This window comes from Eschrichtius robustus, chromosome 3 (genome assembly GCF_028021215.1).
Source record: "Eschrichtius robustus isolate mEscRob2 chromosome 3, mEscRob2.pri, whole genome shotgun sequence".
NCBI classification, from domain to species: domain Eukaryota; kingdom Metazoa; phylum Chordata; class Mammalia; order Artiodactyla; family Eschrichtiidae; genus Eschrichtius; species Eschrichtius robustus.
The window spans coordinates 165,332,637-165,476,815 of NC_090826.1; the positions used below are offsets into that span (position 1 = coordinate 165,332,637).

The 144,179-nt window shown below is 47.8% G+C and overlaps 1 protein-coding gene and 1 pseudogene across 2 annotated transcripts; one reads left to right on the top strand and one right to left on the bottom strand.

Annotated features, from left to right (window-relative positions):
• Positions 1 to 1,643: 1,643 nt before the first annotated feature.
• Positions 1,644 to 60,474, bottom strand: STUM (stum, mechanosensory transduction mediator homolog). Of its 2 annotated transcripts, XM_068538519.1 has the most exons (4): positions 60,267 to 60,474; positions 6,320 to 6,499; positions 2,873 to 2,881; positions 1,759 to 1,793 (listed from the first exon to the last, which is right to left on the bottom strand). In XM_068538519.1, the coding sequence occupies exons 1-4, from the start codon at positions 60,472 to 60,474 to the stop codon at positions 1,759 to 1,761; spliced, it is 432 nt and encodes a 143-aa protein (XP_068394620.1). The 2 variants fall into 2 exon arrangements, with proteins under 2 accessions (XP_068394619.1, XP_068394620.1); XM_068538518.1 differs by lacking the exon at positions 2,873 to 2,881 and having other exon boundaries at positions 1,644 to 1,793.
• A 55,570-nt stretch (positions 60,475 to 116,044) lies between these two features.
• Positions 116,045 to 116,294, top strand: LOC137761595 (cytochrome c oxidase subunit NDUFA4 pseudogene; annotated as a pseudogene).
• The last annotated feature ends 27,885 nt before the right edge of the window (positions 116,295 to 144,179 follow it).

Here is a 144,179-nt window from a genome sequence, read left to right on the forward strand (position 1 = left end):
GGTGGGCTGGGGGAGCAAGTGGCTGGTAGGAATTCTGTCTCTCCCAGGATGCCGGTTTGCTCTCCAGGCCACAGGGACCCTGAGGTCCACTTCCCAGCAGGACTGTAATTAGAAAGCCCAGTGGATGGGGCGGGTGGGCCACTGCCCCAGGTGGAGGGTTGTAGGAACAGAGACTATGCAAGCAGCGGCTCGCAAAGGGGCTCACGGTGGAGCGAGGGACCTGTCCTGCGGCCGGCTCCCCAAGCCTTCCCATCTAGCATGGGGAAAAAGGCCAGACAGGCCACTCCTCCAGCCCTGGCCAAATTCTGACTGAGCCCCTGATGGATAGGAAATGCCCCTTGGAGAGAAACACACCCAATGGCACAAAGTCCAGTAAGGCCAAAAACTCGGCTTTGGGCCAGTCCCACATTTTAGCGATTCCTACATTAGAATGAAAATGAAAAGAAAACAGACATGTAAATGTCCACCTTGTCACTGTCATTTAGATCTCCGTTCTCTTAATTTCTGATTGATCTTGAATCAGACAGCTTCTGTTGACTCCGGCTCTGTAACAATCACTTACAGAGGTGTCTTTAAGGGCCTGACCGTCCCTTTGCAACAGGAGAAATCCCTGTGTAACACCAACAGTACCACCCGAATGCATCTGTTTGCAAGAAGGATTTTCAGAGAGAGGGCCAGCACCCCATACAGTTTTTTTTTCTTTTCCTTTTTTCACAATTCTAAAACTGCCAAAGCTCTCAAATGGTGAGTTTTCTCCCATAGCTTATTTAGTGGCAAAATCTGACCTGTACTGTGGTAAGGCTATTTACAGTTTTATTGATCCTAATTAGTCCGACTATTCACATGTTTCTCTCCAGAAATGGTCACACGTTTGATGGTGGTGCGCTGTCCAGACTCTGCCGGGCTGTAAGGAAATGTACGGCAAATATCTCTTATTCTCCTCCTCAGATGCAAAATTTGTCACGTCAGAGACCCATTCGGCCCCAAGGATTTCAGAAAAAGGAGTGTGGACCCCAAATGGTGTTAAGTATAACGGGAAAGGCTGCCCATGCAAACCTGGGTTGGTAAATTTGTGAATGAACATCCGGCAATTCCAGCAGTTTCGCCCCGGGAATGGAGCCACTGCCCTCCTTCCCAGGGAAACAAAGGTCAAACTCACCCAGGCCTGGAGATTTCAGGGGCGAGGAGGTGAGGGCTGCGATTAGGGTCGGCAGACACCTGTGGGGATCCGTCCCCCTGACAGCTGAGGGCACAGCAGGCCTTTCCACACTGGGCTGGAATCTGTCCATCCTCACTCCCGCTGCCCCCAGGAGACCAATCTGGCAGGGGCTGGGCACCCGGAGGAGGTGTCCGCTGCAGTCCTGCCCCTTGACGAGCCCTGCTCGTCAGGACGGGGCCACTGCTGCCTGGACTGGCGGCCCCTCGCGCCCTCGCAGTGGGCAGTGGGTGACGCGAAGCGGGCCGGGCCGGGGCGCTCCTGCCTCTCTCTAGGCATTCCCATCTCCATCCCACTCCCCACCCAACCCAGATGCCCTGTGTGTCTGCACTACAGGGCTGTCTGGAGCAACGGGAGGAGCTGGTAGCCCTTAGAGCCTGCTGAGAAAAGCAGATGCGTTTTCAAAATAAATAATATTTTTAAGTCCCCTTTTTCCACTTCAAACCCGGGAAGCGGCAGAAGACAACGTGTGAAGACTCCGTGCCCGCCTCTGCCTGACGTGGCCCTCCTGGACACCGGGCTTCTCAGTGGCTCGCCCGGGCTCACAGCTGCTGTGGGATGCCCTGCTCCTTGTAGCCTGTAAGGAAGAAGCAGAGGAGAGATGGTCAGACACCCACTTCCCTCAGCACTTCTCCAGGCGGTGCCCCCAGACTAGAATATGCTAGAACTTATTCACACAGAGGTGTAAATGACTGCCAAGGTCATTGGCTTTTAATGGGAAACAAAGGGATGAATGGAGAACAGTGGATCTTTGGGTTTAGTGGGGGATATATGAGAGGAGGGTGTCTGCTGCAGATCTGGTGGGGCTTGGAATGTTATCACTGTGCTCCTGAATCCACACCCCTGAAGCTACTGCACAAAAGTGGCTGCAGCTGACTGGCCTGCTGTGATTTCCCAATGCGGAGCCTTGGGAGAAGGTACCAGGCAGGCTTCCCCAAGTGATGGGCATCTGGTACATGTGGACCGAGAGGAGGAAAGAATTAAAAAGGAAGACAGCGTACAGCAGGCAGGAGCCAAGCGTGTGTGCTCCATCCGCTGGACGTCTCTGACACAGGCCAAGGCGACTGATGGCTTCGAGCCTTTAAAGCCTTGGTGATGATTACGAGGACATGGGAAAAAATTGACCATTGTTGATATCAAGGAACTGATGCTAGTTTATTTGAGCATGAAAGGGTATTGTGGTTTTGTTTGTTTCTTTTTTTTTTTTAAAGACATCTACTGAAATATTTAAGGGTGACATTATAAGTCTGGAATTTGCTGAGTGGTTACCCCTGTTAGCTGGTAACTCAGCCCACAGAGGAGCATCAGGGGACTTACATGTAGTTTTTCTCTTTATTTACCAGATATTCATCAAATTTAGGTGTTCGGGGTAGAGGAAGATGTAGGGAGTAATAGATGAAACCAGAGCGGCCATGAGCGGATAATGGTTAAAGCCAATATGCGCGTTTAGGGTCTCATTGTACTAGACCTTCTACTTGTGTCTGTGCTTAAACATTGTCCAAAATAAAAAAAAAAAAAAGAAGCTTCTGAAAATAGAAGCTTGTTGACTAATTGGGAGCGGGGTTGTTTGTGTGCATTGGGGGTGCGGGGCAGGGCAGTGAAGGGGAGGCCCCAGGCAGCCCAGGCATGAGGCCTGTCATCGCCCAACAGACTCACCTTGGGAAACTTTGGAGCAACACAGGGGTATGAGGCAGCATGAGGAGGAGGAGAAAAAGAGAAAGAGAAAACAGTCTGAAAACAGAGGCCAGAGGGACTGCCTGAAATATAAAAAGAGGGAGAATGCACAGTGGGGCCCAGGAGATGGAAGCGGGCTGTGGCCAGTATTTACGGTGACCAGCCACTGCGGCCAGCGGCCAGCCCCAGCAGGCGTGTGGACTTGGCTGCAGGAGCGCACAGAGAGCGTGCTCCCCTCCCTGGGGTTCACACTCGGTGAGACACTGCCAAGAAGCTCTCTCCCCTTCCCTCCATATCTCAGCCAAGGCCGCTCTTCTGCTCACCTCCTGCCCCTCACTCTTCTTCCACCCCCAACCCATGTTTGTCTTGAGATGAATTCTGGATGGACCCCAAGAGGGACGGGTACAGGACAGGTTTAACTGTGACAGCCTAAAGATGTTGAAGTGACCCATCCTGGCCCCAGCCCAGCTCTGTCTGAGCCACGGGGTTCGCCTTTTATGTGGACAGGAGCCACATATATAAAACCTATTGCTTTGGGAAAGACCCAGGTGGCGGATGGCAAACAGACTTTATCTTGCAGACATCTTGGATCCATTGATAGTGACTGCCTGAAGCCCTGTGTTAAGAACATGTAAGACTATTCAGCAGGAAGTGTCATGATTGATTAGCAATGTCTGTCATGGGTATGGCAGTAGAAAGAGGCTCTCGTACAACTACCAAATATTTATTGACCCACAACCAATACAGGCTGTTGTTGACTGTTATTTGTTACTATTAATATAAATAGAGCAGCGGCCTTATAAGTTCCTGATTTTAACTTTTACTTTGATCTATATCTCTCTGATTCCCCTCTTAGGAGGTTTTTCTCGATGGTACATTTCTTGATGACACCCCAGGCAATGCCAGGTAAAAAAAATCACCCTGTATTGTTATAATTGAAAAGTTCCCTTCATTTTCACAGGATGGGGCTGGAGTGACACCAGAAACGACAGCCCCTTATCCAACTACCTACCAGGACAAGTAAGTCAATTGTGGCTATTCTCGTCTACGTAGTCATCCTGGGATACACACACTCCATTGTTGCTCGGGGCAGTTCCAGCCCACAGCACCATCTCAACAGTGGCAATTACTCATCCTTTGAGGGTGGGCTTACTTTTTGGAGAAGGGGCAAAGGCACCCCTTGCTGAGATGGGTGAGCAAGTCTGGTGGCCAGGTGGGGTAAGTGGGTAGCGGTGAGGTGTGTTGGGTTTTCTGGTGCAGCCCTCAAGTGCATCCCCCAAACAGTGTTCTAAAAAGTCTGACACAAAGACAGCATGCCTGGAACCAAGGAGGTGACCTACAGTGAAAGCTTGGATGGGGGGGAAGAGGGTAGGAAGGGTGGGGAGGTGGGTTCCAGCACTTGATTAGCCTGCAGCCCAAATATGGCCCCGACACCAGCCACAGAAGAGGGATTTCTACTGAGTCAACAGCTAGGGTGATGGAAGGTGAGGAAGTGACAGGTCCCCATCTGCCCTTCTCGGGTCTCTGTTTCCTCCTCTAGGAGGTGACAAGGGGAGTTCTTGAAGCTATCACTAAGATCCAGACCCTGTGGGTCCTGGTATCAAGCATGACCAAAAAAAGAATACCAGAAAGCTCTAGAGATCAGATTAGGCATCAACACATTTATTGAGACCCACCCTGTGACACAGGCTCGTGCCGCTGAAACAGGAAATTTCCTTACTGACATGCCCCAGTGCCTGGCCAGACAGTTGTGTGATGAGGAGATGATGCAGTAAGAGGGGTCGGGGCTCATATTGGGTGGAGACGGGGCGGCCGTCACAGGCTGTCCATCTGCCGCTGAGGAAGCCTCTGAGAGCAGAGGCCCCTTCCAGTTTCCAACTGGGACCAGGGTCCGGAGCTTACACAGGCCTCTCGGGAAGCACCCAACTCCCCTGGGAAATTGTCAGACTTGGCTTCTCAGGACTCACGGGATGACAGGCAGCACTTCTGTCCAATTAGCGATGTTCTGCACCCTTCCCCACAAATGCAAGTGGTCCGTGGACAGGCCCATGGGGCGAGGCTCCCATGAGGGGCCTGCCTTGGTCTCTGCCTGCTCTGCCCACTCACCGACGTCCTCCCTGACAGCAGCCCCTGCCCCGAGAGCTGCTCTCCCCAGCAAGGAAGGACTGTCTTCTGACTGCTCCTCAGCTTCTGCCTGCCCAGTGTCCCCCTCCCTCTTCTCTGGCTGCCCCTGTCTCCCAGCTCTAAGTTTGGGATGCCCTGGCGGTCCAGCATCGCAGGCAGCGGGGGGAGCTGCTTCCAAGCAGCCTGTCTGACCAATCTACGGGCTCTGCCGAACTCGCTCAGGCTCAGGGACCTGCATTTTCTCTGGCCAGGTGGCTTAATTGGTCACTGACCCGAGCCTTGCTGGGCCCTGGCATCTGTGTGTGCCCTGAATCTGGGATCCTCACAGGATCCTGAACTCAGACTGGGTCAACTAGGAATCATTCTAGATCATTCTAGAGCCCCCGACCCCTGGGCTTCCCCTCCTGCTTCTGCTGTCCTTACCTGGCACAGCTCACCTCTGGCATTGACATTCCACCTGCCAATGGTTTTGTCAGGTGTAGGACACAGTAGGAGCGCGGGGTGTGGGGAGAAGGGCAAAGGGCCTGAGGAGACGTGGTCCTTGTTAGTGAGGAACTGAGGCCTAATGAGGTAGACAGAACGTGTGACAATACAGGGACATGCACAGGGGCACAGGGTGACGAGCGCGGCTGCTTAAAATAGGTGTCTGTTTTAAGATCTCACTAGGTTATTTTTTAAATGTTAATCAAGTCTTCTCTGGTAGTTTTGTGTCGGGATCAAGTTTGTGTTAAGTGACTGGTGAAGGTCCACTGCAGACAAATTAGGAAGAGCAAGGCTTTAGCATCAAGGAACAAAGAGCTTAGTTTAAAAGAAGTTGAAATGATGCTGTTCTAGTTGTAAAAAAACAGTTACAGTGTTTCCTGAGGGCAAACATACCCAGTGGCCTTTTCCTTCTTTCTGGAAACGGCAAGATGGAGGCACAGGGGACCTGAGCTCACGCGGGCCACACCCCTGCTACCTCGGTTGTCAGCCGGGCTGTTTCTGAGCTGAACGGGGGCTCCCTCCCTCCCTGATTCACGCCCTTCCCCTCCGGCTCAGGTCTCTCAGATTCCCTGCAGGCCTCGGGGCTGGGCGTGCGGGGAGGGTCCCGGAGCCAGGCGGCCACGGGCACTAGTGAGCAGGACACAGGTGAGCCCTGGGAGGAGAAGCGGGCCCAGGCGTGCAGATCGCCCTGCGCAGCCCCCATGCCCCGAAGGATCGCAAACGCCCAGACCACCCTGGGCCCTGCCCCTCCTCCAGCCCTGCTCCCCGCCTGCCGGCCCCGCTCCAGCGCCTCCGGGAGGGGTGGCGCCAGCGGCTACTCACTGGCGAGGATGACCATGTCCATGCCCCAGAAGATGCTCATGATCCAGCCCACCATGACGATGGCCGTGAGCATCTGGATGAGGGCCGCAGCGATGTTCAGCCAGAAGACGCAGCACACGTGCCTGTCCGGGAGGTCAGTGCGGGCACCACACAGCACGGTGAAGGCCGAGACGAACGTCCCTGTGAGAGGCCGGGAGGGGACAGCCTTCTGAGGCCGCTGGGGGACACAGCGGCACGTGTGCTCATCACTAGCCTGGGGCGCAGCGGTTCGCCCTCCGGCAGCTCCGAGAGAGCGGCCTGTGTGGCACCTTCCCGCTCAGACCACCTCTGCTGCCCGTACTGCAGATGCCAACGTACCAGCCTGGAGGAGGCATGGCCTGGGGATGCCAAGGACCCAGCACAGTCCTGGGGCCTCCGGGGGAACACGGATGTCACATGACAATCGGGCCCTGCCATTAGGGAGCAACGGTGCAGCCACTTGCAAGGACAACAGACAGCGGGTGGAAAGGGCACCAACCTCGTGTGGCAAAGATCCTTAGGGCCTAAGAGTTCAGAGGTGGGAGCTGGTGCCACTGAGGTGACACGGAAGCCACCCACAGGGTAAATTCAGGAAATGACCCCCAGCACACACGCTGATTGCGGGTGCCAGCAGAGGGGAGAGAGGCCAGGGCATTTCTCCCGGAACCCTTCCCTGAGGGGACGCCCCCAAGCACCCCAGACCTGAAAGGGGAAGGACAGAGAGCCCGAGATTTACTGAGCAGCCACAAGGCACAGAGCAACGTGGTGGGTGTGTCCACGGTCTTTACCTCGTCCCAAACGTCCCAGAGCCCTGCGGGTAATATTGCTACATCTACTGACATTTCTCTCCAGCCAGGCTTTTTTCTACACAGGCTCTGAGCCCCTCAGTGACCCTGCAAGGCAACTGGCCTTCCTTCTATTTGTATGAGTTTCCTATGGCTGTTGTAACAAGTTACCACAAACTTAGTGGCTTAAAACAACACAATTCTGGAGATAAGAAGTCTGAAGTGGGTCCTCAGGGCTGGGTCCTTTCTGGAGGCTCTGGGGGACAGTTGGTTTCCTGGCCTTTTCCAGCTTCTTGAGGCTGCCTGCATTCCTTGGCTCGTGGCTGTGTCATCACAGCCAGGAGCTGCACATCTCTCCTCTCTGACCTCAGCTTCCATCCTTACATCTTCTCTCTCTGACTCTGATCCTTCTGTCTCCCTCTTATGAGGACCCCTGTGATTACATTGGGCCCACCGGATAATCCAGGGTAATTCCCACATTTTAAGCTCCTTAACTTAGTCACATCTGCAAAGTCCTTTTTACCATGTAAGGTACCATATTTGCAGGTTCTGGGGACCACGGTATGGACATCTTTGGAGGGAGGGGCATCCTTCTGCCCTCCACACTATCTTACATATTGTATTAAGCAGGTGTTTCTGATGCTTTGATATCTGGGGCCTTGCTGACCCTGGAGAGACCCCCTCCCAGAGCTAGCCAAGTCCTAGAGATACTGAATGACTTTCTTACGCAAGCCAACCAATCCAAAGCCCACACCCAAACTCCTCCTTTATGGACTCTCACACTCTGGGTCACTCCCCCCTACCCTAATCACCCAGAGCCAGGTACCAGACCACTAGGGCAGCCCCTACACCCCAGAGACCACTGAAATGATTCAAACTAGCCAATCCTAAACCTGCTTACCCTGTCTTGCCGTTCCTTCCCATGGAAACCACAGTAAAGGCTCCTCCCCACGTTTTCCCCTCACTCCCTCTGCCTCCTAACTGTGCCTTCCTCATTTGCCACCCCCAAAGTGCGGTGTGCCCCCTCCTCTTAGGAACTGTGAGTAACAAACTATCTTTCCTGCAAACTATTATATATAGACTGGATAAACAACAAGATCCTACTGTATAGCACAGAAAACTGTATTCAGTATCCTGTGATAAACTATAATGGAAAAGACTATGAAAAAGAACATATATATGTATAACTGAATCACTTTGCCGTACACCAGAAATTAATACAACATTTGTAAATCAACTATACTTCAATAAAAGAGGAATGTTAAAGAGAAAAGAACTATCTTTTCAGTGGCCATAGTTTCCTGATCTGTTGGCCTCACCATACCTAACTAATAATAAAACCTACATTTTAAAGCACGCACACACACAGAATCAAGAATTAAGTATCTTGTCCAAGGTCACGCTCACAGGTGGGCATTGACCCCACCGCTGTCTGATGCTGATGGCCATGCTCTGTCATCCTGACCTCACAGGTGGAGTGACCTGGGAAAGCAGGTCCAGACGAGAATGCAAGCCACTTGGGAAATCAGCCCGTGATTCTCATGTTCCTACTTCTCATACTTCCTGCTCCTTGAGGAAACTGCTCGGCAGGCAGGGGTTGGGGTGGATGGAGCTGGGGGAGCTTTGATTTCCCTCCCTCTCTGCACCCTGGCTTCTGGCCCTTCTTTGCCCAAACTTTGTGGCTCCTACTGGCTTCCTAATGTGGCCTTTCCCTCAGCCCACACACTCGTGCCTCAGATCCAAGGCCGACCCCTGAGTCCACCAGGCTGATTTCTGATCCCAACCCTGCCCCGTCCTCCTCCTCATCCGAACAACTGCCACTGCTTGTGAGTGCTTCTGCCTCCTGAGTTACTGAGAACTCCTCTGTGGTCCCAGGTGGCATCCCATGTACCTTTCTGCCCCCAGCCCAGCACAGTGCCTGGTGAACAGCAGGTGGGATACGGGGACCCAAAGAAATGCAACCAGTGTGAAGTTTATCCTCAGACCACCTGCATCATCACCTGCAGTATTTGTTTAAAATGCAGATGCCTGGGTGTCCATCTGAAAGCTGGATGTCTAAGGGGTGGCCCAGGAATCTGCATTTCTAAGCAAGTTTCTCCTTCCACTCAAATAATGATAATGCTCACTAAAGTGTAATTACCAAGGGTTCAAGTTCAACCAAACAGATTCAAGATCAAGATTCAAGTCTAAACAGCCCCTCTGTGTTCCTGACACAGCGCCAGGGGTGGCCCTCTGGGAGATTTGGGGAGGCAAATGCTGTTCTCCCACTCTCACGAAATGGACAGTCCGGTTTTTTTTTTTTTTTGGTTTTTAAAAATTTTTTTATTTATTTATTTTTGGCTGTGTTGGTCTTTGTTGCTGCGCACAGGCTTTCTCTAGTTGCAGAGAGCAGGGGCTACTCTTCGCTGCGGTGCGGGGGCTTCTCTTGTTGCAGAGCATGGGCTCTAGGCGTGCAGGCTCAGTAGTTGTGGCTCGCGGGCTCTAGAGCACAGGCTCAGTAGTTGTGGCGCATGGGCTTAGTTGCTCCGCGGCATGTGGGATCTTCCCAGACGAGGGCTCGAACCCGTGTTCCCTGCATTGGCAGGCGGATTCCTAACCACTGTGCCCCCATGGAAGTCCCGTGAATGGATTTATAATATAAAAACATCGTTTTAACCTATTCAACCAGAAATTTAAAAAATGATTTTAGCACCCTTTCATATGAAGAGGTGTTAATTACTTTAAATGAGTCTTCCGCTAAAGAACAAACCCTCTCCAGCAGCGACGGGTTAGCTCTAACTTATTGCATGAGCACCAACCACGAGCCCGTGCTGGGCCCTGGGAATACAGAGTGCAGCAGGAGGTGGGGCTCGGCCGGGTCCCACGCCGGGAGCTCACATTCTGGTGGGGACACTGGGTCACAAAAGGAACAGTGACGAATCTTGTTTGGTTTATCAGGAAAGGCTTCACAGAAGAGAACATGAAGTGGGGAGAGGTCTGGAAAGCTGACGGGAAACAATCAAGGGGAGGAGGAGGGGAAGAGCATCCCAGAGATGACCCAGTGTGTCTGTCCGGAAGCTCAGAGGGTGGCAGGGGACTTTGAGGGCACAGGGAGCTGAGCATAGGGTGTGGCGTTCAGGGCAGGGATGAAAAACGGGGCTGGAGGCGGGCAGGGGTCAGACTGCAGAGGGCCCCGAGGGACTTGCTGTGGGGCCCGACTTCCTCTTCTAGGCAACACGTGGCCCCGGGAAGGGTTTCAATGGGGAGTCACAGACCAGGGTTTTGACTCCCAAGGGGAGGATGGGGCAGAAGGGGTGAGGCAGAGGCTAGGAGATGAGATGAGGTGAGGTGGGCAGGGAGTCATGGCAGCGGGGAGGGGAGGGGGAGAAGGACCCCCAGGAGGGGAGGGTGTCCCAGGGATTGGGAGACCTGCTGCATGTCGGGGAAGGGAGAAGGGGGCACAGGTGTGTCTGGGTGTCTGGTTTCCCACACTGTGTGATGAGGGTGGAGCCACGATCTAGGTGTGGAGCCCAGAGAGGGTTGTGCCCATGGGCTGCTGAGCAGAGCCGAGCTGGAGACAGGGGCTGCGGGTAGCGCAAGTCACCAAAGCGAATGAGGTCACCCGGGAGGGCATGGAATTCAAGGAAAGATCACTGAAAGACCCAGGGGGATATTAAGACCACAAAGGGGACAGAGCGGGGCCGATCCGAGAGGTGAGGGACAGTGTCCCAGAAACAGAGGAGTCTCAGGGAAGAGAAGCTGGTGGACAGGGTCACTTACCACAGAGATGGAGAAGGGACAGGTGGGTCCCGGGTCTGATTAGGTCACGAGCAGCCTCAGAGGGGGGCTGAGAGGATGATGAGGAGGGATCAGGATGTCAGAGGTTTGAGGGGAGAATGAAGTGAGGATTTCAGAACACAGGCGAGGACCACTCTCTCAAAAGTACTTGGGAGAAACTTCAGCTTGTCTGTCTGCTGAGGAGAAGCCGCCAGAGAGGGGAGAGGGTGAGGACATGACCAGATAGAGGGTAAGTGGGTGGCAAGGTTCTCGACAAGGTGAGAAGGTGAGGGGTGAGGGGGGGTCTACAGCAGATTTCCCAAAGCGGTTTGCGCATTAGAATTCTCCAACTGAGGTTCATGCAAATGCAGTTTGCAGAGCTGCACCCCCAGACCACCAAAGGCACAGTGACGCATCCAGGGATGGGTCCAGGGATTGCTTGTTTGAAAGGATGAAAGAAACAGTCCCCCAGCTGATTCTAACTCACAGTCAGGTTTGAGAATCCTTCTCCGAGGGGCGGAGAGACTGGCCTCCTGGATACAGCACCGGAAAACCACAGAACCTTGTAGGAAATTAGTCCGTGATTCCGGCCTTTCACTCTGTCCCACAGGGTCCGCCACGTGACCCGGCACTGAGTCAGGGAGATTACCCTCTGCAGCAGAGGCAGGGGCCTGGCCATAATGTTTCTGGGGGTGTCAAGGCCCGGCCAACACTAACTGGCACAAAGGAAAAGGATGGTAATGAACTGAACTGTCAACCACCAAAATCAGTGTGCTATAAGACACCTGCAACTTAGGCATGGACATGTGCTTTGCGTGTCCTACAGGATCCTGAGGGAGAGAGGAGGGTGGGAGAAGCCTGAGGAGGACCCCACCCTCACCGCACAGAGATTTACAGCAAAGACCCCCAAGGACTTTGCAGCCATAGCCCTCTCTGGCCACCGTGGCTCTGCCGAGGTCACTGGCTTCCCCGAGGAGCTCAGGGCTCAGGCTCCACGCACAGGCAGTGGGGAGGGGAAAGCATCCCTCCACTTCCATCCTGGATATCCCAAAGGGTCCTGGGGGAGGGCTCCTGGTTCCCCCCCCCCCCTTCTGTCAGGTGCCAGAAGAGAAGCAGCGCAAAGTGGGCTGGCGGTCTCCCGTCAGGAGAGGGGCTGGCTCTGCTCCATAGGATGGAGCCTGGGGGTTGAAATCGTCCTTCATGAGCCCCGTCAGGTTCAGCTTGTCACATGACTCATGTGGGAGAAGTAGAAGGTTCTGGGCTCGAGGGGGGCTCTCAAGGCCTCTTGAACTCAGGGGGAGAAGGGCAGAGCTGTCCTCTGAAGAAGCTGCTCCCCAGAAAATGCGCTCCCCTGGGACAGAGACCAGTAAGTCCAGTTGGATCCCAGCCATCACCAGAAGCTGGCTCTGCGGCCATTAAGATGTGCTACTCGTCAGCGGCTGAGACTTACACCTGGACCCCCTCCATCATTCCTCCAGGGAGGGTTGGTTGAGCACAGCTCTCTTACCAGCACAACCTTGAATGTGAGCTTCGGGGGACGGGAAGGAAATGTAAGGGAAGGCTTGGCCTGGACTTCGCAGCCGATTTGGAAGGACAAGCCACACCGTACAAAACACGTCCCCCTGCTGACTGTGTGTGTCCAGTTCAGAGCCATAATAAGATAAATGGAAGATCACGTTCAGGGTCAAACTCAGTCTATGAAATTTCAATTCTCAAACCTGGAGGTGGGGGCATAAGAAGCAATGGAGACTGTGCTAAAAATACACCTTCCTGGGCTACACCAACCTGAGATTGTAATTCAGTGGGTCTGGTCATCATCTTTTCATCGTTGTGCAATCATTTCAACGGGAAATGGAAAAGGAAAGGAAAAAGAAGTGACTACAAGTTCACAAATGATTCTGGACAAAAGCCCTAGGAAGACAGAATCAGGAGGGTTTAAAAGTGTCCGTGACAGCCACTATGGAGAACAGTATGGAGGTTACTTAAAAAAATAAAAATAGAACTAACATATGACCCAGCAATCCCACTACTGGGCACATACCCAGAGAAAACCATAATTCTAAAAGACACATGCACCCCAATGTTCATTGCAACACTATTTACAATGGCCAGGACATGGAAGCAACCTAAATGTCCATCAACAGAGGAATGACTAAAGAAGATGTGGCACATATATACAATGGAATATTACTCAGCCATAAAAAGGAATGAAATTGGGTCATTTTTAGAGACGTGGATGGACCTAGAGACTGTCATACAGAGTGAAGTAAGTCAGAAAGAGAAAAACAGATGTTGTATATTAACACATATATGTGGAATTGAGAATAAATGGTATAGATGATCTTATTTGCAAAGCAGAAATAGAGACACAGCCGTAGAGAACAAACGTATGGACACCAACAGGGGAAAGGGGAGGGGGTGGGATGAATTGGGAGATTGGGATTGACATATATACACTACTGACGCTACATATAAAATAGATAACCAATGAGAACCTACTGTATAGCTCAGGGAACTCTACTCAATGCTCTGTGGTACCTAAATGGGAAGGAAATCCAAAAAAGAGGGGATATATGTATACGTATAGCTGATGCACTTTGCTGTACAGTGGAAACTAACACAACATTGCAAAGCAATACTCCAATAAAAATTATACCCCAGTAAAAATTTTTATACTCCAGTAAAAATTAATTAAAAATAAAATAAAAGTGCCTGTGGCCTAAGTAAGCCAGGGTCGGTCTGCAGAAGATAAGGTCTTGGTCCTGGATGGGGCTCTGCATGCTCCTTCTGTCATCCCGGCTCCTGTGGTTCTGATTTCTTAACAGACGGGGCAGAAAGGGGAGAGGCTTTTGGACACTGTGTGTTCACATGTGCTTGTGGGAAGGCACTGTCTGTTTTTTCAGCTTGATAACTAGAACAGAGTCTGAGGAGGCTGTGCTAGGCGGGCAAGGAAGGCACGCCAGACCACTGTGAGTGGGACCTCGTGCGTCTCAGAGAACGAAGGGTATCGCTGTGAGCCAAAGGACAGTCAGCCCAAGGTCCAAGGCTGTGGAGGTCTGTGAGGACGACTGTGTCCTCATCCAGAAAGTGTTTTGTAGACCCAACACCATGCTTCTCATGTCCTGGCCAACAAGGAACTTGCAAGAGGAGACAAATTATAAAACCAAGAGAGAACAGTGCAGGCAAAACATGGACAGTTCTAGTATTTTCGTCATCCTGACCACCCTCAACGTCTTCAAAACAAATCTGCCTTGTTTCTTCCAAACAAAGCTAACTGCATTCCTCAAGAACAAAACAAAAAGGCCACATACTTAATGGGAGAAGATATTTGCAAATGATATATCCGACATGGGGTTAACATCCAAAATATACAAAGAACTCATACAATTCTACATCAAAACAACAACAAAAAAAAGAACACAACCCGATTTAAGATTGCACAAAGAAACTGCATAGACAATTTTCCAAAGAAGATACACAGATGACAATTTTCCAAAGAAGACATACAGATGACACATGAAAAGATGCTCAACATCAATAGTCATCAGGGAAATGCAAATCAAAACCACAATGAGATATCACCTCACATCTGTCAGAATGGCCATCAATAAAAGGCAACAAATAACAAGTGTGGGCGAGGATGTGGAGAAAAGGAAACCCTCGTGCACTATTGGTGGGAATGTAAATGCAGCCACTGTGAAAAACAGTATGGAGTTTCCTCAAAAAATTAAAAACAGAACTACCATACGATCCAGCAATCCCACTTCTGGGTATTTATCTGAAGAAAACGAAACACTAATTTGAAAAGGTATATGCTATGTTCATTGCAGCATTATTTTCAGTAGCCAAGGTAGAGAAGCAACCTGTGTCCATCAATAGATAAAAGGATAAAGAAGATGTGGTACGTGTGTGTGTATGTATATATATATATATATATATATATATATATATATATATATATATATATATATATATATATATATATATATATATACACACAGTGGAATACTACTCAGCTATAAAAAAATAATGAAGTTTGCCATTTGCAACAACACGGATAAACCTAGAGGGAATTATGCTAAGTGAAATAAGTCAGACAGAGAAAGACAAATACCGTATGATTTCACTTATATGTAGAATCTAAAAAAAACCCAAAACAAATGAACAAACATAACAAAACAGAAACAGAGTCATAAACACATAAAACAGAGTCTGGTGGTTGCCAGAGGGGAAGGGGTGGGAGAGGAAAGAAATAGGTGAGGGAGATTAAGAGTTACAAACTTCCAGTTACAAAATAAATGAGTCATGGGTATGAAATGTACAGTGGGTAATACAGTCGATAATTATGTAATATCTTTGTATGGTGACAGATGGTAACTAGACTTATCATGATGATCATTTTGAAAGGTACAGAAATATCGAATCACTACGTGGTGTAACAGTAACTAAAATAGTGGCATAGTACTATTATACTTCAAAAACAAATAAACAAACACAGTTGTAGAAAAAGAGATCAGATTTGTGGTTACCAGAGTCAGGGGATACGGGGAAGGGCAACTGGAGGAAGGGGGTCAAAATGTACCAACTTGAGGTTAGTTACAAGATAAATCAGTACTATTTATGTAATGTAATGTACAACATGATAAATATGATAAACACTGCTCTATGTTATATATGAAAGCTGTTAAGAGAGTAAATCCTAAGAGTTCTCACCACAAGGGAAACATTTTTTTCTATTTCTTTAATTTTGTATCTACATGAGATGACGGATGATCACCAAACCTACCGAGGCGATCATTTTATGATGTGTGTAAGTCAAACCATTATGCTGTACACCTTAAACTTATATAGTACCGTATGTCAATTATATCTCAATAAAACTGGAATAAAAATATATTAAAAAAGTCTGCTAGAGTCTTTGCCCCATGGATCCTGGACCAGTGGCAAAAGGGTTTGTGAACTGTTCTCTCCATTCCAAATAGCTCAAAGATCCCTAATGAGGTGGCAGCCCCCCATCAGAAGGAGGCTTAGAAGTGTTTGGTTGGAAGCTCATCATTTTAGTGCAGTAACTGGGGTTCTCTCCTGCTGTTAGCATTTCCTAGGGGCCGTTCTATCCACCTCTGATCAATTAGAGACAAGAAAGTGAATTTATTACGACTTAAACCTTTCCGAGCATCAGTTTCATGGAAGAAAAATAATGAAGGGTGGACAGATGGGCCTTCTGTGCCCCCAGTAAAGAGAAGGTGTAAGGTACCTGGGACCACTTCAGCATTAGCCCCAGCTGCTACCCCACACCCAGTGCCCCCTCTCCTCTCCCCTCTCCTTAGTCGGAAAGTACCAGCTCGGAGTACCCTCTCTGTATTCCTCCCTGGCCCTCAGGCAAATGCTGAGGAGTCACATGGGGACCCGAGGATTGAGGAGCTCGGAGAAAGGCAGCCAGGAAGAAGCCTTCAGATGGATAAGGGGGGTTGCAAGGGAGACCTCGGCAGGTAACAGTCCTGGGTCGAGACCACAGCCATGAAGGGGCCTTAGATTTTCCAACTGAAAAGGCTCCGTGGCTTAAAGGAAGGAGGACAGGGAGCCCCTCTGGCTGCCACTAATAAATCTGTCATCCTTCCTTGGAGGGCAGAGAAAATGAGACCAGCTCCCTCCTCCGTCCCTCTTACTGCCTCCACCGTGACATGAGGCTGATTATCCCGCGGAGGGGCAGGTTGACTGGAGCTGATAATTAATTTTAATGGCACTGGGCATTGCATCAGCTTCCCTGTGGTTGTGAGCACATCTCCTCTGCCGTCAGCCTCCCTTGCCACATCCTTGACACGCTCCAATATGTGCCCCCAGCCCTAGACGAGCTGCAGGACAGAACTGGACACCTTAGGTCTCTCGGGGGCCCCAGAGAGGCCCCAAGATCTCCCCGGGATCTTAAGCCTGAGCAGAAATGTAACCACGTGGAATTTCTCAGTTCCCCAGTTCTGAGCCTTGTCAGGACAGATTCTGGCTTAAACGGCAGAGGGTAAACTGAGGAAGTGGGGATAGGACCAGGAGGGCGGCTATGTAATGACCAGGGCTAGGAGTGTCCCGGCCCTCAAGAATCTCACAGGATGGTGAGAGAGAAGAAGCCACGGAACACAACTTGTGTGGTCAGTCCTGGGGGACAGGGCAGAGGCAGGGTGACCCCACGTTACAAAGGGGGACTCTGGCGTCAGAATTCCGGCTGCCCCCCCAGAAGCCTAGACAAGTGACCTAACCTCTCTAGACCTCAGTTTCCCCATCTATGAAGTTAAGGTAATGATAGTAGCCTGCCTCATAGGGATGTGAGGACTGAATTCGTGCATGTAAAGTACTTGGAACACCCTCATGGGAGCAAGGGGAGGGCCCTCACCCCGACCAGGGAGACCCAGAGTCTTCCCCAGGAGGTAATGTTGGAGCAGAATCCTGAAGAATAAGGAGTTATTCTCAGTGAACATGAGTGAAACTGAAGATCTCCACGAATCCTGCTCTCCTAGCGGCTTGTAGCCAATGGGACTACTCTTCACTCCACCTTAAAACAAAGTTTACTACAATTGCCAAGTTCACTATGTCAGCCTCATGGAGCTGGAGGCTCGGCACGCATCCATATGCCACGGTACCGTGCAGCCAGTAAAAATTATAGTTATGATAACTACGCAGCAAGCCAGGCCAGTGCTTTAAGTGAAATTACAAAAATAGTATGTATACTGTGCAGAGGACTATTTAAAAAATATTTACGCTGTGGACAAGGATTGGAGTGTATTAAAGCAAAATGAGAATTGTTTTGCCATGGCAGAATTAGAGGTAGCTTTTTCTCTTTTTTCAAAAACAAATTCTCTTTTCAGTTAAAAAAATTTCAGGCACCTGTCAAGATCCAACTCTGCTGTCCGCCCAACAGCATCTTACTGGTGACAGAGAAAACCATGTGGCAGTCAAGCAAACTAGGGGGCAGATGGCATGCAGACACACCTGACACAGAAAATAAATGATGCCATGCGACCATGTAAGGGCTGTGACAAAATCCCCTGAACTTCCAGGAACACCTCTGGAATGCAGCCCCCAATCCTAGGGCGTCTTTCCCACTTAGGCAGGCAAAGCCAGGCTATGAAGCTAAATGGGAGGCTTGGGCTCACCTGCTGGAGGTGGGATGAGAGGCAGGATGCTCCAGGTTGCTGTTTGGAAGCCAGGAAAGGACTCCAGTCCCAAGAGACCTGGAGGAGCCATGGTGGATTCATTTAGGAGGCTACACGACAACAAGAGCAGAAAAGGAGGTGGCTGGGCTGAGCTGGTACCCCAGCCTGCCGGAGGACTGGGGAGGAAGGAGGGAGGGCGGCAGGAGGCCTGTGTGGGGCTCGTGCTCAGATGCTCCCTGTCTGGCTGGGGACTCCTTGCTGGCCCAGCAGACACACCTGCTCCTTCCTGGAGCCGTGCCCTGCAGGGTGGCCCATGTGTGTGCTTCCGTGACAGGGACAACTTCCTGCTGGGGCTCCTGGGACTAGACTCAGGTTGGCTGTCTCCAAGCAGGGCTGACGTTGCACCACGTTGGCACAGGAGCATGCCACGCTGGCAGAGAGGGGTTGTCAGTTGTGGTCTTTATTTTGGAAGTAAGCAACTCAAACAGCCTCAAATGACACAGAGATTTGTTGGTTCACATAATTGGAAAAGTCCAGGAAGGCGGTGTGGGGCAGTGGTTAGGCATGTAGGCTCGAGGGTCAGACTGCTGAGTGTGATTCCTGACTATCATTTACTGGCTGTGGGAACGTGGGCAAATTACTCTGCTTCTGGAGGCCTGTCTCCTCATCAAAAATTTGTAGACCTATTTCCTCATCTGTAAAGTAGGAGTTAAAATAGTACCCTTATCCAGGGCTCTTTGTAAGGCTTAAAAGAGATTACACATTTAAAGTGCTTGGAACATACTAAGTCCTTAACTGCTGTATGCTGTCTTACTATTAATAAGAATTCAGGATTGGTTTGATTCCATGACTCAGTGATTCAACAGGGACCCAACATCTTCCATCTCTGCTGTCTCTTCCATGGTATCAACTGTATCACAAGACCAACTTCCCTCACGGTGAAAAAATGGTTGCAGCAATTCCAGTTTTCACATCTACATACCACTTGTCCAGAGAAGACAGAACATTTCTGTCCCAGTGTTCCAAGCAGGAGTCCTGAGATCTACCTAGATCACATACCCACCCTAGAACCAACGATTTGGCAAAGAAAGTGGAAGGTACTTACTGCCTTAAGCAATTGGGCCCACCCCTGGAGATAGAAATAGGGTCAGATTTCCCTACAACGCCCAGATTGCGTGAAGGAGGTGTCAATTCCTGAGTGAAAATCTTAGTTTGTGGGGCGGAAGTGAGAAGAGGGTAAAATGAGGCTGGTAAGTGGTCTGTGATGTTTGCTAACAGAAGAAAAATGTGTTACAAAATCCAGCAGAGAAATGACGCATTGGACCATCATTTTCTAAATGGAGGTGTGGTGATTTTAAAAGATCGCCCCAAATTCTTTGACACTCTTCCATCAAGAGGTGGGGTCTAGGGCTTCCCTGGTGGCGCAGCGGTTGAGAATCTGCCTGCTAATGCAGGGGACACGGGTTCGAGCCCTGGTCTGGGAAGATCCCACATGCCGCGGAGCAACTAGGCCCGTGAGCCACAACTACTGAGCCTGCGCGTCTGGAGCCTGTGCTCCGCAACAAGAGAGGCCGCGATAGTGAGAGACCCGCGCACCGCGATGAAGAGTGGCCCCCGCTTGCCGCAACTGGAGAAAGCCCTCGCACAGAAATGAAGACCCAACACAGCCAAAAATAAACAAATAAATAATTTTAAAAAAGGGGTGGGGTCTAAACTCCTTCCTCTTAAACTGTGCTCTGTGGCTGGCCAGCAGGATATAAGAGAAGTAACACTGTGCTAGTTTCCCAGGTCAGGCCATAACAAACTGGTGCTTCCACTTCCTGAATCTCTACCTTCGCACTCTTACACCCAGCGTGCATGCTGTAAGGAAACCCAAACCAGCCTCCTCAAGAAGCCACGTGGAGAGGTGTGTAGGTGTCCAGCCAACAGCCCAGGTGAGATCTCAGCTGATGGCCAGAATCAGCCACCAGACATGTGAGTGAAGATGCTTCCAGATAAGTCCAGTCCCCAGCCATCAGGTCACCTTGGTCTTTGAGTCTTTGCAGCTGAAGCTCCAGACATCATGGAGCAAAGATAAAATATCCCCAGTGTGTCCTGTCCAAATTCCTGACCCACAGAATTGATGAGCCTGCCGCAAGGCTTTCCTCACACCACTAAATTTGGGGGAGTTTTGCTGGACAGCAACAGATCATTGGAACAGGGGTGTCACTGAGCAACATGTCAGTGGTGGGGAAGGAAGGGTAGCAGGAAGTGGGCCAGGCTGTTTGGTTCTTACGGCACTCATTTACCACCTGACTCCAATCCTAGAGGGCCAGTTCTGCTTGCCCCCTGGGCACTGGGTGCCTACTGCCATCCTCCACGCCGAGCTAGCACAGCCGCCGACAATCAGGGATTCAGTTAGGACAACACCACACTGGAGCAGTGTTACTAGAAGTGCTCAATACTGTCAAAACATAGGGCTGCCGGCCACCTACGGTATGACCTTTGACCCACACAACTGGAGGCGGCCGCCGGGGACAAGAGAGGCTCATTTGCCCTGTAGCTGGGCCACTCTGACTTCTGTGTCTCCTGGACAGTGAACTGATGCCCTCGCCTCCCCCTCCAACCCCCCACTCCATCGAGGACCCCGGGGCTATGGGGAAAGAGAGAGGAAGGGGCCAGTGAGGAGGGGCTCCCTGAGGACCGTGCCAGGTGGACAGGGACAGACTAATAATTCACTGAGAAGGAAGAAGAGAGAACTGCTTCGACTGTCCTCTCTGCCAGATACGTGTGCTTTGCCAGATACGTGTCCTTTCCCGACCTTCCTACGGCCACGTGTATAACCGTTATTATGATTCTGATTATGGATCTATAATGTATCGAGCATTCGTTAGAGGTTAACATTTTACTATATGAGCTCACCCGGTTCCCACAACAAGCCACGTCTTTATCCTCATTTAACAGACAAGACCTGGAATAAAAGGTGCATTAACCAACTGTAGTCAACTGCAGAAGTGGCCCCAATTCTCTACCCCCTGCACCCACGTCCTTCGCCATGTGACTCAGCACCTCCTCCCATGAAAAGAATCTGTTTCCCCACCCTTTGAACGCAGACTGGCCTTGTGACTTTCACGGGCCGATACATGTGCTAGAAGTGGCATCGTGCCAGTTCTGGGCCGAGGCCACAGGACAACGTGTTCCGTCACCTGCTCTCGCGGAGCTCCGGCCAGCCGCCATGTGAACAAGTCTAGCCTGTCCGCTGGGGGATGAGGCCACATGGAGGAGACTCCAGCCCCTCGGCCATCCTGGCTGAGAACCACGCCCAGCCCTCCTGAGCCAAGCCCACATCGCAACCCACGGACTGAGTAAACGGCTGCTGTTTTAAGCCACTACATCTTGGGGAGGTTTGCTATGCAGCAAAAGCTAACTAAACACCAACTGTGCCTGTTTTCAGAACCCAGTGGCCGCCAGGAAAGGGGAACGAGAGGCCGGAAGACTGGAGGTCCTCAGCTCCATCAAGAGAACAGGAGGGAGGGGTGGACTCAGGCTTTGGCTGCAGAACCTATCCTGGGACCTGAGAAAGCCTTTTCAGAAAATAGGAGCCAAACAAAATTGGTCTGGCTCCCCATGGATTGCCCTCTAGAGGGACCACCTCTGGGGCAGCATGTACTTGCTGATTTCTTGAAGGGGCCAGGAGAAGAATGGATTTGATAAACCTACTTATTTCAGGAAAGGACCAAGAATTAAAACCAGCTGTCCTGATGGAGGCCTTCCCTCAGGTCCGGGAGGCTGGGACCTGATCCCTATAGGACAGGGGCTGCACAGCTGTCCCAGCTCCAGCCTCGGTATTGGTGGAGCTGAGGCAGCACCCCTGGGACCACGCTTCCAAGAGGAGGCTGGGAACTTCCACCGTGGCTGCAGGGTGACTCAGCCGAGGGGCCCACAGGGGAGGGACGCGGAAGCTGTGATGCTCAACGGGGCAGATACACGAGTGGGGAGAGAGGGGAGGGCAGAAGCTGGGTGGTCTTCAGTTGGAAATGGAAAAAAAGAAGATTTCAGTGGAATCCCAGTTGCGAAGGGGACATCTATATTACTACCCAAGGAGACTGGCCATGGTCAGTCCAGAGAATGGCTCTGCCCGAGCCATTGCAGCTTCTCGGTGACCCGAGGGTGCCAGGCTGGGCTCAGGAGGGAACTCACTAACGGGTGGTAAGTCTCCCAGCACCAGCTCCTCCCCGAGTGCCGGGCCTCCTACCCACCAGCCACCTCTTCTCAGCCGATTTTGCTAGTTTCCTATTCTTCTCCCCGCCCACAAGCTGGCTGTCCGTCCGTCCGCCCCCACCATCTTCTCCGCTTACACTCCCTCCCGCTGTACAACCCACCTGAACACTCCAGCTCGGAGCCCAGGTGGTGCCACAAGCAGCCCACGCTCCACCCGGGCACCACGGACCTCCGATCACCGCTTTGTACTATTTGCAGGTAGATCGCTCACCACGGTGCAAGGCCTTCGAGGGCCCTGGCCTTGCCTGGTCCACCTTTGAGGCCCTTACATTGCCTAGAAGCATAACTGGCACATAGAAGGTACTCAAGTATCTAACGAATCTGAATGGAGCACAGTGAGGACAACTCCTGGCTGGAGAGCGGCCCCAAGAAGTTACACTCTGCCCCCCACACAAGCTACAAGCCCTTCGAGGGGTGCAGCCAAAAGGTAAGAAACCCAGCCTACTTGGGTCTGAGCCCTGGCTCTGCCCCTTACCGCCTGGGTGACCTTGGACAAGTCACTTAACCTCTCTGGGCCTCAGTTTCCTCATCTGAGAATGAGAGCAATAATCTCTACTGCTCTGTGTCGTCATCGACATTATAGGAGGTGTTTGGTGCTTAGGACAGTACAGGGCGCCCAATAAGTGCGATGGAAGTGTGTGCTTTAACTATTAGAACACTAGAAAGAGGGTTTGCATTTTACTCCCCTTTATCTTCCAGGCACTGGTGCGATGCCTGGCACGTGGCAGGCCTTTAGTAAGGGCTTATTAAATGAATAGATCTCCACAGAGGCATCGACTAAGGCCTGAAGATCTGTGTGTCTACAGAACTGGGCAAGATGTGTTTGTGGGTTTCTACATCTCCACTGGGTTCCCATCCCACACCCTGACCCGCTTCTGTGGTCGGCACACAGCTCACATTAAAGCAGTGCCCTCGCGGGACCATCAAACCGAGGAGACGGATCTGCTCTTCCTGGTCCCTGCAGATGAGAGATGGCCTGAGGTCCTGGGAAGACAAACCGACTGCCTGAACATGCTCCAAACCCTTGGGCTGTTTAGGAAAGGCCACATGGTAAAGCAGAGCAGAGTCACATCCCGGCCTCCAGCCCTACTTGGACACTTATCGCTCACTGCAGGACCTCGGCCATCACTTCCCCTCTCTAAGCATCCTCCTACTCCCGGGATGGTTATTATTACTGATGTTATTATTATTGGCACCCAGCAGGATTCAGTCCCCAGGATGTTTGATCTGGGCACCACTTTGCCTTCTGAAATGGAAATGACCCAGCTTCTTGGGGGCTGGGCAGTCCAGGAAGTAGCTCCCCACTCTCCCCGCAGGCCTGGCAGCGTCCGAGAAGGGGACAGGAAAGGGACAGAAGCCCTCGGGGGACGGCAGCCCTCGGGGGACAGCCTGACAACAGGAGACCAAAGCCCTGTTGAGAAGGAGCTCCATGCCCAGCATAAGGACTTTATGTCCCAGAGCGTCCCACACCCTAAAGTGGACACAAACAGACCCAAGCGCACATCAAGGAAAATGTCCTTAAAGAGTTTGGGGGACCATAGCCCCCTCCCCCGCAATGAAATGGCAGGAACATTTCAAGATATGTGAACAATTATTCCACACAGAGAGCCGCCCCAAAGTACACGCTTCCTTCCCCGAGATGCCGTGACTGCGTTGCACCCACACTGTCAGGACAGGCGCGCTGCAGCAGCCCCTCAGAGCCCACACCAGGATTCAGACTCCTGGGTCTTGGTCACAGTTAACCCTGATGGAAGTCAGAATACTTGGCTCAGTCACTCACTTTATTCACCTCACTTGGCTGCAAATTGGCTCTTTCCAGAAATTAATTTCACCCTCCTTGGGTGTGCTTTCTGGGAATGATTTAGAATTTTCCAAAAAATGTGCTGCCGACCTTGAGAGCAGATCCCCAGGGCATGAGCTTTTTCTGAGCAGCGGCAGCCCTGCTAAGACCGATGACACGCGGGACAAGAGGATCGCCCATAAATGTGCGTCTTGTAGGTGAGAACTTCTTTCATGTCCCAGTCACCCCCTCAAAGGCGATGGCGTCCAGAGGCAGAGCACACAAGCGTTGGTTAAAAACAAAAGCCTCTTCCCTTACGTCCCTTTCCGGTGCTTCACCAGTGGGGACGGGCAACGGGAGGTTTGGATGCCGGAGGGCAGTTGCTACCTTCAGCATCACCAATCTCATCTCTAGAGGTGAGATTAGAGCAGAGTCAGGCCTACCCTGCACTCCTAGACTCAGCACATCATCTGCTGCAGTGTTGCACGCCTCCTCCACAGGGCTGGAAGAAGTAGATGCAGATGGAGAGAGGCATCGGCACTTATGCAGACACCCTGGTGGAACGGCAGGCACCCCAACCAAGGTCCTGGGGCTAGTCCGGGTGCATGGATAGTGCAACTGGATTTGTGACATTATATCTACATGTACAGTTAATGGCAGGCTCATGTCATTCTTGAGGTTGGTAAATTGCCCTGTTGTTATGCTTTGTTTCCAAAGCACTTCGAGGGTCTAATCGAGGAACATAGCTACTCGGAGATGGTGTCTCTTGGTATGCTTTGGGCTGAATGTGACACAAAGCCAACTCAAACGAGCTTGAGCGATATGAAGTGTGTATCATCTCAAATGATAGGAAGTCTAAAGCATCTCAATTGTGTCCCCAAGGGCCCAGGCTCTTTCCGTACCTGCACGGCCACTCTGAGAGTTGGCTTCAACCTCAGGCTGTACACAGATGGCTGTGGCAGTTCCAGAGATCTCAATCCAGACATGACAATGTCTGCAAGAGTAAAGGTAACCTCTTCCTGTGGCCCTCTTTCAGGCTTGAGGAAACATTTCCCTGATTAATGATCATTGAGTCACCTGTCAATTTCTGAGCCAGTCACCCATAAGAGAGTTGGAATTATAAGACTGGCTTGGACTAGTCATCTTGGTGGAAAGGATGCTGGGAGTCAACCTCCCTGCCCACCACACACAGCCTTTACCTGGGAGCAGTGGGCCTCTCTCCTTTCTCCTCCTGGGCACATCTCTTCCCAGGCAAGCAAATCAATCCTAGAGACTACTACCGTGAGATGTCACAGCTAGACATCTAGAGAGTCCCTCAGAACAATCACTGCATTTCAAAAATGCCCTACCCAAGTGTGCATCACTGATGAATGGATACACAAAATGTGGAATATATACAATGGAATATTATTCAGTCTTGAAAAGGAAGGAAATTCTGACACGTGATACGACATGGATAAAACTTGAAGACATTATGCTAAGTTGAATAAGCCAGTCACAAAAGGACAAATACGGTATGATTCCACATAGAGACAGAAAGTAGAATTGAGGTTACCAGGGGCTAAGGGAGGGGGAGTGAGGAGTTACTGTTTAATGGATACAGAGTTTCTGTTTCAGATGATAAAGTTCTGGAGAGTGGTGATGGTTGCACAGCAATGTGAACATACCTAATGCCACGGAGGTGTACACTTGAAAATAGTTAATATGGTCGATTCTATGTGATGTATATTTTACCACAATAACAAAAGTAACTTTTGGATCTCTCCTAACTCACTAGTCGGCAGCCTCAGTGAGAGGTGAGCCTTTACCGGGATGTACACACCCCGCACGGCAGCCACTCGGGAGCCTTGATCCTGTGTAATGTCTCCATGTCTCAATTTAATTTCATCATGGCTCTTAGCATACGGAAAGAATCCTTTTTTCTTCTCTGACTTGAATGCCATTTTGATTAAAGAGGTCCAACCTATAGGGAGGCAGTGTGTGAACGCCAAAATCAGGGCCGCTGACCCCCCCTCTAGGGGCACTCACAGCTGGGGACCCCAGAAGACACAGCCTGCCACCCCATCCCCCGCCCCCAGTACAGCTCAGTCCCTCTAACTCTGCTCCTGCAGCCACCCTGGTCAGCAGCTCCAGGAGATTGTGTGTCACTCACTTTAATGAAGAGCTTCTGAGACCTGGAGGAAGGACAGACCATCAATCCACCTGCCAGGGAGCGGCCGGGAGAGGAGTCGTGTTCTTTCCTGTGATCTGACTACCGAGCCAAGGGGAGAAGCATAGAGTCAGATAGAGCCGCTTCCGCAGCTGATGGATTTCTTGGAGCAGAACTCATTAGGTGGAAGGAGACTTATCTGGGGGCTTTGCAACCTCGGTAGGACATTCTCTTTCCAGAGATCTAAACAAGCAGGAAAATAACAGGGGTGGCAGCCCGGGAGCTGGGAGGTGGGACTTGGCCCCAGTCCAGACGCCCAGGCAGGCTCTGGGGAGCCGCTCACCACCAGACATTGCAAGGAGGCTCTGCAGATGTGAAAAGCAGAATTTGTGGGCAGAGTGGAGTTCCCTTCAATATTTTAGAAGTTCAAACTCGCCACTATAGGTCCCAATCGCCTAAAAGGGGGCTGGAAACTGGGCGAGTGAGTAAGGCATGCCATTCTGTAGAAACAGTTGGTTGTTTTTTTCCACTCGGAAATAGCACTTTGGAAAATCTTGTCCTCTGATGGACTCCCAGAAATCCCCGCCCCGATCTCCCCAGCAGAGACAGTGTCGGTGGAGACTGGCCCATTGCCCCTGCCCCAGACTTCCCCGTTGCCACTTAGCCATCCCCCGCTCTGCTGCTCCCCGCGACCCAGGGGCCAGCCAGGCCTGGCTGCCGAGGTCAGCGACCAGCCGCTTCCGTCCGGCCTCTCTCCCCGGCTACCCACCCCGGGTGCTCTGCTGGGGTGGGGGCCAGAGAGTGGCCTGCTGGAGAACTAGGCCAGGCCAACCTATCTCTCTGGGAACCTTCAGCTCCCAGCTGGGGTGCTTCCTAACTTCCTGCTCCCCGTCCTATGTGTGCAATGGGGCAGGGCGACAGCGCTCAGCTTCACTTGGGGCTTGCTCTGTGCCGGGCCTGTTCAAGTGCTACACCTGCAAAGTCTCCTTCCGTCCCCACAAAAGCCCTGAGGTGGGCGCTCCTGGCAAGGGAGGGGGTGGGACCTTGGTCACAGGCTGCTGATGGTGCTAGGGTGCCCACACCAACCTGGCTCTGCCCCCTTCCAACCTTGGGCAGGTCAGCTAGGCTCTCTGTGCCTCTGGCCTCCTTATGCCCCACAGGGCTGATGTTAACTGCACCTGCTGCACAGGTGTTTCAGGCAGCTTGGGCTGCCATAACGAAGTGCCACAGTCTGGGTGGCTTAACAGAAATTTATTTCTCACAGTTCTGGAGGCTGGGAAGTCTGAGATTAAGGTACCGACTGACTTCAGTTTCTGGTGAGAGCTCTCTTCCGGCTCTTCAGGTGGCTGCTGTCTCACTGTGTTCTCAGGTGGCAGAGGGAGCGAGAGAGTTAGCCTCTGGGGTCTCCTCTTATAAGGACACTAATCCCATCAAGAAGGCCCCACCCTTATCACCTTATTTAACCTCAGTTACCTCCTAAAAGCCCTCCCACATACAGACACACTGAGGATTAGAGCTTCAGTGTAGGAATGGGGTGGCTGGGGGCAGACACAATTCAGTCCACAGCAACAGGCCTGGTGTGATGAATAAGTGAGTGAGTACACACAGAGCTCCTGCAACACGGCCAGGCACACGGTCACACCTACAGGGAGAGTCTAGGTGTGTGACCCAGACTTGTACTCGTCACCCTGACTCTGTGGACACTCTCCACCCTGCTCATAACACAGGATGGGGGTGACAATACACACCTGCTCTGGTTGCTTGTCCCCTGTGAGTGCTAGGCAGGCCTTTCCCTGGAGGGTTATGAGGTCTGCAGCCCTGGGGTCCCCTGACACCCAGCCTGGTGCCCCCTTCCATCTCTCTGGTTCATTCACTGCCAGAACCTGACTCCTATCCTCTTCTGGGCTTCAGGAGTCCTCTCACAGCCCCAGCTCAGGTGTACTCCTGGGGATGTTTAGATTCTGGACTCCGTATCAGATTTCTGAAGCCCGCCCCATAGCTCCTTCAGAAAGGTGTTTCCTGTCCACACAGGGCAAAGACTGGTAGACAGGAACCACACTTATGGACCCAAATCTATTAACCAATATGAGTAACTCCCCAAGGAAACCCCTCCATCCTGCCTCGAGTTTATATCAGGGACAATTTCTCTAACACTTTGTCCATTTGCTTGGGCTGCAAACCAGTTGCAGCCACCATGGCCCCTTCCTCCACTCAGCTCTCTCCATTCTGAGAGTTGGCAGTGGTAACATCCCCACCGTCGGCTCCCCTAGATGCACAGGTTTCTGTGAGGTCACCACATCCCTCACCTGCCTGCTCACCTGTAATTTTTACCTACTTCATATCAGTTCCCCTTCTTCTGGAAACAGTGCCCATAGCTTCCTTTGGGGCCTCCCTCTCTCCCATGCTCAGGCCATGAAGTTTGGGTGGGAATGACCTTGGCCCCCAACTCCCAAGGCAGATGCATGATACAGACCTGGACGATCCAGACATTCCACTCCCCAGGCCACAGTGACTGGCTCAGGGATGGGCACACGACTCAAGGCAGGCCCTTGAGATTCAGTTCCAGGAGTTTACGGGACCAGTTGGGAGAAAAAGCCCTCTTTACACTGGAATTGCTAGTTTAAAAGACATTGTCAACATGGAGCACCTGGGAGCTATCGTGTAGAAAGAGCCCATCTAAAAATCAAACGTAGAGGAATGGAATTAGTGCCAAGAGCTGGGAAGAGAAACTGAGTCCTGAGGACATCTTTGAGCACCTGGATCCAGCAAGACCTGAAATCCACTGTGCCACTAGATTCCACAGTTCTGTAAGGCAATACATTCTCTCTTTTGTTTAAGCCAGTTGAATTGGTTTCCTGACACTTCTAACTTAAAGACAGTAACCATCACCATGTGTTCCAAGAGCTCTATGTGTGTTAACTCATATGACAGCAAGCCTGTGAAGTGGGTACTAGTAACATCAGGTTGTTTGAATACAGGCACAAAGAGCTTCATTGACCTGCCCGAGGTTAGAAAAAGTAGAGCCAGGGATGGCAGGGCTGATGTACCACTTTGGAAAACCTTAGTATGCAGTAACTAACCAAGGTGGGGATCCAGATCACCTTATCAGAATTGCCCAGGTAACACGCTGTGGGTGCTGAACTGACTCTCGGATAGTTGTATTAAAACAACAAGCCAAACTCCATAAACTGCAACAGCCCCAGGACTCAGGCGTGACCTGCGTCCTGCCTGGGGTGAGAGGAGGAAGGTGTGGTCACATCACACCGCTCAGGACTCGTGGTCAGGGGACCAGGGCTCTCTCCCTGCCTCTTGCCACTGCCCCACGACCTGGGAGAGTCCCTCTCACTCTGACCCACCAGTGTCCAAGTCTGTAAATTGAGAGGCTTGGATGGCATGTTCCCGAAGGACCCTTCCAGGTCTCACTTTTTGTGGCCCTGGTCCTGTGAAACAGAAGAAAGACATTCTGGCAGAACCAGCACCACGGGGCCCACAACTTTCCTGCTCGGTGTTGGAGCAGAATCACTGGTGGGCGGGGGAGGGAGGATTTGAGCATTTGCTCAGAGGCTGGTGGGGCCCCTACACGTAGGCTTGCCCTGTGGCAGGCAGAGAGCGCCTGGGCCCCAGGAACCCTGCCCGGTGGCTGACTCCGGGACTCTGGGAACACACAGAGGTTTCCCTGCCCACGTAACCCGCCTGCAGCCCTGCCCGGTGGGTGCGGCTCGTGCAGGGCATCCCCTCCTCTGACCCAGAGGTCTCGGGTGCTCTGCAGTGAGGCAGGGTCCGCTCCCGGTGCCACCTGATCGGCTTCGCTTTCTGCCTCCTGCGGGCACCTGGCCGCACAGGGCTGTCAACCTCCCCACCTGGGTTTTCCTGGTTTCCGCTGAAGCCCGGCTTCATGAGAACAGCACTGCAGACCCAGGATCTAGTTGAGTGATTAAATTTTAGGCATTTGATACATACTTGTTGAAAGCTGTTACATGGATGTAGTAAACATTAGAGAAACAGACTGAAAACAAGCCCCATAGCTGTCCCTCATAGTCAGAAGCTCTCATCTTTCCAAGGTCAAATCACATCTCAATGACCTTGGCCCGGGACGCCTGTGTTGAGAATGCCCCTCTCTGTGGAGGAAGGTGAGGGCAGAGGCCTCCTTGACGACACAGGTCACGGATTCTCATGGCAGCCCCAGCGCCACCATGCCCGTCAACGCATATTCGCTGTGTTTGTTCAACAGTCTTGCTGCCTCTCTGTCTGTCTGTCTGTCTGTCCATGCCCGTGGAGCAGCTCTGACAACATAGGTTTTTAAGCAACTTTGGTTAACAGGGCTAGGTACACAGAAGTGCAAAGTAGGAGGATTAGGAAGGGAAAAGTTTCTAAGGGGTTAAACCGGGGGCCACAAACCCCCTGGGGATCCACGAACTAGGACTGGAAAAAATTTACTTCTTTATTTTCACTAACCTTTAACTCAATTTCAGCATTTCCTTTCATTACAGATGTAGGCAACAGCCACCATAATATTAGCAGAACCTGGTCTTCATCACCAATAAGATATTTCCATACCACAGTGAAGCTGAGAAGTAGATTTCTCAAAATACCATTGACACTGATTACTATTTCAAAGTTATGGCACTTATTAGACTCACGGCTGGATCTTCTTATTTAGTATATTAATACAGGAGCCTGGTGTTTCTATATACAAATTTGTTTTTAATATTTTGATAACTGTGTTTAAAAATCATTCATTTTCTTTATAAGTCTATGTAGTAAATGCATTAAAAATGCATTAAAATTATTTTGAAAGGGGACCCAAGGCTTTACTAGACTGTTAAAGGGTCCAATGGCACCAAACAAGTTTCAGAACCCCTGGATTTGGGTCTGATATCTCCTCCAGGGCTCAAACCTGCCACTCTTCAATTACAGACCATGGAAGGCCATTTGATTGGACGCTGGGTCTCCAGGTGCCGGGGAAGGAGGGAGCCATGAGGAGAGGCAAGCTCTCCAAGTGATGCTTGTTCCACCGGCCAGAAGGAAGCCGCGTGGAGGGAAGTGGCTTGGCGTCCCTGGGTAGGAATTTTTCTCCCGCGGAGCTCTCTAATCTAAACCAACAGCTGCTGCATCTGTTCAGGGTTCTGAGTTTTTCTACCTGTTGGAGGCACTATGCTCAGACTTTTCTCTCGTACTCTACAGATTTTTATTGTATCTGCGATGGTGCTTGCAGGCATCATTGGATGTTCTGACACTGCCAGCGTGCTCTGGATGAGCCCTGTTGCTAAGAAACAAATCCCAGAGGTATCTTTTAACACACAGCTCCATAAAAGCACATTCCTCCTCACTCAACTCCAGCGTGCCTTTTCTCTGGCTGCTTAGGTTAAACGAATAGCTGTTTTCCAAAGGCCTCATTTTGAGCCTGGAGGAAAATCCAATGAACTGCTCCAATGATGCAAACAGGGGAGCTACTTTCAGAGCTTGGGGTGGTGGCCTTGGACAGAAAGAAGGGCACCACCCTGGCGAAAGTTGCTTGCAAGGCTCTGAGCAGGTGGTTGGTGAAGGAGGGCCTCCTAGGAGGGGCCAGCACAGGCTGAGGGGACAAGCAGGGCCCTGATGTGCAGAGATGTCTCGAGGGGCCCCCCACCCCATCCTGGGGGCTCCTTTGAGGGTTTCTAGGAACCACTGACCTCACCATTCCCTGTAGAGCGGTTCCAAGTTAAACATGCTTTAGACCGAATTCAACCACAACTTCTCTCCCCGGAAGGCTCCAGTCTTCCTTGGTGTGTCCACCAGACAGCACAGAGCAAGGGCTCCTGTGAGGGGACACCACCTTCCCCTCGCAGCCCTACCCCACTCCTACTCCTATTGGTAGGAGTGAGGTGGGCCTGAGGAACTTGCATTTTTAAAAAAGAACCCCATTTGAGAAACTCCTGGGGCAGGCCCTGCTGGTAGCAATCACCCCTGGTTCCCTTCTCCTCCAGGCCTGGCTCTGGGGACACCACAGAGTGCCACAGACTGAGGCTCCGCCCCACCCCACTCCTACTCATACTAAACCAAACTCTCAGAGGACGAAAGCTGGGAGTTGACATTTAACAAGCTTCCCAGGGGATTCTAATACACCCTGAGGTTGAAGAACGACAGTGTAGGACCACACATCAGCCATGTCCCCAGCTGGCTACTCTGATCCCAAATTACTGAGGATCTGCTATGAGCCAGGCATTGTACCAGCCTCGGAGGGGCAGAGCTGAGTGTGAGGACGGGTCCTGTGCTCAACAGGCCCATAGTCTAGAGGCCCTGCTGGTTTATACAGCACCCGTACTCTCAGCTCTGGAAAGGGAGGGCTAGCTTCACCCCAATACAAATTCCAAGGATGATAAGAATGATATTTAATTTTTCAAAAAAGCAGTTTAAAAATAGGCAAAAAACCTGAATAGACATTTTTCCAAAGAAGACAAATGGCCAACAGGAAAAAATGCTCAACATCCTTAATCATCAGGAAAATGCAAATCAATGAGCTATCACTTCACACCTGTCAGAATGTCTATTATCAAAAAGACAAGAGCTAACAAGTGTTGGAGAGGGTGTGGAGAAAAGGAAACCTTCGAGAACTCTTGGTGGGAATGTAAACTGGCGCAGCCACTGTGGAAAACAGTACAAAGGTTCCTCAAAAAATTAAAAATAGAACTACCATATGACCCAGCAATTCCACTTCTGGGTATTTATCTGAAGGAAATAAAATCATTATCTTGATGAGGTATTTGCACTTTCATAATCACATGCATCACAGCATTATCATCAAGATATGGAAACAGCCTAAATGTCTGTCAATGGATGAATGGATGAAAAAACTGCCGTGTATATATGTGTATGTATATATATATATATATACATACACATATATACACACACACAAACACATATATATGAATGTTATTCAGCCTTTAAAAAAGAAGGAAATCCTGCCATTTGTGACAACATGGATGGAACTTAAAGGCATTATACTAAATGAAATAAGCCAGACACAGAATGGCAGATATTGCATGATCTCACTTACGAGTGGAATCTTTAAAAAAAAAAAGCCAAATTCCTAGTAACAGAGAGTAGAATGGTGGTTAGCAAAGGCTGGGGTGTAAGGGAAAAGAAGAGGTAAAAAAACAAATTCCTTTAGAGCTTGGGAAAAAATGTAGTCCTCACTGTGTTCCAAGCACTATTTAAGCACTTTATGTGTAATAGCTCATTTCCTCTTCAAAAGAGTCCCATGAAGTGGGTACTATTATTATTCCCATTTTGCAGATGAAGAAACTGAGGCACAAGAGGTTAAGTAACTTGCCCAAGTCACACAGCTATCACATGGTAGAGTAGAATCCAGGCCCTCAGCAAAATAAAGAAGTTATACCCAGAAAAGGATCACCAGGATTCATTGAAGCACACACAGAAAATTGGGGATCCCCGACTCCCCACATCAAATGCCCTTTTGCTCCCGAGCCTACAGCGGGCCTCTCCCTCCCACGTCCCCATCTCTGGGCAGTGTAGCAGGTGGTTCTGCTTCTACTTATTTTTCCCACCCTGAGAATGAAATCTTCCCATTCCTGGCAGGGGGAGCAAGGGCCCGCCTGGCCTTCCTGCACCCTGAGCATTGAGGAGCATCTCAGAAGGCAACGCCCCAGGGCAAAGCTCTCCACTGCAGTGCACGCCTGGGCCTCCACCCTGCAGCAGGGCAGCAGCCGCCAGAGGGGGCAACAGGCAAAAAGGCTCCAGGCTCCTTCCCTCCCCCAGCTGCCCGCAGCCATGCTGCCTGCTACTGATGCATTATTTAAAAAAACCTCTAAATTAAATATGTATTCAGGGAAGAGGCTGGAGCAGTGCTCCGGGCACTGTTCTGGTTCTGATTCCCACCCTGGACGGGGCAGTGAGCCACTTTCCGGCAGCTCTCTATGCCAAATTCCTCTGGGCTATTTCAGGGCAAATAAAAATGCCTGGGAAGCCCTCTGAGCAGCCCTGGAAGGCATCACTGCAAACTGGTCACCAGGTCGTAATCAAGTCACTCCACCCAGGGTTGACAGCCAGAAACATCCCATGCCCCAGGCAGGGCAGCCCCAGCAGCAAAGGTGCCAGCTCTCCACCCGGCATCCACAGTGGGACCCAGCCCAGGTCACCCCCACAATGAGCCTTGCCCTAAGCCTCACCTACTCTAGAAGCACAAAAGGGCGCCTCACACCTCTCCTTCACACTCTTTTTTACTTTCAATAAACACACTTAACAAATAACCAGTCAGCAGCAGCTGCTGTCTCCAGAGTCTGTAGACTGGATAGTCCACTGTGTGAGGGTGAGACTGTGGGTAGTAGGGCTGGGGCTCTGCACCTTTCTAACTTGTGCAAACTCTGAACATGCCCTTGTCCTATGCACTCCGGGGGCACCAGTGTGCACGCTCACACGTGCACACACCGGGGGTGCACATACAGCCTCTCCCGGGCATCGCAGTTTGGCTTTCAAGGAACGGAGATCAGCACTTCGCCAGACAGGGAGTCTGGCACATCCTCTGGGTGGCCCTGTTCAAATTTCTGGCACTACATAAATAATAACAGTCAACACAATGGCTTTCTAGTAATTCATAATTCCTTATGATTCATAATCCTGTATGATTCAAACCCCTCGGCTGGGCCCAGGTGCTCAATTAGCAACTCCTGGCACTGAGTGCCTGCCCTGCTCACTAGAGAGCCCTCGGTGGAATTTATCTCATGCTGACACACTTCCTCTTTTAACTCCTTTTACTGGTCATTTCTTTTCCAAAACATTTTTAGTTACTAGAAAATCCTCTCTCTTATGCGTTCTGCTTCTCCCTCGATGGCTTTGTATATTCCATTTTCTGGGAAATGAAGTTTCACTGTGAAGCCCCTCTGTTTATGAGCCAAAGAAATATCTAGCATCATTGATAAAAAGTCTGGTGCCACTGGGACCATCTACCTCTTCTTCTAATTAAATCTGCTTTTCCTTAACTGCTGGCATTCAAGATGACTATAAAACTCTTTCTGAGTCAATGTCTTCTTGTTTTGTTTAACAGTTAATAGTGTTACATTTTGATTTCCTGTTATTTTCCATTATAGATTTCAGCATTTTAGCAGTATTGTGCATTTAATGGGATTTTTTTATTTTTGACAAATCTGGTTAAAAGGAATAAAAGAGCCCTCAGGCTCTTCACCACACCTTGGGTAGCTCCAGGGTGTCTGGTCCTCAAAGGCTTTCTGAAACCCAGGTTTAAAGAGACTGCAGGTCACTGAGACCTGGACAGGATCATTGATTAGCTGAGACCACGCCCACAGTCCACCACCCATTGGTTTCATCCGGAGAGCAGGCTGGCCTCCTTCTCCCCTGACCAAGTCCACTTCCCAGAAGCCTCTCGTGTCGATTGCATTGTTTAGAGATCCAGGTCTCTGTCATAACATGGATCCTTGGAATCAGATTTGTAGCCCTTGAGGGAGCAGCAATGGGTGGCTGACAAATTTACCACCTACTTTCCCCCAACCACATCAACCTCAGCCTTCAATGTGCAAAAATCTCGACAAGAATCATGTTTATGGAAATTATATCACCATGGCAACTGGAAAGGTCTCACAAGTATTTTTAAAATAGCAAATTAACAAAACCCACTTATAAAAATCTAAAATCTGTTCTTTTACGGGCATTAGTGAACACACAGATTCGAACAAATACAAAATATGTTTCATGACATGATGCCCGAAAGTCAGTAAAAAGGGCTCCTGACCCTAGATTAACTGGGGACAGAGGGCTGAATTTGTGAAAGCAAAGTTTCCTTTTTCTAATAACAGGTTGCACCTTGGATTTATTCTGGAAAACGACACCAAGCTCTCCTAGTGCAGAAAAATGTGGATAAGAGACCTGAATTGCTGAAATACTAATTTCTTACTTTCTATTTTCACATCACTGATATTATTACCTTCCCCACTCTGCAAGACTATTCCATTTTTAACTCATAGGTTTTTAACAGTTGCATAAGCTTCTGCCGCTGTGATTTAGCCTGGCTGAATCTCTATTATAAAATCTGCTTCTCAGAAGTCTGCACACAAATCACACAGGAGGAGGAAAAAAACAGATCAGAGGTACCCAACCAGAACCTTTTTGCTTTTTAAAAATGTTAATTGGTATGGCTATCAAAGGGGATCCTTTTAAGTAGATGATGCACTCATTTTTGGTGTCTTTTGTAAAGACTTAAAACGTAATAGGCGTATTTTGATGACTCTTCTCATAACAAGGAACCTTTGAGGGTTTTAACAACTCAAACAGTGGGGGTTCTTTTTGAGAGTGGAGGGAGAAAAATCAAACCTTGCGCCTGACGACTTCGTTCTCTAACTGTTCTCAGTCTCCACAACAGGGAGGGCTGGTGGTGGGTACAACCAAAGGAAATGGGGGGCAAAATACAAAATGATGGGTCCTCCAGAGAGGAACACACGCTGGATGGAGGTGGTGATTTGCTTTCAGTGTCTTCCATTTATAGCAGGAAGCGTGAAGAGGAATAGCTGTTACAACAGCCTGGGCTGATGCTGCATCTTCCAAAATGATCATAAAGATCACAAGCAAAAAGCTGCTTGTGAATGGTGAGCTAGCTCTGAAAAGGTGGACGGTGTTCTGATTCATGTCAGGGGAAGAGCGGGAGAGGGGGCTGAGCGGCCAATAGGCAAGTGAAGAAGAGGGCTCCAGGGTGAAGGAGCAGCGCCTCCTGGGGCAGCCATGCTTCCGGCGACCTAAATCTGCAGAGGGGACGGAGTGGGAGCCAGGTGCATAGAACCTGGCTTCTGCCGCTGGGGAAAGAGGGGCAGCGAGCGCGCAGATCTCTGAGCCAGGCGCCAGGGGCCAGAACTGCCCAGGGAGGAGGTGGGGCTGGTGCCCGCCTGCCGTTAAACAAGAACATGAAAAACCATAAAGGAAAACACAGAAAGAAGATGCCTGGGACCCGGGGGCGCCGCTCAGCACCGTGTCAAGCACCCCCCTCCCTGCGCCGCCCCCTCCCCCGGGCACTCTTGGGAATGTGGCATCTCACGAGCACGAGAGCCATTTGGAAGCTGGACGCCCACGCTTTTCTGGCTCTGTGTACTGGCTGTTCCAGAGCTTCCAGGAGGAAGACTGTTAGAATCCAACTTCTTTAGGAAAACCGGGCTGGGTCGGGATGGGGCGTGGTTGCCAGGTTGGCGGCCAGGCGGCGGTAATGGTGCCAAGCTGGTGGTTCAGGATCCCACAGCTCAGCTGGGGGCGCTAGAAACACAGGTCTCTCTGCCAGTGGGGGTCAGGGTCTTAAGGCAGTGACTGTTGACAGAGGTCTGGGCAGGACCAGGAGAACCAACCAGTGAAATGCTGATGTTTAGCAGCAGAAGAGCAGGAACGGGGGTGTTGTCTGAGTCTCGAGAGGGCTGGGTGGAGGAAGAGGGGTGCAGGACAGAAACCATGGTCAATACACAAGCCGAAGGGAGCCGGAGGGGCAACGTCCAACCTCTCTCTTCCTTTACTCCATCCCCTGCCAGTGCCCCCCCATTGGCCAACACGCCTGGAGCAGGTGAGGTCACGTAGAGGTCAGCCTCAAGGCCAGGGATGAGTTGAGAATGGATGGGGGTCAGGAGGAAGGATGTGCAAGCCTCCGCTCCTGCCCACCTCGGCAAGGGCAAGCCTCGTGCCCTCAGAGCGTGAAAGCAGGAGATCAGCCAGACTGCATGGGTGGGACGAGCCAGACAAGCTGCTGGAGCAGAGCCCCCATTCACTTCCTGACTTAAAGGGACATGGTGCATATGACCCTGATCTTATTTCGTTAACTATCTCAGCGCAAACAAGGAGGCAAGAAGAATAATCACTCTTGCTTCGGAGGAGTACAAAGTAGGGCCCATCAGGGAGGTGAGCACCATCGGGCCGAGGGTACTGTTGATGACAGATCTGGAATGAGAAGCTGCGATGCCAGATCTCAGCCCAGCAGGGGCCACACTCCATCCTCAGCTTATTATCAGTCAGCAAGTGTGGCTGGGATCCTGCTCGGTGCTCTGCGCTGGACCACACTCTAGAGGACAACACAAAAGAGGTGTAGTTGAAGAGACAAGACGAACCCATGTGACAGATTAGAAAACCCAAAGTTAGAGCAGCAGGTAGGCCAGATAATCCAAAAGAGTAAATAAATGCTCAGTTTTAAGGCATATTCTACCCATCACCCTACCCCCTACCACCAGTCAGTTTTCATTGTCTTCAGACTTACGCTGAGAACCACGTGCATTTCTCCCATGGTTGGTGGTACTGCTGATCCCCTGATGCCTGGGGGCGGTGGGTGAGGAACCCCATGCAGAATATGAAATGATGGGATGCAAACAGCACAGGGGAGACATAACTGCTCACTCCTTCCTTCCTAGGTCTACCTTTAAGGAGTGCATGGGTCCATCTCCAAGTACCTACATCCTGACATGGGGTAGACCAGCTCTTGTCCTCAGGCGAACCCGCACAGGATCATTGACAGCACCCTGTGGCAGGTTCTACACTGGGCTCAGAGAAGCCGGCAGGGAAAATAAAACACACAGCCATGGGACTTCCCTGGTGGTCCAGTGGTTAAGACTTCACGCTTCCAATGCAGGGGGCGCGGGTTCCAGCCCTGGTCGGCGAACTAAGTTCCCACAAGCTGCGTGGCCAAAAAAAAAAGTGTACAAGAAAACCAAAAACCAAAAACAAGACACACAGCCATCCTACCCAACTGTGCGCCCAAGCAATTGGGGATCTTGCCCAGGCCATTGCTTTTGTCTGCTTTCCTTTAGCCCAAATCAATTCCCAAGCCCCACAGTGAGGCCCCTCTCCTCAGGACGGACTCAGAGTCCAGGCATAGACACTGAGGTCCCAGACTTCGGAAACCTGGCCACGCCCAACTTGTGAGCTTTGGTGCATCAGCCACTACCCTCCCCCCTTCTGCCTTGAGCCTCAGAACCCCAGCTTTAGGGCCTAAGACGGTTATGTTTATTTTTCTCCTTCCTGTGTCAGGCCACAGGATGATCCCTGAAAAGATTCCACTTGTATGTTCTATCCACATGACCCCTCAGAATGGCCGAGGCCAACGGTAGGCTCTCCCATGCCCTCCCGGAATGGTGTGGTCATTGGTTGTTGGCTTGAGGCTGGTTTCTTTGAGGTCCACAAATGATTCTTGGACTCCACACTGAGATGTCAAAAAGAGGAATTACCAAGACAAGAAAGACTTCTCCAAAATAGCTCTGCAGCATCGGGACCTGCTCCAGCTCTGGCTGAAACATTCAGATGCCTGACCGGCCCCAAAGGAAGGCTGGGAATGCAGCCGGGTCAGCCCCAACGAGCCACTGCAAGGCGGGCTAGTTGTGTGCACTGCCCACGGGCCCCAGCCTCCCAGGTAACTCACTTTGGTTATAATCAAGCCTGTTGTACTTGATTAATGTGCTGATGGAACAGAGGAATGGTTCACGCTCCCAAATGTCTGCAATAAGCTTCTGTGCCTCCTTGGGGTTTTAACAGTTGGCATCCCTGAGAGAATCTCTTTTGGGGGTCTGGACCCTGCAAGCCAATGCCACTTTGTACCATGACTTCATTCCCATGGCCCCAGGCAGCCCCTGAGTGAATTAGAGCTGGTAGACTTTAAGTGATCGGAAAGCGCTTACATAGGGTACAGTAGTTTAAATTTAGGTGCAATTGCTATATCTGAACTATGTGAGTTCAGAACGTTCGGCTTTTAACCATATAATTTTTAACCTATTAGAAAATACTTTCAAACTTACAGAAAAGTTTCAAGAATGATATAGAAAAATCATGTCTACCCTTTGCCCAGATTACCAGATTTTAACGCTTGACTATATTTGTTTTGTTTTTCTCTCTCTTTCTCTTTACATAGTGTTATCTTTTTTTCTGAACCATTTATAAACAAGGTTGCATACATCATGGCTTTTGTTTTTTGTTTTTTTTTTAAATTTTATAGCTACTTTATTTATTTATTTATTTATTTTTGGCTGTGTTGGGTCTTCGGTTCGTGCGAGGGCTTTCTCTAGTTGCGGCAAGCGGGGGCCACTCTTCATCGCGGTGCGGGGACCGCTCTTCATCGCGGTGCGCGGGCCTTTCACTATCGCGGCCCCTCCCGTTGCGGGGCACAGGCTCCAGATGCGCAGGCTCAGTAGTTGTGGCTCACGGGCCCAGCTGCTCCGTGGCATGTGGGATCTTCCCAGACCAGGGCTCGAACCCGTGTCCCCTGCATTAGCAGGCAGATTCTCAACCACTGCGCCACCAGGGGAAGCCCCATCATGGCTTTTTATCCCTTAATACTTCAGTATGTTTCCGAAGACAGAGGTACTCTCTTACGTATCCACAGCACAGTTACTGATTTTAGGAATCATAATATGGATACAATATTTTTTCTAATCTACAGTCCATATTCCGATTTTATCAATTGTCTCAATAATGTCCTTATTGGTATTCTTTTTCCCTCCAGTACAGAATCCAATACCCCGAAGATTATGCTTTGTATTTAGTGGTCAGGTTTTTCTGTCTCCTTTAATCTTTCATAATGATGATATTTTTGAAGAATACAGGCCAGGTATTTTGTAGAATGCCCCTCGATTTGGAGCTTTTCTGATATTTCCTCATGAATAGATTCAGATTATGCACCCCTGGCTAGAATACTACAAAAGTGATGTTGTGTCCCTCTCAGGATGTCACACCAGGAGGCATGTGATGTCTGTTCCTCCTTGGTGATGCTAATTTTTTTAACAGCTTTATTGAGATATAATTCATATACCATAGCATTCACCCATTTAATCATTCAGTGGCTTTTAGTATATTCAGGTGTGCCACTATCACCACAATCAATTTCAGAACATATTTTATCACCTGAAAGAGAAACCCCATACTTATTAGCAATCATTCCCCACGTCCTCCCAACCATGCCACTCCTCCCCCGACAGCTATTTTCTGTCTCTACAGATTGGCCCATTCTGGACATTTCATATAAATGGAATCATACAATATAGGGTCCTTTGTGACTGGCTTCTTTCACCTAGCATGACGTTTTCAAGGTCCAGGTAATGTTATTTTGTTCACCCAATCAGGATGCTGTCTGCTTTCTCTGCTGTATGATTTTTCCTCTTGCAAGCAATAAGCATTCTGTGGAGAGACACTTGAAGATCATGCAGATATCCTGCTTCTAATCAAAATGTCCCCTTAGATTTAATTTGATGGCTATTGCCCAAACCAATCTTTATTAAAATGGTTTACGAAGATAGACCGCCTCCACTGCTCCCCCCTCCCCATCCCCGCCCACGCTTATCAGTTGTTGGCTGAACAACTTGGAAGGATGGATTCTGACCCAGCTCTTCCCAGTCACATGGTGACTGTCCTCAGTGAATTCCCCACAGAGCAAGCCCTCTGGCCCAGCGATGGGGGCGGCCAACATCCCTCCCCTGCCCCATGTCCCTCCCCTGAGTGGCTGGAACACCAAGGACCCACCAGAGACACACATGTTGTGGTACATACAGCATGTACCACACTCCTCCAGTCCTGCCTCAGCCCTGAGAACTGGATCCCATCCTTCCCTCCGAGCTGGGAAGGCTGAGAAGTGACACAAGAGCCTATGTCCCTTGGGTAAGAGACACACTCACTAGGTCAACGGGGCTAGTTCATGCTCTTGACTCCGCCTTCACAACCAGAAGTCAGTCTGCACACACATCTTTCCTTCAACAAATGCCTACGGGGCCGTGCTAGGTGCTGTGGGAGGTTGAAGTGATAAAGCACGGCCCTTACGCTCAAGGAGATGATTCATATGAGAAGATTAAGACACTAAGAGCAGAACAGAATTTAAGGGGAGCAAGAGAAATGTCCTAAGTGGCCTGACAGCCCCAGGAAGGAGGAGCTCCCCACACAGAAACGGTCAAGAAAAGCTTGGAGGGGCAGGGCGTTGGAGGTGGGCCTGGAAGCTGGGCAGGATTTGGACACGATGGTGGAGAAGGGTGTTCCAGGCAGGGGTACAGAGGAGCAAAAAGGCATGGGCAGAACCATAAAAGCAAGTCGGCCGGTTTGATTCAGTAAAGGGAGGGAAAGAATAGGTGAAGTTCATTGAATCCTGGTGGGTCTAATGTGGAATGTGAACTTAGTCCGTGGACAATAGGGAGCTACTGAAGGCTTCGGAGCAGAAGAATGAAATGGGCAGAGCTGAGCCATGGGCAGACACGGGCTTAATCTCTTAGCATAGAAATTCTACTAAAACCATAGGTGCACTGAGCTGTTGCCCAGGAAGACCCACGTCCACCTGAGGTGCTGTGGGCACTCCCTTCTGCCGCCTGGCCTAAGGGTGACTCTTCTCGGGCCAATGCAACACCCACAACCAGGGCCAGAGCCCATCTGTCTCCAGAGGGAGGGGCTCACTCCCTCTCGGAAATGGCCCACGTTTCAACTTATGCCACTGGTGCCATGCTTTCACGTTTTTCATTGAGAAAGTTTTCCCTCTTGGTGAGATGCTTCTTTTTAAAACAAAACAGAAAATAAAACATGACAACCTCCCAAAAAATGTTTCTTCCGAAAGCCTCCAGGCGGCTCGCGTCTCGCCCATCTGGGCCTCGCCTTCTGAGATGCGGATTGCTGACTAGCAGAACTCTGAGAAAAAGGTACCCAGACAATCACTCTTCCTCAAAACCACCTGCCTGAAGGTGTTCTTGTCACATTAAGCTTCCGAGGTTCTCAAAGGAGACGGGCCAAATGGTGAAATTGGAAAGCAGGGCAGGGGAAGGAGCAAAAGGTTCTGAATCTGCTAAAACCCACTGAGTTGTATACATTGAAAGAGTGACGTTTATTTTATGTAGCTATATCTCAATAAAGCTGTTATGAAGGGGAAAAGGCTGGGGCAGTGAGAAAAAGAAGGTCCAGGTGGTGGGATCGGATGTGATCACTGACAAGTCATGTATTTTCCCCTGCAGCCCTCATCAGGTCTTTATAATAGCCACACACTCATTTAATTCGACAAATAGTAATTAACCCTCCAGTACAAGCCAGGCACTGGAGTGGGCAGGAAGACCTTGGGCTGGGGTAAGTGATGTGAGATTGTGGGTAAGAGCCTTCGGTCCGGGAGGAGACCTCTTCTCTGTAAAGTGAAGGGGTTGGACGGCCCTAAAGCTGCCTGGCCCTGGGAAAAGGGGACCATTTTCTTTGTTGAGGTTTTAGGACAGGTGACAGGCTCTTGTCCACAAACACCAAATTATTCTTGGCTTTGGGGTCAAACTTCTCAGTCAGTGAAGACCAAAGCCTACAGAAGACCTGGCCGTGGCCCCTACACAGTCCAGGTTCCAGGACAGCCCTGGTCGCATGTCATTTTATTCTTTTCAAGAAAAATGACTTCTTCAATGAATTTAAGACCTTTCATAAAATAAATGCTTATAAGTATCCATGAATAGACAAATGGATGATGTGGTATATATACACAATGGAATATTACTCAGCCATAAAAAAGGATGAAATAATGCCATTTGCAGCAACATGGGTGGACCTAGAGATTATCATACTAAGTGAAGTAAGTCAGAAAGAGAAAGACAAAGACCATATGATATCACTTATATGAATCTAAAATACGACACAAATGAACCTATCTACAGAACAAAAATAGGCTCACAGAAATAGAGAACAGCATTGTGGTTGCCAAGGAGGGGGAAGAGGGGAGAGGGAAGGATTAGGAGTTTGGGATTAGCAGAGGCAAACTACTATATATAGGATGGATAAACAACAAGGTCTTACTGTATAGCACAGGGAGCTACATTCAATATCCTGTGATAAACCATAATGGAAAAGAATGTGAAAAAGAATATATATTTATGTATAACTGAATCACTTCGCTGTACAGCAGAAATTAACACAACACTGTAAATCAACTATACTTCATTAAAATTAACTTTAAAAAATGAAATTCTGCTATTTGCAACAACACGGGTGGACCTGGAGGGTATTATGCTTAGTGAAATACGTCAGACAAAGACAAATACTGTATGATATCACTTATATGTGGAATCTAAAAAAATAAAACGAATGAATATAACAAAGCAGAAACACAGAGAGAACAAACTAGTGGTTACCACTGGAGAGACGGAAAGGAGGAGGGGCAAGTTAGGGGCAAGTCTGTTAGAGATACAAACTACTATGTATAGAATCAATAAGCAACAAGGATATATTACACAGCACAGGGAATATAGCCAAAACTTTGTAGTAACTTTAAATCTATAAAAACACTGAATCACTATGTTGTACACCTGAAACTAATGTAATATTGTAAATCTACTAAACTTCAATAAAAATACATCCTCCCAAGGCCAACCTCTGCCCCTTGCCCAGGTGATAGGGCTTCAGGGCTACAAACCACCTACATGGCCTCCAGGATGAATAAATGGTCTCCCTGGACTCATGAGCTGGGAAGTTCAAACACAGACCTAGGATCTGTCTAACTTTTACAGTAAGATAACTACAGGTAAAGCTTGCGGGGCATTTGTGCATGTGCCTGCGTGTCCAAATACACACGCACACATTCATTCTCCAGTTTGATGCTCCCACAGCCTTTTACCAAACGGTAGTCGGCCTCAGAGACACGTCCCTCTCAGAGGCCCAGGGTTTTGGGGTTATAATGGCAGAACCTTCTGGTAAATGGTAAACCAAGCCCTAGAGAATGTGCGCTGTTGCCCCCTTGCCCCCAGCGTGTTGGGTATGGGAGGTCCCAGCAGTGCCCAGCAGGAGGTCCCAGGTCTCGGCTCTGAGCCACATGGGACCAGATGCTGAAAAACCTGCCCTGCTTACAGCTCTCCTGCTAACCCTCGTGCCACTGTGAGGAAAAGCCCAGGATGAGCTTGGGAACAAAGGACATTTTGTCAGTGTTAACTGGTAGTGATAACCCTCTTTCTGACCACGGAGTGCTTCGCGGTTAAACAGAACATAACGACCCTGCGAGGTGGCAGAGTGGGGATTATTTCCGTTTCACGGATGGGGAAATGGGCTCAGAGAGGCGAAGGGGCTCAGGGCTGCATGCATCTGAAAAATCAGAACTAGCTCTGGGGCCTCCTAACTTCTAGTTCACCCCCTTTCCACGACGCCTCGTGGCTTCATGAATCTGATGCGCAACGGGAGATGTGATTTAGTCCAGTGCCCTCCAGGTCACCCCACTGTATTTCCCCTACCTGCCTACCTATACATTGCAGCATCACTCAAAAGCCAATGTAAAAATGTCACTGTGCCAAGCGACACTCGCTCAGTGAGTCTCCCATGGGACGTATCCCGTAGTGAGTTGGGTCACAGCCTAGGCAGTGATACTTTGAGGGGTGACCAGGTCCGGTTCAATAATGTAAATAGCATCCACATTTCTTCCCAGATGTTGCAAGAAACGGAGCTGCTGTGGGGAGTGGACGTGGTCAGTCAGCAGGTGATACTAAGGAAGTTTGTGCTGCAATCAAGTGTAGACCCAGGGGCGTGCTGAGCAGAGGACAGTTGACTCGGTGCCTACTACACAGCACATCACTCCCCAGATGTGCACCGTGCTCCTGCTGAGATGCAAGGTCAAAGGGGACAGGGTCCCTGCAGTATACCGTATGTTTGATAGTGAGAGTGCTCTTAAGGAAAATGAACTAGGGAAAGGTAGGGAGTCTGGGGAGGAGGAGGAGAGCCACAATTTTAAGTAAGATCGTCTGGAAGGTGTTATGGGCTGAACTGTGTCCCCTCAAAACTCCTATATTGAAGTCCTAACTCCCAGTGCCTCAGAATGTGACTGTGTTTGGAGATAAGGCCTTTAAAGAGGTAAATAACTTAAAATGAGGTCTTGAGGATGGGCCTTAACCCCATATGACTGATGTCCTTATAAGAAGAGGAGATCTGGACACAGAGACACACAGACAGAAGACCATGTAAAGACACATGGGGGAAAGTGGTTGTCTACAAGCCAAGGAGAGAGAACTCAGGAGAAACCAACCCTGCTAATACCTTGATCTTGGACTTCCAGCCTCCAGAACTGTGAGAAAATAAATTTCTCATATTGAAATGCATTGAGGGCTTTCCTGGTGGTGCAGTGGTTAAGAATCTACCTGCCAATGCAGGGGACATGGGTCCGAGCCCTGGTCCAGGAAGATCCTACATGCCGCGGAGCAACTAAGCCCGCGAGCCACAACTACTGAGCCCACATACCACAGCTACTGAAGCCCGTGCGCCTAGAACCTATGCTCTGTAACAAGAGAAGCCACTGCAACGAGAAGCCCGTACACCGCAACCAAGTGTAGCCTCCACTCGCCGCAACTAGAGAAAGCCCGCGTGCAGCAACGAAGACCCAACGCAGCAAAAAAAAAAAGCATTGAATGATGAAATTTTGGATATACTGGGTTAAGTACAATATACTAATAAAGTTAATTTCACCTGTTCCTTTTTACTTTTTTTATAATATAGGTACTAGAAATTTTAAGATTACACCTGTGGCTCATGTTATATTTCTTTTTAACAGCTCTGGCCTAGGGCCACGTGGGTCATCATGAGGACTTGAGCTTTTACTTGAGTGACATGAGAGCCATTGGAGGGTTTCCAGCCCAAAAGTAACATTATCTGATTCACTTGTGTTTTAACAGGATCCCTCTTATGGCCACGTTGAGGACAGGCTATAAGGGAGGTCAGTAAGGGCAAGCAGCCCTTTAAGAGGCCACTGCACTCTGGAGAAGATGGAGGCTTGGACCAGTGAAGTAGACACAAGATGATGAGAAGTGGTCAGATACTGACTACATTACGAAAGCAGAGCCAAGTGTTTCCTGACAGACTGGGCGTGGGGTGTGAGAAAAAGGAGTCAAGGATGAATCCCAGCTTTTGGCCTGAGCTACTGGAAGGATGCCATTTGCTGAGATGGGGAAAGACGAGGGAGAAGTAAGTTTGGGGAAGAAAATCAGAAGTTTGGTTTTGGGTAAGTTAAGTCTATGATGCCTTTTGCTTTCCAAGGGGAGATATTGAGAAGTCAGTTGGATATAAAACTCCGAAGGTCAGGGGAGAGGTCTGAGCTGGAGATCTGGATCTGGGAGTCATCATCGCAAGGATGCAATGTAAAGCCAGGAGACTCAGCATGAACATCGGGGGTTGAGTGTAGGCAGAAAAGAGATCAAGATCAAAGAGAAGATCAAGATCAAGAAGATCAAGTGCCCTGGGGAACTCCCAAGTTTAGAAGTTGATGAGATGAGCAAAGGAAACAGAGAAGGAGTCACGAGGTATAAAGAAAACTAGGAGAGGGTGGTGTTCCAGAAGCCGAGTGAAGACAGTGTTTGGAGGAGGGAGTGAGCAATTGTGTCCAATGCGACTGAGAGGTCCGGGAAGGTGAAGGCAGAATTGACCACTGGATTCAGAAAATCTGGAGGAGACTGGTGATACTGATAAGTACAATTCAGGTGACTGATGGAGGTAAAAACATGCTTAGAGTGTGTTCAAGAGAAAATGAGGGAAGAGGGATTGATGACAACAAATCTAGACAACTCTTTCAGGGAATTGAGCCACAAAGGGGAACAGAGAGATGGGCAATGGGCAGAGGTGGGTGTGGGATCAAGAGATCCTATTTCAAAATGATGGGAGACAATTTCAGTATGTATATGTGCTAATAATGAGTCACTAGACAAAGGAAAATTGAGATGTCTGAAAGAGTGGGAATTCTTCTGGTGTTTTCCTAATCTCCAGAGTATGCTTATATTGCTTTTTTTGTTTTATCAACTTTAGACATCATTTATTGACTTTCTGCTATGATACATAAGAGTTAGCTTACTTAACCATTCCTCATCTCCCTTCTACTCTTGTTCCCACATTATCCCATTGTCCCAAAACATCATTACTGTATTTCAGTGCATCTGTTGATTTCCTTGGTAGTCTTTATTTCTTGGTCTAGCAACTACAGACAGTATGTCTTCATCACCCACTCCACATGAGGAGGGTATTAACATCTCTACCCTCCACACATTAGTCAGCTTTGGTAGGTTGTGTTGGGACAATAACAACACTAACACAACAACAGAAAAATCTCAGGAACTCAGGCTTATTACTCACTCACGTGACATGTCATGCCTTGCTTCTGATATCCTCTTTATTCTGGGAGCCAGGTTGAAGAGCAGCCCCCATCTGAGACCTGCCATTCTCATGAGAGAGGGAAAAGAACAATGGCAGAACCTCACAATACCTCTGAAAATGTCTGCTCAGGCATGGCATATGTCACTTCCACTCACTCAACTGGCCAAAGCAAGTCACATGGCCAAGCCTGATATCGATGGGCAGGAAACGAAGTAGTCCCCTCCCACAGGAATCGTGGCAAGCCACAGGGCATTAAGTGGAGATGTGCCACCATCTTTCAGTGGATAAGTGGGAACAATAATTTAATCTATCACAATCTACCTGCCAACTTCTACAAGCTGTTTTTTTTTTAAATTTTATATTGCCAAGGTAAAAAAAATCTTTCACACTCCTTTATAGCTATTATTAAGTACTCTTCAGTGCTTTGCCTGTGGTTGGTTTTAAAAGCTGAAAACCACTGAGGAGGGCGGAGTCAAGATGGCGGACTAGGAGAACGTGGAATTCGGGTCTCCGCACAACTAGGGCACCTACCAGGCACTGGTGGGGAACCACAGACACCTAAGGGGACGGGAGGAACCCCCAGTGAGCGGGTAGGCCGTGGGGCATGGGGGGGAGTGAAGGGGGAGGAGTAGTGGAGGCCAGACGGAACTGGTGTCCCTGAGGGGCGGCTGGGGGAGGAGAAGGGATCCCACATCCGAAGGGAAAATTGGGGGACCATTGGGAGGGTGAAGGATCAAAAGGGAGTGTAGCCAGGTTTCCCCTGCCCACTTGGACCCCCAGGAAACTGCTGAGATCCCAGGCCTGATCCTCTGCCCACCTAGGCCCCCTCCAGCTGTGCAGGTCCTGAGGGAGTGGGAGGGAGGGAAGGGGGAGCAAAAGTACAGGCTGGACCTCCAGGACCGGCACCCCTGAGGGGTGGCTGGGGGAGGGGAGGAGTTCCTACACCCAGCGGGACCCACCCACTGTTAGGGGTCCAGCAGGGACAGAGGAGACCCTGGGGGAGACCATGGGAGGGGGGCATGAAGGAACAGAAGGGAAAGTGGCCAGTGCTTTCCCTGTACACTTGGGCACCAGGGAGCCTGTTGGGTTCCTGGGCCAATCCTCTGCACTCGGAGCCTACCTCCTCCCGTGCAGGGCCCAAGCCCCGCCCCTACACCCCCACCCAGGGCCCCACCTCTACACTCAGAGACCCCCTCCATCGTGCTGGGCCTAAACCCCACCCACACACCCTCACCCAGGGCCTTGCCTCCAAACTCTGGAGCTCCACACTCCAGAGGCCCTCCTTTCCATGTGCTGCCTCTCCCCTTCTGGTCACATCCTAAGCAGATGCCCCGCCCCAGACTCAAACGCCACCCCCCCACCCACCTAGGTCCCGCCCCACCCTAAACCCCGCCCCTGCCTAAGTTCCACCCCCGCCTAAACTCTGCCTCCACAGCCAAGGCTTTTTTTTTTTTTTTCTGTTGTGGTTTTATTTTACCTTGTTGCAGTTGTTTCAATTATATTTTTATTTTTCCTAATATATTTTTTATCTTTCTATTTTGTTTTTTATTCTTTGTTATTGTATTGCTCCTATTTTTTTTTTTTTTTTTTTTGCCACACCACTCAGCTTGCGGGATCTTGGTTCCCAGGCCGGAGGTCAGGCCTGAACTCCTGTGGTGGGAGCTCCAAGTCCAAACCACTGGACTAACAGAGAACCTCAGACCCCAGGGAATATTAATCAGAGTGAGGCCTCCTGGAGGTCCTCTTCTCAGCACCAAGATCCAGCTCTATCCAACTGCCTGCAAACTCCAGTGCTGGACGCCTCAGGCCAAACAACCAGTAAGACAGGAATACAGCCACACCCATCCAAAAAAAAAAAAAATAGAAACGACAAAAAAATGTTACAGATGAAGATGCAAGGTAAAAACCTACAAGACCAAATAAATGAAGACAAAATAGCCAACCTACCTGAAAAAGGATTCAGAGTAATGATAGTAAAGATGATCCAAAATCTCAGAAACAGAATGGAGAAAATACAAGAAACATTCAACATGGATCTAGAAGAACTAAAGAGCAAACAAACAGTGATGAACAACACAATAACTGAAATTAAAAATACTCTGGAAGGAATCAATAGCAGAAACCAAGGCAGAAGAACGGATAAGTGAGCTGGAAGATAAAATGGTGGAAATAACTGCCAGTGAGCAGAATAAAGAAAAAAGAATGAAAAGAATTGGGGACAGTCTCAGAGAGCTCTGGGACAACATTAAACACACCAACATTCGAATTATAGGGGTCTCAGAAGAAGAAGAGAAAAAGAAAGGGTCTGAGAAAATATTTGAAGAGATTATAGTCAAAAACTTCCCTAACATGGGAGAGGAAATAGTCAATCAAATCCAGAAAGCGCAAAGAGTCCCATACAGGATAAACTGAAAGAGAAACATGCTGAGACACATATTAATCAAACTATCAAAAATTAAATACAAAGAAAAAATATTAAAAGTAGCAAGGGAAAAGTAACAAACAACACACAAGGGAATCCCCATAAGGTTAACAGCTGATCTTTCAGCAGAAACTCTGCAAGCCTGAAGGGAGTGGCAGGACATATTTAAAGTGATGAAAGGCAAAAACCTACAACCAAGATTACTCTACCCAGCAAGGATCTCATTCAGATTCAATGGAGAAATCAAAAGCTTTACAGACAAGCAAAAGCTATGAGAATTCAGCACCACCAAACCAGCTTTACAGCAAATGCTAAAGGAACTTCTCGAAGCGAGAAACACCAGAGACGAAAAGGACCCACAAAAACAAACCGAAATCAATTAAGAAAATGGTAATAGGAACATACATATTGATAATCACCTTGAATGTCAATGGATTAAATGCTCCAACCAAAAGACATAGACTGGCTGAATGGATACAAAAACAAGACCCTTATATATACTGTCCACAAGAGACGCACTTCAGACCTAGGGAGGCATACAGACTGAAAGTGAGAGGATGGAAAAAGATATCCATGCAAATCAAAATCACAAGAAAGCTGGAGTAGCAATACTCATATCAGATAAAATAGACTTTAAAATAAAGACTGTTACAAGAGATAAGGAAGGACACTGCATAATGATCAAGGGATCTATCCAAGAAGAAAACATAACAATTATAAATTTTTATGCATCCAACATAGGACCAGCTCAATACATAAGGCAAATGCTAACAGCCATAAAAGGAGAAATCGATAGTAAGACAATAATACTGGGGGACTTTAACACCCCACTTACACCAATAGACAGGTCATCTAGACAGAAAATAAATAAGGAAACACAAGCTTTAAATGACACAATAGACCAGATAGACTTAATTGAGATTTTTAGGACATTCCACCTGAAAGTGGAAGAATACACTTTCTTCTCAAGTGCACACAGAAAGTTCTCCAGAGTAGATCACATTTTGGGTCACAAATCAAACCTTGGAAAATTTAAGAAACTTGAAATTGTATCAGACATCTTTTCCGACCACAATGCTATGAGACTAGAAATCAATTACAGGAAAAAAACAGGAAAAAACACAAATACATGGAGGCTAAACAGTGCACTGCTAAATAACCAAGAGATCACTGAAGAAATCAAAGAGGAAATCAAAAAATTCCTAGAAAGAGATGACGACAAAAACACGATGATCCAAAACCTATGGGACGCAGCAAAAGCAGTTCTAAGAGGGAAGTTCATAGCAATTCAAGCTCACCTCAAGAAACAAGAAAAATCTCAAATAAACAATCTAACCTTACACCTAAAGCCACTAGAAAAAGAAGAACAAAGAAAACCCAAAATTAGTGGAAGGAAAGAAAACATAAAGATCAGAGTAGAAATAAATGAAATAGAAACAAAGAAAATAGCAAAGATCAATAAAACTAAGAGCTGGTTCTTTGAGAAGATAAACAGAATTGATAAACCTTTAGCCAGACTCATCAAGAAAAAAAGGGGGAGGATGCAAATCAATAAAATTAGAAATGAAAAAGGAGAGATTACAACTGACACCACAGAAATACAAAAGATCATAAGAGACTACTACAAGCAACTATAAAGTGCCAATAAAATGGACAACCTGAAAGAAATGGACAAATTCTTGGAAAAGTACAACCTTCCAAAATTGAAACAGGAAGAATTAGAAAATATAAACAGACCAATCACAGGTAATGAAATTGAAACTGTAATTAAAAATCTTCCAACAAACAAAAGTCCAGGACCAGATGGCTTCACAGGTGAATCCTATCAAACTTTTAGAGAAGAGTGACACTTATCCTTCTCAAACTCTTCCAAAAAATTGTGGAGGGAGGAATTCTCCCAAAGTCGTTCTACAAGGCTACCATCACACTGATACCAAAACCAGACAAAGATATCACAAAAAAAGAAAATCATAGACCAATACGACTGATAAACACAGACGCAAAAATCCTCAACAAAATACTAGCAAACAGAATCCAACAGTACATTAAAAGGATGATACACCATGACCAAGTGGGATTTATCCCAGGGATGCAAGGATTCTTCAATATACGCAAAACAATCAATGTGATACACCATATTAACAAATTAAAGAATAAAAACCATATGTCATCTCTGTCATCTCAACAGATGCAGAAAAAGCTTTTGACAAAATTCAACACCCATTTATGATAAAAACTCTCCAGAAAGTGGGCATAGAGGGAACCTACCTCAACATAATAAAAGCCATATACTACAAACCCACACCAAACATCATTCTCAATGGTGAAAAACTGAAAGCATTTCCTTTAAGATCAGGAACAAGACAAGGATGTCCACTCTCGCCACTGTTATTCAACATAGTATTGGAAATCCTAGCCACAGCAATCAGAGAAGAAAAAGAAATAAAAGGAATACAAATTGGAAAAGAAGAAGTAAAACTGTCACTGTTTGCCAATGACATGATACTATACATAGAAAATCCTAAAGATGCCACCAGAAAACTACTAGAATTAATCAATGAATTTGGTAAGGTTGCAGGATACAAAATTAATGAACAGAAATCTCTTGCATTCCTATACACTAACAATGAAAGATCAGAAAGAGAAATTAAGGAAACAATCCCATTTACCATCACAACAAAAAGAATAAAATACCTAGGAATAAACCTACCCAAGGAGGCAAAAGACCTGTACACAGAAAACTATAAAACACTGATGAAAGAAATCAAAGGTAACATAAACAGAGGGAGAGATATACCATGTTCCTGGATTGGAAGAATCAATATTGTGAAAATGACTATACTACCCAAAGCAATCTACAGGTTCAATGCAATCCCCATCAAATTACCAAAGCCATTTTTCACAGAACTAGAACAAGAAATTTTACAATTTGTGGGCTTCCCTGGTGGCACAGTGATTGAGAATCCGCCTGCCAATACAGGGGACACGGGTTCGAGCCCTGGTCTGGGAAGATCCCACATGCCATGGAGCAACTAAGCCCGTGCACCACAACTACTGAGCCTGTGCTCTAGAGCCTGCAAGCCACAACTACTGAGCCCACGTGCCACAACTACTGAAGCCCGCGTGCCTAGAGCCCATGCTCCACAACGAGAAGCCACCACGATGAGAAGCCCACACACCAAAATGAAGAGTAGTCCCCACTTGCTGCAACTAGAGAAAGCCCATGCATGGCAATGAAGACCCAACGCAGCCAAAAATAAATAAAAATAAAAATTAATTAATTAAAAAAAAATGTTTTACAATTTGTATGAAAGCACAAAACACCCCGAATAGCCAAAGCAATCTTGAGAAAGAAAAACAGAGCTGGAGGAATCAGGCTCCCTGACTTCAGACTATACTACAAAACTACAGTAATCAAGACAGTATGGTACGGGCACAAAAACAGAAATATAGATCAATGGAACAAGATAGAAAGCCTAGAGATAAACCCACGCACATATGGTCACCTTATCTTTGATAAAGGAGGCAAGAATATACAATGGAGAAAAGACATCCTCTTCAATAAGTGGTGCTGGGAAAAATGGACAGCTACATGTAAAAGAATGAAATTAGAACACACCCTAACACCATACACAAAAATAAACTCAAAATGGATTAAAGACCTAAGTGTAAGGCTAGACACTATAAAACTCTTAGAGGAAACCATAGGCAGAACACTCTATGACATAAGTCACAGTAAGATCCTTTTTGACCCACCTCCTAGAGTAAGGGAAATAAAAACAAAAATAAACAAATGGGACCTAATGAAACTTAGAAGCTTTTGCACAGCAAGGGAAACCATAAATAAGACAAAAAGACAACACTCAGAATGGCAGAAAATATCTGCAAATGAAGCAGCTGACAAATGATTAATCTCCAAAATATACAAGCAGCTCATGCAGCTCAATATCACAGAAACAAACAGCCCAGTCCAAAAATGGGCAAAAGACCTAAATAGACATTTCTCCAGAGAAGACCTACAGATGGCCAACAAATGCATGAAAAGATGCTCAACATCACTAATTATTAGAGAAATGCAAATCAACACCACAATGAGGTATCACCTCACACCGGTCAGAATGGCCATCGTCAAAAATCTATGAACAATAAATGCTGGAGAGGGTGTGGAGAAAAGGGAACCCTGCTGCACTGTTGGTGGGAATGTAAATTGATACAGCCACTATGGAGAATAGTATGGAGGTTCCTTAGAAAACTAAAAATAGAACTACCATATGACCCAGCAATCCCACTACTGGGCATATACCCTGAGAAAACCATCATTCAAAAAGAGACATGCACCCCAATGTTCATTGCAGCACTATTTACAATAGCCAGGACATGGAAGCAACCTAAATGTCCATCAACAGATGACTGGATAAAGAAGTGTGGCACATATATACAATGGAATATTACTCAGCCATAAAAAGGAATGAAATTGAGTTATTTGTAGTGAGGTGGATGGACCTAGCATCTGTCATACAGAATGAAGTAAGTCAGAAAGAGAAAAACAAATACCATATGCTAATGCATATATACGGAATCTAAAAAAACAGTACTGATGAACCTAGTGGCTGGGCAGGAATAAAGACGCAGACGTAGAGAGCAGACTTGAAGGCACAAGGGGGAAGGGGAAACTGAGATGAAGTGAGAGAGTAGCATTGACATATAAACATTACCAAATGTGAAATGGATGGCTAGTGGAAAGCTGCTGCATAGCACAGGGAGATCAGCTCTGTGCTTTGTGACCACCTAGAGGGATGGGATAGGGAAGGTGGGAGGGAGGTTCAAGAGGGAGGGGTTATGGGGATATATGTATACATATAGCTGATTCACTTAGTTGTACAGCAGAAACTAACACAACATTGTAAAGCATTTATACTCCAATAAAGATGTGGAAAAAAACCCAAAAAACTGAGAAGCATTCATATCATTATGACTAAGCAAATATTCTTCACTACAGAATCAAAGGGAAGCTAAGAGCCCATACAGTGCACCACTGTTCCAATGACAGATTCTATGCACTTAAAAGAGCTTTCCTTACATTCCACCACTTGCTTAAAATCAGGCCACATTTTGATTTGCTTCTTATTTGAGCTATATACCTTTAATAATTTTTTGTTGTTGTTTTTCCTGAAGTTGTTATTACCTCTCTTTTTTATTGTTGGTAGAAGAAACATGTGCTTTCTACATCATATCCCTAGTATCCTCAAATTCTTTCTCATTTATTGTTTGGAATCTTCTATTCTTTTTGAAGCCTACTGGCCTCCTGATATAATTGGGTAGGTTGCTTCATTTGAGGATATTAATGCTTTTGCATGGCCTTTTGTCTTTACTGCAGTTACTAATTGCCTTCTGTTTTTCTTGCTTGCCTTCTGTTTTGTATCACAACTTTAATCTCTTGCAGTATACCAATAATATTCTCTACTCTGTGGAATGTCCCCTTCTCACATCATCCTCAGAAACCTCTTTCCTGGAGCCTTCTACCCTCCCACTCTAATGAAGACTGACTGCTCTCCAGGGTTGCTGAACAATTTTATCCTGCGTTGCTTTTCATGTCTGCCCTGAATTGGATACATTATTCCCTGGATCTCATATCTTCTTTCTTGGTTTACTCTCTTGTTTTGCTGAAATACACCCTCAAATGACTTCCTTAAAAAGGTTGAGTAGGATGTGAACTTCCTTGGTCCTTTCATCCTCTGGCCTGCCTCACTTCTATATAAAATAAAGGCATTGGGCGAGATGATCTCTAATGCCTATTCAAGGAGTAAAATTCTGGTCAGTGTGCATTCCATAAATAGCATATTGATAGTATATCAAGGAGAAACTTTAAATGGTTCCTGCTGTCAAGGAACTTACAATCTATCTAGATAGACAAATAATAAACTCTTGAAACAATAATAAAAAGGCAACAATACAAAAGATGCCACAGGGTAGGGAATGATTCGTCATCAACTAGAGGCTCAGGCTTAAAGGAAAGAGAGAGAGAAGCTGAGCCAGCCTGTGGTGCTCTGACCAGGGAAGCAAGACCTTAGCTGAGTGTCAAAGAGTAGGCAATATATTAGGGATAGATTAAATATTTATGAATATTCAACAGTAGATTAATATCCAACATTAATCTGATGGAATGGTTAACAGTCAATGGAAGTTCTCCTCTGTCCAACTTTCCCTGCCACTATCTGAGTTATCAACATTTTCATTTCACCAAGTCAATCAAGATAGATACAGTTTTCAAATATGAAAGCATAATTTGGATCCTAACCAATAGATAAACCCTCTGGCCATTTGGGGGCATAACAGTGAAATTCCATTACATGTATGAGTAATTGTGTATACTTATAAATGCCCTACCAGCTGGACTATGAAGGTCCATGGTCTTTATTAGTAGACTTTCACTGAATAGGAAATTACCATCATCCATTTTTCAAATTTATTTTGTATCGTTCCAATGAGGAGTCAGAGCGATCATAAATGACTTCTCCTTCCCATCCACTCCCCAGGAAAGGAAACACCCCTCTTATGTATGTTATCCCAACAGCACTGCTGCTTGGGTGGAGAAGGCACCAGGGAATTGTAAGGACTGGGCTTCTCCATGGCAGGTCCTGCAGACTGGATGGACCTGAGACACTCTACCAGAGAAAAACCGTGCCTTCATTCAGCCCAACACTGGCACTCTCATCCAATCTGCAAATGAGGAGAGGACTTGCAGGTGAGGATGCTTCCAGAAAAAAGAAGAGCTCTTTGGGCCAATGCTGTGACCAGTTTCCAGAGAGTGGGAGTGAAGTGAGGATGGCAAGTGCTTGGGGCCTCGTGATGGATACTCTCAGCAAAGTCTAACCCAATACTACTCCCTCTGGGAGGCTTTCTCTGAACACCCACCCCAACCCTGGAAGAATCACTTACTGCTCAAATACTCTTCCTGCTGCCATCATAGCACTTTCAAATTTAAACAAAGTTTGCATCCATTTCCCTCAACTATCTATGACATCTTGACTGATTTATTCATCGTCACATCCCCAGTGCCGGCTATGTGGTTGGTGCTCTGTGTTTGTCGAATGAATGAGTGAATGCATTAAAAGAAGCTTCGCTTCCTCAAAGGGCAGAGCTAGACATGAATACTCAGTTTTTGCAGAGCATCAGATAAGCCAGGAGGACCTGGAGAGGTGGATCTGGGTTGAGGGAAAAATTTCTGAGAGCTGGGACCATTCAAACCACTGGGGAGGGGGCAGTGCAAAAAAAAAAAAAAAAAAAGCCTGCAAGTTTTGCCTGTGCTGCTTTGTCGTCCAGGACTCTACTGCAGGTCGAGGGGAACAGAGAGATCAATAAGTACTCAGAAGAAAGGTCCCGGGGGTGGCCCCACATACCAGAGATGGGAGCAGCACTCAGCTCTGTAGAAGGGCAAAGAGCAACAGGGACCCACGGTCTCCAGAACACTCTCTAATGGCCAGACTCTGAGCTTTACGTAATCTCATTTCATCCTCCCAGCAACCTGGAGAGACAGGCATCCCTGACTCACAGATATGAAACACCAACAAGGATCTGGAACCCCCTTCAGGGTGGAGAGGGGCCGGGGCCTGTGCACTCAGTCCACTGTACAATGACAGTTAAAACAAAACGATAAAATGCCTGGATTTCGTCATTGAAAATTCCTAAGTCTGTATACCCATGGCTCATCTCAGCCTGTTTTATTACTTTTGTAGTTTGCTTTTTTTCCTCTTTATTTTCTTCTAGCTTCTTAGAAAGGTTTCTTACAAAAATCCCATAGGATTCGGATCTAACAAAGGGAAGTGTAAAGAGGGAAGAGCTGGATGCCCAGGGCAGGGGGGCAGAAGGGCAGGGGGCGTGGCAGCAGGGCTAAGGGTGGGAAAGGGACCTAGTGAGGCAGACCCAGGAGGGCAGGTGCAGGTGCACAGGGGCTGTGGCCTCAGCCAGCAGAGACTTGACGGAGCTCCTCCCACCAGGCCCCAATGTGCTTCCTTCCTCAAAGACCATAAGGTGGCATTTACTTCACCACTTTAAGAAAAGTGGAATCGAGACACATCCCTGCTCATGATCTTCACATCCCCAGAGAGACGGACAGGCAGTGTGTTTTTACTCCAGCAGGTGGGGATTTCTGACAACTTAAATTAACGTCGGCTGCGTCCCCACCGTGTCTAAATGTGCGAAGAGAGCCGCCCTGACACCAGCCAGCCTGCTGAAGGCACCAACAAGGCGGACGCCCAACTAAAGACCACCTAACTTCCTGCTCAGACAGATACGCTGCTCTGGCCACAGCCCCCCACCTCCCCCCAGGGGGCAGAAAGGTGAGCACGAAGGGGAAAGTGAACGCGACCTGCGTGGGTGGGTGTGATCTTCGCTATCAGCGCTGCAGAGGACCCTGCAGAGCTGGCTGAGAGCGGGGCCGTGAGAAAGGCCAAAGCAAAACAGAAAACCACTTCTAGCTGACCTCTGTTCTTGGGAACTTGGAGCCTTACAGCGGCAAGCTTTCTCCTGGGCACAGAGGTGCCTGCCTCTCCAGTCCCGCACGGAATTGGGGGGTGGGGTGCTCTTAGCACGGAAGAACAGCCGGTGCCAAGCTGGCAAGCTGGGAGTGGGGGCAGGGCGTGCAGACAGATTTGGGGGTGAGGTTAGGAGAGGGAGGGTCAAGAAAACCTAGCATTTCCTCCCTTTAGGCCCTCTTCGGCACTCCTATCTCTGTGATGGGCGTCTGTTTTAAAATTTGGGACACTGCATCAAGGACCCTGCAGGCAGCCAAAGTCTGACACCGAATTACAGCCGCGCTCTCCACTTTCTCAGGAACGGAAGTGATGGGATGGAGTTATGGGGTCACTCCTGGCCAAGTGCGGTTCAAACCCACAGGCACCTAAACTAACAGAATCATCCCCCTTCCCCTCGGCGTCCTGCGGGGCTGCCGGCGGAATCGCGGGCACTCGGGAAGGAGGTGGAGGAGACTCTGGCTGAAGAGCTCTCTGCCCACACACGCCCAGCACCGCGCGAACGCAGGCGGGGCTGCGGGGAGCCTTCTATCCGGGCTCGCCCCTTTTTTCCCCAGCTCGGCCGACTTCTCGAATGCCCGGGACCTTGGCCACCCCCACCCGCGGCCCCAACGCTTTTCCGGCTGGGGGCCCGCGCCCCTCCGAGAGAGGAGCTCGTAGGGGGGTGCGCGCGGCGGAGGGAAAAGACAGGATTTGGGGGCGCCTGGAGGGGAACCTAGCCGGGGGCCGAGAGAGCCACCCGGGCCGCCGCCCGCGGGATCCAACATTCCCGGCAAAGTTTCTGGCTCTTTGGGCCCGGATCACCTGGCTCCCAGGTCGGAGAAGGTGAAAGGTGTGTCAGGAGCCCTTCGCCGCGCCTCCCTCCGGGCGCCCACTCCAGGCGCTTCTGCCACCTGCCAGAGGGCGCTGGGAGCGCCGGCGCAGCACGTGCCGCCCGTGGGCGCCGCCCGAGGGTCCCTCCTCGGCGCCTCCCCTGCCGCCCTCCCGCGCCGGTGCCCGGGGCGCAGGGGTCGCGGCCGCCGCGTCTTACCCAGTCCCGGCACGAAAGTGTTGAGGAAGAGACAGATGACGGCCACGGGGAAGGGCATGTAGGGGATGGCGGCGCGCAGGGGGCCCTTCTTCTCGCGGACCTGCACCACCACCCCGCTGGACGAGGACGTCCCCCGGTCCGCCGCCGCCGCCGCAGCCACCGCCGCCGCCGCTGCCGCCGTCTCGGCGTCTTTGTGCGAAGGCTCCATGGCGGGGCGCGCTCCCCGGGAGCCGGGCTGCCGCGGCCGGGACTGCCGCCCAGGGCACAGGAGGCGGGTGGCGGCCGGCTCCGGGCTCCGGGCTCCGGGCTCCGCGCCGAGCTCAGGCGTCCAGCGTGCTCGGTGTGCCGCGCGGCTCGCCCAGAACCCCGCACTCCCGCGTCCCCAAGCGCCCGGCCCTCTGCCGCGCGCTTCGCTGCGCTCCCACACCCCCGGCGGAGGGGCGGGGAGGGCGGCGTGACACTCGGTGACAGCGCTCCGACGCCCCTCCCCGCGAGGCCCCTTCCCCGCCCTCCCCTCCGCTGCCCCCACCCCCCCAAAATACCGCTTACAAATCAGGGAGGAGGGAAGAAAGTAGAAGAGGAACGCAGAGGGAGCTGGTGTCCAGGTATTGGGAGGAATGGACACACGTCTCACTCCCCAGACAGGTGAACCGGGCGGGAACCTCAGCCAAGGACACCGCGAATTGGGCGTGTGCGCTCGGCTGGCAAGGCGGGGAAAGGCTTCGAGGCTGAGTCCTTTACTCCGGAGGATGCATTTAACGCTAGGGAGATGGAGGCAAGGAACGCGCCGCGCCTGGTGCCTAGTACGCTTTAAATTCGTTCTGATTTAAATGGACTTGAGTCAGAGAAAAAGCGATTTTAGGATCGATAATCGAGCTGAAAGCAGGAGACGCAGCTTTTCAAACAGGTCTCCATGAGACTAGTTTAAATGGGACCCTTCCTTACATACACATACACACACACACACACACACACACACACACGAGATGGGAAAAGCAAAAAGAAATGAGCCTGTTGCTTGGAAGTGGGTGTGTGTGGTGGGGGGCGGTGTTGGGGACCATCCCCTGAACAGTTCTGGGAGAAACCTGGGGCTTCTGTGAGCTGGACCTGGTGTTTAAAAAGCCAGCGAAGACACAGCGCCGTCTGCTGTTGATAATGCAGCAGCTGGTAGAAGCAGAAGGATGTGGCCGGGCCGTGTCCAAGAAGGCAGCAGGAGGCCCCATATTTAATCAGATCTCCTGAATAACGGCCGCCTTCACCTCCACACCTGGAAAAAATGAACGAAAGCAACCGCCTCTTATGTTAGGGAGGGATTCAAGGCATCAGAATTATCCAGATGTTCAGCAAATTGTCTGCATAAATCCCCTTCCTTTTCAGTAACCCTCTTTCTCCAGGAAAAATGGTGATTGAATAATCCCCAAACAGCCCAGGGACTCCGAGGAAGGATGCTAAAAAGAACCATGGGTATTCTTTTATGGGTATCCGAATAAAATAATTTTAAAAGCAGGTGGTCAGCAGGGGGTAGTGGTGATACCGGCGAGCACACACATAGTAACTAGTTAGGGCTGGCAGTCAGAAGTGAACAGGACCGAAATGTTTGTCTCTATTCGGCCGCTAATTACCTGTATGACTTAAAAGAACTCATTTAACCTCTTATGGGCTTGAGTTACTGTGATTGTAAAATCAAAGCAATATTCAGTTTAATACTTACTTATTGAAGACCTAATATGACTTGGATTCTGGGGAGAGGGAAAGGAGTAAAACCCACCCCCTGACTTCAAGAGTCTAATAGATGAACTGATAGATACTAACAACCGCAAGCGACAGAATTACAGACGGTGATGAATGCTGTAGCTGGATAAGCTGAAGGTGCTGAGAAAACATGGAACCACCTGTGAAACCAGCTACTAACTACTTGCAGGAGATTTATTTTATTTTAAACAAACATTTATTTATCCAAGCACTCTGCCGGGCACTAAGCCCTTTACACATTTTAACTCATTTAATCCTTACCACACTCTGTGAAGTAAGTATTATTTATTACCCCATTTTACCAATGGGAAAATTGGAGTACAGAGAGGTTAAGTAAACATTCTTTGAACATTCTTTTGCAAAGCACCTGAATGGTTTTAGGGCCACTAAAACGATTTCAGGGAAGGAAATGGATTTGCATCCTCCAGTTTTCTAGATGATTTGCTTAATATCTAGAATGGATGTCAGAAAGACACCTAGGCAGAGCAACAGCACGTATGAAGGCATGGAAACCTAGAAAAGTAGGAACATTTCAGGAATTCAAGTGTGGCAGGACTAAGGCTGGTATGGGCAGGGGCTAAAGATGGCTCTGGTGGGGTGGGCAGGAACCAAGTAATGACTGGCAAAGGAATTTGGATTATATGGAATCACTGCAACATTTTAAGCAGGGATGTGGCATGACCTGAATATTCCAGTCACTATTACTATGTAACAAACTACCCCCAGACACAGCTATTTTGTTATGATCCCAAATTCTGTGGATCAGGAAATTGGACAGAGCACAGCTCAGACAGGCCTTCTTTGCTTTATTACGTCTGGAGCTGAGAGGACTCAAACGGTGGCAGCTGGAACAGCTGTGGCTAGAGGATCCACTTCCAAAAGGATTCTCAACTCTGATACCTTGACTGGGATAACTTGACAGCTGGCTCAGCTGGGACTGTTCCGTAGAGCATCTACACATGGCCGTTCCACGTGACGTGGACTTTTCACAATGTGGTGGCTGGGTTCTGGGAGAAACTTCCCCAGAGGGGGCACTGCAGGACCAGTGGAAGCTGTGTGGACCTTCTGCCCTAACCTCAGAAGTCACACAGTGTCAGTTCTGTGGGCTCTGTTGGTCGAAGCAGTCACAAACCTGCTTAGATTCAAATGGAGGACACCATACCTCTCAATGGAGTAATGTCAAAGAATTTGAGCCCTGGTTTTAAAACTACCCTAATGAGATACGGTTTGGGGGAAGGACCACTCAGTCAACAGTGTGGAGGATGGATTCAAGGGGGTTGTAGACAGAAAAAAAAAGGTTGCCATTATATCAGTAAACAATGAATGTTACCCTCCATCAAGCCATCTGTTACTGCAGCCACCCTGACGGTGCGCCCTGAGGGGAATTCAGGATGGAGGGAAACGGGATACTGGCCCTAGGTAGTTAAGATGCATATCAAAGGTATAATTTCAATGAGCCCAGACTCTTGCAACTTCCCAGACATAGAAAAGCACTAAAATTATTAACTTGAGATGTCTGTTTTTTGTGAGTAGCAGTAATCTTTTGATGCTGGACTACATGTTTGTTTGTTTTTCAACGAAAATTCCTATACATCCCAGCTCCTCCCTTACCTCTTTAAAAGAGTCCTTCAGAACTATCTGAGAGGCTATTTCCGAGGCTATAGTCATCAGTAAGGTCCCCTAATAAAACATAACCAACAACTTTTAGGTTGTGCATTTTTTGTGGGGTTTTTTGTTTGTTTGTTTGTTTTTGTTCTTCAGTTGACAGTGTAAACTTAGGGCTCATGAGAGGGAGGACTCTCCCTGACCTCCATGGATGGGGAATAGGGAAGGGATAGTTCCCAAATGAACAAATAATAATGATATTATTAGCAGACAAAGCGGAAAAGCTGAGTTTGAGGGACTGAGGACAGCCAAGGGGTGGTGGGCACTTGTTGATTATATAACCAGCTGTCTTGACTGTCAATTAGTCAGTGTGAGTCTCAGTAAAGCTATTTGGGCTGCAGATTTTGGAGCCATCAGCATACAAATAATACTTAAAGCCCTGTGGAGTAACGCAAATGTGGAATAAGAAGACTAGAGTTTCCAGGAAACTCACCAGAGGCTACTGAAACTAAGCAGAAAGAAAGGAGGAGGGAGAAGGAGGTTTTAAAGGAGAAACACTAAGAGTGTTTCATGGGAGCCAAAGAGGAAGATTTTTAAGGAGGAGAGGTCAGCCGTGTCAAATGCCATAGAAAGATGGAGTAAGACCCCGAAAGTGCCTATTGGATTTGGCTGTTAGGAGGTTCAGCTCACTGGAATCCCAGCTCAAAAGTCTCACCTACTGTGTCCATTTTCAAGGAATTTGTCCCATTTCACCTAAATTGTTGAATTTGTTAGCATAAAATTATTCATAATATCCTTTTATTATCTTTTTAATGTCTGTGAAATCTGTAGTGATGTCTCCTCTTTCAGTCCTGATATTGGTCATTTGTGCTTTCTCTTTTTTCTTAATCCCTTTATATCTATTTGACATTGTGACCATGACTGATGTTTGAAGGTGAGTTTAAGATCTAAGCTACTTCAGGTAGTAAGAGGTCTCCAAAAAAGTTGAAACCTTAAAAAATAATCTCCCCCCGAAATCAGACACAAATACAGCAGAGGAAACAAATCAAACAGTTGATTACATCAGCCAAATACATCTAGGCCATGCATTGGGTCATGAAGATAAAATCTGTTGTTTGCCCTTGTTCTGTCATCAGCTGAATAAAGTACCTCAGCTTTGAACCTCTTTTTAGCTGAAAAATTTTTTTTTGCTTAAGTCAGCTTCCAAACTGTACAAGGAATTCATATATCAACCAGGATTGCTCCTTTTGGAAAAGACTACATCGTAGCCTTGGCAGTAGAAAGACAGACTTTATTTGGAGCTCCCTGTATTTAAGCAATTTCTTAACTTCTCTGAGCCTCAGTTTCCAAAACTGTAAATAATACTTATCTCATTTGTGTATGTGTCGGGAGTAAGGGAGAAAATATGTGCAAGATACTCAATAAAGGGGAACTGAGTCAGGAGCCTTTTCACCCCAAGTGATAGAAAAACCCAACTCCAATTTAGCTTAGAGGGAAAAAAGGAATTTATGGATGTGATGGTTTTTGACGTATGAACGTGGCAAAGCTGAATTACAGTTCCCAGAATTCCCTTTCTAATTTGTTTCCATTTAGCATGGGCTACAGATGATGATTGCTCTCAAGAGCTGAAGGACAGATGGAGGCCGTGGTCACTTTATACCATACGTGCACCTCCTCTGAGGCATTTAATCAAATACTAATCTAGGTGTTGTGGCGAAGCAATTCTGCATATGTGATTGAAGTCCCTAATCAGCCAACCTTAAGTTAATTTATGAGTGTCCTGGCTGGGCCTGACCTAATCAGTTAGAAGTGCTTTTAAAAACAGGCTTAGGCCTTCTCTGAGGGAGCAACTCCAAGAGACTGTTAGGTCAGCAGTTGCTTTCCCTTCCTTCTACATCTTCCTTTGTGACCAAAACCTGTGAACGTCAAGTTTCAACTCTTACCAGGGGCTTCCCGCTTGCTTGTGATCTTCTCTCCCTGTCTGCCTGGACCTCAGATTTGCTTAGCCAGCCCCCACAGTGGTGCAAGCCAATCCCTTGTAATAAATCCATATCTGTATCCTTATCTATCTGTCAATCATCTGTGATTCTGCTGGATCTACTTCTCTGATTGAATCCCAACTGATACAATGGGCTCACATGGCTGGGAAGTCCAGAGAAGGGCTCAAACTATGACAATGAGTCATCGAATCAATTCCCCTCTCTCTCTCTCTTTTTTTTCCTCTCTCTCTCTCTCTCCATCTCTCAGCTCTGCTTCCCTCTCTGTGTAGTGGCTTCACTCTGTTCATTCTGTACACTGGTTCTCCCCATGTGGTGAGGAAGATGGCCTCTGAACCCTAGGTTCACATCTTCCCAACCAAACCAAGCAGAAAGAGACTTCTTTCTTTCCCACAGAGAAGGGGTTCTGACTGGTCCACATTTTGGATCAATCACTTTTGCCAGAATACTATGTTAAGTTTGACCAGGCTTGTCATGAGTGGGATTCTGTGGTTGACAGCCCCCATCAAACCTCAAGGAGTGGGTAGAAGCACCCCCCAAAAAAGAGGTGCTACTGTAACCAGAACAGGTGTCTGGGGATGTATGCTAGACAAACATAGCTGTAGTGACCACAGTCTACTGCAAAGACTGTTAGTGGGCTTCTTGGTGATGAGCCTTCTAAGTCACTGATCTTGATCTACATGAGTCATGTGTTCAGACTTCCATCCACATGCTGACTTCCACTGACACATCTTCTGGTTGCCTCTCCCAGACACAACACACTCATGTGAAGTGTGGTGTTAAAGACAGAGCCCAACCTGGTTTCTCTTCACATCTGCACTTCCACCCAACTGTGTGATCTCAGTCAGAGCAAGTCATCTCTCTGTGCCTCCATTTATCCATTTGTTGAATAGAAATTTTCATGCCCAACCTTCTCACACTAAAAGACCAGGAATGTGGATTTAGATCATAAATTAGAACAGTAGTATTATTTCAGGTCTTGGGATCAGGTGGATCACTTCCCTGCTTCCTCTGTGGATGGAACTTCTCATCTTCCTTCCTAAAGTGACATTTGCCCTCCCTACGCCTCCCCCAAAGCCATAATAGTATAAGGTTTGCAGAGGAACATAATGAGAGAAAGGGAATGTTTATAAGGCCAAGATCAAACAGAGAAGTAGAGGCCCGGGCCCCCCACTCTCCCATCTTCCCATGCCGGAGCCAGAGTGTTCTACTGGACTCAGTGTGGGTCCCTGTTCTAGTGGAGGGGTGCTCCCCTTTGTGGGTATTCTTTTTTTTATTTAATAGGTAAGCATGGTAGAAACCTTGGCCATAATCAGACCAGGCTGTCTAGATTTGGACACTAACTGTTTACAGAATTTGGAAACCTAGTGCTTATAGGAAGTCGCCCCTCACAGGGAAGGGTGAAGCTTAGCAGCAGTTACCTATCCCCCAAGTGGGAAGGTGAGCTTGGACATAGCATCTCCACCCCAGGGGAAGAAGGACCTGGGACCCAGAGTTACTGTTAAACAATATTGCTCCTTGCTCTGCACAGTATTTAAGGATCAAGGGAAGAATTATTATCACACTGAATTTAGAGTCTTGATGACCTGAGAAAAACACGTTAAGGCGACGAGCAAGGCCTGGGGGGGGGGGGGCGGGGGAGACTGCTATCTCTTTAAGAGTCCTCAGCAGACCCTCAGCCAGAGCTTTATCTGGCCAAGTCCTACTTCTTGTGCAAACAGTTTTACAGTTTTCTAAAGTTGGTCAGGCTGCAATTACTAAGAAAAATATGGAATGCTGTTAAGAGAGAGACCAGGAGAGCTAGCAAAGCCCTTTCTGATCTAAAAGCAGGCAGATTTGCAGTTTCTTAAGAGCCAAGCACTCCTGGACTCTGGCACGCTGAAGCGTGGGCCAAATTCAGAACCACCAGAGGCAGAGAGGACCCTACCCCGGGGACCTCTTCTCTATATGGGGAAGTAGTTGAAAGGGTAAAAGTGTTGTCTCCAGAGAGACTGAGCAGCCTAGAGCCTGCCTGGGACACGTAGCAGCTATCAAGCGGCTCAATATGGGAGCTGTAGCTACCTGTGGCTACCTAAAGTTCATTAAAATTCAGCAAAACTTAAACTTCAGTTCCTCAGCTGCACTAGCCATATTTCAAGTGCTAAATGTCCACCTGTGGCTCATGGCTACCATATTGGCTGGTGCAACTAGAGAACATTTTCCTCATTGCAGAAAATTTGATTGGACAGCACTGAATTAGAATAGGATTGAGCTGCGTGTTAAAAAGGTGCAACACCGAGTGGCTTAACCAAGATATTAGTTTATTTCTCTCTTTTATAAAATTCCATGTCAGTAAAGTAGCTCAATTCCCCAAAGTCATCAAGACCGGTTATGCTCATGTGGTGTCCACAGAGTTAGGGACCCAGGTTCCTTCCATCTTGACGCTCTGCCACTGCGAGGGTGTTTCCTGGTCCACATGGTTGAGAATGGTGCCCCAGCCGGGGGAAGGGGGAAAGAGGAAGCATCGCAGCTCCTTTTAAAGGCATCACCTAGGCCTGCATCAATCCCTTCCACTTCATCCATTGGCCCCATTTTGTCTCATGGCCTCACCTAACTACAAGGGAAGCTGGGAAACTTTATTCTGGTGAAAAATTAAAAGTTTATTCCTGGACTTCCCTGGTGGTGCAGTGGTTTAGAAGCCGCCTGCCAATGCAGGGGACACGGGTTCGATCCCTGATCTGGGAAGATCCCACATGCCGTGGAGCAACTAAGCCCGTGTGCCACAACTACTGAGCCTGCACTCTAGAGCCCACGAGCCACAACTACTGAGCCCACGTGCTGCAACTACTGAAGCCCGCATGCCTAGAGCCTGTGTTCCACAACAAGAGAATCCACCCAATGAGAAGCCCGTGCACCGCAACGAAGAATAGCCCCCACTTCTCGCCGCAACTAGAAAAAGCCCCCACGCAGCAACGAAGACCCAATGCAGCCAAAAATAAATAATTAATTAATTTTTTAAAAAAGTTTATTCCTATGGGAGAAAGGGAGCATAGATGTTGGGGGCACGTAGCAATCTCTTCCATGGCAGTTATGTGGGTAGCCCTGGAATCCATTTCTGCCAAGTTTTCTTTCTTGTAACCTTTCTCTCTGTTCTCTATCTTCCTACTTTCCTATTTCCTCCCTCTTCTTTCTACCCCACTCCCCGCTGCACCCCCTTCTATGCAGCAGGCCCCATGCTCCCCAATTTCACATACACAGTCTCATTTTACCATCACAGCCACCTAGTGAGGGAGGTAGTAATTGTGCCCATGTGACAGATGAAGACAGTGTGACTCAGAAAAGTTCAGTGATGAGCTGGACTAGATGGGTCCCGCAAGCTTTCTCTCCCGTTCACTAAATTCCACCTGTTTCTTCCTCTCTCCCCGGCCCAGGCCCATCTCTCCTTGTCCTTGGATTCTCTCCACTGCCTGTCTCTCTCCTCACATCCTAACCCTCTCCCTTCCTCTCCCGGTTTTTGGGCTTTTATTCTTCTTTTCTGTCTCCCAATGTAACAAGGATGACCTCACTCAGCCGATTACTCACTGCTTCCACTCAGCTTCTAATAAACCTATTAAGTTGTAATCAACCTATAAATCAGCTCTCCTGAGAAAACCTGGTAGGGATTAGGTTTGCGTTTCCCTGTAATTACAGCTGAGGAGCTGAGCAATGAATCAAATTGACTGACAGAAAAAATGGGGTGACCTCAGACACCTTATGTCTTCTCTCCTGTGGCCTGTCCGGCCCGGGCCTGACCGCAGATGGCCTGGCTCGCTGCTGTGCCCCTCCCCACCTGTCCCCAAAGCTGAGGCTATGGGGGCCAGACCAGACCTCTGACCTCAGGCTGGAGGTCAAGATCCTAAAGGTCACAGAAAAAGGGGGTCTCCAAGATAGGCAAGAATCTTCCAGAGCTCTCATCCTCCCGTTCACAAATACCCCTCCTCCTCTGGGTCTTGGGTAATTTCTCCCTCCTTTGGTTTCCTGGGGTTTCTCTCCCTCCACTGGGGTACAGAAGTGGGAGGGAGTGGGACTTTCTGAGAAGTGTCAGTCCCCTAAGTGGTCTGGAAACTCTGCACTTGATTTTGGCTGTTTCTGACAGAAACAGAAGGGGACGGCAGGCAGCAGTGAGCCTTTGGGGGGGACCAAAGATGGAGAGGGGTGCTAAGAAGGCCAGAGGGTGAAGATGCGCTGAAAACTGTGGGGACCAAAGATGGGGGCAGGGGTGCTAAGAAGGACAGCTGGGGAAGATGCCTTGGAAACTGAAAATCAATCTGCATCTCCTTTCTCTCCAGGAAGCCAAGTGGGGTTGGAGCAAGTGTGCTTCGTCCAGGCCGGGATGCTGACCTTTCTTCCCGCCCTCCTACGGAGACTCCTTACCATCTGGCTTGGGCTTCTGTGGCCTTCACGCCCACACCGGCAACTCCTCTTCCCTGCAATACCCTCCCGCACCGGCCTGAGCACAGCGGCTGGCACATCCCGGGTGTTCGATCAATGTGAATTGAGTTCGCCTACTCATTCAGGTGCCAATCAGTTCATATATCTCCACATGCAATTTTTATTATCCGGCTGTCCCAGATATTCCCCAATTCACTGATGTCTTTTCGGAAACAGTGGGAGTCCTAGAACTGATGACTCGCTAGAGGGTGAGAGAAACCAGGAGGAATCAAAAGAGAAATAGCCAAGATGAGAGAGAAGAAAAGAGAGAGGAGGGTATGGGAGAGGAAAGGCAAGACAGAGACAGAGACAGAGGGAGCTTGCCTTTCACCTTAAAGGTGATCTGAACCAGGGCACAAGGGTGGATCGTGTGCCATTACACTCACAACCCTGGCATTTAACTGAGAGAGTAACAGACTAGAAAACAAAACAGAGAAAGGCAACCACAAAGCCCAGCCAACATAGCAGGCAGGCGCTGTCAGCCCTGGACACCCTCAGATCACTGAAGGTGGGTCATAGCAGAGACCCAGTGTCTTCTTACTGACCTGGTTCCGAGCCCATCAGCTGAACTCCCTCTGGCCCTAAACTGGGAGGCCTAGCCCTGCGGCCACTCACCAGCAGCCTGGCTGGCTCCTGCTTCCTGGTCCCTCTTTCCGCCTTCCGGGGGCCCCTCCCTGGGTCCCAGGCTGCTTTTGCACAGGTGCCTGGTCTCTTGCTTCCTGTGATGACGCCTGGGGACACGAAGCTCTGTTGTTCTGGCAGGCACCACAGACTGGGCTCTGTCGGCCCTTAGTCCCTGGGCGTAGGTTGGTTTGTCTCTCCGGTAACCACCCAGCACTGATGTCAGAGGGGCTTCAGAGGGGCTGAAGGAGGCCTCTCAGGCCTGCACCCCATCCCCACCCCCACTCGCCCAGGGTCCCGAGGGAGCCTCAGAGAGCCCCAGGGGGCCGTGCCCTGGGAGGTGTGCACATGCACGCTCAATACCCAGGACACAAGGGTATACGCTCGGGCTCACGAGAGGCCGTTGCATGGGCTCTGGAGTCAGACATTCCAGGGGGTGCAATCCTACTTCTGTCACTCAGCAACTGTGCAAGCTGGGGCAAGGGACAGACTCTCAGAGACTCTGTTTCCACACTTGCAAATGGGGCCAATAATAGTGCCCACCTCATAACGTTGCCCTGAGGGCTGCATAGAGAGTGCTGAGCACGACGCCTGGCACGTGGCAAGTGCTCAATTACCATTATCATTATTGACACTTTCTAGAGGCGACCAGGACAATTCCATTGGTACCAGGAGCTCTAGTCATCCCATTTGCCAGATACAAGCACACAAAGTCCAGGTGATTTACTAGGCCAGTTGTCCTCTGGGGTGGTGGGAGGAGGGAGGCATGACCCTAGAACCCTATAAGAGATGACCCTATAAAGTAGCAAACTACGTGGTTATCTAAGCAGAGTAATAAAGAGTGACCTTCCCAGCATCTCAGTAAACCATCTTTACCACAAATTAGTCCCGAATCCCTAAAACATCCAACACTGGTCACTTATTTGGGATAAGGCAGAGGCCCCAGACAAAGAAAATGCATTGAGTCCTCTTTGGGAGACTTACTTCTTTGATCTGATCATGTCGGCCTTGTTGGACAGCAGGGAGAAAAGTTGCGTTGGGGTAAGATGGAAGGCTGAGTCTCTGATTATCAGCTGAGAAGAGCGGGTCTGGAGTTGGGCATGGGGTTGGTTGGGGAGTGAGGATGGGGAGAGTATGTGGGTCTCAGCAAGCAAGGTCATGGATTAGGGCCCTGGAGCCTGGGGTTTCTAAAAGGGGGTGTGTGGGACACACTCCAGGGTGGCCTCCATGATTCCTACCCCCTGCTGTTCACACCCTTTGAGCCTGGGTGGGAACTGTGACTTATTCTAGCCAGTGGCATATCGTAAAGGTGAAGGGATTTTGCAGATGGCAGTAAGGTCCCAACTCAGTTGATTTTGAGTTAATTTAAATGGAAATTGTTCTGGGTGGGCCTGACTTAATCAGGTGAAACCACTTAAAATGGGACTGGGTCCCCCTTGAGGTAAGAAGCTCTCCTTGCAGCCTGGGTGAAGTCAGCAGCCATACTGAGGAGGCCCACAAGGCGGGAGCTGACAGCCTAGTACCTGAAGGCAGCTTCCGGCCCAAAGACAGCAAAAAGCCAGAAGCCTCAGTCAGATCAGTGCAAGGAAATAAACCTTGCCAATAACTCGAATGAACTTGGAAGTGGGTTCTTCCCCAGTCAAGCCTCCTCAGGAGAAGGAGGCCAGCTGACACCTGGGTTGCAGCCCAGTGAGCCCCAGAGCAAAGGACCCAGTTAGGCCACGCCTAGACTCCTGAGCCACAAACACTGTGATAGAATAAAGTGGGTTGCTTCATGTTGCTGAACATGTGTGATCTGTGACGGTGACAGAAAACTAATATTATGGAGGGAAATGTCCTGGAGCTGAAGACAGCCTCCAACTGTAACGCATTCGCCTGCTTCTCTCTCCAGGAAGCACCTGCTTGGGCCAAAATATTCAACCCTGATCACCTTGCTGGTCCCACTCTACTTTTGTCCTGAGGTGGAAAGGGGCCATGTCTGTGGATCCTGCTTCCCGAAGAACCCTTGCCTGAAGCTGCTATAAGGAGAGTGGCACCCTTGAGTCACACCGCCTAGACCCCTCACCCTGAGAGAAAGCCAAGTACTCTGTAGCAAAAGTGCCCTGGCTCCCAGGCTCACCCAGGGAGGGGGCTGCTGGGAGCTCAGGGGGAGCTCCAGGTTCTCCAGTCAGATCTGGTCCAAGACCAGTGCCCTCCCTCTCTTTCTGTGCTCCCAGGGAGTGGTCGTTGAGCATCCCTGGCCCTGGCTCTGTCACCTGAGACCTCACACCACCTTTAGTTAGACATGGGGCCACCCCTGGGTAAGTAGGCAAGCATGCCGAGACTGTACCCTCAGCCTTGGTCCTGGAGCCGATGCTTGACCCTGCGCACCTTGGCTGCTTCCCTCCCTCCCTCCATGGCAAAGGCCTGTGGGCCTGCTTCCCGTCTCTGACCCTGTGTGTGACATCCCCCATCCCGTGTCCCCACCTGCAGCACAGCCCTTGAGCTGACTTCATGTTTCTTATGGATAAAATCCCTCTGAGTGACTTCTTAACTTTTATTTTCTTAGAACCCTTTCTTCGCACAAAAATCATACAAGAAAACTCAGTCTGCAAGGACACAAAAGTGGAGCAGCTCTGATTGAGTGGAGGGAGGTGAGTGGCCTCTACCCGGCAGACCCCTGCCTGCCCCCTCCCCGACTTCAGCTGAAGTGCTTCTTGGAAGTTTGTTTAGACCTTCCTGGCCACGGCCCAGTCAGGACTTCCTGTTTGTCTTCCTCAGTCTGGCCAGGACAGGAAGTTCCACCCTCTCATCCCCAGCACAGCTGTCAATCAATGAGAGCAAAAAGAATGTTCCCAGTCCATACTGAGTCCCTAAATATACAGCCACTAAGATATTTTCCACCCGGAAGACTATGATCCCTGTCCCCCGATGCACCTCGCAAATGCCCTGACGTGAACTTGCCACTTGTGAGACAAATGTTCTTCCTGGCCTGCCTAGGAGAGCTTTAAATAGACTCAGAGTTGAAAGGAAGCTTATGGTTACTTAATCCATCTCCTAACGCAGGGAAGCATTCCCTATACATCCCCACCAGGCTCTCTTTGGATTCCTCCCACGACGGGGAACTCACTATCTCACAAAGCAGGTGTCTCCCTATTAAAACTCTAATCTGTCTCCCTGTAACTTTCCCCCACTGGCCCTGCTTCTGGGGCTCAAAGAATAAGTTACGTAACCTATACGAAGAGGAACACGGCTCACTCCAGGCCCGTCTGCTCCTTCCCTATGCCACTCTCCTCTGGTACGTTGGTGGCCCAAGGAACCATGCCTCCCAGTATCCGTGGAGATATATCTGTCTATCCTCCTGTCTCATTAACTCTGGGATTGGCCATGTGACTTGCTTTGGCCAATTGAGATATTAGCCACGTGAGGCTTGATTTACCACTTGCAAATTGGGGCTTGCCCTCTTACAGAGTTCCCTCTTAGGAGACAGCTACCGCGCTGAAGGAGCACACGTTAGGCTACTGAATGATACAAGGCCGTGTGAAGACAAGCTCTGGAGGACGGCAGGCCGTCTTGGATGTTCCAGCCACAGGTGAGCGCCCAGCTGAGTGCCACCACATGAGTGACCTAAAAGATTCACATGGAACTGCACTGCCCGGGGGAGCTCAGCCAACCCACAGAATCGTAAGAAACAATAAATGGCTATTTTAAGCCACTACATCTTGCAGTGGTTGTTATGCAGTGATAGATAACCGAAAACCACTGAGAGGTTTTTTCTGGGAGCAAGTTTCTGGGATAGTATAGCCAAGATTTTTCATCCCAGGTCAGTCATTTACAAAGAGCATAGACCAGCTGGCTCAGCTGTGAGATAACAAACATCTTCACTGGGGATACTGGGAGCCCTGCCACTTGGAATTAAATTAGAAGGAGCCAGTCAGAGATGGGGGGTAGGTAAGAGCCTTTGGCTTGAGCAAGTCGGAGAGCCCTGGCTGGATGACAAATCACGCAGAACAGCTTGGCTTTCTGCACAAAATGGAATTATGCTTTGGTTCAAATTTTTTGCCACTTATAAATTACTTTTTATTTTATTACCCTCCAAACTGCCATCCAGACAGACTTGGAGGCTGTCTTGGATACGCCAGTTGCTTTCCAAAAGCTGTGAAGGCGCAAATCATGTGTCATCCCCAGTGGTTTGGGAAGAGATGCCTTTTCTTTCAAAAAAAAAAAAAGCAATTTGGGTACACGTGTGGTAATGACTTAGAAGTGGAAAAACAGCAAGATCCATTGGGGATTATAACAACATCCTGAATAGGGAGAATTAATGTGAAATGTTCTAGAATGAACGCTGCCCCAGACTCCACGCATTCACTCCATAAGCATTATTTGAGCACCTACAATCCCTGCCTTCCCGGAGCTCACTGTTCAAGGGGAAAGACTGACAGGTGAACCAGCAGGTGCAATGTGGTGTGATAACGGGTAAGTTTGGGGTTAGAGAAGCACCTAGAAGAAGGCTGACTCCTAAAGAAGCTGTGTCTAAGTTGAGAACAAAGGGTCAATAGAGCACCTGAACAAAGAGAAATGACATTGAATGGCAGAGATTACTAGTTCCTGCCCAATATCTATCCATCACTTCCTTATGATTAGAATATCTTCTTAGCCCGGTGTGCAATGCGCCCAGCTAAAACACACCCTTGTTTCTAATAATGAATAATGAGATATAAATGGAAGTTTATATAGATTCTTTGGAAGGAATTCTGTCTCACCTAGGACCTGCCTAGAATCTGTACCAGATGGCTGGAATTCCAGCAGCCATTTTGTGCCATGAAGCAAATTTGAGGATAAAAACCAACTGCTAAGAATGGTAGAGCAGAAAGTTAAAAGGACCCTGGGTCCCTGACAACTATGAAGCAGCTGGGCCAGCCCTGGAGAGCCTCCCACCTAGCTTCTTTCACACACAAGAGAAATAAACACCATATTCAAACTACTTATTAGTTGTGTTGTTGTTGCAGCATGCCTGGTCCTAACAGATACAACTGCATGTGCCATGGTCCAGAGGTAAGAGAGCACATGGCGTATTCCACACTCTGCAAGTGGTTCCAAGTGGCTGGAAGTGAATCATGGTGTGTGATAAACACCATATTCAAACTACTTATTAGTTGTGTTGTTGTTGCAGCATGCCTGGTCCTAACAGATACAACTGCATGTGCCAAGGTCCAGAGGTAAGAGAGCACATGGCGTATTCCACACTCTGCAAGTGGTTCCAAGTGGCTGGAAGTGAATCATGGTGTGTGATGGGGGAAGGCGTGGTGGGAGGGCCTGGAAAGGGAAGCAGGGTGAGACTGGAGTTCTTGGGATGGTGCGGCACAGAGGGAAATCGTAATTGCCGGCCCTGAGGAAGGGTTTTTAAGAAGTGGTTCTCCTCTTCCTCTTCCCCACATCTGGAGAAAGGATGACTTCCTGTTCCCCCAGAGACTTAGGACTAGGAAACAAAGTGTCTAAGTCAAAGAGTGTGTCTCAAAACTGGAGACCTGGTCACAGATGACTGCCCTCATGACTTCTCCTAAACTAAATTAAATGAGGCTCTGAGCCCCTTTCCCGGGTGGTGCCACTCAGCCTCCCCCTCCCGAGAGCTGCGAAAAATTAGAGAGCAGAACTTGCAGAAACCAGGAAAGGATTCTAGCCTTCCATGACGGGATCGTATCTGAGATGCCCATTGCCAGGCTGGCATGGTCCATGGGCAGCTTTGTTTCTGTCCAGCTAAGGCTGGGAACAGGGATTCCCGTGGAGGAGCCCAAGTCCGCAGCTCACTGTAAACGGCCTCCTGCATCCACGGGCCACCCCTGCAGAGGTCTGACAGCTCCCAGGCTCCAAGGGGAGCAGGGCTTGCTCCCTGCCACCCTCAGAAACCCCCAAACGCTAGCCCCTCACCTTTCTTGGGGAAACTTCTTCACCTGCTTCTGGATCAGCCCCTCCCAGCACCAGCCCTGGCCCCTCCTCCAACCCAAAGGAATTCAGCTTGAGTCTCTTGAGGCCTCAAACACAAAATTTACCTCCCACCTTTCTATCCTTTCTCCCTGCCATGGGGAAAAGGATGTTATAAGGAACTCTTCTGAAAACTCAGTTAGGCGTCTCCCACCATCACTGACAGAAGAGGCCCCTGAAAATGATGCGGGCCGAGAGCAACTTGTCACGCCAGACAGCGAGGAAGCAATCAAAGACAACTAGGGCCAGGGCCGAAGGACTCAGGAGCCAGGCTGAAGAGGCTCTCCCTGGCAAGAGAGACAACAGTGTGTATCAGTGAGGACAGTAACTTCAAGAGATTGAAACAGGTCAAATATATTTAAGTCTGTGAGTCTGTAATGATAGTTTTAAAAAAACAGAAACTAATTGATTATCAGTTGAGGATGTTAATAAACTATTTCATTACTTCAAAACGGACAAATAAAAGGAAAAACTCAAGCAAGAGACAAGGATAGAAAGAAACCACTCTGTTCTGAGTAAATATATCCCAAGACGCTAAAGAAGAAGAAGGAGGAGGAGGAGGAGGAAGAAGAGAGAAGGAGTTTAGCCTGTAATGACTCTGATGTCATGGAAACAGGAAAAGCAGCAGCTTTCCACAGGGGACCTGGGGACCACAATTTCTCTGTACCTTGCTGGTCAGCGGGGGGTCTCTGTGGGCTGGAGCAGGCAGGGCTTCCTAGAATGTGGTCCTCCAGAGAAAACATCCTGCCAAAGAGAGCGGGGTGCTCTTGGGATGGGAGAGCAGCAAGAATATTCCAGAAAGCATGTGGGCATTTTCCCAGAGTCCAAAACAAGCTATTTTACACAATGCTGAGTGATGTAAAGAAGATGCCCCCTCTGTGGGAAGGATGAGAACCAAGCAAAGCCATCGAGTTTGGCAGTTTGCAGACTCTGAATATCCTTCAAGGGAGTCGACTCAGGGAAGTCACGAGTTGTCCCCAAACTACAGTGGGAAAGGTCAGCCAGCCCAGCAGGAAAGTCAGAGAAGGAAAGTTGACTTGAGGATGGAGCAGGGACAAGGGAACTTCTTTTTAGCCTTTTTTTTTTTTTTTTTTTTTAAAGCAGAGGCAAAATACCGTAGTGGTTAAGATCATCAATTCTAGAATCAGACAGCCTTGGCTGAATCCCAGCTCTGCCAATTACTAGCTGCACGACGTTGGACAAGTTATTTAATTTCCCTATGCCTCAGTTTCCTCAGCTGTAAAATGGGATATAGCAGTGGGAGATGCTGGAGCAGCCAAGCATTACAGAGTGGACAAGACATGAACAAGAGGACGGCTGACCAGTCATGACATGAGAGGGAGGCCATGAATTTCCAGGTTGGTGACTGTCCTGGTCCTCACTCAGGGCCGCTGGCCTTTGCTTTGCGATGCTCTCCTCTGCGGGGTCTCCACGTGGGCTGGGGGTCCCCTGGGGCTGAGCACCTGAGGGTGTCCTCTTGCCATGTCTTCTCTGAAATCTTCCCCCTCGGAGGATAAGCTTAAAAGCTGGTCTTCGGACATAGGTTTTATGCCAGGTGCTTTCTCATTGTCATCTTGTTAAGTCTCTGTCTAGACAACAACATGAAGTAGGTATTATCCACTTTTTTTACAGGTGAAGAAAATAAAGTGGTCAGAGGTCACACAGAGAAACGGTGAGAAGGAGCAGCTCGAGCCCGTCTCGCGGTGGCCCTGGCAGTGCCCCCCTGAGCCCTACCACCCCACAGCCCATCGCTTCTCCATCGGCCTCCCTCTCCAAAATGGCCTTCACAAGGCGGGCTTCAGGCCCTTGAGGGGTGCAGCGTGGCCTGAGACCTTCTCTTCCACCGAAGCTTTAAACCCACCCACAAGGAGGGTACCAAATAGTAGTCTGCTGAGTGCCAGGCTCGATTACTTAGGCCTGAGCTGGCAGCGATAAGCATCATCTCATTTAAACTTCTCAGCCCACATGAGGCGGGAACTGAAAACAACCAGACTCACAGGACAAACATCTCTGAGAGAGGGGTGCTGAGCTGGCTCCTGCGGAGTTAATGACCAGCATGAAACCCTGTGTGCAGGGCAGGTAGTGACAGGAAATGACAGGGAAAGGCAAGAGAAAGAGACATGGTTGAGTTGGGGCTGGGAGGTGGACACCTTGAGAGATCTCTTTATAATTTTGGTGAGCAACGTTGCATTGTACCAGCCTGGTCTGTTCACTTTCCTCCCTTACCCTCTTCTTCATTCGAGGATGGACAGGGGTCCAAACACCCAAGAGAAAGACGAAGAGATTCCAACGCCCTCGTTCCCGAGAGACCAGGAGGTCAGTGGACGGTGCTGGAAAGTCTAGGCCACCTGGAGCCAATGGGACAGGGGAGGGGGATGGGAAGGGATGTTGGTGAGGGGGCGGGGGGAGAGTGAAGAGGAGGGTGGGTTGGGAAGGGAGGTAAGGAGGGAGCTGGCAGACACGGAAATGCAGTATAATCGGAAGTTGCTACCATTGCATCTGACACTTTCACTGTTCAGGTGAGACAATTTAGACCCCAAAGGGCCAGTTCTTGACCACAAAGCTCATCTGTACCCCAAAGGGGAAGGACAGAGGTGAGAAACATGCGAAAACTAGGTAGACACCTCTCCCGGAGACCCCATCACAGAAAAAAAGGCCAAAAGATCCCTGGCTCCACCCGGGTCAGGTGACTTTGGAGTGTGGTGCTTGAGGGAGGGCCCAGGAGTCTAGGGTGCATGGGTGCAGGCCCGTCCTTCAGGGTTAGTGCCGCCCTTTCCCAAAGCTCTCAACTCTGCAGGGAAATTCGTGGGCTTAACTGCTATTCAGCGTGTGAAGTAGGAGACAAGAGACTTGGAAACATATGAACACCTGCCCAGTGGAGAGAGGACAAGGTGGCCCTTGTTATGCACACAGGTGGGACTCAGGCCTGCTCCAGCGAGGCAGGCTGTCCCCACCAGGCATGGACCACAGTCACCGTGGAGACCTCCCCGTAAAGGACTGAATGACCTGCATTTTGAGTTTCATCTCCCGACATAGGATTTTATCAATAGAATGCAGAAGGCAGAGACAGGGATGGGTTTTCTCTTGTCTCAATGCCAGCTGAGCAGCATACAGAGCCCAGGAGGCAGTCAATGAGCTGCTCTGGTGTATGCATGGAGCGGGGGCATCTCCTTGAGCCATCCTCTGCCATTGGCCACTCTGCTTTACTCATACAGGTTCCAGGTGCTGCGTCAGGTACCGAGGACATGAAGATGAGTAAGGGACAAATCCCGACCCAAGGAAGGGCACAGTTGAGTTGGGGAAACAAATACACAAATAAGTCACTACAACCCCATGGGGCACGTGCACTGCGCATGCAGCCCAGAGCGATTTGCTCAATAAAGTAGGTGAAAGAGGGGCAATGGGAGGACGGAGGATTGGAAGGAAGTGGTGAAGATTTACAGTCCTTAAGGGAGATCAGGGGACCAGGTCAAGTGGCGATGGACGGTTGGATCACAGGCCAATGTACAGGCCATGTGATTTTCTCCAGCAGGGCTTAGCTGAGAAGGTGTGTTGTAGGGGCTGCAGCCAGAGAGTGAAACATTGGTTGGAAGTAAAGATTTAGGCAGAGGAGCAGCTGTGGACATAAAGGCAAGGTCCAGGGTGGGCCCTGCCAGTGGATGGCACCCAGGAGTGGAGAAGAGACACGGGAGTTGCAGAGGTACAGGCATTCCATCCTGCTGTAGGACAGGCTGTGTCCACAGACACTGCCGTCTCCTGGGATGGAAGGGATGCTGGCAGGAGTGGGATGGAGAAGATGGACGCCGCAGCCCAGCCGCTCAGGGAACTGGATCCCCCTCTCTGCCCCGGTTCCCTCACGTGAAGCAGGGGTGATAACACTGCTCTCTGGATCCCTGTTGGGGCGTCCAAGGCTGGGCACGTAGCGTGCCCTTCCTTCTTCCCACACTGCCCCGTTTACTTCCCCAGATCACTAGGGAGAGCAGAGCTCTGTGTGCGACGCGGGTACACCTGGCTCGGAACCCTCGCCAGCTCCAGGCTAAGTATGGACATTGAGCCACGACTGAACATTGGTTCTAGACTGTATTCAATGCATGTTATCACATTAAATAAAGGAATGAGAATTCTTCAAGCAAATAAGAGAGAAAAGGACAGCCTGAAGGAGGTAAGTTGAAGGCTTTTCCCAGGTTAAAATAGCCTGGCGCTCTCTCCTTGGTCATGGGGGGCTGGCAGCCTTTTCACATGCTGAGCAGGCATCTGTCAAGCCATTTCCTGCTGGGGTGAATAACAAGCACCCCAAAAGGAGTGTTTAAAGGAGATTCAAGGCTCCTCTTTATAGAGAGCCAGGTTGATAAGAGTTTACTCATCCCCTCCCCAGCCCCCTGACTGCAGCTGGAAGAAGCCGCCCCCCTCAGTGCCACGACCCCCTTCTGGCAGCCAGAGTCCTACAAGGAAAAAAGCAGGACTAGCTGAGTCCTCATGCCCTCCTTTGCACTGGAAAGGTGAGACTAGTGGGATCAGCCTCAGCCTTGGCACCAGAAGAACTTCGTTTGAATCCCAGCCTTACCACTTTCTGCTGTGTGACCTTGGGTAGCTCAATCAGCCTCTCTGAGCTTTGGTTTCCTGTCTAGTAAGACAAACAACGTGGGGTTGTCGTTGAGGGCCAAGGGTCAGAATCATACTTCTAGAGTCCAAATCCTGGTTTTGCCATTTACTAGCTGGTGACCTCATCCTCCCCAGTTTTGAAGCCCAGCTTTGCAGGCACTCTGCACAGCCAAATGACCGTGTGACCCTCCCATGGCCACTCTGGGCCTGTCTGGTCCAGCTGGGTCCCTAGGGGCCTAGGAAGAGGAACTATGTTACCCACACGTGTCCCCCAGTCCTGCCTTTCCTGATTCTCCGTGGCCTGCACTGTGTGTGGCCTGCACTGTCTTGCTTCTTCTGCCCTTCACAGAGTCTGCCTGGGATTCTCATCCGGCTTGGATCCCATCAAAACCTCCTAAAGGCCTTCCTCCTGATTCTGTTTTTTGCCTCTTTGGTACCATTTAACCACGTGCTTTCATGTGCCAGAACAATTTGTATTCATGCGCCTTTCCTCCCTGGGATAACTTACTGGCTCTGTCAAATACCTGGGCACAACCTGCTCCCCCTGCCTGCCACAGAGTGACCTATCTGTAGGGCAACCGGGGTTATTTGGTGTCGATTTTTCCAGAATTCAGTGATCATTTTTAACTGCTTTATTGAAGTATCATTTACATAGTATTCAGTGGTTTTGTGTGAATTTACAGTTGTGCAACCAGCACCACAGTTGAATTTTAGAACATTTTCATCACCCCCAAAAGATCCCTATGTGCAACTGCAGTCACTCGCTGATCCTAGTACCAGCCCCAGGCATTTTATAATATTTTTACTAAAACATATGAGTCAAGCTTTTTTTCCAAATGCTTTGCTTTTGAAAATAGAGCTTCGAAAACATTCTTATAGGAGAAGAATGTTCATTTCCTATAAGAACATTCTCGTAGGAACGTTCTTATGCGTATTTCTCACAGACTCACTGACGCTGCAGGGGAGTGCTGAGTATGTGACCTGGACCCCACGTCCCACAGGTGACATGGGGGTGATGAGCACCCTCTTAAGACCACAGAGTCCCAGCAGAGCAGGAACCCTCCAGCTCTCCTCGCCCAGCGACGGCCACTTCAGCAGCTCTGTCCCTCTAATGACAGCTATCCTGGTTACCTGGTCTTAATTAAGTTTATTTTTTTCTTCCACCCTTTTCTTACCCTCCCTCTGCTCAACAGAAAGGCTAACTAGATTGGACTGGCTCAGAAACAAACAGCAAAGAGGGAGGTGGAAAAGAAAGGGCTATGAAATCAGAAGTCATTCTGCAAACTTCTCATGCAAGGCAGGAGCCTTCTCCTTGGCTTTCCCACCTCCACGTGGGTCTCCCAGTGTCCAGGAGCTCACAATTGACGGTCTCTGTCTGTCTTTTTTTTTATTATAGGTTATTACAAGATATTGAGTGTAGTTCCATGTGCTATACAGTAGGTCCTTGTTGTTTATCTGCTTTATATATATAACAGTGTATGTCTGCTAACCCCAAATCCCCAATTTATCCCTCCCCGCTACCTTTCCCCTTTGGTTACCATGAATTTGTTTTCTATGTCTGTGAGTCTATTTCTGTTTTGTAAATAAGTTCATTTGTATCATTTTTTTAGATTCCACATATAAGTGATATCATATGACATTTGTCTTTCTCTGTCTGGCTTCACTTAATATGATAATCTCTAGGTCCATCCATGTTGCTGCAAATAGTATTATTTCATTCTTTTTATGGATGAGTAATATTCCATTGTGTGAGTGTGTGTGTGTGTATCTCCTTAAGCCAATCGTCTGTTGATGGGCACTTGGGTTGTTTCCACGTCTTGGCTATTGTAAATAATGCTTCTATGAACATTGAGGTGCATGTATCTTTTCAAATTAGAGTTTTCTCCGGGTATGTGCCCAGGAGTGGGATTGCATAATCATATGGTAACTCGATTTTCATTTTTTTAAAGAACCTCCATACTGTTCTCTATAGTGGCATGTCTTTCTTTTCCAGGTCCAGAAGACCCATTTCCTCCGATGTGTCCTTATGTGCCATGAAGATGTTCTTCTGGATACACTTATTTGTGAGTAGGAGGCTTTGGAATCAATGGTGGGGTGGGAGTAGGGAATCCTAGCTCCACTGTTCACTAGCTGTGCGACTTCAGGCACCTCCCTAACCTCTTTGAGCCTTGGTGTGCTCATCTGTAAAATGGAACCAGAATTGCCTGCCTCAAAGAATTATTGGGAGAATGCAATAAAATAGTATAGGCGAAACACCAGGTACAAAGTACGTGATCAATAAATGGTAGGTTTTTAAAAAATTAATGTATGTACCGCTTAACCTGTGATCCCAGTAACAGCTACCTGAATATACTTCTATATATTACAGTCATATGTATTATACACTTATGTGTATGGGGCCTCTCCCACACACTTAGGACTCTTTCCTTCTGCTGTGAACCGAAGTGTTCTCCCAGCATGTTTTCCTGTCCCCTTTGAGGACAACGCACCCTCACTCTGTAGATGCAGCTGGTCCTTAACCGGACACAAGTTTTTAAAATGTTCCGATGGCGGGACTTCCCTGGTGGTCCAGCAGTTAAGACTCCGCACTCCCAACGCAAGGGACCTGGGTTCGATCCCTGGTCAGGGAACTAGATCCGGCATGCCGCAACTAAAGGTCCCGCATGCCTCAACTAAGACCCGGCGCAGCCATATAAATAAATAAATATTAAAAAAAAAAAGTTCAGGTGGCAATGCAGGGAATAGATTGTAAAGGTAAAAACTAGAGACCAGGAAGCCTGGTAAGGGATCATGCAACAATCCAGGTAAAAGATGATAAGGCCCTGAGAAGGAGGCGGCAATGAGGAGAAGCTGGGGAGGACAGCCCTGAGAGATATTTAACAAGTAGACTCGGGACTTCCCTGGCAGTCCAGTGGTTAAGACTTCGCCTTCTGATGCAGGGGGTGCGGGTTCAACCCCTGGTCGGGGAGCTAAGATGTCACATGCCTCACAGCCAGAAAACCAAAACATAAAACAGAACCAATATTGTAACAAATTCAATAAAGACTTTAAAATGGTCCACATTAAAAAAAAAAAGAATGAATAAACTGTCTTTAAAAAAAAAAAAAAAGAAGTAGACTCAGTGGCTTTGCTGAACAGCAGAAATTAACACAACACTGTAAATCAACTATATCTCAATAAAATATATATATTATATATATATAGAAATTGGACTCAGCAGAACATGACAGATGATTGCAGAAGGCAGCATGGTGTAGTGAAGAGAACTCGAGCTCAGCCAGCCAGGGAGACCAGAGCTCACTCGCTCTCTGCTATGTGAGGACACAGCAAGAAGGCAGCTGTCTGCATGTCAGGGACTGACTCTGCACCTTGACCTAGGACTTCCCAGCCTTCAGGATTGTGATAAATAAATGTTGTTTAAGCCACGCAACCAATGGTATTTTGTTGGCAGCCTGAGCTGACTACATCATATGTGTAAGGTCTTTTAGGAGGCTCTCTGCTCTGCTCCATTGGTCAATTTGCTGTCCCTACACTAATCCCCCATTGCCTTAATTATTGTAGGTTCGTAAGTCCTGATGTGGGGGGGGCATTCCCCACCTTCCTGCTATTCCTCTTCAGAAGTACTCTGCTGTTCTTAGCCTTTTACTTCTTCCATATGAATTTTTAAATGATTTTATCAAGTTCTGTGAAAAACATTGTTCAGATTTTGATAGAAGTTGCATTGAATCTATAGATCAAATTGGGCAGAATTGGCATCTTCATGATCTTAAAACTTCCTGTCCAGAAGTTTGGTGTATCCACTTATTTGGGTCATTAACATCATTAACAAAATTTTATAATATTCTCCATAGAGGTCCCGCACATATTTTGGTAGATTCTTGATATTCTCTGATGCTTTTATTAGACACTTGATATTCTCTACTGTCTTCAGTAGTAATTACATTCCTAATCATTTGCTGCTGGTATACAAAAATATACCAGAATCTTATATCCAGCAATTTTGCTAAACTCTGGTATGATGCATGTCAATAATAGCGTATGAATTCTTTTGGCTTTCCTATGTAGCAATCATGTCACCAGCAAATACTGAGTTTTTTTACCCCCTTTCCAGTTTCATGTCTCTAATCTCTTTTTCTTGTCTTACGGAACTGCCCAGGTCTTCCAATACAATAGAACTTATGGTAGCAGGGATCCTTGTCTCATCCTTGATTTTAAAAGAAATGCTTCTTATATTTCCCCTATTAGGATTTTATTTGTTTGGTTTTTTATGGATACTTGTTTTCAAAAAAAAATCTTTAATTTAGAAACAGTTTTTAGCATGAAAGTGTTCAAATTTATCAAAGCTAAATCTACTGCCCCTCTTGAAATGGTTAGATGGCTTTTCTCTTTCAATCTGTTAATATGGTGTTATATTTGCAGTTTTCTATTACTAGGGCATCCCAGATAGCTGGGATATATACCCAGTTAAATGTGGTGTATTATTTTTTAATGCCATGTTGATATTTTCTTTGCCAATATTTTGTTTAGTGTTTTTGCATCTATATTCATGAGTGGAGTGGGTGCATGATTTTCCTTTCTGATAAAATCTGTGGTTTTGCTGTCAGTACAGGGAGAGGAAGATGCTGTAATCCGGCTTTAATATCTTTACACAGAAATCTTTGAAAGCTCATTTTTAATAAACAATCAGGGATTTCCCTGGTGACACAGTGGTTTAGAGTCCGCCCACCAATGCAGGGGACACGGGTTTGATCCTTGGTCCAGGAAGATCCCACATGCTGTGGAGCAACTAAGCCCGTGCGCCATATCTGCTGAGCCTGTGCTATAGAGCCCGCGAGCCACAACTACTGAAGCCCGCGCGCCTAGAGCCCGTGCTCCACAACAAGAGAAGTCACCGCAATGAGAGGCCCACGCACCGCAACGAAGAGTGGCCCCTGCTCGCCGCAACTAGAGAAAACCCTCGTGCAGCAACGAAGACCCAAAGCAGCCAAAAATAAATTTTTTAAAAAAATTTATTAAAAAAAAAAAACAGCAATCAACGGCACCTAGTGAGGACTAGTTTTTTCCCCTAAGTACTCAAAAAATCAACGAACTTAACAATTTTCTGTAGCATTTTCTTGTGGATTGACGTCATATTCACCAACGCATAGATGTTAAAATCTGTCTTGTTCCCTCTAAAAAGATCTGGATGGGTTTTCCCGGCTCCACCGCCCAGCACCTCTCCCCCTTGCTGTCATTCCTCAGAGTCGACCGACCACTGTGCCTCCAGCACACCTGTGCGACCCCGAGAGCGCCTCACAACCTGGACGTGGCTCCCGAGAAACCCAAGAGCCAGCTGGTATGCGACGTGTGCTTTGGGCACAGCGTGGGAGGCTCCCCAAGTTTCTTAGAAAACAAGTAACTTTACATCAAAGATATCATTAGGGTGTGGACTCTTGGCGAGTACACTAATGTTACCCTTCAAACAGAACTTTCTAGATCTGCTTCTGGGCAGGCAGCCCAATGTGAGAGCACTCTGTGGACAGGCAGTGCCACCCAGGAGCAAGGCATCACTGTCATCGCCGGCAGGAGCATCTCGGGGCCGGCTTTCGGCTCCGGCAGGGCCTCGCCTGCATCAGCATATGCTCTGCTCATCCTCTCCCCAGCGAGCAGCTGGGCTCCAGGAACCCCTCAGGGCGGAGCGAGGTCCAGCTGTGAAGTTCCAAAGCAAGGAAACACCCGCACCTGGCGTCTCCCAGCACAGCATCCCTGCCTTCGCTCCTTTCGTGTTCTGGCTGCAGACAGGCCACGTCGTCACCACATGGGGCCCCTCCTGGCTCCTGCGTGGAAAGTCACGGAGGCCCCTTCTGCTGGACAGGCCCAGCCAGGCTCTGCTCTGGATTAAAGACAAGGAATCGCTCTCCACAAGACCTAAGGGGTTTCTGAGCACTGCGATCATAGGATAAGGTGGCCAGTTCCCTACAGGGAAAGGGTCTGTGCTTTGTCCCCTTGCCCATTCTCTTTTCCCCTTTCCCTCCTTCCCCTCTAGAAGGAAAGAAGAAAGGGAGAAAGGAAAGTAGGAACAGGGAGGAAGGAAGGAAGGGAGGAGCGAGGGAGGGAGGGAGGAAGGAAGGAAGAGAGGAAGGAAAGAAGGAGGAAAGGGAGGGAAAGAGGGAGAAAACTTCAGGCAAATAAAACCACACATCTTGAATTTCTGTGAACACAGGAAGTGGATTCATTAGTCAGGGTAGCGGGAGGTAACCAAGGCAGCTCTGAGGGTGGGAGGACAAGCTGGCTGTGAGGGTTGATGCCAGTAACCTTTGGCAGCTCAGTGGACACGCCATGCCCTGGCCGGGGGCTGCACGGAGCTGCCGCGAAGCGATGAGCCCTGTACACCCTCTCTGGGATGGCCAAACCTGCAGCCCCGAGGCTGCTCTGTGCTCGATGAGCTGGACTAGCTCCTTCCATGGAAGTATCTGTCATGGCCCTGGTTTCCTGCCCAGCCCCTGACTGATACTTTCCCCATCACCCCAGCCACCCCTTACCCTCACCAGTTTTTTTTTAATTAATTTATTTATTTTTGGCTGTGTTGGGTCTTCGTTTCCGTGTGAGGGCCTTCCCCAGTTGCGGCAAGTGGGGGCCACTCTTCATCACGGTGCACGGGCCTCTCACTGTCACGGCCTCTCTTGTTGCGGAGCACAGGCTCCAGACGCGCAGGCTCAGTAGCTGTGGCTCACGGGCCTAGCTGCTCCGCGGCATGTGGGATCTTCCCAGACCAGGGCTCGAACCCGTGTCCCCTGCATTGGCAGGCAGATTCTCAACCACTGCGCCACCAGGGAAGCCCCCCTCACCAGTTTTATGATACCCTGCTGGCCTCTGTTTCTTTCCAGGTGCAGTTTGTTTGTCTCTAACCAGACTTCATCAGGACAAAAGAATGAGAAAGAGAATGGCCCTGTCTGTCTCAAAACACTTCTGTGATGTTTATTTTTTCCATTATAAAAGAAGTAGCCAGAGGAAGTATGGAAAAGTACAGGAAAGTTTTAAAAAGAAAGACTTTACCCATAGTTCCACTGCTCAGAGACAACTGACATTAATATTTTGGGGAACACTTATGCCCCATTTAACACCTTTTAATTTTTTCCAATTTAAGAAGATAGAGGTAAATGGGTATTAAACAAAATGAAAATTATCACAACAGAGATATTCTTAGTAAAAGAACTGTCCTCCTTAACCTCCTAGCTAAGTTTTCCCTAAAAATCATTCTCCTGAACTATTATAATGTGGTGGTGGGGAGAATCTCTTACTCTCTCGTCTCATGCTTTCCAAATCAGTTCTTTATTTATTATTTGAATTCTTATCCATCACATTCATGTTACTTTGAGAGATTACAAATTTATTCTCCAATATCTCCAATAGCCTCAGAAAGAGAAGATCTTATGCATATGTACAAGTCTAAACCCAATGTGGCAGATTGAAGATGGTCACAAATTCTTGGACAAATTTTTGTGTCCCCCCCCCACCCAGATTCACATGTTGAAGTCCTAACCCCCAGTTCCCTAGAAGGTAACTGTTTTGGAGACAGAGCTTTAAAGAGGTGATTAAGGTAAAATGAGGTCATTAGGGTGAGCCCTAATGCAATATGACCGGTGTCCTTATAAGGAGAGGAAATTTGGACACACACAGAGACACCAGGGATGTGCCCAAACAGAGGAAAGACCATGGGTGAAAGTGGCCATCTGCAAGGCAAGGGGAGAGTCCTCAGGAGAAAGCAAATTTGCTGACACCTCGGTCTTGCTCTTCCAGCCTCTGGAACTGTACGAAAATAAAGTGCTGTTGTTTAGCTTACGTAGTCTGTGGTATTTTGTTATGGCAGGCCTAGCAAACTAATACAATAGCTGTGCAGCCTTCGGCAAGTCACTCAACCTTTCTGAACCTCAGATCTCCATATATAACCTGGGTCATCACAAAGGTAAGAATCAACGTATGTGATACATAGTGCTCTCCAGCGTTCATTAAGTGGTTAAATCAAGGTGCAGAGTGGCATAGCTAGAATGCTGCCTTCTGTATAAAAAATATATATATCTATGTTTTGGTTATCTACCACTGCATAAAAAACCATCCCAAAACTTAATGGCTTAACACATCAACAAACATTAACTTATCTCTCATGAATCTATAAGTTCACTGAGCGATTCTTCTGTAGGTTTTTTTGGGGGGTGGTTCTCATGCTGCTGCAGTCACATGGCTGCTGGGCTGGATGGTCCAGGATGACTCACTTACATGCCTGGTGTGTTGGTGGGATGGATGAGAGGTTAGGACGTCTCTGTCTCCCCATGGCTAGCTTGGGCTTTTATATTTGGCAGCTGAATCCTAAATCCCAAGGGTGAATGTACCAAGGAGGAAATGAAAGCTGCCCATCCTCATAGGCCTAGAATTATCAGAGGGTCACTTCCTCTGCATTCTATTGGTTAAGGCAGTCCCAGGACCAACCCAAGTTCAAGGGAAGGGGGAAGAAACTTCATCCCTCAGGGGGGAGAGTAACAAAGAATTTGTTACCTCACTAATCGACCAAAAAATGGTAGGGGATAATCTGAATACATATGTATTTGCTTATATTTTTTAAAATTGATGAGTGGATAAACCAAATGCTAATAAATATTACTTATGTTAATAAAAGTTACCCATGCAGGGAGAGAGCAAGATGGAGGAGATAGGGGTGAAAGCTAGATTTCTCTGAATATATATATATAATAATTATATATATATATATTATATATATATTATATATAATATATATATATTTGTCTGAATATATTTTGTTATATACATATATATGCATATATATGTTATATATATGTTATATATATATATATGCATATCAAGATGGTGGCATAACAATACACACACAAAATAATTGCTTCAAATAATTTTAAAATATAGAATTGATTATACAGTCCTAATGGGAAATATTCTAAGGACAAAAACAAAGATATCTTATACTGCATTAAGTCATCTTATTGCCAGCAGCGATATGCATATAGCTATGTTGAAATTATTATACTTGTATTGTGGAACAGGCAAACAAGCAATTGCGTTAAAGTCATTAAAAACCAAGTTTTTCAGCAAAGAGAAAGTGAAAGTGTAAATTCAACCAAGTTAAGTGAAAACTCTGTAATCTTACATTTGAATTAGAAATATTAGTATGAGCTCATGATTGTTTCCTCTTTAAAAAATATGAGAGTACAAACAGCACAATTATGCAAATTTCAAAACCAAGCAAAACTTAGGATGTTAGAAATCAGGAGAGTGGTTTTCTTTGTGAAGTGGTAGTGCCTGGGAGGGGCCATAAAGCGGCCTTCCTGGTGCTAATAATCAATTTCTTTTTTTCTTTTTTTTCAAAAAAATTATGTATTTATTTATTTATTTTTGGCTGCATTGAGTCTTCAATGCTGCGCACGGGTTTTCTCTAGTTGTGGCGAGCAGGGGCTACTCTTCATTGCGGTGCACGGGCTTCTCCTTGTGGTGGCTTCTCTTGTTGCAGAGCACGGGCTCTAGGCGCACAAGCTTCAGTAGTTGTGGTGCGTGGGCTAAGCTCTGGATATCCCCCAACCCAGGGCAAGATGGACCAACCCCAGAGGACAGGGCATGGCAGGAGCCTGTGAAGGAGACTAACTGACCCTTAGGGTGAGGGTTCAAGTACTGAACTAGTCACGTGAAGTTTTCTATTATACACACATACACACACACACATTGCTTATATGATTGAATACGTATTAGAATAATTTTGTTGTATTGCTTCTGTCCCCTTTCATAATGCAATAGCCAGTTATTTTACCAGGAAAAGTGCGTTTATTCAGGAATAGCCAGAGGAACCACAACTCGAATACGCAACCTAGGGCGAACCATAGACAAATCCAGAGAACAAGGAAGGGGAACTTGCTTTTATAGGGAAAGTGGGGGGTGGGCGTGGGGGGTTGGTTAGAAGAGCTTGTAATAACCAAAGAATCCATTGGAAGAGCCAGGGGTCCAAAGTATAGAGGCTTCTCATTGGTTGGGCTGCTACAGTCTTTGATTGGCTGGGCTGTCCTCCAGTGAAGAGAAGTTTTCTTCTTCCTGCTACAAAGTAAAGTAGGCAACACCTTCCTGTCTGAGATGTAAGTGTACATCTCTTCCTGTTTAGAGTAATTGAGGATGCATGGTGGGGCGTGAGAGCCTCCCCTACAGGCCTGTCTCGACTCTAGTTTTAGCTGAGATTTCTTTAATTAATCCCACAGTTTGTATTACATTTGTACTCTGCTGTCTCTTAACGATTTGTTCGCATAGCTTCTCGCACATGTAACATCACTATATACTGTCAGATTTTTTAACAGTAGAAATGCCCTCCAGCCAGCCAGGAAAAGAGGCCTAGCACCCCTCATCTGAGCAATAAGTCTCGTCGCCTCAGTGTTGGGGGACCTGGATCTGTAAGTTGAGAAGCTATTTTGGACTTGTCTCCCATGCTGACAATATTCTGAGAGATCAAATAATTGGGGGAATTAGATCGCCTGGCTGCAAGTGGAGGTAATTTTAAATGAGGTAGCTCCCCTTCCCTGTTCAAATCCCGAGGCCGCCAATGATCTGAACCCTAAAGGTGGTGACAGGGAATGCCCAGCCCAGCCCCCTCCTCAGGTCCTTGCCTTGGGGCACCTGTAGTGTCATGATAATGAGGGAAATGACCCAGGCCCTCCCAGCCCAAGAAAACTACCGAAACCTAAACCTTTCTTCAGAATTCAGTTGGAAAATAAACTTCTATTTCAAAACTAAATGCCAAAATGTTCAAATACAAACAGACAAGCTATTTCCCAATGCAAAAGTCATGTTCTTAGTTGGATAACTCCTCACTTGTTCAGCATTCACCATGGGCTGGCTTGGAGAGTTCTCCCCCAAAGAGACTGCAAATAGCCTCAGGGCAGCTCTCTCTTGCCCAGCACTTAGCAGAACAGCCAGCCTAGAAGACTCTGATGTTTGCTAACTACAGTCATATTTCAAAAGCACTGATAAAGGGGCCGCAATTCGCTTTGTTATTAGAGCCTGAGTGATGGTTAAGGAATGAGCGTTTATTGCATCATATAACCTTCCATTCTCCTCCCGTCTCTCTCTCTTTTTTCACACTCCTCCCTTCCCCCCTCTCTGCATCTGAGTATGTGTGCGTGTGCACACGTGTGTAGGCACAGGTGTGTGCGTGCACGTGGTGGAATGCTGGTGAGAGTTGGGGGAGGAAGGATGTTGGTCTCACGCACACCCAGTCTTTTCAACGTCCTGACCTTTTCTTTTTTCCCATCCCCACTTCCATGCCTTTCAATATATTAAGAGGCCCTGCCCCTGTCCCCGCCCCAAAGCCTCTTCCCGGTCTGGGTTGCTTGGGCAGGAGTGGGTGGGAAAGAGAATGTCAGTTGCACCTCTGCCCACAATGAAGATGGCCTCTCAGGCTCCCGCTCCCTCTTCCCTGCGCTCTGGGAGACTGGTGTCCTGAGAGCACAGTCCTGGGAGATGAAGAAGGACCGAGTGAGCTGGCCGACTTCAAACTGTCCTCCCAGAGCAGATGTGGCCTGAGGCACTGTCATCGGGCTCCGCCTTCCCTTATGTCATTTTTTTGTGAGCAGGGCTGAGTGCCCTCCTCAGCTGCGACTGTTTTCATTGCTTTTTCCCCTAAGCGCTCAGGCAGTAGTGTGGGTGCCCGAGAGCTGCCTGGAGTGTGAACAAAAGCCCACTTAGGAACCACATCCTGGTTTCTCTCCCCCCACTGACACCCCAGCTGCCTGCACTGGCCAGCAAAGTCCTCTTCTTGGGGACAGAGGGGTCACCATGACAGCACCACTCGCCTCAGAAACCCCTATGCAACCCGCTAAGGATAATTCTTAGAGAAACCCTGGCATCTCCATCCCATGGAGACACTAATTAGTTCCAGAGCTGCTAATTAAAGGCCCAAGCTGCTGCATACGAGGGTTCTCTGTGCGCTGGGATGAGGCCACAGTGAGAAGTGGGAGATAAAGCTGGAGGCACGGCTGGGCCCGCACTGGGGGACTCTTCAATGACAGGCCCAAGAAATAAATGAACCTCCAAAGGCCCTTTAATTTTCTCACTTAGCTGTTTTGCTGTTTTGATAGGAAAGGACTAAAGCCTCATCATGATTTGCTGGGCCATTTGCGGACAAATGAGGGACAGACTCCGGAGCTGAAGTGAATCCTGCTCTCTCTCCAGGGTGAGCTTCTGTCTTACATTAACTGGGGGCTAATGAATGTCTCGAAGGAGAGGCTTTGAGACTTTCATGCGGATTGAAGGATCACTCCAGTGGCAGCTAAAATGCCAGTGACGGCCTGCCTTTGGCCCGTGACAGCATCAGTAGGCCCTTCAAGACACGGGCAACTTCTACCAGAGCCGGTCCTTTGCTCAGTGGCCCCCATGGGAGTTAATAAACAGAAAAGGTCAGATCCCGCAGCCGCCTGGAATATACACAGCCCTGGAACTCTGCACCACGCGCACAGGGTCTGCAGACTGGCCAGGCAGGCTCCTACTTGGCCCAGGCTGGGGCTGGCGTTTGCTGGCAGATTCTCCCTCAGGGAAGTCACAGCATCTGGGAGTTTCCGCGCAGAGGTGCTAAGGGAATCCAGTCGGGTCTTGGACACACCACACCAATTCTGCCCCTGGGTGGGAAATGCAGGAAGGAGCTTTGGAGAGAAGAGGAAAGGGCAAGAATTGAGGAAGGCAAAGGGCAGGGGGTAGGGAACCAGGGAAGGTCCTCTGATCAGACGGGGGAAGCTCACCGCAGCAGCGCCCAGCCATACTTCCCCAGACCTGCCCCGCGGCCCCGGTACAGCTGCTCCCCTCACTCCCCACCTTCCTCAGAAGATGAGCCGGGCCAACGCAGCCTTTCCGAGGCAGCTCTGTGGGCCAGTGGCCTTGGGTGAGTCACTTCCCTTCTCTGGGCTCAGTTCCCTCCTCCATTAATGGTGGTGGGCTCACTGGATGCTCTCACGTACGGACACCTCTGGGCTGGCTTGGAGGGCTCAGGTGGAATAAGGTGACACTTCCTTCACGGAGTAGAGGGCTCAGCCCAAACACCTGGCAGTCCCCCTCCCTGGCCCTGTGGGTAACGTCACTAAGGACCCCACACTGCCCGTCAGGCCCATCAAAACTCTCCAGCTGACATCACATCCCCAGCGCTGCGCCACCCACCCTAGCCACGCCCCTCCCCAGTCCTCCGAACACCTTGCTGGTCTGGCAGCGCCCTTCATGCCTGCGGCTCTTTCTGCCCCCTCCCAACCAGCCCCCTACTCCCTCTCTCTCCCTTTACCTTGTTTCATTTTTCTTCAAAGCCCACTTCACCACCAGATACCATCAAATCTATGAGTTTACTCGTCGCCTTTCTCCCCTCCTCGACAGCAGGAACAGGGTCCGCCCTGATCGCTGCAACACACGGTGAGTCCTCAGCAAATAACTCCGTGCCTTTGCGCCCACAGCTCCACTGTTCCCCGCCACCCCCCTCCAAGATCCAAGATCGTCACCACCTCATGTCTGCCCTCACCTGCCTCTGGAAGCCTCTCCAGCTCTGAGGCCCCCTTCGCTCTACTGCCTACGGGACCAGGCTTCCCTGAGGGTCACGGCAGTAAGCAGTGCTGGGGACTAAGCCGTGCTCAGAATGTCAGCCCCAGGGCCAGAGGTTCCAACGTGATGGTTTAGACAAAGAAAACCAAATACCACGCACGTAATTGGCACAGAGGGAAAAAAATCTTCTCAAAGCCTCCAGCCCACAGAACTCCACTAGTCCCTGCTGGGTACCACAGATGCTTAGTGACAGCTGAGATCTGTCTTCCAGAAGCAGGAACCAGGGAGTATTTCTGGCCCAATTAAGCTTTAGTGCTTGACAAGTAGGAAATGCAGCCTCACCTCTTTACGTTCCTCGTGTGAGAAGCACATGGGCTCTGTGTACATCTGAGCCATCTTGCTTGCCTTCCTGTAGGTACGTCACGCAAGGACACAGGTGGATGTGCAGGCCATGATGAGGGCATCTCTAAAAGGATGCGGTCGACTGGTGGCATCTGCCTCAGGCAATGGGTACAAATATTGTTTTACAAATTATCAATATTAGAAAATCAAGCAATTATCTCCATTTCAAAGGTATGAGAACTCTTCTCATAGCTATTATTACCAGCAGCATCGAGTTTATAAGTGCAGTGCTGCCAGGAATATGGTTTCTATTCTTCCAGGCATGGCAGATTTTACCCTGTCAGTTTTAGCAGGGAGACCAGATCTGAGTCGTGATCCCTAATTGAACCCTAGATAGGTAGGTAGATGAGAAGACAGATTAGATGGTCTATTTAAGTACACACATTTGAAAAACTCTTAAAAGAAACACATCAACTCTAATGTTAAGTGCCCGTTTGAAACAGACCCCGTTCCAGGCAGTGAATGTCTGGCTCTCCCCCGGAAAGAACCACAAGCATCTTGTCCTCAGGGTGGAGAGAACCTGTCCCGCTCCCCTCCCCAGGCTGGTCCCCACCCACCCTGCCCTGAACACTAGAGGCCTGTCCTTGGCCTGTGCTCAGGACCCTGCTGTACCACCCCCCTGCATCAGCCATGAAGAGCTCTCTTCCCCGAGGACTGATCACTTTCAAGGAGGGTCAAAGGCCCCTCTGTGTCAGCAGCCCCTTGCCTTTGTGTAGGCACTGGCCCTGTGTGACACTGATCCTCCTCCGTCTTGGCCTCTCTGTGGGAACTCAGGACCATAGACCATTATAGGTAGGGGTGTCTCCACGCAAGATAGCGGAGGGGTCGGTGTAAGGGGAGGGTGGTGGTGAACGGCCAGTACCTCGTTCATTTATTTGAGCTCTACGTAGCACTTAGTATGTAGTTTATGGTGTTCTTCTCTGAAGCCCAGGGTCTAGCAGAGTGTGTGGCATGTGGCAAGCTCCCAGGAGTTGCTGGGGCCGAATATAGGCATAGTCAGGTTGGCAAGGGGAAGATGGTCAGCTTGATCCATCAGAGTCAAGTCAATTACAACATTATTAGTTACCATTTATTAAGCTTACTCTATGCCGGGTACTTTACTGACTTTTAACATAATGAACATTTATGGCCTCCCAGGGAGAAAGGTGTTATGAGCCTCATGGTTCAGATGAGAAAACTGAGGCTCAGAGGGGTTAAGCAACTTTCCCAAGGTCACACAGCTTATGACATAGCTGTCAAACCCCGGATGGTCTGACCCCAGAGCCTCTGTTTTTGACCACTATGTACTTCTCCCCTTCCCTCCCCTCCCCTCCTCTCAGAAAAAGCAAATGAGGGCAGGACCAGGAATCTGAAGTCAGTAAACTGACCACCCCCTGGGGAAGCCTTGAGGGAATGTGGCTCCAATGGAGCCTTCAGACAAAGCAGCTGCCTCCGCAAAGGAGCCCTATAATTGAGGCTTGGTTTTCTACCCGACTCTCATTCAGCAGAGCCACCAGGACTGCTAACCAGTTGGTGTGCACTGGTACAGTTGTACCTGTTGGTAAAACTCTGAAATACATTCATGCACATTGACAAATAGCTGCTGTCCTAATGTCTTCCTCCTGGACCCCATCACCCTGATGGCTCAGGAGCCCCCATAGGAACTCTGGAGCTTCCCCTGATCCCACACCTCAAGGGTTAATGCCTGGCCCTGCATGGAACCTCCAGGCCCCTGCTCCAGGGGAGGGCTGGGGCTTAGTCAACGCTGGGTGCATTCCTGTGCAGACCACTTTTTCATAATTTTGAAATTCTCCTTCGGGTCCCACCCTCTCATGGGAACTGCTGGTCTGAAAGGACATCTCCAGCAGCTCCTGGGCCCCAGGGATGAAATAGTCCTCCTTACCCGACCCCCTAGGGAAGCTGCATCTGGGGGGGTCAGGCTCCGCCAGCACAGAGGGGTGGTCCCCAAGGCAGGGAATTGGCCAGGGCAGCCATCTCTCCTTCAGAGCCCCCCATAACCAGAATGGGCAACACCCAAGCACGCCTGAACCAATTGCGGGACCCTGGTGAGCCAGGAGGGCTGGAAGAATGGTCCAGGGAGGGGGTCTGCGGTGGCCCAGAAGGGACTAAATGCTCAGGAAGTCAAAGCTGGATAATCAACTGTGAGTGTGGATCTGTGGGGTGGGGCAAAGCCAGAGAAAGAAACGAGCCTCAAAGACAGAAGCCGGAAGAGCAAGGACAATTTGGTTAGAGGCTTTGGAGGTGGGTCAGAGCATGTGATTTCAGCCTAAAGACGTGAATACTATAAGGCGGCTTGAGGCCTGTTTCACGTGGTGCTGGTACGTGGCCTGCAGTCTCTAAGACTGGCTGGGTGGAGGCCCAGGACCTGAACGCATGAAAAGCTGTAAGAAGGGCAGCTGTGACTGAGGAAAAGGACAACATTTTGCTATCAGCAAGGACAGCACAGGTCCCTCCTCCTGCCCCCGCCCCAAGCCCCCAGCTTGTACTTAGTGCGTCTCCCATCCCCACGTTCTGAGTCAAAATGTGATCAGACTTTATGTACCAGAGCACAGAAAAACAACAAAGCCCTGTGGATTCCTCTCTGCTCAATTCCACCCTCCCAGGCCTGCTGTTTGCTTCACAGCCTCATATTGTGTTTGTGTGCAGTTCAATAGATTTTTTTTATTACAGCTGGAATTAAATAACTGAAAGATGGATCCAGTGGGCTGAGGGAAAACAGAAGTTTAATCAAAGGAAATAACAGAGTCGGCCTGGTTCTAGAATTGCAGGATGTACTGAAGCGCCCAGCAGGGCCTGGTGACGATGTCCCTCTCTCAGACTTTCCCTTTGAGGCTTCCTCTCCCATCTTGTGCCCATGAGGGGGCTTCAGAGGTGACTCACCCCCTACAGGTAGGAGACGCAGTGGGCTGGACCAGGGCCAGGCTCTCAGGGCCACCACGAGCTCAGGAAAGATCAAACCCAGGGCCTCCATCACATCATCAAAGTATTGCTGAAGGGGATTATCCTTTTACTTTTCTCTTGCTCTGAGGTTCTACGGGCAGCAAACCCTGCTGAAAGGGATTATAAATTCTGGCTTGGGGTCCTGTAGTCTTGGCTGTTGCCAGGACTCATGTGGCAACAGGAAAGGTTATATGAGGAGGGGGGAGACAAAGTGTGAGATCTTGGAACCCAGCTGGGCGTGGCCCTGTAACTGGGGCAGCTGGCGGGTGGCAGGACCTGGATGGGACCTCCCTGGAAGGTGCAGCGGGAAGGGGCAGGGCTCAGGCCCACCCCAGGGGAGGCCTGATCGAGCCTGCTCAGGGGGCTGACAGGCAGCCGCCGGTTTAGAAAGCCCCTACCCGCATTGCCAGCCTCTCTGTGCCCCTTCTCCCTCTCATCCACTGTGCTCCACACTCAAAGTTTCCCCCAGGCATCTTCCTGCCTCAGAACCTTCACACGTCACTTCCTCAGGGAAGCCCTCCCTGACGCCCTCAGGCCTGCTCAGCCTCCCCTATGAAACACTCCACAGCCCTTAGGGTCTCCACGGCTCTGACCACCATTACCATGTTATGTTCAGTATCTTTCTGCCTTGCCGCCTATGAGCTCCCCCCGGGCCTGGGCCATCTCGTTTTATTCTCCACTTTCTCCCCAGTGCCCGCTGAAGTGTCTGGCCTGTAGAAATGGCTCAACAACATTAAAAAATAAAGGACTTGAGTCAGACCTCACCTGTAGGTGTTAGGAAGGTTCCAAGACAAGGCAGAGCAGGTAAGGGGATGGAGGCCAGGGCAGGGAGGGCTTCCAGGGGCCAGCAGGACTCCAGTCCCAGGGGTGTGGAGTCTGCCAGGAGCAAGGAAGGACCAAATCCAGGGACCCCCAGCCTAGGCCGCTCACCGTGATGGGACTCAGGCCCCAGGAACAAGACATGGACCGGTTCTCCATCACTGAGACCCAGGGAGTCACTCAACCTCCGGGAGCCCTTGTTTCTCATTCGTAAAATGGGGATAAAAATTCCTGCCTCACAGGTTGCTATGAGGATTAAATGAACTCAGGAAGTGGTAGCTTTTTTCTTCCAAATGTGTGCCTTTGCCTGGACTGTCTTTGGTGATATCTATGTATCTATGTGTATCCATCCATCTATCTTATCTACAACTATATAACTACACCCATTTCTATTTCTACCTCTAGATCCCACTGTCTCTACCTCCATATTGTTTCCCTCTCTCTAAATCTCCCTCAGAGCCTGAGCTCTGAGCTCTGACACTCCAGCAGCAGCTGGAGGAGGTTGGGTTTGTTAATACTTGGACAAATACTAACGAGACTGGCAGGACCAGCCCTTCCTAGGTTACACAGATGCTTCATCACAGCCCACAGATGCCCCCGACCTAATTAACTTGGCAGACTCAGGAGAGATCAGAACAGGCTTGCAAATTAAATCCTGTGATTGGCTTCAAAGTGTGCTGCTCCCTTCACATACACACCCCTCTGTGTGCTGGGGAGAGGCAGCCTCAGGGCTTCTGCTTAGCTGCCCGGGCACACCAGGCTTTCAGGGTTGCTGCATTACCAGAGAAGTAACCCCATCAGCTGATTCCAGGCCTCGATCAATTTCAGCAGCAGCTTTGGGGCTTTCCACAGGAGGTCCTAAAATCAAAGCTTGCCACTCCACACATGCCTTGAAGGAATAGGAATCACCTCTCTGGAGGCAGCGAAGGGAGTCAGGGGAGGTTGTGTTTGGCTTCATGCAGACCCCAGTTGAATCCTGGGTCTGCCACTTACTAGCTGTGTGATCCTAGTCAACGAGCTCAACCTCTCTGACCCTTGGTTCCCCGTCTGCATAATGCGGTGACCAGACTATGTCCAAGGGCTGATAAGAAGATTAAATAGGCCTGTAAAGTGCCTATTCAACAGAAGCTCATTCTCTCCCCTTATTCCAGATCAAGACTGGGAGATGCAGCACTATTTACGATAGCCAGGTCATGGAAGCAACCTAAATGCCCATCAACAGACGAATGGATAAAGAAGTTGTGGTACATATATACAATGGAATATTACTCAGCCATAAAAAGGAACGAAATTGAGTCATTTGTTGAGACGTTGGTGGATCTAGAGACTGTCATACAGAGTGAAGTAAGTCAGAAAGAGAAAAACAAATATCGTATATTAACGCATGTATGTGGAACCTAGAAAAATGGTACAGATGAGCCGGTTTGCAGGGCAGAAGTTGAGGCACAGATGTAGAGAACAGACATACGGACACCAAGGGGGGAAAACTGCGGTGGGGTGGGGATGGTGGTGTGCTGAATTGGGCAATTGGGACTGACATGTATACACTGATGTGTATAAAATTGATGACTAATAAGAACCTGCAGTATACAAAACAAACAAACAAAACAACTAATACTAAACTTTCATTGGGTTATTTGTATGGAAATATGTTGATATAAATGTTTCAGACATTACATGAAATTTCTAAAAATCTTATATGTTCTGGTATAATGTTATAAGTCATAATCCTAGCTATTACTTTAAAATGTGTATCTCAGAAATAACCAAAAAAAAAAAAAGAAGACTGGGAGAGTTGCCAGCAAATATATCAGATCCCAGCAGAGGACGGTGCGTCTCCCTCACTCTGCTGCGGAGCTAGTGAGAGGTCAAAGTCAGATCCCACCTGGGGAAATGTCCTCTGCAAGGAGCAAATTCGCTTGCGCCCAGGTCCTGCTGGTGTATAAGACTCCTCTGTAATTACCGGCTTCCACGGCCTTGTACCCACCTGATGTCATCCCCCCACCCCACCCCCGCCCCGGGTCATGGCTGACCCGTGCTTGGGAATGATCTGTCCCAAGGCTGTCACGGGAGGCCTGACTTACTTGCCGTTATTTCGGCTCAGATTCCAGGACACTTGCCTTGTCCCCTTGTCCCTCCCCTTCCTATACTTCAGCCTCAAGAACTGTCCCCTGTATTACCACTATCTGCCTCAATATCCATGCCTTGAGCCATCCCCTGGGAGCAGGCATCCCACCTTCCCCCAAATCTAACCTCAGTACTCCAGCTAAACCAAGCTCCCAGAGGCTGGACCTCCCCGGGGACAACCGGCTGTCAGCCCAGACTACTGGCTCTGCCTGCCACCATACGTGCCTGACTCTGAGTGCCAAATGCCTGCTATCTGGGACCTCCGCCTCCCTGTGACAGCTGGGCGTTTGAGGGCCGCCAGCTCCATGCCTCCCTCGCTACCGCCTGCTGCCACGATCTCTCACATCACCTGCTCCAGGGCCAGCTTCTGCTGTCTGGCCCCACCTGGCCGGCCTAAGCCCAGGCTGGGACACTCCTGAGCAACTCGTCATTGCTGTGGGACAAAAGCCTGCCTAGGAGTGGCTCTGACAGGGAAAGGCTCTGGCTTCTGCTAACCAATGTCACAGTGTCCCCAAGGTGGGAGCAGAGGTGGCATTTTATTTCTTACAGGTTCTAACTTTCCTGCATGAGACTCCAAAGGCAGGACGCTGTCCAGAGCACAAGGGAGGGCTCTGGTCCTGAGCTAGCAGCTCTCCTAACCCCCAAGGGCTTGGCCACTGCTCAGAACCATCAGGAGATGGGGAAGAAACCCTGGTACCCAGGCTGAAGAACAAGAAACGCGCTTCCCCTCCCAAACATTACTACAGGTTTTTATCCTGTCTTTCTCCAAAACCCCACTGAAATGAAAGCAAAGGCATTTTTGAAAGTATAAGCCAAAAGACTAGGAGAATTTCTGCTCTAGGAGAGGAGACAATTATAGATAAGAGATTTTGACAAAGTTTAGAAGATGAAAAGCAGATGGAGGAGGAAAATTAGCAGAGGCAGATATAAGCTGAAATGCCTGCAAAGGAGGTTCCAGATGAGAAGCAAACCCATTTGCCCGGCAGAAAACCTGGGGTGCTCAGGACATGGAAGCAACAGGTACAGAAAGTTGTGGGCAGGAGTGGGGCTGGGAAAAGGAGGTTTGTGTGGGCGTCTACACTGAGTGAGACACCCCCCCCCAAGATTCCCCCCTTTGCCCTGCACAACTGGGCAGCTCACATGCTTCCTCCACCCCACCTGGGCAAGATGCCCAAGGCTTGTTCTCTGGTGAAGCAGAGAGAAAGCTCCAAATTTGGGGATACCAGGCAAAGTGAGGGGTAAGGCTCAGGACTGCATTCTAATAACTGCACAGTGGGTTTCTGAGTCCCATTTTCTGGTCCTGCTACAGGCATCCTGCCCCCAAGCAAGAGATTAAAGGATTCTCCTCTTGAGTAGCTGAACTACCCCAGAGAAAAAATCTCTAAATACTGGCATTTGACAATTTCCAATGTAAAAAGCCCCACCTGTCTTCACGCTCCACCCAAGCATTCAGAACTTTCAATCCGCTTTATAGAGCCTCTTGGAAATATCATCAGATAGTCAAGGATTAACAGATATTTGAGGAAAGACTCCAACATGAATAAGAGATCAAAACAAAGGCAGCGCTGGAGTAGGTGTCAGACCACCTAGCATCTCAGAGACAGGGCAAGGAGCAGAGGACAGTTTCAAAACGAATTCTAGTGAAAATTCTGAGAACCAAGAGTAGACATTGCCCTCTATGGGAAAGGAAATAATCAGAAAACAAGAAAGAACTCTTGGAGATTAAAAATATACATAACAGTTGAAATTAAAGTTCAATAAAGGGAAACCTGCCAGAAAAGAAAATTAAAACACAAAGAGGGGAAACAAGACAGATGAAATTTTTTTAAAATTTCAAGAATCAAAGAGAAAACAGGTGGGAGGAAATAATTTTTAAATATTTATATAAATATTCCTGGAATAGAAGGGCATGAATTTCCATATTGAAAGGGCCAATTGAGAGTCTATCATTACAAATGAAAAAAAATACCTACACCAATTTTGAAACGTCAGAACACCAAAGATAAAGAGAAGATCCAAAAAGCTTGGGTCTGAAAGCTGAAACAGGGCACAAAAAGAGAAGTAGGAATCAAAATGGCACCAATTTCTCAGCAGCAACACTAGAAGCCAGGAGATGAGGAAACAATGCCTTCAGCATCCTCAGGGGGAAAATGTTATTTTCAAACTGGATTCTGTATTCAGCCACTCTCAGTGAGTGTAAGGGTAGAAAAAAGACATTTTTTCAATGTAAACAGACTCAACCAAATTGACCAACCATGTACCCTGTCTTAAAAAACTGCTGAAGGATGTGCTCCACCAAAACTAGGCTGTAAATCAAGAAAGAAGATATGGGCCTGAGGAAACAGCAGACCTAGGATTGGACAGAGCAGTGAATGCAAGTCCCTGGATGACAGATGTGCAGCAGGCCTAGAGAGCAAGCTTATGATTTGGAGAAGGAGGGAGAGCTGCTCCAGGAGGGAGACCACTGGGGGAAAATGGGATAGATACATTAAATGATAGGTCTCACCATTCAGACATACTGTTAGGCCTTTGCCAGAACCAAAGGAGCAAGTTACATAGAAAACTAGGTGAATTCTTTTTTTTATCTTTTTTTCTTTTTGGCAATAAAGCAGGTATATTTTAATAGGGGCAGGCAGCTAATTTGCACTCAATTTATACATTTTCCATCCAATTTCATTCCACTGGTTCAAGTTTCTTCATAGCCATGGCAAATGCTTCTTCACCAAAGTGAACATTTTTACCCAATAATATTATCCTATCCAGTTACATTTCCAGGATGGGAGGAAGAAATAAGGTAAATGGACATTTTTTTTTAAAGTAAAAGATAAACGTACAAACGTGAACCCCACTTGTAATCTAAGATGGTTTAAACTAGCGCTTATCAAAGTTTAATATGCATATGAAACACAGCATAAGATGTAGCCTCTGATTCAGTAGTTCTGGAGTGGGACCTGAGATACTGCATTACAAACAAGTCCCCAGGTGGATGCTGCTGGTCTGTGGGTCATACTTTGAGTAGCAAGTATTTATACAGAGATAAATCGCAATGAAAACATCTGTTGAGCTATGATAATAATATTTGCCATTTATCTAGTACCTACTGTATGCCAAGCACTATACTGTTTTGCATGCATTATCTCAATTTACTCCTCAAAATCCTTATTATTATTATCCTCAGTTTACAAATAGAGTATTGAGGCTAAGCGAAGTAATTGCCCAAGCTCCGACAAATGCTAGTTGGTGGAGCGGGGATTGAAGTAAGATTTATGTCGCCTCAAAGTCCAGATTTTTTTCCTTAGAATTACAGCTTCAACCTCCCCTGCAATGTAAGGAGACAGAAATAAATGGAAAGACATTCTGCGTTCATGGATTGAAAAACTCCATGTTGTTAAAATGTCCATACTCCCCAAAGTGATTCAACGCTATCTCCATCAAAATCCCACTGGCATTTTTTACAGAAATTTAAAAATGAATGCTAAAATTCATTTGAGACCACAAAAGACCCAGAATAGACAATGTGATATTCAGAAAGAAGAATATAGCAGGAGGCATCACACTCCTTGATTTTAAAATATATTATAAAAATAAAGTAATTTTAAAAGTATGGTACTTTATGATTGTAAATGGGATTGTTCTCTTAATTTCTCTTTCTGATAGTTCATTGTTAGTGTATAAAACTATGACACATTTCTGTATATTAATTTTGTATGCTGCAACTTTACCAAATTCATTGAGGAGTCCTAGTAGTTTTCTGGTGGTGTCTTTAGGATTTTCTTTATATAGTATCATGCCACCTACAAACAGTGACAGTTATACTTCTTCCCTTCCACTTTGGATTCCTTTTATTTCTTTTTCTTGTCTGATTGCTATGGCTAGGACTTCCGATACTATGTTAAATGAAAGTGGTAAGAGCAGGCATCTGTGTCTTTCTTGTTCCTGATCTCAGAGAAAATGCTTTCAGCTGTTTACCATTGAGTATGATGGTTGATGTGGGCTTGTTTTATATGGGCTTTATTAGGTTGAAGTATGTTCCCTCTAATGCATTTTGTTGAGAATTTTTATCATAAATAGATGTTGATTTTGTCAAAAGCTTATTATTCATCTCTTGATATTTTCATAAGATTTTTATTCTTCAATTTGTAACATGGTGTGTCACATTGGTTAATTTATGTATATTAAACGATCCTAGCGTCCCAGGGATAAATCTCAATTGATCCCAATGGCAGGAGCTGGGCTGGCAGGATGCAGCTATATTCGGGGGCTAACTATAGCCAAGTGCAGCAGGGCAGGCCAGTGACAGGAGACAGGGTTTTCCTGAGTTAGGGTTACACATTTTTGCTGTTCTTCTGTTTAAAAACATACTTTTAAATTTCGTTAACAACCTTGCTTTGTCAAATCACATTTGGGAAAAAAAAGAGAGCTGCAGTACCTCCTGAAACTGTTGTCTTATTCTCTTGACTCTAAAGGTTCACTGCCATTTTCCAATAAGAATGGCCTGAAAACATCCCATCTTTCTAAGCCATGATGAATGAGCATTGATTAAAAGTAGTTTCTTGCCTCCAAGCAGCCCACAGAGCAGTCAGGGCCACAGCCCTGGGCACCTAAGGCAGCCGAGCCAAGACACTTCTGGCTGTAGTGCTCAGAGCAGGCACACCATCAGAAAAGCACTAGGTGAATTTTTAAATGAGATAATTATTAATCCCAGGATAAACAAAGGAAGGTAGGAAATATAATCACTGCCTATTACTTGCTCTTCCATAAATATTCACACAGTTATAATAATTATACACCAACTGCTTATATTAACTAAAAGTATCAGAGCCATTATCCTGGGAGGGTAAGAGGAGGGAAGGGAATGGGAAGAGGACAAATCCTTGTCTGCCATATCAGGACTTCAATAGATAAATTCTAAATTTGGTAAATCAAGGAAAGAAATATAAGCACATTACTTAGAAATATAGAGATAAATACTAGAAGAAACAGCTCAAAGAGCGTGCTTGTTTTCTGTTGCTGCATCACCATAAACTTAACAGTTTAAGACAACACATTTATTATCTCATGGTTTCCCTGGGTCAGGAGTCTGGGCATGGATCTTCTACAGAGGGTTAAAATCAAGGCGTCAGCTGGGACTGTGTTCTCATCTGAAAGCTCAACTGAGAAAAAATCATCTTCCAGACTCATTCAGGTCACTGGCAGGATTAATTTCCTTGTGGTTGTATGACTGAAAGCCCCAGCTTTTTACTGGCTGTCAGCTGGCGGCCACCCTCAGGCCTCTAGGCCTCCTGAAGTCCCTAGAAGCCACTCACGGTTCTTTGCCATGGGAGCTTCTCCAACATGGCCGCTGACTTTATCAAGCCCCCAGGGAGAGCCTCTGCCTCCAGTTTGCTAAGAAGAAAGTCTTATATAACACAGCATGATCGTGGCAGTAATATCCCATCACCTTGCCATGGGAGGGGAGATGGGAGATGTGAACGCCAAGAGGCTGGGACCACTGGGATCACCCTAAATTCTATCCACCACAAAGAGGTTCTTAAATGTTTTTTCATAAAGAAGTCATGCAAAATACATAAAAGAGTATTAATGGATCCCTCCCACCCATTTCCTAGCCAACACGTTCTCTTCCCTGGGAGGCAACAAATATAACCGGTTTCTCTTGTAACTCAACAAATGATTCTGTGTATATAATACATGTGCACATACACACGTTACTCCTCACTCCCTTAGCTCTCTGCTCCAATGTGCCAGGCCTTTCCTGAGCCCTCTATAAAACTAATGATACATACATATTTTTTCCCCTTTTTTGCATAACTGGTACCATGTTATGTAAACACATATGCATCTCACTATTTGCACTTCATATATCCTGAGATGATTCAAAATTGGTACATAAAGAGATTCTTCAGCGTTTTTCTGCCATGGTATAGCATTCATTGACCATTTGATGGACAGTTAGGTCATTTCCAACCCTTTTCTATTGTGAAGTTAGATATTTCTAACGCTTCAATAAGTATCTCTGAGGGGAGGTCATCTTACTAATAGTGTTGCCTCTGGGGAGTGGGACAGGAAAGGGCAGGGATCTACTGCTTTCATTATAAGCCTTGTGCACCACTTGATTTTTTTTTTTTAACCATGCACACATATTACTTTGATAATTGTAAGAGGGCTGTGTGATCTGTTCGGGGGTGAGGCTGGCTACACGGGGAACCTCTCTCATCCTCGCCACCATCAGAACAGGCTTCCAAGCTCCTCTGAGCTGCTAGCGCCCACTCCCACTCAGGCTTTATTCTTTTCCTTTCTCAGCGTTTATTGGGCATCTGCTGTGTGTCAGGAACTTGGAGACTGGAGCTTCAGAGAAAAATTATACTTCTCACTTCAGGCCAAAGATTCTACTTTGTAATATCCCTTGTAATATATGAGAGCAAACGTGCACACAGCTCTCCTGGGCTCTCGGGAGAGAAATGGGCTTCCAGCGGCCTCAGCTGGAGCCAGAGCCCCCTCCAGGGTGCAGGAAGTGCACAAGCAGTGGCTACCTCCAAGGTGGGGAGTTTGGGAATTGTTTGGTGTTAAAGTTCCGCTTTCCAGTGGGTCTGAGGGGCGGCCCCCAGGGGCAGCTTCCCTTATTGCAGTCATCCACTCCTTCCTCTGCAGCCCCAGCAGTAGCTTCTGGAACACTGCCAGCCCCCTCGAGGTCCCCACTTGTCACATTGTAAGACTCTCCCCCATAAAAGGGCAAGACTAGAGAGACCCTCTGTGTCTCCCTCATTACCTCCCCCTCACCTTTCTCTGCCCCCTTCCTCCTGTAACTCCAATTTGTTTTCCTTCCTTACAACTGCTTCTCCTTTTCTTCTCCTCCCCTAGTGATTATCCTTGGCTTCAGCTGTGTCCCTGAGTGTCCAAGGGGGGCCGAGACCCTGTGACCCTACACCTGCCATCTCCCTTTGACCCAGTGGACAACAGAGTCTAGCATTTGCCCAGTGAGGTGGGTACACACCTGTTTTAACCGGGGAAAAAATTAGGCCTTCGTGCCTCATTTCCCATAGCAATGCACCGTGATGAACTTGATCTCCATCAGAGTGACAGTTACTGAGCAGTCTCCTGGGCATCAGACCATTTCGTCCTCACAGCAACTGCACAAGACAGTATTGCTATGATCCCTGCTTTATAAATGAGGGAACCAAATTAGTTACATCTCTGGGAGATGTAACGAATCTACCTGCGGTCACACAGCTAAGAAGTGGCAGAGCCGGTATTTAAACCTGCATCTGCTTGTTTCCAGAACCAAGGCTCTTAATCTCAGTGCTGTGGGCTTCATCCTCTACACATGTGGCAAACATATTTTCTGTTTCCTTTCTAGTGAGCGTTGGACTCATGACCCACACTGACATCAACCCAATAATCATGACTGTGTGGGTGCAGTTTTCCATCAGTTCAAAATCCACTTAATCCAGAAAACAAACTTATGATTACCAGGGGGAATGGGATAAATTGGGAGATTGGGATTGACATATACACACCACTATATATAAAATAGGGAACTAATAAGGACCTACCCTATAGCACAGGGAACTCAATACTCTGTAATGACCTGTATGGGAAAAGAATCTAAAAAGAGTGGATATATGTATATGCATAACTGATTCACTTTTCTGTACACCTGAAACTAACACAACGTGTAAATCAACTATACTCCAATAAAATTTTTTTAAAAATCCACTTAATCCACCATCAACAGGCCCACATTTCTTCAGCTTGGCTGCAAGGACTTGAGGCATTTCATCAAATGCTTTGCTGAAATCAAGTCTACATTGCAACATTGAATTTCCTCAAGACTTTACCTCCCAAGGCTCCCTGAAGTAATAAACCAACACCCAACAAGCTCCCCCAACCCTCCCCAAGTCTTTCTGTGCTGTTATATCTGGCCTGGCCCTGATCAAGGTGCTCCTCTGACCTCCTGAAATCAAGATCAAAAAGGCTGGTGGTGTTTGGAAGTGATAGCGGGCAGTGGGAGGAAGTAGAGGGTGAAGTGTGACAGCGGCTGCCAAGTGGCAGAAGTGAGATTAAAATGGATTCGAAAAGTGGCTGGTGCAGCGGTGAGGAGATGTGGCCTTCCATCAGTCTGGGGCAGCAGCCTGAGAGATGCACTGGGGCCCGAGGTCCTCCCTACAAGCTCTTCCTTCTTTTCTGGAGCAGGGCTTGCAAACTGAAGCCTGCAGGCATCGGGCCAAGACCCTAAATAGGGGAAGTTGGTCTTGGGGGAAGTGATAAATGAATTGTATGTAAAGTATGCCTGGCACATGTCAGCACTCCCTAAGTGTTCATTGTTATTATCAGTTGTTATTATCATCATCATCGTCATCATTATTATTATCACTATTATTAGAGAAGCTGCTGTGACTCAACCCCAGACAACTATTGTCCTTCAGCAAGGTGGATGTAGTGATGCCAGATTTCCCATTACGTCAAAGAAGCTGGGAATCTGGATTTCTGTTTAAAATCTCTCCATTTTTCCATTTGGCAACTAATGCAATTAGAACAAAAACCAGTGCCTGTGTGGACCAGACGAAATCAGCCTGTGGGCCACCCTCAGGCCTGCATGCTCAGTCCTGGAGCCTGCGGCAGAAGCTCTGTGCCCAGGATCCCACAATCTCCGGGGATTAGGAACATGGCTGTGACAGTCTTCCAAGCCTCCTTGTGTCCCACACCCCTACACACACACACACACACAAAAACACACACACACTCACACACACACACACACACCAGAAGCACTCCAGGGATGTTGCATCCCCAGCTGAGCCCTTGAGCCTGATAAGGGGCCAGCTGCGCTTCCAGCCTGGCAAGGAGAGCGGCGAAGGGAGAACGGTGGCCAGCCGGGAAGAGAAGAGCTCAGGCAGGCCTCTTCAAGGAAGAAGCCCAGGGTCCCCGCACGGCCCACAGCACTGGGCAGCTCAGCCTCTGCTTGGCAGAGGGAGAAGGAGCCAGCCATGGACCATGAGAGGCTCCCCGCTTCCTGGGCCCTGAGAACGTCTCCCCTGAGCAAAAATGGGCTTGAGTTGGATTAGGTCCCTTCTGCTGCCCACCTTCTCTGATGCCCTCCTGCCTTAGAATTGTGACTGCAGTGGCTGCCACTATGAATGTGGGGTGGCAGCTGTCACAACAGATATGTCAGAGCATAAACAAAGAAAGCGAAGCACAGCTGTAAAGAAGACCAGAGAACTCCCAAAGCTGTGGTCTGCCCGTAACCGCCAAATCAAAAGGGTGGAGTGACGCCCCGTGGTGCCGGGCAGCCTGTCCCTGAACTGTGGGCGGGCTGGGGGGGACCGTCTCCCAGGAGCTGTGGTTGTCCTTTCCCTCAGCTCCCTTTGTCCATAGTTCTCAGCGAGAGGGGGTGCATCGCAACAGCCTCTAGAACCTTCTCTGGGGTCCTTTCCCTCCAAAGCTCTTCTCTGCAAGGACCCTGGAGGAGTTCTATTGATGCTTTCATGTAAGGGGATGATAGCCCGTCAGCCCCTCTTTGCAGAATTTCTCCTGTTTTTGAGAAAGGTGATCATCTAGGAATGGGAAGGGTGGGGATGGGAAACAACTCAATACCATCGTCATCATAATTACATTTTTGTGGCTTTTAACAGCTTTATTGCGGTATTACTGACATACAATACATAGTTAAAGTATTCAATTTGCTAAGTTTTGACACATGTACACACCCATGAAACGTTCAACACAATCAAGATAGTGAACATACCCCAAAGTTTCCTTGGTGTCCTTTGTCATCCCTCCCCTCCCCTCCCTTCATCCACAGGCAACCACTGATCTTTCTGTCACCAGAGATTAGTTTGCGTTTTCTGCAGTTTTATATAAATGGAATCTTACAGTATGTATTATTTTTCTGTCTGGCTCCTTTCACTCAGCATAACTGTTCTGAGATCCATCCACGTTGCTGCGTTGCTGCTTGTATCAGTAGTTCATTCCTTTTTGTTACTGAGTGGCATTCCATTATATGAACATAATTACTTTTTTTATATATATATAATTACTTTGTATTAAGTACTTCCTATATGCCAGGAACTCTACTAGTGAGTTCACGTACATTATCTTTTTCAGTCCTCAAACTGATCCGCAAATAAGAACAGTAATCTCCACTTTACAGTCGAGGCAAGCAAGGCTCAGAAAAGTTAAGAAACTTCCCACAGGTCACACAGCAGGGAAGTGTAACATTCAGGATTTGAACTTGTCTCCCTGCACTGAGCTATACTGCATGTGCAGTTTTCCCTCTGAGCACCTGGCCATCCTAGGTGTCCCGGGCTGCTCAGCAGCAGGATGCCTTTGACCTTCCCTTCTAGCTCCCCGCCACGGGCCCGGGAGTACAGTGGACCGGCCTGGCCGCCTTGGTCCCACCTCCTCCCGCGACCGTGACACTCTGAGCACATTGCCCGTGGAGGGGAGGAGGTCAAAAGAAAGGGGCCCGAGCACCTGGAGGCTTGAACCCCTTCTGCCCACAGCAACCCCCCCCCACCCCCCGCCTGTTTGCAGAAGAAGATTTTTACTGGAGTCAACTTGCTTTGAGCTGAGGTGGAACACGCTCCTGGAGCCTATCAATAGAACGAGGCAGAAGGGTGACCACGCGGCAGATGGCACGGGTGGGCGGAGCGGCTCCTCTGTCGTGTTCGGCGGTGGTGAGAGATTCCCGACTGCGGGCACCGGCACTTCCCTTCTCCTCCATCCCTTCAGCCCACTGCAGCTGAGCTTCTTCCGTCACAGTCCGCCTTTTCCGGGTTCCCGGAGATCCTGCAAAGGCCGCCGGGCGGATGAGCACCAGGGCCTCAGGGCCGCACCTGCGAATCCAGAGAGCCAGCTGCTGCCTCGTATTTCAGAAGACCATCTCTCCAAGTACCTTGCAGAAGGGCGGGAATCACTGTCGCTGGGACCTGTATTCAGTGATTTACATCCCACCCCACCTGCCTCTTCTGGAACTTCGCATGGCCCGGGCCTGGCATGTTCAATCTGCCCCTCTCGCCTTGCTCCTTCTTTGGAGCAGACTTCCTTTACCCAAGTCAAAATCCTTTTTTTGATTCTGCTTCCCCTTCACATTACCAAACTTCCTAAGTTATCTCCTCAGAAGCCCTCCCCCCCACCTGGAACCGTATGTATACACATACAGTAGAATATTATTCAGCCTTCAAAAGGAGCTAGGTTGACCCCCCTAACAATCCTCTCCAATGAGTGCCTTTGGAGGCGTGCATCCTACATGTGATTCCCTGTTGGAAAAGCATCATGCCCATTAGGCTGCCAGCACCATGAGGCAGGGAGTCCCTAATCCGTCACTGTGGTTTCTGCAGCACCCAGCACAGTGCCTGCACCCAACAAATGCTCAGTGAATACGTGATTTCTTGAAATAAAGTTTTAATACTTGCAAGAGTGAACAATGTATTATTTAGAGGTACATATATTTAGTAAAACTATAAAGAAAAGCAAAAGAATTACACACTCAAGATCAGGATGGAAGTCATACCCATTAGGATGGCTGTTTAAACATACACACACACACACACACACACACAGAAAAACAAATGCTGGCTGTGGAGAAATTGAGGCCCTTGCACATCGCTGGTGAAAATGTAAAATGGTGCAGCCACTGTGGAAAACAATCTGGCAATTCCTCAAAATATTAAACATAGAATTACATTTGACCCAGCAATTCCCACTTCTGGGTATATACACAAAAGAAAGCTGGGACTCAGCTATTTGTGCACCAGTGTTCGTAGTAGCCCTATTCACAATAGCCAAAAGGTGGAAACAACCCAAATGTCCATCAACAGATGAATGGATAAGTAAGATGTGGTATATACATACATACAGTAGAATATTATTCAGCCTTTAAAAGGAAGAAAATTCGGACACAAGCTACAACATGAATGAACCTGGAAAACATTATGCTGAGTAAAATAAGCCAGTCACCAAAGGACAAATATTGTACCAATCTACTTATATGAAGTACCTAGAGTAGCCAAATTCATAGAGAAAGAAAATAAAAACAGTGGTTACCAGGTCTGGGGAAGGGAGGAATGAGGAGGTATTGTTTAACTCAGTTTATTTAACTTTAGTTTGGGATGATGAAAAAGTTCTGGAGGTGGATACTGGTAATAGTTGCACAACAATGTGAATGTTCTTAATGCCACTGAACTGTACACTTAAAAATTATTAGAATGGCAAGTTTTATGTTATATATATTGTACCACATTAAAAAAAAACAAAACCAAAAAACCAAGATGGTGGTCCCCACAGCGGGAGGGAGGGGGAAAAAGAAAGGGCTATAACTGTACTGAGGGTGAGTCCCCGGGTACTCAGACTCTTATACTTGTTGAGTACATTGCCTATATCCAGCCACACCTGCCCCCTCTGCAACCACACATGTATGCTATGTACCTGATTTCATGGATTCTAAAGCTCACATTTTAAAAAATGTAATCTCTCTGAAACTGGGATGCATCTCACAACCAATGTGGTAAGAATAGCCTTGTGCCATAGTTTACGTGGTAGGCTATTATCTTTCTCTGTGGTGCATAAAACAATGCTGCTTCTGGGACTTCCCTGTAGTTAAGGGAAGTGTCCAGTGGTTAAGACTCCGTGCTTCCACTGCAGGGGGCGCGGGTTCGATCCCTGGTCAGGGAACTAAGATCCTGCATGCCATGCAGCATGGCCAAAAAAAAAAAAAAAAAAAAGATGCTTCTGACAATTGATGGTGTCTAAGAGCAGATGACATACAGGGTATGTATTTGTAAGTAAAAATATTTCATAATAAATTTTTATTTATTTTTACTGAAGTATGGTTGATTTACAGTGTTGTGTTAGTTTCACGTGTACAACAAAGTGATTCAGTGATTCTTTTTCATATTATTTTCCATTATAGTTTACTACAAGATACTGAATATAGTTCCGTATGCTATACTGTAGGACCTTGTTGTTCGTTTTATATATAGTAGTTTGTATCTGCTAATCCCAAACTCTAATTTATCACTCCCCGCCCCCTTTCCCCTTTGGTAACCATAAGTCAATCTCTGTGAGTATGTTTCTGTTTTGTAAATAGATTCATCATTTATATCATATTTTAGATTCTACATGTAAGTGATATCATATGATATTTGTGTTTTTCTGTCTGACTTCACTTAGTATCATAATCTCTAGGTCCATCCATGTTGCTGCATTTGGCATTGTTTCCTTTTTTTTTTTTTTTGGCTGCACTGGGTCTTCGTTGCTGTGCGCGGGCTTTCTCTAGTTGTGGCGAGCAGAGGCTACTCTTCATTGTGGTGCTCAGGCTTCTCATTGCGGTGGCTTCTCTTGTTGCGGAGCACAGGCTCTAGGCAAGCAGGCTTCAGTAGTTGCAGCACGTGAGCTCAGTAGTTGTGGCTCATGGGCTCTAGAGCATGGGCTCAGTAGTTGTGGCTCATTGGCTTAGTTGCCCCACGGCACGTGGGATCTTCCTGGACCAGGGATTGAACCCCTGCCTTGGCAGGCAGATTCTTAACCACTGGACCACCAGGGAAGTCCATTTCATTCTTTTTATGGCTGATAGATAGATAGATAGATAGATAGATAGATAGATAGATAGATAGATAGATAGATGTGTATAGATATATCACATCTTCTTTATCCATTCATCTATTGATGGACACTTGGGTTGCTTCCACGTCTTGGCTATTGTAAATAGTGCTGCTATGAACATTGGGGTGCATGGATCTTTTCGAATTAGAGTTTTCTCCAGGTATATGCCCAGAAGTGAAAATGCTGGATCATATGGTAACTCTATTTTAAGTTTTTTAAGGAACCTCCATACTGTTTTCCATACTGGCTGCACCAATTTACATTCCCACCAAGAGTGTAGGAAGGTTCCCTTTTCTCCACACCCTCTCCAGCATTTATTATTTGTAGGCATTTTGATGATGGCCATTCTGACCAATGTGAACTGATACCTCATTGTAGTTTTGATTTGCATTTCTCTAATAGTGATGTTGAGCATCTTTTCATGTGCCTACTGACCATCTGTGTGTTTTCTTTGGAGAAATGTCTATTTAGGTCTTCTGCCCATTTTTTGATTGGGTTGTTTGGTTTTTGATATTGAGTTGTGTGAGCATAACAAATTTTTAAATAACAGTTCTATTGACATATAATTCACATACAATGCATTCACCCATTTAAAGTATACAATTCAGTGGTTTTTAGTATATTCACAGAGTTGTGCAATCACACAATACATGGTCTTTTGTGACTGGCTTTTTTTACTTAGCATGTTTTCAAGTTTCATCTGTGTTGTAGCATTATACTTAATTTTTAAAGTGATCCATTCACTCCTCAACTCACTGGAATCTGGCTTCTGAATCCACCTCTTTATTAAAATGACTCATGTAGGTCACAAGTAATTTCCTCATTGTACAGTCTAGTGGACATATCTCAGGCTTCATTTAGACCTCATTCAGCACAAATATGGGTTGAGTGTTAACTAAATGCCAATTTTTACTGGCATCACTCACTTCCTTCTCTCTGACAGGCTCCTTCCTCAAATTCCACACCTCATGCTCATTTGCCTGTTTCCCTGTCTGGACCTTCTGTGTCTGCTTCCTTGGTTCTCCCTTTCCCTCTCCTTTGGCTTGTCTTTGGCATTTGTCCCCTCCTTTGACGTTCTTCCAGTGACATCCAGCAGACTGGTGTCCTCCATGATCAGGCCCTCAATCTGACACAACCCTCAATCAGGTTGTATCTTCAGCTCCAACCTCTGTTTCTCCACCTGCCTGCTAGACCTTTCTCTCTGGGTGTTGCACGGGTGTCTCACCCTCCACGTTAGATGGAACCTCTCCTCTGCATAACCCAGCACTTCTCTTAAGCCACTTAAATTCTGCCTTATACTCTTTCATTCAACAAAATTATTTACTCGAGGCCTGTGTCACAGCCATGCTCCGCCAGATCGTTGGTCAGGCCAAGAATCATCCTAGCTTGATCCCCCTCTTCGTATTTATTGCAGCAGGAGGTACTGGAGCAGCTCTGTGTGTCTGGTGCCTGGCATTGTTCAATCCGGATGTCAGTTGGGACACAAAGAATTAACCCAGAACCCTGGAACAAAGTGGGTCCCTATGATTAATACAAGTTCTACCCAGTGAATGTAGATTACAGCAAAGTGAAGAAAGAAGGTCCAGACTTCTAAATGAAATGTTTCACTAGAAAGCTGCTTAGAATGAAGGTCTTCCAGAAGCCATCTGCACAATTTTACACTTGACCAGGAAATAGTTCCCTTCTCAATGCGTGATCATGTTGGTGTATTGTGTTGGGGTTTACACTGATTAATAAATAATCTGAAACTTAAAAAAAACAAAGTTACTGAGAATCTGCTGCTGTTTGAAGTACTAAAGACATGTTAGAAAAGAAAACAAAGTCCCTTTTCTCCAAGAGCTTCCCTTCTAGGGAGAGAGCCAGGTGGTCAACCATGAACCTGCAATAGGGCCGGTGGTGATGAGTGCCTTAAAACAATTAGAACGGGTAAAGGGATCAAAAGTGACAGTGGGATGTGCTGGTTATTCTCTGCTTACTATCCCTCCCTCCCATACAATTCACCCATCGTCCTCCCTCTCAGCCCTGTTCCATGCCCCAGGGGCTGGCCTGCAAGGCTTCTTTCACCCAAACTCCCTCGCCCTCTGCCTTCTTATTGGCTTAGGCAGAAAGAGGAGATGAGAGAGTGGGGGGGCAGTGGTGTGGTAGTAAATGTTTATCAGCCAGCTTTCCAAGGAAAAGCAACATGATCTGTAGCATTTGCCCTTTTCTGTGGTGTAAATACTCCACCTTGAGAGATTTCAAACAGCCATCTTGATGTCGGAGTTGGAAAGAGATGCTTACCGTGGGCCCTGATGAACCAGTATAAGCCAGTTTCAACACACCATTGGTGGGAGGAGAGGGAAGTCTGGGAACGTCTTCTCAGCTTCCTCTTGTCCTCGGTCCTGGCATCCCTTCAGGACTGCAGCTCTAGACAACAGTGCCTCTTGGGCCACTCCAGCTCTAACGAGAAGCTGATACCCCCATTCCCTCCTCCTACCTCTTCAGGCCTGGGATTGGGAACAGCTTCTCAGTGAAGCTGGCCCCTGGGTGCCTCACTATCCCTAGTTCCCTTTCCCTACTCCCAGCTCTTCATTAATGTTCTTCAAAATCCTTGTGGAATGTGCCGTCTGTTTCCCGTGGGACCCGGGCTCATACAGGAGGGTTGTCTTTTTTCGTAGAGTGCACAGGAAGGCCTTTCTAATACTGAAACACTGAAGCACAGAATGAGGGTGTGGGAAGTGATTCGTGTGTTGATCCTGCCACCTCCTCTCCAGTTTCCCCATCCCCATGCCTGGTAACCATTTCTCTTGTATTTGATTTCCTGCAGTGCCAATCCCAGTTCTTTGCATGTATCCAAAAAAACGTTTGTTGAATTGTACCAAAACAGGGCCATCTATTGCTTTTCTTCTGCTCTCTAAAAAGTGTCCCTTGTTCCTATGAATTTCACTAATGCTCTTTCATTCTTCATTTGAATCTTCTATTGGGTCCATGCCCAGTGAGCCAGTGCTAACAGAAGCTGGTATAAAATCCTCCTACAAAAATTACCATCCTCAAAAGAAAAAAAAAAACAACAAAACACCACAGTCCTCTTATAAAAAGTGCTGGATTTGAGGCCACAGTAGATAATTTACATAGGTTGAGAAGATGAATTCAAAAGCCATTAAATCTAAGCCTATGAAATAAAAATCAGCACAATTTGCTACCATTGTACTTAAACTCAACATGAAGGCCAAGTGGTAAAATAGCATTCTGAAGTTACACCACTTTATACAGCAAATACCACTAGTGTTCATGCTGCCTGGTGGGCCTGGGTCTGAGAACATAACGTTCCTGCTGTGGTTCTGCACTCCCCTCCCCGCCAGCTATTAACCCCCTGTGCCAAGGCAGGCTGCCTTCATGAGGCCCATTGTGTCCACACCCACTCCACCCACCAAGTGGGCCCCTTGCATCATGTCAACCAGCCTATCTGCAGAGGTATCAGCTTGGTAGGGAGAACGAACTCTTTGTGGAGAAGATTAGGATTAGGGCTGGGATTTGGGTTGAGGTTTGTGATGGTTAATTTTATGTGTCAACTTGGCTGGGCCATGGTGTCCAGATATGTGATTAAACATTACTCTGAATGTGTCTGTGTCTGTAAGGGTGTTTTTGTTTTTGTTTTTTTATATAATTTTTTATTTGTTTTATTTATTTATTTTGGACTGCATTGGGTCTTCGTTGCTGTGCGCGGGCTTTCTCTAGTTGTGGTGAGCAGGGGTTACTCTTCGTTGTGGTGCGTGGGCTTCTCATTGCGGTGGCTTCTCTTGTTGTGGAGCACAGGCTCTAGGCACATGGGCTTCAGTAGTTGTGTCACGCAGGCTCAGTAGTTGTGGCACACGGGCTTAGTTGCTCCGCAGCATGTGGGATCTTCCCAGACCAGGGCTCAAACCCATGTCCCCTGCATTAGCAGGCGGATTCTTAACCACTGCGCAGGCTTCAGTAGTTGCAGCACGCAGGCCTTAGAGCATGTGGGCTTCAGTAGTTGCAGCATGTGGGCTCAGTTGTTGTGGCTCGTGGGCTCTAGAGCACAGACTCAGTAGTTGTGGCACACGGGCTTAGTTGCTCCGCGGCATGTGGGATCTTCCTGGACCAGGAATGGAACCCGTGCCCCCTGCATTGGCAGGCAGATTCTTAACCACTGTGCCACCAGGGAAGTCCCAGTAAGGGTGTTTTTGCATGAGATTAATGTTTAAAGCAGTGACTTTGAGTGAAACAGATTGCCCTCCATACTGTGGGTGGGCCTCATCTAATCAGTTGACAGTCTGAATAGAATAAGACTGACCTTTCCTGAGCAAGAGGGAATTCTGCCAGCAGACAACCTTTGGACTTGAGCTGCAACACTGGCTCTTCCTGCAGATGTTGGACTTGCCATCCTCCATAATCATATAAGCCAATTCCTGAAAATACATCTTTCTTTATATACACACATGTAATTGGTTCTGTTTCTCTGGAGAACCTGACTAATACAAGGTTGGAGTTGTGATTGGATTTAGGGTTAAAGTTAAGGTTAACATTAGGGCAGGGTTACAGTTAGGGTTAAGATTAGAGGGAGATTGGGGCTAGAGTTGGCATTCAGGTTGAGTTTGAGGTAGGGGTAGGGTTAACATGAAGGGTAAGGTTAGGAATCAGGTTAGGGTAGGGTTAGGATTAGGGTTGGGTTGAAGTTAGGGTTAGAGTTAGGGTCAAGTTTAGGATAGGGATCAAGTCAGTTAAAATTAAGTTTAGTTTTTAGGATGAATTGGGAGATTGGGATGGACATATATACACCAATATGTATAAAATTGATAACTAATAAGAACCTGCTGTATAAAATAAATAAATAAATAAAATTCAAAAGAAAAAGAAAAGAACAACAAAAAGAATATAATTGGGACTTCCCTGGTGGTGTAGTGGTTAAGTATCCGCCTGCCAATGCAAAGGACACGGGTTCAAGCCCTGATCCAGGAAGATCCCACATGCCGCGAAGCAACTAAGCCCGTGCGCCACAGCTACTGAGCTTGCACTCTAGAGCCCACGAGCCACAACTACTGAAGCCCGCGCGCCTAGAGCCCGTGCTCCGCAGCAAGAGAAGCCACCACAATGAGAAGCCTGCACGCTGCAATGAAGAGTAGCCCCCGCTCGCCACAACTAGAGAAAGCCTGTGCGCAGCAACAAAGACCCAGTGCAGCCAAAAATAAATAAATAAATTTATTAAAAAAAAAAAAAGAATTTAATTACCAATAAAAAAAAAAAGTTTAGTTTTTAAACAATGACTGGGGTTAAGGAACATTAAGCTGTGGACCAGGGCTTAACAGCTGATGGTGCATCCTCTCACCCTGGGCTGCCTAACTCAAGACTGCTTTTGCAGTAAGAGAGAAATAAATTTTCTTACCTCTGTAATTTTGTATATTATTGTTTTCTGCAGCTGAACCAGACCCTGATTAATCCAGCACCCCAGAATGGGGTTACCTACTGCCCTAGATGCATGCCAAGCACCTGTGCCTCCGCCATCAGCATATTTAGATCAGGGTCCTGAGAGCACTTGCCCGTGTTTTTTGGTCTGTATTCCTATTCGGCTCTGAGGTACCAGACAGCAGGAATTTAAGTTCCCAGCACACATATAGTGCCGGGGTCAGTACCTCACAAGGAACGTTACATCACATGCCATCTTCACTATTAAACATGGAATCCTGGCCCCCTTGGCCATATGTCTGGCCTCAAGCATCCTCAGAGCCACCTCTCTATGAGAAGCCTGGAGGACAGGACTGCCCTCTGCCCATGCACTACCTCTGCAGAGGGCTGACCAGGCCAGGATGAAAACAGTAGTATGGGCAAATTCTGCCCATGACACGGACTCCTTCTAAATGCAGTGATCAATTAATTGCTATGACCAGGCCCCCAAGAAGCTGCTGGGACAAGAGGCAAGCTGCACAGACTTCCTGCAGAGCTGGGATTGAGGGTAAAGTTAGGAAAGGTTGCCTCATTCTTGGGTGGTTGGCCCAAGACAAACCCAAGCTGTGTTCACATTCTGATTCCCAACTGCTTGTTCAGAGATAGTAAATAACAGTAGCTATTGTTATTATTGAGGTTTACAATATGACAGACTCCATTCTAAATGCTGTATCTGGATCACCTCATCTAATCCTTACAGTAGCCCTATGAAGTAGATATTATTTTCCCTTTTCACAGATGAGAAACAGAGGCATGGAGATGTTAAATGATGTGCCTGAGGTCACAGAGCTGGTTAAGTGGTACAGTTGGGATCAGAACCCGGACAGTCTGAGACCAGAGCCCATGCTCTTAAGCACCACGCTCCACTTCCCTCCTAAAAGACCCACTCATTCAGCAAATAATAATAGTTACTGTCTGTTGAGCACTTTCTATGAGTCAGGTTCCATACCAGGGGTTCTCAACCAGGGCAATTTTGCCCCCCAGGGAATATGTGGCGATGTCTGGGAACATTTTTGCGCATCACCACTGTGGTGAGGGGTACCGTGGCATTGAGTGTGTAAAGGTCAGGGATGTTGCTAAACATCCTGCAATGCCCAGCACAACACAGAATTATCCAGCCCAAAATAGGGCCAAGGCTGGGGAATTCTGCTCTGTCCTAAGCACTGTACATTTTTTGATTTAATCATCATAATAATCCTGTGAAACAGTTGCTGTTATTCCCATTTTCCAGGTGAAAAAACTAAGGTTTAGACTGAGATTAAATAATTTCTCCAAAGTCACATAGCAAGTGGATGAGGAGATAATTCAAACCAAGATCTGTCGGATTCCTAAACACCTTCTGCATCCAGGCACTGTGCTATTTGATTTATATATTGTATAAAGTTTCCTATGACTACTATCAAAAACTACACAAACTTGGTGGCTTAAAACAACAGAAATGCATTCTCTCAGCGTTCTGGAGACCAGACATCTGAAATCAGTGTCCCTGGGCCAAAATCAAGGTGTCAGCAGGGCCACACTCCTTCCAGAGGCTCTAGGAGAGAATCCACAAGTCAGCATTCCTTGGCTTGTGGCCACGTCATTCCAATCTTCAAGGCCAGCATCTTCGAATCTCTCTTTCCTCCATCTTCACATCACCTTCTCCTTTGTGTGTGGTCAAATCTCCCTCTGTCTCCCGCTAATAAGGACACATGTGATTATAGTTAGAGCTCGCTCAGGTAATTCAAAATCGTCTCCCCAGCTCAAGATCTTTTACTTAATCATAACTGCAAAGATCCTTTTTCCAAATAATTTAAAATTTACAGGTTCCAGGGATTATGGTGTAATATCTTTGGAGGCCATTATTCAGCCCACTTCACATATATCTTCCCAACCCTGCTCATAGTTTTATTATGCCTATTTTACAGATATACCCAGCTCTGAGGGACATGATCTGAGCTCTGGATGTGTATGGCCAAGTCTATGACCCCTATCAGATGAACCAAAAGCCTGTTCAGGAACAACCCCACACTCACCACACACATACAAGCACACACAAACATAGATTGATCCGACAGATTTGGCCTTCCAATAATTACTTCTAAATTCAGAAAATATTTTTAAACTGTAAATTACACTGCATTTTTAACGTTGCTAGAGAAGACTACTTTTTAATCCCCCTCTGAAGGCTTTATTTGCAAAGTGAAGACGTTCTTATAATGCAAATAACTGCTCCCTAGTCTAGCTGTACCTTAACGCTGACTTTTTAATGAGCTTTTTTTAAAGTCAGGGACTCCACTGGTACTATAATATACTAATACCTAATATCTGTTCTACCTTTTTGTTTAACACTTCATATTGACCAAGGGACTTTTGTCTGTATTAGCTGCTATGCTCTACTTGCTAAGTCGGGGGCAGTGTGGGTGCCCGATGTGATAAGTGAAACAGGACAGGTAAAGTAAACATCAGGGACTATTCCACTTCATCAGGCAGTTTCCAGGTAGCTCCAAGGGAGAGTTCTCAGAACATTCCTTCTTGTTCTACCTTCAGAAGATTAAGATTTGGACTCATTAAAACACAGGTAACCACACCTCACCGAAGAAGATATACAGATGGCAAACGGGCATGTGAAAAGATGCTCTACATCACATGCCATCAGGGAAGTATAAACTAAAGCAATAATGAGACAGTACTACATACCTATTAGAACGGCCAATACCTGGAACCCTGACAACATCAAATGCTGACGAGAATGTTAAAATAACAGGAACTCTCTCATTCACTGCTGCTGGGAATGCAAAGTGGTACAGCCACTTTGGAAGACAGCTTGGCAGTTTTTTACAAAACTAAACATACTCTTACCATATGATCCAGCAATCGTGCTCCTTGGTATTTACACAAATGAGTTGAAAACTTACGTCCACACAAAAACCTGTACACTGTTTATAACACTGTAAAGCTGTTTATTTATAATTGTTAAAACTTGGAAGCAACAAAAGTGCCCTTCAGTAGGTGAATGGATAACTAAACTGTAGTACATCTAGACAATGGAATATTATTCAATGCTTAAAAAAAAAAGGAGCTATCAAGCTATGAAAGGACATGGAGGAATCTTAACTGTATATTACTAAGTTAAAGAGACAATCTGAAGAGGCTGCGTACTGTATGATTCGAACTCTATGACATTCTGGGAAAGGCAAAACTATGGAGACAGTAAAAAGATCACTGGTGGTCAGGAGTTGGGGGAAGGAGGGATAAATAGGCAGAGCACAGAGAATTTTTAAGGCAGTGAAAACACTCTGTGTGATACTATACAGATGGATACATGTCATTATACATTTGTCCAAACCCATAGAATATACAACACCAGGAATGAACCCTGATGTAAACTATGGACTTTGGGTGATGATGATGTGTCGATATAGGTTCATCAGTTGTGACACACGTATCACTCTGCTGGGGATGTAGATAATGGGGAGGCTAAGCCTGTGTGGTGGCAGGTGTATGTGGGAACTCTTCGTATCTTCCTCTCAATTTTGCTGTGAACCTAAAACTGCTCTAAAAAAAAATTAAGTCCCTCTTTTTTTTTTTTTAATTTATTATTTATTTATTTATTTATTTTTGACTGTGTTGGCTCTTTGTTGTTGCGCGCGGGCTTTCTCTAGTTGCGGTGAGTGGGGGCTACTCTTCCTTGTGGTGGGCAGGCTTCTCATTGCGGTGGCTTCTCTTGTTGCGGAGCACATGCTCTAGGCACGTGAGCTTCAGTAGTTGTGTCACGCAGGCTCAGTAGTTGTGGCACACAGGCTTAGTTGCTCCGCGGCACGTGGGATCTTCCCGGACCAGGGCTCAAACCCGTGTCCCCTGCATTAGCAGGCGGATTCTTAACCACTGCGCCACCAGGGAAGCCCAAGTCCCTCTTAAAACACACATAGGTGACCTAGGAACCTCTCTGGTGTTCATGAGACCCTTTCATTTATTCATTCATGGGCCAATGCTAGTTGAGAGCCTGTGTGCCAGGCACTATGGAGACACAATGGGGGGCAAAACCACATCTATCCCTGCTTTGATGCTGCTCATGCCTGAGTGGGAGGAGTAGACCCTTCACAATGAGGACCAGGAAGAAAAGGAACGCGGCTCTATGACAATGCTGGCCCCAGAGCTGACCTTCCTTTAAGACTTAGTCCAAGTACCACTGATTCCACAGGCTCCCAGGGGCCTCATTCTCTGAATTCCAGCCGTCTGGCAAGGCAGCACCCCGCCATCCTCCCGTAATGCAGTGTGTCAGAGCCCCCTTATCCAGCACTTTCAAACCTGGAAGCCGGTGTGTTAATCAAAATAAAGAGTGAAATCACTTAAAATGAAGTGTCCCTTAAGCATTTTATTTTTATGTAAATCACATAAATATTCCTCCATTCTTTTACTGTGGAGTCAAGGCTGTGCTTGTAGATCTGCCGCTGGGAGTTATGAGTCCTTTTTCTCTCAGGAAGCATGTCCATGATTTATCCCTGAGGATTTCCAGTCTCCATTTCTTTAAAGTGAGGGGAAGTGGTAAAGATGCTTGTGAGGCAGTCTGAGTTCAGAATCCTGGCTCTTCAGTATCTTTCCCCCTATCTTTTTCTCTCGTCTACATCTAAAATTTTTTTTGTATGATTTGCCTTTATTAAATCCTTCCAAAGCATTTAGGTTAATTTTCCAGAAAAACCTTTTGCACTCAGATTTTACCAGCTTACATGATATTAATTAAATTACATTAAGTGCAATAACAAATCACAATCAGGTTTGGGAACAACTGATTCTGGGTAAAAAATACAGGTCGGGACTTCCCTGGTGGTCCAGTGGTTAAGAATCCTCCTTCCAATGCAGGGGACAAGGGTTTGATCCCTGGTCGGGGAACTGAGATCCCACATGCCGTGGGGCAACTAAGCCCGCGCACTCTAGAGTCCACGCGTCACAACTACTGAGCCCACATGCCACAACTGGAGAGAAGCCCATGCACCACAACGAAAGATCCCACATGCCGCAACGAAGATCCTGCATGCGCAACTAAGACCTGATGCAGCCAAAGAAATAAATAAATATTTTTTAAAAAAACAAAAAACATGTCAAGTATGGAGGCAAAAGTGTGCAGGGTTCTGGTGGGTTCTGGGTGGTTACACTTTACAGAGGGCATGAGATTTCCCTGGTGGGCCAGTGGTTAAGACCACTGCAGGGGGTGCAGGTTCGATCCCTGGTCGAAAATGTTTTATGGAGGGCATGGGGAGTGAAGGTGAGTTAGGTGAGTGGGCTAAGCAGAGGATGGTAAGAGGGCCTCTACAGATCCTTGGCTTGAGAGCATACCGGAAGAAGTCATGGGTCCAAGCCAGTGTAGCTGGGGCATCAGGGCCTGCAGGCCCCACGGAAGGCTCTCCCAAGGTGTTTCGGAGGCTGGGGGTTAACTAAAATGGATAAAATCAGGAGACCAGAGCTGGTGGGAGGGAAGTGGGGCAGGGTGCCCTTCTGCAGCTGTCACTCAGGCCTCCAAAAGTTCACGGGCAACTCCCAAGATGATCAAAACCAAATTACTGAGGGCTTGTTCTTTATCTTTGCAACTTGCTCTAACCATGGAAGAAAAAGCCACTTACTGCCCATCTCTCGGCAAAAAAACCTCCCTGCTGTACTCCCACAGAAAGAGGAAGAGTGCTCCTGTTTTGTACCCCTGGCTCCCTGCTGGTCAGGCCGGTTGCACAAGCCTTGGATCAGGAGCGTCCAAAGAGCTGGAATGAAGTGGCAGCCCTACCACTCCGGAGCCAGGGAACTAGGCTGGCCCCTCCTCACTGCTCACAGGAGAGGGATCATACTTCACCCAGGGAGCCCCTACGGATCACCTGCACTGTCTCCCTGGCATCTCAACAGTAGTAAGCATCCCCCCCACCCCCTCGGCTGGGCTGAGGTTAGTTGCAGGTGTCCCTGTCTCTCTGACTGCAAGATCAACAGGTGCCTCTGTTTCACTCCGAGGACAATCATTTAGCATGTTGTTGTTACATTTGTGTCAACACAGACTTAGTGTGGAGTAGAATGAGAAATCCTCGTGATGATTTAAGAGGACACCAGACTTCAGATTTTAAACCTGCACACAAGCCACACGGGGCTACACCACAGACCCCTGAGAACAAATCACCACCCTCTGCCGTCCTGCGCTTGGGCCGTTAGGGGCACGTCCTGGGGAATGGCTGAGACAAGCTGAATCATGTGAATACACTCAGCAAAAGACTAAGCGCTAAACAAACAGAGGAGGTTATTCTTATTCCTATTCTTTTATTGTGTGTTAGTCTAGGGTCCCCAGCTAGATGGAAAGTTCTCAAGATCAGAAACGATCTTTTTTTCCCTCAAGCTCCCTCTCCCTTTCTTCCCTCTCAGCCTGGCACTGAGCATACTGCAGGGCTCCATAAGTACAGGGGCAGTGAGGGCAATGAGGAGACCTTAAGTTTTAGGTCAAAGTCACCTGGGTTTGAATAAATTTCCACTGAAATTGATGGGAGTCTTCACAGAGCCCCCTCCCCAAGCCCCAGAGAGAGCCTTGGGGTTGCTAATTGAAATCATCATCCTCTATGAAGGGTCTGACTCAAGACTGGCTCCTAGGCTTTCTGTGCTGCAGAAGACATCTGAGAGGGGGCCAGAAAGACAGCCCAGAGAGGCTCCGGGAGATGGGGTAGATGGGAAGAGAGAGATCAAGTCAATCTGCAGAAAGAGAAGGAAAAATACCCATTTGCCCTCCAAGGGTTGGCATGTTCCCTGCAGTGGAGGCCTTGTGGGGGAATCCATGCCCTGCCCTGGACAGCAGCTGTTGGGGGCTGAGGGATAAGGGATGTGTATCACAGCAGGTCTCCGAGGGTCACAGAGGATGAACGTGGTCGTGCAGTGGGCGTGACCAGTATGTCCAGGAAGACGCAGTGACCACAATGTCAGAGGGAGGTTATCAAGGACACCTGTGTTTGAGGGCCACTCTATCCAGATCAGCAAAAGAGTTGATGTGACGTGTGGATAACCGTGTCTGGATGGCGACCACAGGCCACTCCTGACAGCCACAGGCTTGGAAGGAAAGAAGGGAAAGAAGCGGGAAGGACAGAACCCCCAGGAGGAGGAACATCTGCCACCCCCAGGACAGGGCAGGTGATGTGAAAGGGAGTTGGGGAGTTCAGCACAGGGAACTATATTCAGTATCCTGTAATAAACCATAATAGAAAAGAATATGAAAAAGGAAAAATATATGTATATATGTAACTGAGTCACTTTTCTGTACACCTGAAACTAACACAACATTGTAAATCAACTATACTTCAATATAAATAGATAGATAGATGAAAGAGGGAGTAGGAGAGGGACAAGTCAACCCCCAAATCATCTTCCCTCCAGCCCTTAGCCAGTGGGGTGGACCCACTCAAGGTAACAAAAAGAAAAAAGGCTGGAGCAGCCCAGGAGACAGAGAACACAGCCACCCCCTCAAAAAAGCGTTCACTGTGGTCCCTCCACAGAGGCATCTGGGACGTTACACAATCACAAGGAGACTGGCTACAGTTAGCTCAAGTTCTGCAAGAAAGAGATCCATCAGGTTGCTTGCATGTCCTGGCTATTGTAAATAGTGCTGCAATGAACACTGGGGTGCATGTACCCTTTCGAATTATGGTTTTCTCAGGATATATGCCCAGGAGTGGGATTGCTGGACCATATGGTAGCTCTATTTTTAGTTTTTAAAGGAATTTCCTTACTGTTCTCCATAGTGGCTGCACCAATTTACACTCCCACCAACAGGGAAATCTACTCAATACTCTGTAATGATCTGTATGGGAAAAGAATCTAAAGAAAAGTGGATATATGTATATGTATAACTGATTCATTTCGCTGTACAGAAGAAACTAACACAACATTGTAAATCAACTAGACTCCAATAAAAATTTTTTAAAAAAGAGAGATCCATCAGGGTTGGCTCTTTCTTAGGAACTTCAAAGCCAAACAGTGTCCCCAGCACATGATACAGAGGTGACATCATGTCTAAGGTGGTGGAAAGAGCAACCCAGATACAATCAGGGAGACACGGTGACGAGGGCTGGAGATCTCGGTACTGTGACATCTGAGACCAAGGACACAGTGACCTCTGATGCCAGAACAGGAAGCTGCAAAGGGGATCAGGTCTCAAGCATTTGTCCCTAAAGAACCCTTTCCAGCTCTTTCATCCCAGCTTAACTAAATAACAAGAGAAGCCTGCAATCTCAGAGTGGGGTGCTGTCTTCTGTTTGAAATCCCATGCTCCACAGCCTATTGTGACCTTAGAGTGGATTCTGTGATGTCAGCCGTGTCTGAGACCCCAATGTGCAGTGAAGCGGAGTCCACCTCACACCCCCACTCGGCAGAACCACGTGAGTGTCCCCGGCCTCAACTCCTCTCTGGCTTTGGCTCCCCAGGGCTAGGGCTGAAGTCACAGTCTGAAGGTTAGGGACTACCACCACTACCCCTCTTCTTCCTCCTCTTCCTCCTCTTCCTCCTCTTCCTTTCCTTCCCCTTGAATGTCCCTGAACCTAGATATTCAGTCCAGTCCACAGATTAGCAAGAACAAAACTCATGTTCATTCCCTCAGTATATTCAGGGTAGGAAGGAAGGACCAGCAGCATTTGCTGGCAATAGAATAAGAAAGTCTATCTAGACAGCTGCTCCTCCAATACAGCAGTCACGAGCCATAAATGGCTATTTAAATTTAAATGAGTTTAAAAAGTTTAAAATTCAACCCCTCAGCTACATGAGCCACATTTCAAGTGTTCAAGAGCCACATGTGGCTACCAGTCACTGAGCTGGACAGTGCAGGACACAGAATTGAACATTTCCATCATCATAGAAGGTTCTATCAGCCAGTAGTTCCACTCCGAGGTTTATACCCTAGAGAAGCCTTCACATATGTGTTCCAGGAGAAACCACAAGAATCTTGAGAGCAAAATAATCTATAATAGCAAAGCACTAGAAACAGCTTCAATGTTCATCCTATGCACAGACTATATGGACTACAATGGAAATTAATAACATCTTTACACATTTGTGTGGATAAATCTCACATAATGTTCAATTTAAAAAAGCAAGTCAGGGACCTCCCTGGTGGCACAGTGGTTAAGAGTCCGCCTGCCAATGCAGGGGACACGGGTTCAATCCCTGGTCCGGGAAGATTCCACATGCCATGGAACAACTAAGCCCGTGTGCCACAACTACTGAGCCTGTGCTCTAGAGCCCGTGAGCCACAACTACTGAAGCCTGCGTGCCTAGAGCCTGTGCTCCGCAACAAAGAGAAGCCACCGCGATGAGAAGCCCGCGCACCGCAACGAAGAGTAGCCCCCGCTCGCCTCAACTAGAGAAAGCCCACATGCAGCAACGAAGACCCAACACAGCCAAAAATAAATAAATAAACTTATAAAATAAATAAATAAATAATAAAATAAAAAAGCAAGTCAGCCTTCCCTGGTGGCACAGTGGTTAAGAATCCGCCTGCCAATGTAGGGGACACGGGTTCGAGCCCTGGTCCAGGAAGATCCCACATGCCACGGAGCAACCAAGCCCGTGCACCACAACTACTGAGCCCGTGCACCTAGAGCCCATGCTCCGCAACAAGAGAAGCCACCGCAATGAGAAGCCCATGCACTGCAACGAAGAGAAGCCTCCGCTCACCACAACTAGAGAAAGCCTGTGTGCAGCAATGAAGACCCAACACAGGCAAAAGTAAAAATAAATAAATTTATTAAAAAAAAAAAGCAAGTCTCCATCAACGGACAAATAGATAAACAAAATGTGGCATATCCATGCCATGAAATATTATTTCATGATAAAAAGGAATGAAGTACTGGGGCTTCCCTGGTGGTGCAGTGGTTAAGAATCCGCCTGCCAATGCAGCGGACACGGGTTCGAGCCCTGGCCCGGGAAGATCCCACATGCCACGGAACAACTGGGTCGGTGCGCCACAACTACTGAGCCTGCGCTCTAGAGCCGGCACTCCGCAACAAGGGAGGCCACCGCAATGAGAAGCCAGTGCACCGCAGCATAGAATAGCCCCGGCTCGCCTCAACTAGAGAAAAGTCCGGGTGCAGCAACAGAGACCCAGTGCAGCCAAAAATAAAAAAAAAAAAAAAAAGTAAAAAAAAAAAAAAAAAAAGGAATGAAGTACTGATACATGCTGTGATATGGATGAATCTTGAAAACATCTCACTAAGTGAAAGAAGCCAGTCACAAAAGACCACATATTACGAAAGGCCAGAATAGGCAAGTCCTATTTTTTCTGTCCTAGAGACAGGAAGTAGATTAGTGGTTGCTTAGAACTGAGGCTGGGGCTGGGGCTGGGGAGAAAGGAGAGTGATAACTAGAGTTTATTTCTGAGGTGATGAAAATGCTCTAAAATTGACTGTGGTGATGGATGCATATATCTGTGAATATACTAAAACCATTAAAATGTGTACTTTAAATGGGTGAATTGTGTGTATGGTATGTGAATTATATCTCAATATGGCTGTCTTAAAATAAAATGAAGGGACTTCCCTGGTGGTCCAGTGGGTAAGACTCCGCGCTCCCAATGCAGGGGGCCTGGGTTCAATCCCTGGTCAGGGAACTAGATCCCACATGCATGCTGCAACTAAGAGTCTGCATGCCACAACTAAGAAGTCAACATGCCGCAACTAAAAGACCTCCGCATGCCACAACTAAAGATCCTGCGTGCCACAAGGAAGATCCCGCGTGCTGCAACTAAGACCCGGTGCAGCCAAAATAAACAAATATTTTAAAAATAAATAAAATAAAATGAAAAAGCAAGTCACTCAAGAATATATATGATATGATTCCATTTATGAAGCAGATCAAAAACAAGACCAAACAATGTATTGTGTAGCTTACATATTTGGTAAACTGTAAGGAAAACAAGGGCATGATAAACACAAAAAATCCAGGAGAATGGCTGCCTCTGGGGTGGAAAGGACAGAGACGTGGTCACGGAGGTGGACACAGAGGCCTCCAATAGTGTTGGGAACGATTCTGTTTCTTCAGCAATGTGGTGGGTCACAGGGGTTTAACTCTGACATGAGAATGTCTTACAATTGCTGTCAGCAGATGGCAATGATGACATAGTTGTCGTTGCCTGGAACATATCTTTTTTTTTTTTTTCAAATTTTAATTTTTCAGCTGTGCCATGCAGCGTGGGGATCTCAGTTCTCCAACCAGGGATCGAACCCGTGCCCCTTGCAGTGGAAGCACAGAGTCTTAACCACTGGACCACCAGGGGAGCCCCAATGCCTGGAACATACCTTAGTACATTTTTTTCATTTATATTTGCCTTTTTGTGTATGCACAGTTACACAGGCCATAAATCTAAATCTGAAAGACCTCTTTCAGCGAGTATAAAATTTAAAAGTCTAAGTGATAAGAAGAATACAAAACAGAGAAGGGAAGAGGGGAGAAAAAGCCATCTGGGCTGGGTGAGAGTAGAGGGCCGGGATGGGGTGTTGAACGCGGAGCCCAGGAGAATCTGGGGTGGAATTAGGGAGCCAAGAAAGGAGTCACTAGAGGTACAGCTGGGAATTACAAATTGGCTCCTCCTCAATGCCCTTCAAGAGATTTGAGTACAGGGTGCAATCCTCTTAAATTATTTACAGCCTGTTGTTGTGATTCTTCACACGTGCCGCAGCTTCAGGTCAGAACCGCAGGGGTCAAGGAGTCTACAGGGTTGTCATGGGCAGATGGCCTTAATTTAGCATTGATTCATTTCTATCTGCCTCTTCGCAACAAAAGCAGCAGAAAAAAGGACCAGAGGTGAAGCAAGCAAGTGCATTTAATCTCCCTGAATCTCATTTTCTTCACCTGACAAATTGGGCTCCTGATGCCAAGTGTCCAGGTGTCCAGGTGACCAGGTGCGAGGCTGCAAAGATGCAAGGAGAACACAGGTGAAGCACCAGCACAATTGCCTGGGACGAAGTAAAGCTCCAGAGCTGCCTACTCCCTCCCCCATAAATACCTGTGGAATCATGTGACTGTTTCAAATGAGGTAATAGGGGTAGCAACGCCCTGAAAGCAAAAAACCTCTCAGTGCACGTTGTTACTTCTGTCTTTAATTTCACGTGCTTTACAGATCTGAACTTGACGAAGGAAATGTAATAACAGCTTGTCCAAGAAACTTCAGGTATTTTACGCCTTTCCCAAAGCTCTAATGCTGGGAAAGGGAGTTGGGCAGGGAGACATTTTTAGTCCGTCTCCCTTAAAGGTGCCGCAGAGAGAGGGAGGGATGACTCACTGTTCTCTAGCTCTACCTGAACCGCCAAGGCTCAGAGAGGAGGGACCAGCCTCTGGAGTGGTGGGGTTGAGGCTTCAGCCCACCTAGTTGGACTCCTAAGTGAGCGCTCCTGGCACCATTCGGCTGCACCTGATGAGGGGGGCACCAGAGCTGTAGATACAGGGGTGTAACCGTTAGTAAACCAAGCCTATGGTCATCTGCCTCTCTGCCTGCGGGGGCTGTTCTGTCAAATGGGAAACCAGAACAGAACCTGGATGGGGCCCTGGCTGACCCAGCAGAGAAATTCTGTGGGAAAACTTCTCAGCCCAGCTGACTGCTCAGTTTACACTGACAGGTTGCATGAGCTGCCACTGCCCCCTGGACAGACACAGGGTTACCCACCCCACTCCTTAAAAGTTACTCCCCCTCCCAGCCAGGCTCTGCTCCAAAGAAGCTCCCGATCACCTCTACGACTTTCCCCAGGGTCCAGGACAGGTGGGAACCAAGGTCTCAAGTTCATTTGCAAGGGATGCATACAACGGGGGTATCTCTGCACAGGCTTTGAGAATCACTTGTATTTCTTCCCCACCCACCTTCGAATCTTGCCCTTCTCCTCCCAGGAAAGGCATGCCTTTGTCCCCACGTGCCTGACAGCCTCTTTTTGTGATTCCTAAGCATGAATTCCAACTGTCACTGGGGGGGAGTGCCACCTTATTTGAACCTGTCACTGTTTCCTGCTCACTCGCCTGCCTAACCACCTACACTCACCTGCTTTTTAAAAAGCCACTTAAAGAATTTCTCCACCAATTTCCTCTACTCCTTCTAATTGAACTTGTTTATTTGACTTATCTTTAAGAGCCTGGCGGCCCCAGAGTCAGGGCCTGGCCCAGGCCTGGCTCAACAGTATTCCAATTTGGGAGCTCCCTGGCGACCTAGTGGTTAGGATTCCGGGCTTTCACTTCCCTGGCCTTGGGTTCAATCTCTGGTTGGGGAACTGAGATCCTACAGGCCACGTGGCACAGCCCCCAGAAAAGAGTATTCCAATCTGGTGTTTCTCTGCCCACCCATCTCCAGCGTTGCCCAGTCTGCAGTGCAGAGTGACGGTAGGCAGGTGGGTGGGCAGCCCTGACCCCTCACCTTCTCTTCCCCACCAGCCCAGAGTCCTTGCCGACACTGTCCCAGTAGGCACTGCACAGCCAGCCTTGCGTGCTGATAGCGCCCAGCCCCCGGAGCAGATACGTCATCTAACAAAATGTGAAGCAGAAACCGCACAACTCTGAAGGATTGCAGGGCCTAAGAAGAAAGATACTTCTTGGCCTGTTAAGCTGCCATCAGTCAGCCAGGAGGCCCTGCACTGGGGACTGGGGTTGAGAGTTCCAGGGAAGATTCTACCCTCGTCAAATTACACACCCGCTCCCCACCTCACGCCCAGGTACCTGGGCCTCAAAGGGCCTCAGAAGTGCTGGCTCCAGATGCCCTGGAGACACTTCAGAGAGGATTACCAGGCTTGTTCAAACAAGATGATGGACGTGAGCCTGCTCGAAAAGCAAAGGCCCCTCGCACAGGCAAACTGCTGGTATTAGGATTATTATGACTATTATTAAGGTAAATGCTCTGCAGGCCTAAAAGCTAGCAAGGGAGAAGCAAAAATGGCTGATCCAATAAGCCCTAAAGTGTGCTGCCCTCTTCTGGAAGTCTTAACACTACTGAAAACAGAAAAAGGGATTCTCGGAGCTGAAATGTACATGTCTCTGTCCCTCTGCAATTCACCATCTGCTATTTGCCCTCTTTAGGACGAGCTAATGGGGTCCAGTGCCAGAAGTGCTCCTAATGATCTCAAGGTGACTCCCCGCCTGGGCCCCTACGCTGAGCGGTGGGCACAGCCAAAGCCAAGGCCCGGAGGCTATTTTCTACTTTTCAAAAACTTCTCTCAGCTAAGATCCTTCTGCAAAAGGCTGTCTGCTGCAGGTGGGACTTCTCCCGCCCTGGTGGTTGGGTGGTAATGAGCCTGGGATGGCTCAGGGATCCAGTGCAGCCACAGCCCAGACCTGACTGTGGGACCGTGGCTCTGTCCCCACCCTCAGGGTCTCAGATCTGAAATGACAGCCCTTCCACCCTCCTCTAAGGACTGCCTTGAAGCCAAACGGGGCAGGTGTTCTAAATGCCTCCCACTCTTCTGAGCAACCTCTGCAGAGTAATAAAAAACTGTTGGAATTACAGACTGTCCTCAGCCAGTTGCGTGGAAGCAGGTGTGGGAGGAGCTTTGCCCTCAGCCTCCAGCAGAACCAGAGAGACAACCCTGGCCTTTGTGTGGCTGGGCCTCCTGGGAGGGGAGCGTGGGCACCAGCAGTGCTGGGGATGGACTCCAGCCCTGCTGAGGGGACCTTTCTCCTCCTCTTCACTCCCTCAAGGGGCCAAGTGGTTGTAATGTGGGCCCCAACCTGAGGCAAAACGGGGTGCGCCTGGTGTAGGCCAACCTACAGGAACCCCGTTACAGTCACCAGCTTTGAGGTAATTATTGGAAACGAACCAGAGGCAGCTTTTCAAATTACTTATATTTGTTACAGGATTATTCAACTCAACAAAGATTACCCAGTATAAAATTATCTAAACTAACACTTTTGATGTAAAACACACACCTTTCTTTGGAGTTGGGGTAAAAGGCCACACGTACCTTAACTTCTAGGTGGGTGTCTGGGATGGCGGGTCATCCCCCACCCCAAACTGGTTGTCGGTTTTATGTACCTGCAAATTAGGCAACCAAATATATTAATGTAGATAGGATAAGATGGCCTGCATATTAGGATGCTGGCAGCCCTCATGAGCTGGTACTGAGTCATAATTCATACACTCTACACAAATGGGCTTTAGTCTCCCTTAGCACAGAAGCAAAATTCTAAGGGCAGTCCCATTAGTTCTTCTCAAACTGCCCCTTCCCAGCAAGTTCCTCAATGTGTGGGAAGTGAAACCAGATTCTAATCAGTTCTCCCCTCCCCCCAGCCAAAGACAGAGCTTGTAAACATCTGGAATGCAGGCTCCTACACTGTCAGGCTTCCTACATCCCTAGCCTGATATCCCCTGCAAACAACTGCACAGGGATGCAAAAGGACTTTGGATGATAATGGCAAAACATGTCCCCTACCAGAAGCCCATATGGATGGGTAGAGCTGACCCAGAATGGGCCAATCATTGTACCTTATCCTCCTGCCATAGCAATTGGTTTGGAAAGGGACATGTGACCTAATTAGAGCCAAACATAGGCTTCCCTGAGATGAATTTATGAACACTGGGAGAGACTCTCCTTCATCTGGAGTCACCAAGCCAGGAGGACATGAGTCCAGGGCAACCAGCAGTCACGGTGCCTGCAATGAAGTAGCACAAGCAGGGGTAAGCTAGGCCAGATGGAAAGAGAGACGGTCCCCGAGAACATTGTTTGAGCAACTGGATCTACTTGTGCCTAAAGTGACAGCAACCCTGTTATATCAGCAAATCGAATTTCTATTTTCAAGAAAGTTTGTTTTTTCTGTCAAACCCAGTATTTCTGATAATGTAATGGTTGTATATTCATGCTATTATTTTCATACCTCCTCATGGTGTCCACATAACATTTATCAGTGTTCACTGACTTACTAATTAAGGGTGTATACAATAGCTAAAGTTTTTCTACAACCATGGTTGCCCTCCAAGGCAGCTAAGCTAATCCCTATGGGGCCAAGACACAGGACAGAGTTCCATGGACTCTAGGTTACCGAAGCTCCCATCCTGCTCTTTTGAAACGTGTACAGAAAATGTCCAAATGTCTCCTGGACAGTCTTATTACTTATAAACTTATCATTTGCCATCTTGGCCAACCAGGTCTGTGTAGTCAGATTAAAAACAGGAAATTATTATTAGGATGGGTCCGCTCATCTTGTTGTCTCTCTTTTATGATCACCCAGAACCTAATACCAGCAGTCACAATCACGATCATGATAATATTCCACACCTACACTTATCTAGGTATTTTAACATATGGTCTGGTTATTCAGTTCAGGAGGCTCAAATGTCATCAATTCACCAGGGATGATCAGGCCTTAGCAAACTGATTTAACTGAAGTTCCAAAGAAATGACTTGAGGAACCAGAATGACTATTTATTAATTTAGAATGAGAGACATGACATTTAACCTTTAATTGACAAGACTGGAGAACCTACACTGTCCGCTCTGAACATTGTCTTCTTGGTAAGAAAATCTACTTGAGAAATTGAATTAAGGAGGCCATTGGGTAAATATTAGATGAGACTAATGGTCTTGGATAGTTACATTGTTTATGTTTCTCAGGGTGGAATAACCAGATGACTCATGCTTATCCAGTTGTCAGAGGGTCATTTCCACAGATCAGCCCACCCCCTCCAATGGACAGAGCCACCGACTTCCTAAGAAATCCTTCCATGTTCACATAACAGTTCCCTTCTCCCCTTTCCTCTCTGTGTATTCAAGTTGTTCTCATCATTCAAGGTCAATTTCAACAAAAGACTCAGAAGAAGGTAACCAAGAATGGGAAGGATCTAGAACCATCTCTGGTTGCCCACCCCTCCTTCCTAAAAGAACTCCAAGTTCTGAGTTCTGAGTTCCAGTGTCATGTTCATCCCATGCAGCCCACGAGCTTCAGGGGAAGTTAAACTATCACCAGCTTTAGGAGCTGGTCTGATTAGTCTCCGGGTACTCGCATCTCCCTTGAAGTGAGTGGTTCCAGCAAGGGCATGTGACCTAATTTAAACCAATGAGGTGACGGCTTCTGGGAAGTTAGCCTCACGTTCCTCCTGTGAAAATTCTCCTATTTGACCACGAGGCTGAATTTGGGCTGCCATCTTGCACCAGCCTGAAGATGAATCCAGCACCCAGAGGAGGGCTGAGTGAGAGGCTTGCAGAGAAACAGAGCCAGAGGCTCTGGAAGGTGTCCACCCTGACACTGACCCCGCACTACGACTTGAGTATGCAAGACAATAGCTGTCCTTATTGTTTAAGTGAGTTGAGCTATGTCTTTTATTACCTGTGGCCATAGGCAACCTAGCTGAAACATTCCCTCATTTGAGGGTTATTTGGAAAGACAGACATGTTTGTTTGGTATCCTGGGGCAGAGCACAGTAAACTCTTTTCCTTTAACAGTTATTTGATTAGACTCTGAACCAGTGTAGGTGGATCAATGACTCCGCCTCTGCCCCCACCAGATCCCTAATTAGTTAACTCACACGCTTTATTTACTCCTACTCTTAAAGCCTGTCCAAACCCAAGAGAAAGAGAATGGAGGAAAAGGTGAGGTAATATGACTGGGGCAAAGGAGGGTTTGAGAGTTTTACATAGAACAGTTTATCAAATGAAAGGTTCAGGGAGCCTGTGGGGTGGGTAGGTCTTCTCCAGGCCTGGGCTGGGATTCTGCTTCTCACTGGGAGATGGGATGAGCACAGGGGAGGGAGGAAGCAAGAGTTACATTATTCTAAAGAGCTGTCCAAAGACAGCCCCAAGGTCCCCAGAGCCTCACCTCTCTATCTCCCGATTCCTGCCTCACCCTTCCCAGATAAGACTGCTTCAACCTTTCTTTAAAGCACAAAGTTGTTAGGGAACCTTTGACCAAAACCACCCATCTTGGCCAGGAATGATGATAGCCGCTTGCCTGACTTGCCTCACAACGGGAGGTCCCTCTAAGGAACATGGTGAAGGAATCAGGAAAATTCGGGAGGGTCCAAAAGGAGGCAGAAGACGCCAGCCCATAATATGTCCTACCAACCTCTCAGAATCCTTCTTTTTTTTTTAGATGTATTTATTTATTTACCTTTTTATTTTTGGCTGCGTTGGGTCTTTGTTGCACACAGGCTTTCTCTAGTTGCGGCGAGCAGGGGCTGGTGGCTTCTCTTGTTGCTGAGCACGGGCTCTAGGCACGCGGGCTTCATTAGTTGTGGCATGTGGGCTCAGTAGTTGTGGCTCACGGGCTCTAGAGCGCAGGCTCAGTAGTTGTGGCGCACGGACTTAGTTGCTCCGCAGCACGTGGTATCTTCCCAGACCAGGGCTCGAACCCGTGTCCCCTGCATTGGCAGGCTGATTCTTAACCACTGTGCCACCAGGGAAGTCCCTCAGAATCCTTCTTGCTGGAATCCATCTTGGCTGAGAGATGCGTGTGCCACCAGGAAAGACCCTGAGTCAGACCAAATATGGACCAAGCAAGATGACTGGCCAGAGACAACCCAGAAACTAACCTCATCACCATAAAACCCGAGACTGAGAGCCACGTGGCAGAGCAGTTCCCCTGCGGTCCCTTACCCTGCTGATCTCCACCCCGGTGCCCCTTCCCAATAAAGTCCTTTGCTTTGTCAGCACATGTGTCTCCTCGGACAATTCATTTCTGAGTGTTCCACAAGAGCCCACTCTCGGGCCCTGGAAGAGGTCTTCCTTCCTGTAACAAAATCATTAGATATGAATATTCACCAAACTACCTTTAAATAAAATTTAATATATAAATATTTTTATAAATAAACATAAATCAAAATATTGTAATGAAGAACAGACAAGGTAGGACTTCCCTGGCGGTCCAGTGGTTAAGATTCTGTGCTTTCACTGCAGGGGGCATGGGTTCGATGGCTGGTCGGGGTGCTAAGATCCCACAAGCCTCGCGGCACAGCCAAAAAAAAAAAAGAACGTACAAGGTAAAACAAAGCTGACTCGACAATGTATGTAAGCCAATTATGGGAAGAGACTTCCGTTTCATAAAGACATTAAGTGAGAGACTTTACATGACATGCAGTCAGAGAGCTTCCCCTGATTCTACCATGACGTCTGGCCTGGAGAAGAGAAGACACAGAGAGGACACGGGAACAGTGGTCTTGTAGAGTGAGCGCTGACTTGCTGTGTAGTCCCAGAGGGCAGGACTAACCCCAGGACAGGCCACCTCCCAAGCTTTCTTCTCCCTGCTTCCTGCCATCTCCCCGCAGATCACCACCCTAACACGCTGGCTGGCAAAAACAGCTTCTTTGTGATTGGTACAGAGCAGGCAAAGTTATTGGTTCATGCTCTGATGCACAGATAGTAAAAATGGATTCCAGGGCAAAGTCTGATGTGAGCCCCTGCCTGAGCCTTCCCACCATCAAGGGAGAGGAGTCTGGCTGAGCAAGGAGGAGGTCCTCAACAAGTGAGAGAGAATGCAAGTGTGTTTATTCTCCAGGGAGGAGAGGCTGTTTAGATTAGGAGTTTGGCTGAAGTGGATTCTCTGCCCTGGGAATAACCTCAGGCAAGTATAGACTCCAAAGTAGCTGCAACCCTCTCCCCGCCCTTCCCTTCCAGGCTGAGCACTCACCCATAGCCCTGGGGCCAAGCCCACTGTGAGAGGAGGGAGGGGGGACCTCATCAGCATTTTTAGTCACCAGAACTTAGCCTGCCTGAGACTCCAGCTTTGGTTTTTGGTTTTTGTTTTTAAAAATGTATTCTTTTTTTCCCTCCTTTCCTTTTCTTTTTACAGATGAATGATTTCTTCTTTTAATTAAAAAGTTTGCATGTTCAACTTTTTTTTTTTCAAATTCATGCAAAAAAATGTAGGAAAAAATCCTACTACCTGCGAACAACTAGAAATGAATGGAACAAGAGTTAGGCAAGACCTTAAAACAAATGGAAGGACACAAAGGAAGGCTGAAACTGAAATGGCACAACTCAGATTGGGACTTGAACCCACTGTCTTTTAATTGAGATCACACACCTGGTCTCAGGACTTAATGAAGCTCATCAGAGAAAGAATTCAGTGAGAGACAAAGTGATAGGTAAGACATGGATTTATTTAGAGAGATACACATTCTGTAGACAGAATGCGGTCCATCTCAAAAGGCGAGCATGGCCCTGGGAGAGACACACTCCGCAGACAGAGTGTGGGCCATCTCAGAAGGCGAGAGGCCCTGAAATGTGTGGTGGTTATGTTTTTACGGGCTGGGTAATTTCATAGGCTAACGAGTGGGAGGATTATTCCAACTATTTTGGGGAAGGGGTGGAGATTTCCAGGAATTGGGCCACCACCCACTTTTTTGCATTTAATGGTCAGCCTTGGAACTGTCATGGTGCCTGTGGGTGTGTCACTTAGCATGCTGATATACTGATATTACAATGAGCGTATAATGAGGCTCAAGGTCTAGTGGAAGTCTATTCTTCCGCCATCTTGGACCTAGTTGGCTCTAATCAGTTTGTGTTGTATCTTCAACAGCTATGTCATTCTTTTCAAGGTTGTGCCCCGCCCCTTTCCCTCCTGTTTCATTACCAATGGAATATTATGCCATTTTTTTGGATAAGAAGACTCAATAAAAAATATCAGTTCTCCAAAATTTAATTTACAAATTTGAGGCAATCCATTAAAAATACCAAAAAATACTATTTTTTGGTATTTTGGTATATTTTTTATGGTATACTATACCAAAAAATACCAGACAAGCTAATTATAAAGTTTATATGAAAAAAGGAACAGGAATATCTAGGAAAATGCTGAGGAAAAAAAGCAGTGACGGGTGATGAGGCCTCCCAGATATTAAAACATATGGTAAAACTTCAATAATTAAAACAACTCAGACAGACCAATGGAACAGAAGTGAACATTTTTAACGGGCCCCCAAATATAGAAATTTTGTATATAACAAAAAGGCCCTCAGTCGATGGGAGAGAAGATGAACTATTCAATAAATGGAGTAGGGAAAACTAGGTAGTCATGTGGAAAAAATAATTAAATAGGAGTCATGCCACACAACAGCATAAGACCAGGACAAATTCCAAATAGATTAAATGTTTAAATAAAAGAAGAGAAGGAACCATAAAATTACACTGAGCCCAGTTCATTCACCGCCCAGGTTTGGGCTACTGGCTCTGTGGAGAACACTGGCCACTGATGCCATAGCCTTGTTCCCTGGCACCATCACTATCGCAGTCTCCAGGATGTTACCCAAAAGACTGAGTTCACCTCTTGGTGGCTGTTAAGCCAAAAGACACAACAAAGATGGGAAGATGGAAGGACTTACTACTCGCAGCAAGTAAGGGGAGCACCAGGGACCCTTCCCAAAGCAGTGTCTCCCCAATGGCAAAACTGGGGAAGCTTTAAGCTAAGGGAACATGCAAATTCACAAAGGGGCTTGAGCAGAGGAGAATGCAGCATAGAATTGGGGTACAGGTTGTCAGAGTCCAAGCTTTAGTTGATTGAAGTCACGAGGATCAGAAAAGGTCATTCCATTCTCCATCTGGGTGGGGGGTGTCTTAGTTCCTGCAAAACTCAAAGATATGTATCAGATTGTTATGTAAATCACTTGAGGAGGATGTAGAACTCTGGTTTTTTCCCTGAACTATTGTTTCTTGACTGCTTTTCCTTTGTTTATGTACTCCCTCACTTCCCTTAGACCATTAATTACTGAGACCTGTTCAAGGGCAAGCGTGGTGGCCAGGCTTAGATCACAAAATGACTTAAGCCAAAAAATGGCTTCTCTTATGCCAAGAAAGCCATGCCTGGTTCTCTTTCTCTGGGGACCCACTACCCTATCTGCTTTCAGTAGGGGTCTGGCTCTGGGATAGCCTCCACAGTGGCACCACAGCAGGAAACACAGCACTGAGAACACGGCCAACTCAGTCAAACCCACAGAGCCTCTGACTCCTCCCGCCACTTCCAGATTTAGATGGAGCTTGGGGCTGTGAGGTGTGAGACTTGACTGCCCAGAAAGGCCACAACCCGGAAGTCCAGAGCAATCAATACCACCACTTTTTTTTTTCACATCTTTATTGGAGTATAATTGCTTTACATTGTTGTTTAGTTTCTGCTGTATAACAAAGTGAATCAGCTATATGTATACATATATCCCCATATCCCCTCCCTCTTGAGCCTCCCTCCCTCCCTCCCTATCCCACCCCTCTAGGTGGTCACAAAGCAAGGAGCTGATCTCCCTGTGCTATGCGGCTGCTTCCCACTAGCCATCTATTTTACATTTGGTAGTGTATATAAGTCCGTGCCACTCTCACTTCATCCCAGCTTACCCTTCCCCCTCTGCGTGTCCTCAAGTCCATTCTCTACATCTGCGTCTTTATTCCTGTCCTGCCCCTAGGTTCTTCAGAACCATTTATTTTTTTTTTAGATTCCATATATATGTGTTAGCATACAGTATTTGTTTTTCTCTTTCTGACTTACTTCACTCTGTATGACAGACTCTAGGTCCATCCACCTCACTACAAATAATTCAATTTCCTTTCTTTTTATGGTGGAGTAATATTCCACTGTGTATATGTGCCACATCTTCTTTATCCATTCATCGGTCAAGGGACACACCAATGAGAGACAAGAGTCAGGAAGGAGCCAGTGGATAATTTCTCTCCCTTCCACCTCCAAGGGGCTTTTCTTTTTTTTTTTTTTTAAATGTCAATTTCTTATTAATTTATTTATTTTTATATTAATTTTTGGCTGTGTTGGGTCTTCATTTCTGTGCGAGGGCTTTCTCTAGTTGTGGCAAGCGGGGGCCACTCTTCATCGCGGTGCGCAGGCCTCTCACTATCGTGGCCTCTCTTGTTGTGGAGCACAGGCTCCAGATGCGCAGGCTCAGTAGTTGTGGCTCACGGGCCTAGTTGCTCCGCGGCATGTGGGATCTTCCCAGACCAGGGCTCGAACCCGTGTCCCCTGCATTGGCAGGCAGATTCTCAACCACTGCGCCACCAGGGAAGCCCCAAGGGGCTTTTCTGAAGCATGGCAGCAGAAGACCTGTTTGGAAGCAAACTACTATATTTCTTGTGAAGGCATGGCCTGCTTGATGACCTACTACCTTGTTCATGCCTTCCTGACTACCTTCCTCAAACCCCTTTTACCCTCTCTCTTGCTGCTCTGGGATCGCATCTCCTAATAAAGCATTTGTATATCTTTGCCTCCTACTCTGTTCTCTAGATCACCTGGGCTAAGACATGAGAGAAGAGAGCGTGGTAGACTTCCATTGTAAACTTGGAATGAGAAAGGTCCTTCTAACTATGACTCAAAATCCAAGAGCCATAGAAAAAAAGATTGGCAAATTTAAATACATAAAAATCTTCTGCATGGCAGAGAACACTATAAGCTAAATCAAAGGCAAACCACAAACTAGGGGAAGTAATTGCAATTCCTATCTCAGACAAAGGGTTAATACACCTAATGTATACAGGCCTCCTAGAAGTCAGTAAAACAAAGACTCACACCTCAATAGAAAATTGGACAAAGGATATTAATACAAAGTTCACAGAAAAAGAAATACTAATGGGTCCTAAGCATGTGAAAGGATGCTCAATTTCATACAAAATAGAAGAATGCGAATTAAATCCTCACTGAGAAATATATAAAGAACTCATAACTCAAGAAGACAACTCAATAAAAAATGAGAAAGAGATTTGAAAAGATACTTCACGAAAGATACAAATGGCCAATAAGCACATGAAAAGAGGCTCATCGTTAATCATCAGGGAAATGAAAATTAAATCTATGATTAGATACCACCATATACCCACTAGAATGGCTAAAAGTTAAAAGACTACAAAGTGTTGATGAAAATGTGAAGCAATTAGAACTCTTATACTTTACTGATGGGAATATAAAGTGGTACAACTACTTTGGAAAGCAGTTGGCTAGTTTCGTAACAAGTTACACATACATGTTTTATATTACTCAGAAATTCCACTTCCTTTTCTTTACTGAAAAGAAATGAAAACATATAAACACAAAGAGATTTATTTGTACATGAATGTTCATAGCTGCTTTACCCATAATTGTCCCAAACTGTAAACAACTCAAA

What these genes read in the sequence shown, in the direction of transcription:
- STUM (XM_068538519.1), bottom strand. Translation starts at nt 60,474, where the DNA reads ATGGAGCCTTCGCACAAAGACGCCGAGACGGCGGCAGCGGCGGCGGCG. An exon ending in CACTTTCGTGCCGGGACTGG is followed by an intron (nt 6,500 to 60,266) that starts GTAAGACGCGGC and finishes GGCCTCTCACAG; the next exon opens with GGACGTTCGTCTCGGCCTTC.